Here is a 121,896-nt window from a genome sequence, read left to right as displayed (position 1 = left end):
TTATTTAAGTTCCACAACATTTAAACACAACTGTATCACTACCTTTATAATTGAAGGGATTAAGAAATACATTATACTAACATAATTTGCACTAGAGTAGGAAATTATTCTTGAAAGAAATTCAAGAATTATTTTTTTCCTGGAGGTCTCTCTTTACATTGTAATCACCATATTTTGCTTTCTATTCCGTCTGTCCATATGCATCTGTTGTCTCTTGCTCTGTACTTAGATTACAAACTGGTTTGGGCAGCAAAGCATCTTTTTTGTGTAAGGCACTTAGTTCTATGTGCTTTCACAAGGCTACTTATTAAACAATAACACATTTTCCTAAAAAAAAGTTATCTCACTATTTAAACATACAGGGTAGTTTATTTCAAAATGAACAGTGATAAAAATATGACCAAACTGTTCCTCTGAATCCATCGTATTTTGTGTTTTAATTCATTGTTTTTTAAAATGAATGCACAGAAGGTCAATGAATGTAGATAAATAATTTATTTTTGTTTTATTTATTCATTATTTTATGTACACTTGGTATTTTGCAACACTGTCAAAGGGAAACAAATTCAGTGCAAAGCAAGATAAATATTATAGGTGGAATATATTTTAACACATTTCTGTCATCTCTGAATTAGCAGACACTGACAATTCAGTGAGGTCATTAATTTCAACTTCTTTATACTGGCAGTAACAGAATAAAACTACAGAACACAGTATTATGACATCTTAAATTATTCAATGTGTCAGAATAAAACAGACTTAATTTACTAAATAGAAATAATACGTGTGTAAATATGTAATTAACTTTAAGAGAAAAAGAAACTATTTTTGAGTTAGCAATATAAGGCATTAGATGATTTTTCCATAATAAATTAAATTGTTTATAAATATTGGGCTAACATCTCTTGTTTTGTGTGTGTTCAAGGAAACCCTTATATCACAAAAACCTATCAAGTGGCATGAGTCAAAGGTATTTAAACAAGGAGGAGCCAAGTATCCATGCCTGAGCTGTGTCTGCATAGGCACAAAGACCTTTGGGTTTACACAGAGAGAGAAGATGCAGTAGTCAAATCTGAACAGAAGTAATACGCTAACAATGTACCTTCCATTTACTATTCATCAAGCAGAATACCAATGGGGGAAAACCCCCATGATTTTGAAACATAATCAAGTACTGTAAGTATAAAAGAAATAAACAAGCCTCAGAGGAGAATATTAAAAACAAATATACAGAAGATGCTAAGGTCTAGCTAGTACTAACGCTGCTAGTACACTAAGAGGAGCACAAAACAAAAAAAATGGGGTTAACGCTGAATGTGTACAACATTGAATGACAACACAGAGAACAGATCTGGGATCCAAGATTGCACTTACAGACACAGCTCCTGGAATACTGACTATATTTAGGACAGCAGGGGTGCAAAGTAGTGGATGTTAGCTTTATGGGCCCATGCAGCTTAACATCAGGAAACAGTCCTGAAAAGGCATCCAGGAACGGCTGCCTGTGTCTCTCACTTTTGGTTTTGCTAATTGCTGCCTTTGCCATGCTTCAAACACGCTCTTATGAGCCTTTCTAATCTAAACCTTCCAACGTCTGTTTCTCAAAGGACCTTAGTTAGGACATTTATTGAAGCCAATTACAACTTGCATGTTCCTGTATGTTCACAGCCGCATTTTATACTTTATGGCTAGAACCACCATTACAAGGTGAAGATAACCAACCTCGGTTTGGACATCTCTGCAACACAGTACTGAGATGAATCATCTAAAGGCTAAGGGAGCCTGGCAACACAGTCAAGAGCGGCCATCCTCATTTATGCTAATATGAATTAAAACATTTGTACAACCAATGTGCTCCCACCTGCTGCTTGTTACTCCTTTCACTGAAGTTAAATACCCTCTTCCTTCTGCTGGCTTTAATACCCAACCTGGGAGGGTAAAAAAAACCCCAACTTTAAACACTCGACTACTAGAAAATAAAAGGTTTTCTACTTTTAGCCAAGATATTTTGTAGGAGCAATCAGATACAGTTCAATTAACAGAGCAAAGAAAGTGGCGGTCTTTGGTGGAAACAAGAGAACCTAGGGCCTAACAGGGAGCACCAAGGGTAAGTGACGTCTTGCTCTGAATCCACACGTGCCAGGGCAGCACGCGCAGTTCGAGAAGCTAGTTTCCAGTAGAAGTTTTATGTGGTCTACATAGCCCTCAGCTTCTCCAGAGGTCAATTCAAGACCTCAATTTAAGACTGATATTCTGATCTGAATTACCCTATGGAAGAACCTATCTACCCAGAGTGAAGGGACCCTGGGAGACTAGTTTCCTAACTTTAGTACCTACCCAAGATAGTTAAAATTAGATGATACAACTCTCCTCCAGCTATAGAAAATGTGCTTAGAGGCAATTATCCCTTTCGTCCTTCTTGACTTGTTATTAAAAAAGGCATAATTTGCTTCTAGTGCTTACTGGCATAGCATACATAGCAGAGCCATTTACAGACAGTGTCCGGAACTGTTCCCTCTATTGCTGCTCTGCCACCTTTTACAGAAATTAGTCCCTCTAAAAGGTAACCCTGTAGAAGTTTGTTGTAACATTACTCAAACTCCTACCATTCCAGCAGAAAACAGAGCATAGTATTACATTATAAATACCATGCAAGTATTCTGTTGCTGGTTATTTAAGGGGGGGCAGGGCAGGGAAAGACCAATTATTTTAAAATAAATCCAGATGTTGGCTTCAGGTATTTAAATTTGAGGGCCTGGAGATGCCATTCCTTCTCACCCACACAGAGGGATAAATGTGAGCAGGAAATTTCCCCAGGCAGTTCACGCACCTCACTTGAAGAGATCAGGCCAGCTTCCACACACCCCAGTTACACGCTCTGCCTGGTAAGGAGATGAATGCAGAGTGCCACAAGGCGCTGAAGAGCTGCAGTGGCTTTGTGCTCACCAGGAAGATCCAGAATGAGACCATCACATTGATTTGACTAAGATGGCTCAAGGGACAGCTGGTAGTTACAACTTGTCTGTATGCAAAAGTTAAATCAGAAAGCATCAAGTCCCCCTGCAAATGCACCAGTTCCGGGTTATTTTAATTCACTTTCAGTAACTACTCCAATGTAACTCCAAGCACAGACTACCCATTAGTTTCCAAATTACAACCAGAACAGCTGTTTTTAATTTGCCTCTGTTAGTTTCAGAACAGTGTATACATGCAGAAATCTGTGGCACTAAAGAGACTGAGGTCTGAGAGAGCCCATCCCCTGACGGTGAGCAGATGACTGTACTACCCACCAGCTCCTGATAATGGTATAATAGTAAATAAATACAAAAAAGATGGGAATTCACCACAATTATACACAGTAGCTCCCTTACATGCTCAGACAGTTCAGTGTTTCATAAGCTTTGTTCTCTTTTTCACCTGAATTCAAGTTTTCATGTTTTGATACTAGGAACAGTTAATTGCTATACTCAGTTTCCAATAGAGTAAGCAGAAACAACTAGCATGTAAGCCATGGTAATCCCAATTTATGGTAAGATCTATGTAACTAAATACTAAAAATATGCAAACTAATCTGTTCCTGATGTTTTATAGACAACACAGTTTCTAAGCAGAAACTACTGTCAGTACCCAACAATAGGGATATTTATCTTAGTCCTTGGCCTTTCAGACTTCGGAGGGACAGTAATACTTCCGTAAATTACTAATGTGTTTGGCACATGCATGTCAAGAACACCGCCACCATTTTATTTTAGAGTTACATTTAAATTTTCTTACTAACCTAAACCAAGGAAAATGTTACTTCTCTTAAAATAATAAAAAAAGCAAAGTAACAATGAGCTTGTGACTGTTCTCAACATCACAAGTTTCTTAACGATCAGTACACTGAAGCAAACGGAACAACCAAAGAGCAAGACTCAGATCACAGAACATAGAACACACAATAATGGTTGAGGTTGGAAGGGACCTCTGGAGGTCACTGCTCAAGCAGGGCTACCTACCCAGGACCATGTCCAGACAGCTTCTGAGTATCTCCAAGGATGGAGATTCCACAGGCTCTGTTGGAAGACTTGTGCTAGAGCCTGGCCACCCTTACTATAAAACATGTCATCTTGTGTTCAGACTGAGTCTCCTGTTTCAGTTTCTGCCCATTCCCTCTTGTCCTGTCCATGGGCACCACTGAGAAGGATCTGGCTCCCTCTTCTTCATTCCCTGCCTCCATCAGGTATTCCTATACATTGATAACATTTCCCCTGAGCCTTCCCTTTACCATTTTTACCCCAAAACTGCAGAGTTTTTGTCTTCAAAAAAGGACCAATTACAAACGCAATTAAGTCTTATATGTGTCTCTGTGTGCAGACACAAAATCATTTCAGAGTTTAACAAAAAATGCAGCTGGGCAGTGGTAGGTGAAAAAAATATTTTCGTGTAGTTCATAAAAATGAAACAGACATCAAGAATTACTTGTATGTGTACGAGCACATACACAAAAGGTCACTATGAAGTGCATCTAAATGCTAAATCTTGACTTAAGTATGAGCATGCAAAATTATACGGGAAACTGAATTTCTGGGAAGGTAACAGCTGATTAGAACAATGCAGTTATTTTCCTCATGTCTATAAATAGCTCTGGCCACCCTTTCATGAGTTTCCACATAAATCTGCTTAAGTCCCCTTTGTTCCTTTCTCAACTTTCTTGACATTTGCATTTCTTCAGTATCCAAGGGAAAAGAGAGCGCTTTCCAAGAGCTGATGCTTTTTTATTTGTTTGTTTTTAGAAAAGGGGAACAAAACATGCAAGAGATAAGCATCATTCCTCACAAAGGATCCCCTCCAATTTAGGATGTCTCCCCTATTTATCATTCTTAAACAAGAACAAGACAGCAAGAAACTACAGCTACATAACTCAGCGTAACAGCGCTTAGTCCATTAGCTAAAAAGGAAAAGCTCACCACTGCCTGCTGTTACTGAGGCTGAAACTTCTTAAAAAGAGCCACCTCTTGCCAAGGCCCTTCTCTGAAGATCATGAAGATTTGTAACACACACAAACTCACGCCTCAGCCCTTCCTAGTGTCAGTTATCACCAACTGTCCCATGCCTGGTAATATTTAATAAAGAGCCCTTCTTGGATTTCATTACCAAGTCAGAAATCTAAAAATCATAGGAATCACCTCAGTGAAGGGCAAATACCTTCATTCGGGAAAAATGCTGTGTCTAACACAGCATGTACAGACATGTTAAACCAGGAATTTCTAGCCTAGTCATTTCAAAAGCCACAACTTACGGAATCATTGCAAAAGAGTAATAAAGAACATCTAAATCAATGTATAAAGTCACCCCCACACTCCATATAATAAAATGCTACATTTTATCTAGTTTTTGTAAATTTAGTAGTCCTGCAAATGTAACATGGGAAACATATCCCGTAAGATGCAACAAGTACACACAATAACCAGGACTAAACATACGCTTTTTGCAAATGCACAGCGGGTAACATTTCTGATGACAGGAGATCAGTTACAACTAGTCATAGTCTTAATCATAGCAATATGAAAGATTATCAAAATAGCTGCGAAATATTAATTATGTTTGCTTATTAATTTCATGCATTTACAGAACTATACATATAGCCAGTTAGGTACATGAGATGTCAGAACAGGGGAAGGGGATGCATTTCCACATTAAAAAAAAAAAAAAAAAGAAAAAAAAAAAAAGAGAGAAGATATTCTACAGGTACTGGCAACAGACTCAGGGGCAGAAGTAGATCCTGGCATTTAAAACACTGACTTTTCAAGTTGTCAGTATCTCTTCTAATTTGCTTCTCTCTGTATGGATTTTGGAAGATTTTGAGCTTTGGGAATGGATGTTGTTCTGGTCTTGTTTTTTGATATTCCAAGACAGGTAGTACAGTGCTGGATGGAATTAATCTCAGTCTAGTATTCTAAAGCCAAGTATCTAACCTGAGCTAAATCATGGCTTCCACAGCCTTCAGAGATGCTCTCCAGAATATGATACATTCTGCTTTCCTTAAGTATCTACCTCAGGAGGAGATTATTAGCTCTCTAGATTCCTCAAACTAGATTTCTAACTTTCGGATAGCTGACATTCAGCAACATTAATTCTGCTCACTGTGTACCACGATTATGAGAAATCTTGTATCCGGAAAAGCTGGCATGAGAGCTCCAAGGAAAGAATCAGGCAGTAAATACAGGGCTATTTTTTCTTTTTTTTCTTCCCCTGAAACTCCAAGTACATGGGAATTACAAGGTCCAAACTCCTATGCAAAACTGTTCTTCCTGCTCAGTCATGTAGTTAATCATGTGCATAATTAAAACAACAGAAACCCCATCCATTTCTGTAGAGCTACCTAGCCAGACAGCTCAGAATTATGAATACAAATACACTATTGAATGAAGCCTTCAAGGGTTGGGAAGATGCTTTCAATGGCAAAATAATCATATTAATTTTTAAATGACCAAAAGAATGACATTATCTAGCTACATGCCATCCCACACCAATTTCATACAGATAGTATTGAAGCTCCCATTCAGTTTAAGAACAGGAGCACTTCAGAGAAAGCTGCTTTTTTTCTGGACACATTAGCAATGTTTTTTTTAACATCTATTGCCAAAGTGCATCTTTTACAATGCTTCAGAAAGACAGACAAGATTTAAAAAAAGGGAATATCCTTAAAAGCAGAATTTACATAACATGACTGAGGGATGGTCTAGTGTTGCAGATGACCCAATTCCAGGATGATTTAAATTCCTCCAACCAAGGAATTGCCATCATTCATTTTGGATTCAACAAAACTAGAAGTTTCCCTCTGTATGACTGCTTCACAAGGAGACAGTCCACAGCAGTTACTGGACTTTGCATTCACACTCTACCATACCCTGTAATACCTTTCACATTTAGACAAACCAAAAGGCACTTCGGCAAAGCAACAGAGGAACTCAAGCACACCTCCCACAGGCTTTTCCTGCTGCATGGGTGGAGAGGAACTCAGTCTCCAGGTACAGTAAAACAAGAGCTGAAAACAGAACTGCTATGAAACATCTTTTGCTCTTACATTCATGTCACAAAGTAATTCTTACATGAAAACCTTTGAGATTTATACATAAAAGTACCTACACACATACAAAAACTTTTCATGTATATACACATATGTGTATATAATTTATACATACATATGTATAAATAGATATACACACATATGTATAAATAGATATACACACAAGTATAAAATAACAGAACTAAAAAGACAGCAATCTACTGTTGCTTCTTTGTGATGTATAAGGAAGGTCTAAAAGCGTGTTGTTTTCTTTATCCTGGATATTAGAAATGTCAGGTCTGGTCTGTCTTCTCATTGCTGGAAGACTTCTCGGGTATACAAAGCCACACCTAAAACAGCTTCTTACCCTCTGACTGAAGGTTAAAGCCTGCAACTATAAATGGAAGTCTTTCACAATTATTTCTCAGGTATTTGAATTATGTGTTAGCAATAGCTAATTTTTAAATAGTCCAAACAAAAAGTAGACTTCAAGTTATCTTTCAAGTGACAATAGAGAACTCCTGACAAAACCAATTTCAAACAGAAGGCACAACAAAAGAAAAAAAAACCCTTTAGTATGGAAAAAAAAGTCAACTTAAACCTCCTTTATACTACCTAAAAAGCAACCGAGAATGAAATCCTTTACACATACATGATTACAAAAACACTTATTTGATTCACTGATGCTGTAGAAGTAAAACTGCATTATTTACCAAGTTTACCAGTTTGAAGGCACAATGGCTATCACTTCGTCCACATCCATTCTATTTACAGTGAAAACCAAAGACAGATCTCTAAGAAAAAAAGGAGATAAACACAGATGCACCCTGAGAAGTGAAATTTCACAACAAAAACATTAGTTTTGAAATACTGTTCTTTGTAAACTCCCATTACCTGAACCTGTGTTCTCCTAATAACTAGAACATTTATATGCAATTACAATGAAAAATATTACTTGTAAATAAATAAAAAAAAGTTACAAGTTAAATTCCCAGAAAATCAACCCAAACCTGATTGAAAGAAATGAGGTCTCACAGAATTACACCAAAGCTGACATCGTCAATGTGGTGGGGGAAAACAAAAGTAAATCAATCTATAAAAATCTCCAACAATGTCCAGTTCTCTGATTTTAAAAAAAAAATATATAAAAAGGAATGGAATGGCATAATCCTGTTGGAAATCCCATAGTGCCATCTGTGTGGAGGAAAATTCAAAAAGCCAACTGTGCATGCCCTTCTTTGGGTTTGGAATTCCCAAAAGATTCTGTAAAATTTAAAAAAAATTGAAGAAAAATGTCTTTCTATAAAATTGATAAATGTTTTGTAGCTGATTCATGACATGGTTTACAAAGTATTGGCACCAGCACAGAGTTCAAAGCATTCATACAGGAGTCACAGACATTGTCAAATCTTTAATGATTCGTAGCAGTCCTCTAGTAGCAGTCGGTTATTTACTGTGTAAACTGAAGTATTCTTTGCCAGTGATCTTCAGTGTAATCATTTACTTCTGCCAGAAAAATATTTTCCTTCTTATTCCAGTAGCTAATAAGTGCCATCAATACAAGAACAGTGGAACAAATATCAAATGGCAGCATGTATTTCGTGGTCCGTACTCATCAAAAATGGCTAAAAAGGTAAAATTCTAAACTCAAACTGTACATAGCAACATACTCTATCAGTGGCACTCAACAAGGAAAAAAAAAAAAAAGAAAAACTTCATCCAAGAAAGTGCAAAAGGAAGAAACCTCCAGAATTTGTCCATCAACACGGTTTTCCTTCTCTAGAGGCTAAACAGTGTTAAAGAGAGACAGTGCAATAGTACTTTGAGCGATCGCCTTTTGGAAAAGCAAAAAAGACCCCACAAAACCAGAACAAATCCAATACTAAGTTTGGTGATTTAATAATCACCAAATCATATTGTCCTTGTTACAAACCCACTATATTTTCATTGCTGTTTTACCGAACAAAGATGTTTGTTTTAACACTTGACAGTAGATTTGATGTCAGTGTAAGGGACAGTCGGTAATTTATTATCCTACATTCTATTTTTTACAGTACTCTGCATGAAAAGCAGATGTATCACAAATCAAGTCTTGACCATGACAGAAATTTGAAAAGAAAATTGCTCTGGGGTTTTCTACACATTACCAGTTACAACACTAAGTACCTGGCTCAAACTTTATATCCAATACCAAGAAGCAGCTGGCAATTTTCCCTTTCATTTCTGCTCTAAGTTCAGGTGGAAGGTTCTTGCATTTATCTGTTGTGTCACTTAGGCTGGACTTTAAGACATCACTACATCTATCCCAGGTGGAGGAAGGGAGAAAAATGCATCAGGTACTTTTGTCTTCTTCATTTTTTTGGAAATCAATTGTGTCTTCAATCCATTCTTATACAAGTTGAAGAGGTTTTTAAACAACTAATTATAGGCCAGATCATAACATCTTATGCTGCAGGCCAAACTAGTACGCTACAGTATCTGTGTATGTATATACAAATAGAACTGTATACATTTATGTATACACACACAAACATATAGGTAAAAAGGAAGCACCCATCTTTTCCTTACTGGTAAATATTGAACTTCTGCTTTCACCTGGATATTAACATAGTTTATTGTGTGTAACACCTTATATAAAGGGACATTTAAGAAGATGTTATTAATTTTCTTCTCATTAAAGCCACATATATGGCTGCTATAACATACAGTGCCACCAATTAACACAGAGTAAAACAATTCTTAGGTACAATATCAACTCTTTAAGAACTCCATCATACATTTAAATGTATTTTACCCATTTGTGTAGATAATGAATATTTTCCACTATTTCACAGTGGATTTATATTCTTCTTTAAAAGTCAGCACAAATTTACAGGAAACAACTCTGTCAAACAAATTCCACAGCAGCATATGTAGTGAGTCACTGGGTGAAACTCTTTTTTATGAACACATTAGGGAAGTTGGCATTCAGTTCCAGGACAACTCTATTATCAATCTGTGAACAGAAGGACACATCGAGTAAAGAGAGATCTTTACAAGACTCCAGCAATTTTCTTAAAGATGCAGGGCTTACCATCCTCGTCCCTGTTAAAAGAACAACAACAACAAAAAAAAAAAACAAACCCAAAAGAAATTGTAAAGTTACTGAGAATAGTCTTTTTTGTGGTTTTTTTTTTTTAGTTGCTAATACTGTGTCATGAAAAAAATGCTACCATAAAATAATTTTTATTTAGATCACGGTCATTGTTTAACCCCAGCTGGCAACTAAGTACCACACAGCCACTCGCTCACTCCCCTTCCCACCCCCAGTGTGATGGGGAGGACAATCAGGAAAAAGGTAACACTCATGGATTGAAAATTTTAATAATTGAAAGAAAATAATATATGGTAATAGTAACAACAATGGTAATGAAAAGCAAAGAGAAGGAGAGAAAGAAAAAACCAACAAGTGATGCACAACACAACTGCCCGCCAGCCGCTGATGCCCAGCCAGTCCCCGGGCAGTGATCGGCAGCCCCCAGACACGCCCACCCCCCACCCAGTTTATACACTCAGCCTGACATTCTGTGATATGGAATATTCCTGTGGCTAGTTCAGGCCACCTGTCCGGGCTGTGTCCCCTCCCAACTTCTTGTGCCTCTCCACCTTTCTCACTGGCAGGGCCAAACAACTGAAAAGTCCTTGACTTTGTATAAACATTACCTAGCAACAACTACAAACATCAGTGTGTTATTAACATTATTCTCATACTAAATCCAAAACACAGCATTGTACCAGCTACTGAAGAGAAAATTAACTATCCCAGCCAAAACCAGGACAATTATTTCAATTAGATTTCAAATTAAAAGCTTCTCCTCTAGAGGCAGCACAGAATTTTTACCTTTAAGACAACTATTGTATTTTCTTAACTCAAGTGCTTAAGTAACTTAATCATTTTCTATTGGGGGCAACTTTACAACTTCAGGTGGAAACTTTGAAGCCAAGTACCCAAAGCCACAAGACCTCCCAGTGACCAAATGATGGGCTTCAGCAGCAAGCAACGCAGTATGCTGCACTTACACTCTCACAGCTCTCCTGCTGACCGCACTGGTGGGTCAGCACAGCACAGGAGCTATTGGGGGCTACTGCAATTCTAAACACATCAGCAAGGCTTCCAGGACTCTACAGTGCATGTGGGTATTACACACATGCAGGGGCACCTGTTCAGACTACCAGTCATACCGATATATACACTAAGCGTAACAGAAAACACACTATTTACCCTTGCTATAAACAAGACCATAGTGACTGAACTTGTAAGTGTCACACAGGGTCAGACTAAGCATGGGATTTGGCCAGAAATCAAATAAATAGGTGTTTATAAGCATGCATCCACATCCCTATTATAAATCTGATGGAAATCTAGTCAGTACAGTCAAGGTGCTTAACACATGATTCAGCTGACTCCGCACTGGTGTATGATTCAGTTGCCTGAAGTGCCTAGTGCCCCCTGGGGCTCCTTACACCGTGTAGAACACCAGCGAGCTGGCAGACAGGACACTGTACCCAGAGAAGGAGATCCACGCCTTATTAGAACAGCTGGAAGCCAGGCAGGTTACTCTAGGCAAGGAAACCAAGCCTGGATGTCTACAGTGGGCTAAACTGCTCATCAAGCTCTCCTGGCTCTAAAACGAGTTTATACATCCAACATGACCATGCAAACCTGCTGGTAGACACTTCAACTTATACTCATCTTGAGCTGAACTGCACCCCAAAAAGCCAACTAGTCCAAGATTTTGTCTATGGCCAGTGCTAATGCTGCTCACCAAAATAAAACCCCAACAAACAAACAAAGTAGAAACAGATTTTTAAAGCAGCTTTTCACTGGTAGATCTTCTCAACTGCCCAAAATTATCACTTTAGGGATTGTTGAAGTTACCTTTCATGAATGCTACTACTTTTCTGAACTTCTGTATACTTATAGCCTCTTCACAAGAGTTCTACGGTTTAATTATATAATGTTAAAAAAAAGAAAAAAAATCAGCTTTAAAACCACTACCTATTAATTGCAATAATTAAGGGGCAATGAATCATAAAGCAGCAGTGAGAGATCATTCCCAGTTCACTACTTCCACATCATTCATAATCCTATGGATATCTCTTCTGTTTCCTCAAGGCTGTCTGTTTTCCAGACCCTTTTGCATCTCAGATGACCCCTGTTGTCTTCTGATTTACTGATTTTGAAATCAGATGACCAGAACTGTACAGTGCACTGAACACGAAGTCAGTAATTGTATAATGAAGTCTTACGGCATTTTTCTACATTTCTTTCCTAAGACATCCTAACTTTCTCTTTGTCTGTTAGAATGAAGCTGAGCAATGAGAGCTGATGTTTTCCAAAAACTGTCCACAGATCTTTCCTACAAAAGAGTTAACTAATATAAAGTCACCTCTCTATATGCTTATTTAATGCAACTTGCACTCAATGGAACAGTTTTCCTCCTGCTTTATCATCTGTTCACTAAGTATCTTAAGATCATTCTGCAGTTTTTCAGTATTAAAATTCTTCGGCTTGAGATTTTTCTACCCTGACTACTTGTGCATGACACTCTGGTACAGCATTATTCACCCCTTTGCATGGATTACTTATAAGCTGTTTAGTACTGACCCTTGGTGACCACAGACATAAATTCAGTGTGAAAAGAGAGGATACATTCTTGTCCTGTCATCTTTCCCTTGAATCACTCATAAAGACAGCTAAGTTATAAAAGCAGAACAACCTTGTCTAAAGCTTTTGAAAAGACAGTCCTCTGTGGACTGGATCAGTGCTCACCTTCACCAAGAACTCCAAGGAATTCTAAGACTGGAGAGGCATAACTATACTATCCTCACAGGGATGCAGCCCTCTCAAAATACCATAATGGCCTTCATGTCCACTGACTGACTGACTTTCTTATGGTTGCAACTGGTTTACACAGACCAAAAGACAATTTTACTGTTTTGTAGCTTCCAAACTGTGCCCTTCACAGAAGACTGTGCCATGTTTGTAACGCTTCATTCCTCTAGCACTGAGGCTGATTTAAGTGCAGATCACACACCAGGAGTAAGACTTCCACAGCCCTGTATTTGAGCTCATTTAGAACTGCTGCATAAATATCATTTAGTCCTAACAATTTATTATTGTTCGTTCAATGTATTGATTTGTTCAAAAGCCTTCTGTATTGGCATTCTAATTTAAGGCAGCTTTCCAGGCTAATCTCCTGGAAAGAATGGCTCTGATGTAGCAGCCTACTTGATCCCCCTTGCCCTGAACACTAATGAACGGACAACAGTCCTCCTCCAACGACCTTCTTGTATCTGAGTGATCCTTCACAACTGGAGTATCTAATAACCCCAGCAACTCTCGTGTAAAAACTTCTAATGTATCTGAAATACATTTTTAGCATTCACCTTCAGCCAATGGCTCCTTAATATCTCATACTGCCTTACTATAATTTTGTTTCACTTTCTAGAGTTCATCTTCCTATTTTCCTTCTCTGAACAAGATTAATTTCCAGAAAAATGCCTCTGTTTTCAGTTGTCTCCTGTACTTTTCTGCATAAACAAGGAGGTATCTAAGTGTGGTCTTCACTTGTTCCATGGTAGGTTCCCAGATTAGTTGCTTTGAGACATCATTTAACATCACCCCAAAGCAGTCTTTGCTATCATATATAATCATAAATTTTACCTCACATGTAGCTAATAAGATAATTAACATTATTATTGCAATTTTTAATACCTTATTATTAGAATCACTGTCACAACTATCTGGTGCTTGATGAAACAGTCCTACGGCCATACATAGAAATTCTGTAATACTCTTTACTTACTCACTTCACTTGATTGTAAGTTTTATTATTGTACCACTGTCCTACCATCAGGATCTGCTCTACTATTCCAACTGAAACTCTAGGAACAACACATTATGCTACTCATTTTTTTTCCACCAAGCCTTAAAATTGCTACTGCATCAGTACCCTCATTTAAAGCCACTCTCATTTACCCATTACAGCTTATACGCCTCAAGATCCAAATGCGTGTTTCTACAGAAATGCTAGATCTAGATGCCTTGCCACAGAATTTTTGTGTAGGATGTTCTGCATTCCTTCCCACCTGAACTTCAACAGTTCTCCTACCATTTCAACTAACATTAAGATTTTTAATAGATTTGTAACTAAATAGGCCATCCTAAACTACATATTTTACTGCACCCATTTCTTTTTTCCTCCTCAGACTTAAAATTTTATGTTAGGAAAAAACTTTTTCTAAAAGCTAAGAATGCCAGCAATCTGGCTGGGGTTTTGTTATTAACACCAGAGGACAAACAGACATGATCCATAGTCTTACTTTCATTTATACAATGTACAATTAGTGATATATCTTTCTTAACAGCATATTGAAAAGCATTTCAGAAATTTAATACAGCACATTCTCTTCTGCTTTTGAAAGACTGACAATGTATTCTGCTAGTTACCTACATAGTGCATTTTTCTAGAATCCAGAGGCTTTTGGACCTTTGTTATTTACTACAACTTTTCCTACCTGGACTAGTTGTCCATTTTTCAGAATAAATACAAAGCCAATACATTAAAAGCTGCTATTTAATTTTTTTTATTCATTCTCTGGAAAAATTCTCTGGTATCACCTCTGCAAAAGGCAATTCTGAGTATTAATTTCTTTCCTAGAACAATCATGTTTATTAGCTGTAAATGCTTTAATTTATATCTAATCAGCAATCCTGGTGAACTGGGGAGAGGTCCCAGAAGATTGGGGGTTAGCCAATGTGATGCCCATCTAGAAGGGCAGGAAAGAGGATCCAGGGAACTACAGGGCTGTCAGCCTGACCTCGGTGCTAGGGCAGGTTATGGAGCAGGTCATCCTCGGTGCCGTCATGTGGCACGTACAGAACAACTGCAGGATCAGGCCCAGTCAGCATGGGTTTATGAAAGGCAGGTCTGCTTGACGAACGTGATCTCCTTCCATGACAAGGTGACCTGCCTAGTGGGTGACAGAAAGGCTGTGGATGCTGTCTGCCTGGACCTTATGCTTAAATGTGGTGCTTTGGGATGGGCTTGGCAGTCCTGGCTTAATGGTTGAACCTGAAGATCTTAAAGGTCTTTTCCAACCTACATGATTCTATGATTCTATCACATACGTAAGTCTTCAAATTCTAGACCCATTCAGGAAACCTGTGTATGATGGCTATAAAAACTGCCAGAGCACCAGTTTCTAGGGCAAGGAATACTACTACTACTACACCAAATAATATTTAAGAGTAGAGACCCTGAAAGTAACTAGCACTACTCCCTCAAACATTCTTACTTTTCCTTTCCTCCCCTAGACCAGCCAGATTAGCTTTTTATTCTTTACATTTTATTTGATCTATTGCACACAACTCAAATTCAAAATTTTAAAACGCTACACATTTTCATGTTTGAATTGACTAACTTACATGTTGATGCTCTCAAGATAAAGCTGAAAATTTTGACAGCTGGCAAGGGGGCAGTTAGGTTTTCTGTTGTTCAGGAAGGTGTGGGAGGTGTTGGTATGCAGATAGGAATACATGAATTTTGTGGTAACAAGGGTGTCTACCTTTCATTACTCTTTTTGTGCAGGACAGAAACAATCAGGACTTTTGAGGAGCAAAGTTAAGATGATTTATTCTTCACCCTTGCCAGCAGTTGGTAGCTCCACAGCAACAGAACTGAGCAGCTGCTATGATGTACAAGAAAAGCTTTTGACACTGCCAATTTCAGTTGTCATCCAACTCCTCACATTGGTCAATGCTGATCACAGACTGAAGACTAGTTTAACTGCAGGTGTAGATGTGTCCACTTAGCTTTTGATAGCACTGGATGAGGTACTCCATCACTACAAAACTGTCAGATGATCACAGCTGGATCATTCTACTGCAGGGTAGAAACCTGCCATGTCAGTCACTGGAAAAGATATGGGCAGAGAAGGAAATGATACTTGTAAGGAGGCAACTCAGTATGTAATGGGCAAAAGAAAGCTCAGAACTGTGGTTTGAAGAAGTACACCCTCACGTACTCAGTGACACATCTGCATCATGCTTCCTCTTCCAAATTGTATTATAACACAGCGGAGATATGGATCCAACCCATGATTTATCTTTTTAAACAGAAGTTTACTTTCCAAAGTAGGTTTTACACACCAAAAACACAGCTACCCATCAAACAAAGCTTTACATGGACCAGTAAGTTTATGAAGCCCTTGAAAACTGGCAATTTTCTAGAGTCCTCTGATTACCAAACCATAATGGTAAAGGACAGATGGGTAGCAAGCCCCAGGACCTACCCCCTGAAAACAGCATCCAGGGTACAATAACATTCATTTTGTAATACTTGAAGAAACAAGACACAGTTCAACCAGATTTATTTCAGAGGCTTAGACTCCTCTAGTCCCGAAGCTATTGTGATGATAAATAACCTGTAACTGAAACAAGAAGTTTTCCCTGACAAGTTTATAAGTTCTAACAACTGCAGAGAGAAACCAGCACAGTATTGTCAACACTGGTGACTACAGTGCAAGGTAAGACATTCTGATCCCTACTTAGGTAAAGTGTCTGTATGCAGCAAAACCCCTCAAGCTCTTACACAGCTTTGTCGAAGCAAAAGAAGTTCTCTTACAGCATGCACTGTTAACCTAGCAGCAATACTTCTACGCCCTTCACAATGCATGTAAAAGCCAGACATTTCTGTACTTGGGAGATGACAAAGGATATAATGAAAGCACCACTCATTCATTCACATCACAGGGAAGACCCACTGTTCAAGGTGACTCTTGCAAAGCTGAGCACTGACCTCAGGCCTCGAACAGCTTCAGGCCTGTTGTCACACTTCTTCAGAAGGACAAAAACACATTAAGCATTTATGTAGCTTATAGTGACTGGATGGCCCTACATCAGCTGCCAAAAGTTAGAGCACACAGAGATTTATTACTTTCTTGGTACTCGTACACTGTGAGAGACTAGCTCTTCAGTTCAGATAACAGAGACTTCTGCACTTACATGGGAACACCTGACAACTCCAGCTCCAGATGACCCGATGTGGTTTCTACTTGACAACTCTTTCTTTTAACCACAGACTGTAATGGTTCCCACAATCAGACAAAGAAATGAACACAGTTTCCTTGCTGCTGCCAAAAACACTGGCTAACTCCATCACACATATCACATAACCTAGTAGTGACTCCTTTACAGCAGAAAACAACCTTTTTTTCACTATACTAAGTACTCCTCTGAAGGAAGAAAATGAGGTCTGGAAGGTCGGTATTAAGATTTTTGGCAAAATCTTGCAGGTAATTCAACTGTATATTCCCTGGACAGCATTTATCTGAACCTAACATGTAGTCTCACTGGGAAAGGTTGACTACAAATCCACTTGACTCAGGAATACTCTTAAGCACCCAGGGAACAGAAAAAAAAATAAATCCCTTTTCCACATTCACACATTTTTACACAAAAACATCAGTAAAACGTCAAACTGAATTAAAACATGAATTCAAATACTGAAGAAGTATGGCAACAAGCCTTCACTGCTGGTAGAGAGGCAACAGAAGTAGCAGACTATCTGTAGGCTTAACACAGCCAAGGTATTCATTTTGGGCAGCCTCTGGTGTAATGAAAAGGTCAGACCACTTTGTGAGCAGACACAACGCCATTGTAACAGAAAAGCATGGAAGTGGGTGGCCAGGAGAACATACATGTTTATGAAAGACTTCATTCACTACACTGTTTGGAAATTTTTCATGTCTGAATAGGGAAATGTGCCCTTGATCTAGCTACAAAACAGATTCCCTTAAGGATAGGCAAAGCACATTACCTCCTGTGGACATCTACATCAAATCTCTACAATTTGCACTAGGTAGAGTTAAGTTTTTATCTGTTCATCCCCCTTTCCCATGTTGGTCAGAAGGCAACTTTCTCAGTCAGAGGTCAGTCAAACCATATTTCACGATAGAATAGTGTACTAGCTATACTGGAGTGACAATCTGAAGCCATATGGTAATATTTTTTGTAACCAGATATGCCATTAAACAAACTTGCTTGGAACATTATTCGAATTGAGAGCCTTCAGTTCTTTTCAGCATCTCTCTCAACCTATATATAATATTTTTTAAAAAATTATTAAATATTAAAAATACACAGTGCAGCTACTTTATTCCCTTTCATTTAAATCTTCCTTTTTCAACTAACCCTGTGAAAATAAGTCAGTAAAAGCATAAAGATATTTCTCTCACATTGAGTCACAAATATCCCTGCTGTCCTACATTATTTAAAAAAGAAAACCTCACGTTCCACCACAAAAGTAAGTTCAGTATCATGCAAAACTACTTTTCTCAAAGTCCTTACTCAAGAGTCTATATTTACTTTAGATTTCTAAAAATATTTTAAACTATAGAATCTGCAGAGGATTAGAAATTTCAGATTTGCTATGCTTTTTGCCCCTCATCAGTTCCTTTCCACCTCACTAGGAAGTCCAAGTTTTGCTGTTAATTACCTTTTCCTCTTTAGTGAGTCAAATTCACTTCCTGGTAAAAGTGACAAAGAAATTCAATATTGCTTGGTGTATCTGTATTGCACAAAAGCAGAAATCTGTTTCTTGATCACAGACTCACACTGGAAATATACTTTATCAGACTTCACAGAAATAAAAGAATAAACAGCAGCAGAAAGAAGGATAAGAAATTGGAACTTCTGACAGTCAAAAAAAAGATTTCAATTAAAAAACCCTAATGGTCACGAAACTAAAAGTTATCGGAAAAATCTTGCACTTAAATCTCAGTTTAAGCAATTCATACTAGAGTAGTCAAATTACATGGTTGGTACAAATCAACTGGATTCTGAGTCAGAAGCTCACTGTGAGTAAAAACTCTGCAGTGAGTAAAACTTCCCTCTGTTTTTTTATATGCTAAACCATAATTTTAAGAAATAAATATTTAAAAACATGTATAGAAGACATTTTGTCTTAAGGACTCCTTTTTAATTGCAAGGCTTTTGAGACACAGTAAGATAAATACCGATATTCCCACATTTTCTTACCCAATATATCCAGCTGCTGTAAATGTGTACAGTTAGCAGCAAGCTCCTCAATGTCTGTGTCACACACAGACCTGTTTGCCGTAAGAAAGAGCTTTTGCAAGTTCGGGAGTTTACGTGCAAGGTTTGTGAAACAGCCTGTACTGCTCTGTAATGTAGGGCACCAGCCAAGATCAAGTTCTTCCAAAAGCTGGCAGCCTGAAGCCAATTCTGCTATTCCACTTTCAGTTATGTTTTTACATCTCCACAAATCCAGACTGCGAAGCTTTTTGGACTTTGCTCCCATCATGCTTGCTATAAGATCATAGTCTTCAATCTGCAAGGAAAGCAAACACTTTGTTATGTATACCATCTTTCCAGACATACATAGTTTTTTTAAGATTTACATGCTAACACACCTACATATTTGTCTTAAGCATTTGTCATTTCTAAAGAGCTCTGAAAATTATTTACTGTAGAATACAGTGAGGTCTACTTTTACTAAAGACAAAATAATTTTCCAATCAACTCCCAGACACAGGTGTTTTTAAATTCACTTAATACTAAATATCAGTGAAAATGCAGTGAAAAGCTTACTTTCATTGAAAATCCCCTTTTTTTAAAATAGTAATTTTTCCTTTAAAAGATGAATAAAACTGTTTTTATGACCATAGGCACTGCAACCATAAACACATGCAGATTGAAGAATGTGCTTATTTCTATTCTAGGTTGATCAGCTGCTGCATCTCCTTATGGAAGTCTTATTAGTTACCTTGGGCAAGCCAAAGAGACTGAAACAGGGTCTCACTATACAGGCAGAAGGAATAAAATCCACTATAAAAAAATGTGGGAAGACAAAGACTGTTGGAAAAGCATAGTCATACTGACTTCCTCTTCTGCCCACGAGTCAAAGCAGGGAAGGCTGAGATAATTCCGCTTTACTTGCTTCTTGGGACAAACCCAAGCACAAATACAGGGTGGATGAAGAATGGATTGAGGGCTGCCCTGAGGAGAAGGACTTGGGGGTGCTGGTGGACAGAAAGCTCAACACAGCCTGGCAATGTGTGCTTGCAGCCCAGAAAGTCAGCTGTTTCCTGGGCTGCATCAGGAGTGGCCAGTGTTGAGGGAAGTGATTCTCCCCCTCTGCTCTCGTGAGACCCCACCTGGAGTACTGCATTCAGCTCTGGGGCTCCAAATGTAAGAAGGACATGGACCTGTTGGAGCAAGTCCAGAGGAAGGCCACGAAGATGATCAGGAGGCTGGAACACCTCTCCCATGAATACAGGCTGAGAGAGCTGGGGCTGTTCAGCCGGGAGAAGAAAAGGCTCCGCGAAGACCTTCCAGCAGCCTTCCCGTACCTGAAGGGGGCCTACGAGAAAGCTGGAGAGGGACTTTTTACAAGGGCATGTAGCGGTAGGACAAGGGGTAATGGCTTTAAGCCGAAAGAGGGTAGATTTAGATTAGATACAAGGAAGGCATTCTTTACTGTGAGGGTGGTGAGGCACTGGAACTGGTTTGCCCAGAAAAGCTGTAGATGCCCCATCCCTGGAATGTCCAAGGCCGGGCTGGATGGGGCTTTGAGCAACCTGGTCTAGTGGGAGGTGTCCCTGCCCGTGGCAGGGGGGTTGGAACTAGAGGATCTTTAAGGTCCCTTCCAACCCAAATCATTCTATGATTCTTAAGCTATGAGGAAGGTCAGCTAAGCCTCCGTGATGAGCTATCTGGCATGTGCACCACGAAGGACAGCCGCAAGCCAGAATCCCCCTACACACAGCTGACACACACATGCAGTACAGCGCAGAGTAGTGTCCTGCGGGAACTGCTGCTGTCCCCGTATTCTCTTTCTTTAAATCAATGAGTGTGCCCAGCTAGTCTACGACTCAAATGGTTTTTGCTGAAAATATTTCTCTCGTGATTATTACTGTAGGGCCAGACACAAGCATTAATCTGCTAGGAATGATGATTTGGTCTGAATAAAATAACTAAGTCTTGGTTATTATTTTTGGAAAGAAAAAGCGATCATACATATAAAGAATGCTCAGAAATTTAGGAAGAGGCTGAAGAACTATGAGAAAGCGTATGAGCTATGTTTTAGGCCTGCTAAACCAGTACGCAACCCTTTATCATATGAGTGAGCTGCGTTCATCTCAGACTTTTTGAAAGAACATAGTATAATATCAACCTGGCACTTAACATGTCTTTGTGAAACATAAACCCAGACTGAGTTCCAAAGCAAGTGTGTGCGCACACATACACCCACACACATCCCGCGTGGTGTAAGTACTCACCATGACACAGCTTCCCAGGCTGAGGTGCTGCAGCTCGGAGCAGAAGTTCAGAATACTGAGCAGGGCTGTTTGCTGCCACAGGGGAACACATCAGAAGGAAATATGGAAAAGTGAAACAAAGAGAAGAGGTCAATTAGACATTAAAGGCTGTCACTGCATTTCCTGAAATACAGCACAAAACTCTGTTACAGACACCACAAATGCCACTTAATGAGTCCCTGGGTACTCTACCCATTGATTGGCTTAAAGCAACGGTAATCGTTACAAACCTTTATGCAAGTCACTTTGGATGTGGTTTTGCATTGCCCTGAAGATACCTACATACCCATGACCTATCAACTCATTTCCCACAGGAGAGCTGCTGAAGAAGTGTGGCAAGTTCAATAAGAGGCAAGGCCAGCCTGAAAACACAAAGGGCTGGTGACATACCCGAAGAACAGCAGAGGCTCTGACATTCACTGATCAGCGGCAGTCTGATGGAACTGCCAATATAGCTGCACAGCATCAGGACCAAGCTGGTGACTTTAATGTCAAAGGAGTCTCTGTGCTGACAAGGATGCTGACAACCATTGAGCACCTGTCACTACTAGCATGCAGACTGAAACAGATACAACGTGTATTTTACAGCCATGTTCCTGCCATTTAACATGGCCATTCTTCTCAGTAAGTACTGAACATCGCTCAGCCTGAAATTAGACTGGAACATCAAATGCATCAAGTACATAGCTGTTCTGTTCCACAAGGGAAACTTCACAGGTTTAGGTGTGTTCCTAAGATACAGAAAAGACACTTCTGTCTTGTTTGTAGCCATACTTTGTTTTGTAGTTGGAAATACACGCAGTGCAAATAAGGATGTAGCCTGGGATTCACATCACAAACAGCTGTGCAGTAACATCACAAATACTTAAAACATCACTTTGTTAGGACTTTGTAATCTGTATGAGCTTGAAAATGGGAGTAAGTTTCACAATGTATTAACATCTGTGGATTGTTACAGAATGTATAACAGCTTCTAGCAGAAAAAAACCCATGCAATATACAAGGGGCAAAATAATCTACTGCTATTAAAGGGAATTCCTATAAGAACACTAGTCAACATTTGTACCCACCATTAGTATAATTTATACAGTTTTTAAAAAATGTTTACTTGTTTTCAGAAAGCTTACAGTTAAATGCTTTACTTAGTTTCCTCAGTTTGTTATCTGAGACTAATAAAATGAAACTTGGCAGGAAAACGATCCTTTGTCCTACCACCATGAAGAAGTATCTGATCCCTTGCATGAAAAAGGCTGGCAGACACAGAACAGAGACATAGCATGGGGTATTCATGGAGACCATTTCAGAAACCTAATTTAGGTATCTCCAGGGAGCAATTAGAGACATCCAACACTTGACATGTATGGAACTTCAACTTCCAACTTGGCCTTCTAAGATTTGGTTTCCCAAAGGCAGCCTAAAAGTAGACACTATGAGTAAGCCTTCCTCACACGTATCTTTGCAGAGGTCTTACAAAGCCACTGCCCATTTGCTTGCTCTACTTTCATTCATGTTTTTAAACAAAAATGTAGCTAGGGAATTAAATACAAGAGCATAAAAAGTCATTATTAAAAGGTAACACTTAAGAACACTTTAAAGCCAGTAAATGTGTAAATACCCAATATGTTTTAAATAATGTACTTACTAAGCAAATACTTCATTTGGATCTTTCAAGCCGAATGAATGAGTAACTCCAAGAGAATGAGCCAGTCTTTACTACTGAACTCAGTGAAAGCTATGAGCTTTAGAACCTATTCAGGTGCACAAATTAAAAACAAGATCCCCAAACCCCTCTCTACAAATCTTAAATACCAGAGCTAAATAAATCAGTCTGACTGCACACACAGTTCCAGCCAGGGCTTCTGTAGGTATTCAGGTGACTCCACAGGCAAGCTGAATACCTTGCTGCATTCCACCATGTTTTTTAGTAATGGTTTCCAGGCTGGGATATAAACATTGGCCTGAAAGGATGATTAGAAGCAGCAGTATCTCTCCTTAATTGACATGAACAGTGCAAAAGGAAACAGTCACACTGAACAGGTTTGTAGGATGTGAGATCAATTCCATACTTCTTCTTCAGACAGAGGTGAAATAGGTAGGAAGACTAGCAGTCATAGTTATCTTGATTAGGTAACTGAGCTACTTTTGTTAACTTGGACAGCAAACTGATGCATCTCTCAATACTTTTTTTAGTTCCTCTCTAATTTGAGACAGTCCTCTTTGTATTGATGTGCAGCAAGCTCACATTTTCAAAGGTCTTTTCACAACCTATAAAACCTGAAGCATTATTTAAAACAATTATTTTTAAAAACCCAAAAAATTTTAAAAACACATTATGAGCACGGGTAATAGAAAGGAGCTTGGTAGAACACCATGTCGTAGTACCACAAATCATGCCAAGTCAAGCCCAAGAATGAACAACTGCTTACTCAACATTAATTATACTGCCTATATGAATTCTTCTTCTGGGGTGCATACATGCCTACATACAACAAATCAGTTTTCTTTCAGAAGCAGTGTCTGTTCTTCTGTAACAGGTGGGGTTTGCATATGTCAGGAAAGAAGAAAAAACCCTTTGTGCATGCCTAGTTGTGCCTCTGTCAACTGAGAATCTAGATGGCAAAAGACATGAAAATAGCAGGAGAGAATGGCAGCTCACATGCACTACATCAGAATACATATGCACTACATATAGAAGGACTATCATTGTAATAACCTGTTTCAAGCCATCTGTACAATTCATCTCATTTGCAACACAAGATGAGCGGTCCCTATTTAAGCAAAGGAGAAGAGCAAGGAAATCATCTGACCCTGAAGCTGAAACACAGGCCAAACTTCAGATGTTCGAGTGCTTTACAAGAGGAGCTGAGGGGCCACCTAAACTCTGATTCTGTGAGCTTTTACCTGAAGAGAGTTCAATTCCACTTTCTCAGCCAAACGGAGACAGTCAAATCAAAGACTACCCACGTAATAGCATTCTTGAACCTAGTAGCCAAGACATGTATAGTTTGGCAATTTTTTCAGTTTTCCCTGAAAGGAAAAACTTTATAAAGGTAAAGTTTGGCTTTGTACCTGCTCCCCTTTACAGAGATTGAGAAAAGACAATAGAAAAAGAAAAGAAAGATAAAAAATGTTTAAAATCATAAATAAAGCCACAAAAGACCACAAAACAAAAAAAAAAAATCCTGCTCTGTAAACAAACAAGAATTATTTTGTGGAGTAAGGCATGGCATGGCTTCAGTGGTCTACATTTCTTCTGCCATCCAAGATGAAACAAGACCTACTAAAATAATTTTTATACAACAGCACAGACAGCAGGAAGAGTCCAAAGGGGCCAAATAAAATGGTCTACCCTACCTTCCATTCCCAGGCAAGGTGTTTTCAGATGAGGAAAACATACAGTGCAGGAGTCTTTAAGAGAGAAGACTGACATCAAGCTCATCAGATGGATATGATACTGCTGCTAAACACAACCTTACAGAGCAGACTCCATAAATATTTTAAGGCATTGCAGTTAGCCCCCAGAAAAGGGAAGCATACTGCCTGAGGAGCCTCTGAAGTCTTTATGAACATGTCAGACAAACACCTGTCAGGAAGGACATCAAGAGAATTGATCCTGCCTTGGGCAAGAGAAGAAATCCTTACTCCACATGAGACAGGTGAGAAGTCTGCCCAAATATTAAAGTCCTCCATTCTGTAATACAGGCCAGCACAGAAGACATTTATGTGTTGTGAATACTTCAACTTAATAGGTGACACTGGACTAACATGTATCCTACCGGTCTTTGTAAAGACCTTAGACATCCCACTTAAGTTTTGACTTACATATTGCAAGAGTATTGCTGGTTTGAACAGACAACCCATCAGTGAAGAAACCATACTGATGCCAGAGTAATACACTTGGCAAGATTGAATCTCACTTGGCCTTTTTCAGGACTTTTTGCATTCATGATCCAGCAGGAAGTGCAAATCATTTCTGATGATACTACGGTAAGGAAAGCATCCAACAGATAGCCTGAGCTCAGTATCTGTTCAAACAGAACCCCCTTCTGTCCATGGCAGATGTGGCTCACCTGTGAAAGATACAGTGAGTATTTGACCATTTACTCATTGCAGTTTCATTGCCAAGTGGTCCAAGATTTAAAAAAATAAAATATAAAAGGTTTAAAAAATACAAATGATGCACTGTAATATGACTATCATGTAATGGCTGCACAATAATAAAAGGCATGAGAATAAGTGGACCACAGTGTGCCTCAAAGATGAAAGAAAGCTTAAGAAAAACAACGACGTTTTACTTTTAGGGTTGGGATAGGGAAGAAAGTCTGCACCTTCTAATAAGCTTTCTTTTTACAGAGAAATCTTAAAAACTACTTTTGAAATCGTTACTTTTTATGCTGGGAACAAACAACGGGCTGTTTTTCCCCTTCTCAGAAAAACTGACATAAGCTGGGAATTCTTCCAGCCCGTCAATGAAAAAAACTTGAGAGCCTAAACTTTTCACAGGACTTTCACCCTTCTGCAATTGTTTCTTCAATTTTTTCTGTGAAGTGAATGCTGAAAGTAATCTTAAAGTCTCATTAAAGACTGCTTCCTTCCTTCTGTTTCCCTTGCTTGCTATGTTTTTAATCACAGTTACTAATTTGCCAGTTAACCTTTTTGTTCAAGAAAAAAATGAATTATGCAGGACTTAAATTTTGGGGTTTTTACATTAAAAAAATTAAGTTAGGGATAGAAAAAAAAATTCCTGTAATACCTGCTCTCCCAACTGTACTATATGAGAGGACAACTAAAGTTGTATTATTTTCGCTTTTCATTGCCAAATGACATCATCTCTAGCCCTCCCTGCCCTATCCTCCTCAAAGCCTGATGTCTCCACTTACGTTCAAATACTTATATAACATCAGTTGCAGGCAGATATCAGATAACATGCCTACATTTGCAAGCTCACCTCACTAATATTTCATTTTCCTACAAAATCAAAGAACATAAAGTTCCTAAAAACCACAGTTTCTTATTTCAGTTATTTATCTCTCCATCAAAAAGTGCATCTTGAAGAGTCTGTGCAGTGAGTTGCCTTTGGATACAAGTTTATGAGGTTGTTATATTTAATAACAGGTTCTATCACAGTATTTGCCCATGTTTCTAGGTAGCATTTTCATCTTACTCTCGAGATCCATGTTAAAATATTGTAAAAAGTATCTGCTTTTAGGTTAGAATCAGAGTCTTTAGGACTATATTAACCAATCGTACTGGATAGCATATTTAGACAAGCTTATTCCACAATCACCTTTTCATAAGACAAACAGGAAAAGCATCAAAAGATTCAATCACTGGTTAGTAAAGAATTGTGGAACCCTAGAACATCCAGTACCCCATTGCTAGCTGTCAAATGCTGTTTGTGTATAAATCAAATTTACATTTCTCAACATTTAGCTAAAAGTTGATACAGCAATTAGGCAATTACTATAGGATATCAAATAGTCGGTATACATTTGAAACAATGCAGTTATATTTTGGGAGCCTATTTATCTGACAGAACACATGAAAATATTATTCCATTTAGTAACATCTAATAATCTAAGTGAAAATCCAAGACACAAAATCCAGCCTGAATGAGGAAGGGTAAATGTGGTAATAAGAAGGTAACTCTGCAGGGTACCCTCATGAATTCCTTAAAATTCTTGGAACCTGAGAAGCAGACAGAAAGGAGAACTGGAGAACTGCAGACCAAGGCTAGGCCAATGAAATCTTCCACGCGTCCCTCAGCCCAACAATCACATCCATACTTGTGGAAAGTAATCCTTCAGCGGAGATATCAAAATATTCTCAGAACTGCACAGAAAGGTTCCTTTGTTCATGGATCTGGGCAGCAGCTTTCCTGTTGTTTCCCAAATGTTTAAATGTACAGCAAGGGAGGCTGGGACCAGCTGACTCAGCCAAACACACACACACAACTGTGGGAACAGATGAGACCAAAACATCTCAAACTTCAGCACACACATCATGAATGCTACTTCTATGGCCACAGGGGCAAACCCCCTTCCTGCACACCTGCTGTGTCCTGCACACACATTACTGTGTACAAAATGACTTTGTGAATTTTCCCTATAGGTAACACAAAGCCTCCAGCATGCCACAGACTAGAATTAACCTTTTGGAGAACAGTGAGACATACCACACATACAAAAGACATGAGAAGTCTGAATCAACGTCTTTCTGCACACAGTCACAAAGTAAAGATGATACAGAAATTAGGTTAAGAACTCATTCCTTAAAGTAATAATGGAAAAGATCTGCCAAATTATCACAAGTAAAACCAAATGCTCTTAATGTTGAGCATACATGCACAAAGAACCCCATGGTGAAACAAAGAGCTGACAAACGGGAAAACAGAGAGGAAAGGAACCACCACTTGCTTTAAAAAAACTACAAACAAGCTCTTGGCAAATGAAGAAGAGAAAACACACATGTGGTACTTACCACTTGACAGTGATGTCTCACACAGAATGACATGACTACCGGAATTGAGTCCAAACACTTTGGAAGGGCAGACTAGCAACTACAAGTTTATCCTTTTCCCAATTTTATATGAACACTTCAACCGTTCACTCCTTTGGTAAGACCCATCCTACTTAAGAGCAGCCACATCCCGCTTTTCACCGAGGATGTGTTTCTGAAAAACGCAATGGTTAGTGATTCCATGGGCAGCAAAGTAGTTCTCCCCACTAAGAGCTAACATAACAGAGGGGACACATGCAGGGACCTAAGAAATACATGCTCATTTAACACAAACATGTCACACACACGTGATCATCACCTGAAAGATGTGATTGCTTTTAAACTGGCTTTAAAATATCATCCACATCATATGTGGTCTCTGAGTTATTCCAGTGATGTGCATTAAGTCCCTGTGTACATGCACCAACTCTGAATTCTTACAAGTAATACTGCTTTATCACCAAACTCAGCTGCTTCATCTGCAAAACTGAACACCTGACAGGAACCTCCTAAGGGGAACACCCTCACTGCCTCTTTTGGGGCAGTTACATCTCCATCATTATCATTATCCTCCCTCAGGCTACTCAAAATCAGACAAACCAATCAAAGGTGAAGGACAGAAAAACAGACGTCATGACGGCTACCAGGTGACTGGCAGCAAAGCCTGAGCAACAGCCAGAGAAGTTACAGATAGCAGAGCATTGCTAAAGCTGGGCACAGCCCCACCACCCAGAAAGCAAACCCTCCTGAAGCTCTTCACCTCCCCTGGGGCAGGCACTCTCACGCAATGGCTGAAGGAGTTTTCCTGCCAAGCCCCGCATCTCTCAACATCAATCCTTCAGACAGAAAAAGGCTGCTGTGGTCTACTGCTGAACCTTTGGATAGAGAGCCCTTCCTCAAAAGGCCAACCAAAGGAAGCATCCTGAACTGTCCTCTTCCATATGGCAGCTTGCCTTCTCTTTACTACAAACTGCCATCTACAACTTTTGCCAAAATATTTCAGCAAACAAACAAAACTACTTCTCATTTTAGGAAGAATAATTGAGACACTTAACTACATGTCAATTCTGCTTTAGGACTTCCAGAAATACCTTAGTGAAAAGCAACTGGGCCATGTGTTCCTGTGTAAAGCGGAGACAAGGAATCTTGATGGCAGCACATCACTGGATTCATTTTCTTAAGACTACACTGTGACTAAGGTATCTTTGGAACGGCAATTTATTTCCATAAGTAAAACTAGACAAAAGGAGCTTCTAGTAAGACTCCTTGAAAAATAAAAAAAACAACCAATCCTCTCCCCCTCAATAACACAGCTCAGCAACAGAAAGCTCTTCCCTCTAATTTTGGCTTCTAGTAGCAACAATACTGCAGAAACATTGTTATTTGTGTTTTCTACCAACTATTTGAAAATATACAATTATAATTTAACAGTCTTTATCTTGAGCCAGTGAAGTTCCATTTTGTACATATCACACACACACAAGTTTTACCATACTAGAACTACTTGTGGTAAAAAAACCCCAAACCAACCAAAAAAAAAGTAATTTTGAGATGAAAGCAATCTCATTTCAATCTGAGTGTCAGTACTGCTATAACTATTTGTAATTACAAACACCTCAAGTAAACAGAAAAGGTAATCTTTTCATGAGTGCCAGAAGTAATTAAAAATTATATAAATTCAGAATACTTCCCCTGCTGCTGCCTTTGGCATTACATAGCACAAGAAGAAAGCCAAAAATCAACTGTTTTGGGGGGTGGGATAGGTTTGGTACAGTCTGGGAAAGGACTATGTCAGAAATTACTTGGCATCTGCTATGCTAATACAGTAATTAAAAAACACATCAGATGCAAAGCCAGAATTCTATAAACTTAAAGCAATTCTTCTCACAGAAAGAAGAATGTAATACATTAATAATTCAGAAAAAAAAGTATAGAAATGGTGAAATGCAATTCTTACCTAAATATGCTCCAGCAAAGAAACTGTAAAACATGTTTCTGGTCTTTTTTTTTTTTAAGACATCAGGATAATTTCAGTTATGTACTTATTGGTACTATGATACTTTGAAACAGTATGTTAAAAATACAAGGGAATTTGAGAGGTTTAGAGAGATGAGATGATATGCACGCTTACAAACACTGGAGAGTCATTGGTTTAACCAGTGGAAAAAACCTCACAAAATGCATTTTAGATACTTACACAGTGCTAGCTTTAGCTTTCAGGAAGTGTACATACCTGTTGGCTTCCCAGAAAGCATTCATTTTCAGACTACTACTAAAATTTTGAGTTCTAAGGATGAATACTGATCCTCAGAACTTTATTTTTGATAAATTATTTTTATCTTGGAATAGTACATAAACTTTCAGTAACACATGAACTACATAGTATACCATTTCTGGAAACTAAAATTGGGTCTAGAGGTCTACAAAGCTATTCAAGTTGTTCATCATCTTTCGGTTTCATCTATTTTCACTTCTTTGTATGTTAGTTTTCAGTTAAACGAAAACGTTACAGCAAATGGCAATCACATGCTAAAGTGGTGGCCAAATTTGTTTTATGCTTAAATCCTTCAGTTCTCTGAGCTATCTGCTTCCATTTTATGAGAAAGCAAATAGAAGAGGTCACCTCATCCTTTACAAGGTAGTTTTTGTGGCCTTTAAGAATAAGGTACCCACATAGTCCCAGACAGAGATAACTGCTCAAAGTCTCCAGTCATTTAATTCACAGAAATTATTACACCTCTTAAGCAAGCTTTCTTTGGCATTCCTTTTCTCCATTTTTTCCAGAGAGAAAAGGCTAAACTTTCTAACTAATTGAATTTCCTGTGACTTAGAAAAGCATGTTATCGAGGTACAGTATTTCAAGTCCTTATACACACCTCTATGTAGAGTACCCTATATAGTACCATACGTATCAAAGAATCTCAAAGTCTTCTGTATATCTATCCTCATACCACAGCTACAAAATTAGAAAGTTGCAATTATACAACTTTTACTGACGGGGAAACTGTGGCATACATAAATAGTGCCTCTCACAACCGGCCATTACTCCCGTCACAGATCAGAAGAACAAAGCTCAGGGGTTAAGTCCTCAGTTAGTACCATCAGCACCAAGTCACAGAATCACAGAAGAGCTGAGTGTTAGAAGGCACTTCTGGAGCCTGTTTAGCTCAGCCCACCTGGCCTCTCCAACCAGGCCATCAACAGATGTAGGAGCCACTCCCTTTCACACCTCCTCAACTGATGTTTGCAGAAGGGGATAACCCCTCACCCTGCCCTTTACTATCACAATCACAAGTGTATTTAAGTGATGCCTTCTGGATAAAGATATTAACACAAATTTTCATTTATAGATTCAAAATAAATATGGCAGCGAAAACACTCTCTCTACAGTATAACACATAGTCTATTCTCCCTTGAGCATCCATCAGCTACTACCATGGAAGACACAATATGGGAAGACACATGATGAAAAGGGTTAGTATTGGAATATATTTTTTTTAAAACTCAGCTCCCCCCAGCAATGTACTTGGATTGTTGGACCATTTTTGAGATTAAATACTGGACAGCAATAAAACCTTTGCCTCCAAGACTATGACAGGTTTAAAAACAGATGCAATACAAACACTGCATGAGCATCAGGTGAGAGAAGAATGAGTACGTGGAAATGAAGGCAGAATTAACCTTAGTATTGACTGCAGGTGTAGCCTTTTAAAAGTCAAAACCACCTGACTCCTCACAAATGGGCACAGTGTAATTTCCAAACTGAGATTCAGGATGTACGCAGGGGCACCATTTTGTTTTCTACAGCTACTTGGCAGTGCCAGGGACACAGCAACACAGTGATCACTGAATTAATTCAATGAAAGTAATAGTCTCTGTAATGAACTGAATTACTGTATTTTGGTTTTGCTTTGTCAAAATGATGCCCTCCCTTATGTCTGCAAATGTGTTTTGCACCTCACCTTCATTCCCCCCCCCTCACTCTTCACATTACAGGCTCAAATGACCAAATTCAGCCCTATGAGCCTGATACAGGATAAGAAGGCACCATCAAGGCCCTGTGTATTACATGATTACTTGTCACAAGCTCAACCTCTTTCCAAGAATCCACTTTCTAGGCAGAGGCTTTCACTTCCCCCCCGCCCCCATTTGCTTGCAACTCTTAATCCTAAAGATTTGTGCTCAAGCCAATGAAATTTCGCCCAAGCTGAAAACCCTCAGACAATAGCTCTCAGAAGCATAACATAACCCATAACAGGTTATTTCTGAAAAGTCTGTAGAAAATTTTTATGGCAGCATTAACTCTTTCATTGCTTATGGCAGAACAAAGTATGAACCATTACATTTATTACTAAGATTATGATGCCTCCTCCTGGTATCTAAAATATCCAGTGTTCTTGCTTACAGCTGCCCAAGTTCCAAATTTGTTCTTGGTCAAAGGTATCAGAGATAAAATTTATAAATACATTTGATTTAAAATGTGTGCAAACCAAAGTCCTCTGTCCATTGTAATTTGATTTAAATCTAGTTAATTTTGTATTTCAACTATACTTGTACTCTAAACTTCAGAAACTTTCTTCACATGTTATAAAAAATACAGATACTATGCAACATGGAATATATAATCTCACATTAAAATTTACACCCAGCAATAAGGAGATTGTAAAATTCTCCTACTGTAATTTTGACTTTGGTTTCTTTAAAATACAATTTCAGCTGCATTATTTGTATGGATGGAATACTACATGGTAAGCATTAAATCAAGATAATATTCATACTCAAACCATAAAGATGTGCATTGCCAATTATTATATGCAATAATACCTCCATTGTTCATTGTATTCTTCAAATGTATCAATGCCAACAAGTCTTAAATTATACTGTGAATACACTCTCAGTGAATAAATATTAAGGAGTCATATATCAGTAAATACCAAAACCACAAGCACAAAGATCCTCCAAGTACAACAGTGGTCTTGAAGTAGCAGAAATTACATTTACAAAATGCTGAAATTAATTTGTAACTTTCTTAGAGAAACTATTTCAAGCATATACATAATCAAACAGCCTTGAACTATGAAACCTTTAATAATTAACTTAAAGCACTGGGAAAATGAGCTATATTTAGTAGGCAGGAGTATAGTGATACAGGACAATTTTTTTTTGTTGTTGCTTGTTCAGCCTAGAACAAGTTACTGAAAGTCACTAGACTTTCCTTCTTGTAGTAGAGAGGTTGGAATAATTCAGCAGTGTTGGAAGCTTCAATTCAAAGGTCTGAAACTAATTTTGTACACAGAAACTTGCACTCAGTAAGTCAAGGCAATAACATTACACATGACCTTAAGAATCAGCAGAGTTAGGACCAAAGAGCATAAACTCCTCCAGATAGTACAACCATGTTCCAAAGAAGCAATGCAGTTAAGCAGAACTGCCCATTTCATTAAAAATGTACACTTAAAGATTGGAGTTTTGATTACAGAGACAATGGGAACACTTTAAAATACAAAACCTATTCAAAGAAAACAGCTAAAATAACAAGAAACTATCAAAACAATTGCTCAGATAACTATGTGATAGGTTGCCAATTTTAAGTTTGTTTTCCTCAAAATCTGTTTTTCTGTACCTGACAAAAATCATTAACAGTAGTCAATTTTCTGCAGAGAATTCACTAATTAGTATCACAGTAATCCTATAAACAGAAAAAGTGCAACAAATACTTTAAATTTAATGTTAAAAGCAATTATTTTTTAAGTATTAAAAACAAACAAAAAAAAAGGAATAAGTACTGCAAGACATAGTCTAAGTAAAGAAATCCAGCACCTGCGCAGGTACATGGGAGTTTGTTTTCATTTAAACAAAACACCATTTCTTTTACTAAAATTTTAAAACTGTACTTCATAAAGCATCACACAAAAACCAAAACAGCTTTATCGCATACTGACAAAAAGGCCTGAGAATCTTCATCCCATATTCTATGTTATTTAATCACACGCCCAAATTCACAACCAAAACAACAAGTTGTACTATTTACCCAGATATGCTCTAACACAACGCTGCATTTTAACAGATTGACAACTGTGGAGTAGGAAAATGACCCCTTTTTCACTGGCATCATAAACAACATGCAGAGAAGGGCCCTGCTTTAAAAGTCTTTTCTTGTTCTCTTTAGCATTGCCTCTTCTTAAAAATATGATCACTTCAGCAATTCAACCCAAGTGTTTACTTTGATCAGCCATAACAATAAATTCATCAGATTGTTTACAAGCATAAAAGGCAGTCTCCTAATTTAATCTAATTCTCCTATGCTTCAATTTCAGTGACTGCCTCTAATTGTGCAGAAAGATACACAGAATGAAAATTACAATACCCCATTGGAGAACTCATTTCAGTCAACTTTTTACCTGTTTGTTCTCTGCATATTCATTCCCTCTTCACATTATGGCAATTACTTTAAAATGTCCAGTAATATCAGAAGCACATCATCCCATTTCTACATGAAGGTGGTTAACACAGCATGAACAGGGATCCCATCTTTCTGTCTCAAAAGCTGACAACACACTGACACTTATGATAGGACCTGTAACTTCACCATTCTAGAACAAGTTGTGAGAAGAAAATTTACATTAAGAGACTTGGTACTTGCTTTGTTTGGTTTATTTTTAATAAAAAAACCAAACTACTGACTGATTTATTTAGGAAAATGGTGATCTAAATGGAAAGAGCTGATTTTTCTCACACACACACACCCCCCCCCCCCCCCAATTTTGAGATGGAACTTTTATGGAGGACATGACACACACACCAGCTCTGTCCTACTCATCTTCCTTCTTACTTTCTACTAATAATCACATACTTGTTAGCAGTTAGGAGTTTTCCTTAGTGTATTCACAGCCTCAGATTCTTTTCTCTGAGCAGCTCCAACTGGTAACACTACAATACCAAGCTCCTGATTAAACATTAGCATTGTTCCATTGTTTGCTTCTTAGAAGATCCAACAATGAAGACTCAGTAGTAGAAGTTGCACAAAACCCAAGGACGCTACTATATTACAGTTCTTTGATGAGTTTTAGAAAGGTCTAAATCACTTCAGAGCATGCTTATTAATTTACCTTGTCCTTTTTGCACCTAGCACCTCTGTACCAGCTGAAGAGTACAGAAGGAAGAGCAGCCTGTTTTGTACAGAAAACCAAAGATTTGCACTATGAAAAGCTAATGTTAAGAAAGGTAATGCTAGTTCTACAAATTTGTGACTTTTGTTATCTCTAATCCTCTAACTCAAATCCTGTGCTACATCTTCATTCTTTCCCTTTTACTTTTCTACCTATGATGAGCAACGTATATTGTTAAGTAGCTTCATATTAACAAGTAACACAAAAGCCACCCTCTCCAATTCACCTATTTAAATTTATAGAAATTTCCATGGTTTGTTAGGAACAATGCCTTTTGTTTACACTTAAGATTGTGCTTCCATTTTATACATAAGTGAACTTGATTATGAATGAATTTTCTTGTCAGCTACAAGCAGATGCATGTCCATACACAGGAAAGGCAGAAATGAATCTTCACGATTTAAGGGCTTTAAAGTCAGGAAATCTTTATCACCTACGTTCAATCTAATTTCAAGCTCTGTTCAGCAAAGTGATAGCTGAGAAGTGACAGTTCCTAATAATTTTCAGAGTATACCTCAGCTGCTGCACTACACTATTACAAGCATGAAGTTTCAAACTTTAGAAGTTACCTGAGTGGAATCAAGAAGATTATAATCAATCAACAGCAGAAAAAATATACAATCTTTACCTCTGATACAATGATCTTTCTTGGATCTGAAAAAGCCTTGTGAATTAGAACCCACAGTCAAAATGAGGAGATTTATTCAAGATTTACAGAAAGACTACTGATCTAGAAGCAGAACAGATACACCCAAGGCACCAATTCAGCTCTACAAAAAAGGCACTTAAAAGCAGGGCTCATCAATTTATTTTTTAGTTTAAATAAAATAATAATTGTTTCAATACACAGAGCAACTACCATGAAGTAGCGAATTACTGAGGGGGACTGGCTTCATGGTGACTGCCTGCATATCCCACAGCAAGTGCCAATCATTCCAGGCAGCCTACCCTTTAAACACCTTGCATTACCAAATCATCATTACACCAGTCACCACTACACCAAGCTAGACCTTGGATACAAATGCACATGTGATTTACTAAAAAAAGGGCAAAATGCAACTAACTTTGAGGCATGTGTTAGATGGGAACTGCTTATGAATGAAATAATGTACTATAACTTCAGATGCCTCTGGGACATCCAGTAGCCAGACCCTACTGTTCCAGCTCTTCTATTACACTACAGCTTAACACCCCAGACAGTGTCGTAACCTGACTTCTGCGTAGCAAAAGCATAAGCAGAAGTAACACACAGAAGCAAACTCTTCTTAAAATGTTTGACCTAGAACTAAAAGCTAGAAAAAAATTGCAGACATGTTTTTCCCCCCATTTTGGGGCTCTACTAAATCAGTAGCTTTTGCAACAAGAGAAGCACATTTGGTATGAAAGCTTCCATGTAAACCAGCATAGTAAGGTTGTAATACATGAGTAATGCAGATAGTGAGAAGGAATGGAATTGCTTCCAATTCAAACTGCTGAATTTATTAGGATACAACACTTGTAAAACGTAGTAAACTACAACACTCTTCTCAACTGCGTATGTAAAACCATTCCATCTTAGACAGGAAATGTGTTGCTGCAAACAGTAATAACCCTGAGTCATGCAGCTGAGTAACTGTCTAAAGTAGCAATTTCTATACTGTAAATCAGAAGTTTTTTAAAAAAATTGTGTTCCACATCTCAAATACTTCTAATACACAAAGGCAGCAGGAATCTAGTAATTGGCAATCCTTTCTAAAGGACAGAATGTTGAGAATTACAGTAAGTTACTAAACGTCGTAACTTCCCAATTGTATTGCCAAATACAGTCTGTCTGGAGTACACTTCAAAACAGGAGTTTCACATCTGTGATTATATTACATTGCTTAAAACAGCTGATGAAAGGTCACTGATCTTCCATACAAGTTAAAACATGCAGGCTTTTTATTTTTGCTAAATCCAAAAGCTATTTTGAAATCCTCCACTTTTTGAAACTACCTTTGAATTTACATGCAAAATTTTAATTCACTTCTTCGTTAATGAAAACAAAACAAACACAATGTTACCAGGATTGAAAGTATTATTGCAAAGGTTAAAAATACTTGTTCCTACCTCCACTTTTGTTCGGTAGAGAATGAGACGCTTGAGGCTGGCCACTTTGGCTATGTGGTTGAAAGCCTGAGGTGGTATTTTATCACACGATGAGAGATTTAACTCCTGAAGATTTGGACACATCTCAGTAATGACCTCCAAGCATGTTTCATTGAGGAAATGGCCACAAGACAACTCAAGACGTACCAGTTCAGAGCCACAAACTTTCAAGAACCTGTAAAAAACCCCCACATTTTGAATGAAAAATAAACATACTTTCAGGTGAGAGTCCGAATACTGTCAAAACCTTAAGCATGTAAACCAGGAAATAGTTCCTTTTAACAATGAAAAGCCGACAGACCACAGCTCTTTTGTCACCTCATTAAATGTTATAAGAGAAAACATGACTAGGTAAAAGTAAATTAATCATAACCACTCTGAAGAAGTTACTTCTGAGTCAAATCTATACAAATCCAGAAGACACCAAATCAATTAGGTGCTGAGCTAGAGAGCAGTATTAAAAAAAACAAAGGTAGTTTGAGAGTCAAGGCCATTTCATCAACATTAACTTTATACCGTACATAACCTAGATGCTATACAATGTTTTGTACAAAGGAATAGTTGACTACCTTTTAAGCAACACAGAAGGCTATATAACACTGTACATGGCATAAGGAGGATAATGTCACTACAGCAGTCTTAAACAATGCTACCTTGAAAATGAATTGCAGAAGAATCATTGGAGGCGAGAACAGTACAGAGAAGGCTTTTTATTAAATTAACATAGTCTTGAAAACTCCGTTTCAGTTTAGAAGTTGGAAAATGCTTTGTTCTTGCCATTTACTCTGAGACAATGAAGCAAAGGACAACACAGATAAATGTTTCAAATGCTTTTAAACAGTCCCCAAAGCCAGTTTTGACAATAGCCTGCAAGTTTCCACCAACAATTTCATACTACTCTAACTCGGAAAAATCTGTAAATGTAAAAATGAGGTTAAACAAATACTTGTAAATGGGATGGCATATTCAGGAGAAGAGTTTTAAGATTTTCAGAAAAATGTCATTTGTTGCATTAACAAGTCAAAATCTTCTTCAAAGCTGTTCTAGAACACAGGGATTCCTAAGGACTATTTCATATGACTTTCATTGGAATTATAAAAATTTATGATATTGAAAGACAAAACATCCAAAATTTAGAAGCTTTGATGGTCTCTGCATGAATTACATCTTCTGTCAGAAATTCAAGCTCTTTTATATCTAATCCAAGCTTTATACACACACACACACACGTATCTCCCTTTTTATTGCAAAGATAACCTTCAAATCGTAAATCAATCACTAGGCTTCTAAGTTTGATATTTAATAGGAGAAGAAACCCCTATGCTATGCTATGATTTTGTTACACTTTTACTAGTTTTTCCAGTAGAAAAAACTAGGTTCCTAACTGTGGGCTGCAATGAGTTCCCCTTGTTACTTCCCAGAATAATGAAGCTACTTGTGAGACAGCATGAATTAGTTTCACATAATAAATATTCTGATCTGCTGTGTTACCAGTTCTATTCTACAAAAGTCTTCATGCAGGCAGAGCAGCTTTAGAACACTTTCACTGCAAAGTTAATATTACTTCTTGGGTTTAATGGATACAATAGAAATGCCAGAGACACATCAGGCATCTGCTTGCACAAAAACGCCTATTGCTACAACTAAACAGGTATTGGCCTTCCCAAGACATTTCTCCTGCTGAAACTTAAGATGATATAGCTGTTGGTCTTAAAAGCAAACACTTTCAGGGAGGCATTCCTCAACGACACGAACAGTAGCACAGGACTTGAAGTCAGTCTTTCAAGGTCCAAGTTTTCAAACATCCTTTCTTTATCTTTTCATTACTCCCAAGTCATACTTGCCATTCATCATTACCTTTCTTTATTCTTTTCATGGTGCACATTACACAGCCTTAGTTTGATTATGTAGATCCTATGCAATACAGAGGGGAAAGGAGATTCCAGGGTGGCATCTCCATCCCTGGAGGTTTCCAAGTGTCACCTGAAACCTTGACTGACCTGATCTACTGCAGGGGACACTGGCACTTCAAGTGGGAGCCTGGAGTAGATGACCTTCAAAGGTCCCTCACATCCAACATTTCTATGAGCCTACGCAAACAGGAACAAAGAGGGGGTCTGAGACATGAAAAGGGAGATATAAGCCCCAAAGCCACAGGGGTTCTGCCAAGTATGGCCTTCAGATTTATTCTTCCACTATTTTTGCCTAACTGCAGTCTCTCTTTAGAATCTATTTTAGCTTCTAAAACCAGAGATTAATCAAAACACCAAGGACTTATTTGCTGGTTTCATACTGGATACAGTAAATTCACCTAGACTAGTAGGCCTTCTTATGGGAGTGTCAGAGCTGAAATGACACAACCACTCACAACGATTAATGTTTAAATACCTGATATCAAAGAGCCATTTTAGACTAGCAATAGAGTTCAACACTGCCATGGAAAAATGCAGGATGGAAATGCCCTGGAAATCAGAGTAGAGACATACGGATTCATTGCTTATTACCAATTGGCCAATTCCTCTATTTAATTTGTTGATGAAAAAAGCTGTATTGTTAAAGCACTCATTATCAGGTTTTTTTGACTGGTGATATTTTCCATAAAACACTGTCAGTCTCCATTTATTATACCTCTAGCTTTTAATTTGCTAACAGATAAATATTTTATGAATTATTCCATTACAATAATAGATGGTAGGTTAACTGCCATATAACTTAACAGGGCTTGGCTGTTACAAATGTTGGTACAAAACTAACGGTTTTCTCCTTTCACCACTATTAAAAGTTAACATTACCAGGTCAGGGAAACACTCAGTCAACCCCCTAGTCTCAGAGAACTCCAGGCTCACCAGCTCGAGAAGTTATTAACCTTGTAACATTTTATTTAAATTCATTACATTTGAAACACACAGGCAGAGTGAACACAGGAACAGAAGAGCACTGCACTTCACGGCTTTGCTGACTTTTTGGGAAAGGTTATTTAGGAGACATTAAACAGAAAGGTAAGGGGGATAAAGGACATCAGCAGGGTACAGGAACAGGCTGACATGCATAAAGTAAAAAGATGAAGAGAAACAAGAGGAGGAATTTGAGGAAGTTACCAAACAGCACAGGGCAGAAAACATCAGGCAAAACTGCAGAAGTTCTCTGAATGATCAAGACACCCCAGTCTTTGCACTAAACAGGCTCGTCAGGACAGAGGTATTCACTAATACTCACTTTCTACATGGATCTTCAAAGCCATATAGCTAAGTTAAACATAGGTTCTCATGCTTTCAGAACAAATGTGTCATGGCCTTTATACTTCTGAGATTTAACAGACACTGCATGCCTGGTTCCAATTTAGCTTATTTGAAAATAAACCACCCCACCGAAAGCACCTTCTACCCAAATCAACATTTCTTCATATACCTCTCCTTTAATCACTAAGGACTGACTGGTACCTGTTTTTAGTATCTGCTTTCTGCACATTCATCCATCCCTTTAGTTTTGCTTTTATTACCATATTTTATACACACAATTTCTGATATATTTCCTTTTGTCCCTTCATGTTTGTTATGAAACATAAGGAGCCTAGAATAATGTGAACATCTACATTTATTTTGCTAGACACTGGACCAGGCCTTTCCCTTAAAGGTTATCTTCATTCTAGACTGCTATATTTTAGGGGTTTGTTTGGTGGTTGTTTTTTTGGGGGTGTTGGAGGGGGGTGGGGGGCAGTGGTCGTTTTTTTTTGGTTTGGATTTTTTGTTTTGTTTCCTGGTTGCTTTTTTTTTTTGGTAATAAAAAGAAGCAATCTTACTTTCCAGCACCCACTACCTGCTCTGAAGAACTGCTCCTTATATTCCCCTGCTTCAGCTTTTGGGAAATAAGTTAGTCCTAACAGAATCCTTCTGATGCTATTTGCTCATGCCTATGCTAAACCTGTCATGATCATAGAATCACTTAGTCTGTTAGCAACTTCCAATCTTTTAATTCATGTCTGTATGATAAGCATATCCCAAGAGCCAACAAAGATCCAAAATTAAAATACCAAGGTACAAGAGATAGCGCCCTTCACGCCAAAACTGGCTGCATAAGACCTCCCAAATGAAATTCTCAAAATAGCTTTAGATATATGCTTATGAGGGTAACTAAACATATCACATTTGCTGGAACTGCACTGGATCTAAAACCTACACTTCAGTTAGTTTAGTGATCCTCACTTACTTGATATCCTATGGTTCAAAGTTACTGAAAACTCTACAACAAGCAAGGATCACAGTCCAGTGTTGCCTCATCTACCAATCCTTCCTAAACACAAATAGCTACCTAGTTTTATAGTCCTTTAGTACAATTATCCCAATAGGTTTCAATCACACTGATTTTACCAAATCAATTTTCAAGGGAAATCTCAGGTACTCAATTTGTAGTCATTGACATACCAACCTCTGGACGTAGTGCCCAAAGGCAGGTGGGGCAGGGGAGGGAAACAACTTCCATTTATGAGTAACAGTGTTGCATAAGTTGTGGGGGTTTTTTTTAGCACTGTCCCTTGTAGTATTTTTTATGTTAGCATCCAAATCAGGAATGTTACCTCCGTTACTTGACAGATATAACTGCCCTATTTGCCTAGCCCTACCCTGGTATCTCCATCCTAGGAACAGTATTTCATGAAAACAACCGTTTCAGTTTGCTTCAAGCCAACTACACACTCCCTCCTCCTTTGTCCTTTCCAGAGCCTACCACCAGACAAGAACAGTGTCAAATAAACATTTGGCTTTTATTCCTCCTCACTTCACTTCTAAGATCTTGAGGTCTTCTCTTTCTTACTGTAGCTCTACCTATATGAGTACTTGCACAAACTTGGCAGAGGACTTCATAATCCCAACCTGTCTTGCATTTAACTCAATGGCTTGCGGAATTACATTTTAATATACTTCTAAAAGTTTTGTTCAGATATTTTTATATTCACAGTGATGGTTTTCCTTTCAGGACTGCTGCAGCAGCATCTCGTACAGATAACTGTAATAAAAGTGTTAAGATTGGTATGACTGGAGAACAAATGGGTATGTGCACGTGTAGAAGCACGAGAAAGAACAAATGACAATACAAGGGCTAGTATAGCAGTGTGTGTTGGTGGAAGTCAGATTAACAGGTCATCGAGATCCTTGAAGATATATATGTGCACTTTCTCAGGACACGCAGATTAGGAGATGGAGGACAGAAGTGCCACAGGACGGTGAGACTACACGCTAGATAAATTGCTTTGGATACACCTCTCAGTTGTCTTGGTGCACATGAGTATGCATGCTTGAGAGTAAGACTGAGTGAAGTAATTTTGTTGTTAAAATGAAGTCACCTTCCCTTCCTCTAAGATATTCTAATTGTTACAACGTTATTTTCTACTCCAGCATGTATTGCATTCATCAGTAAATCTTAAAAACATGGCATTTATGTAGGGAGAAAATAAAGACCTGATCTTGTGCTTTTCTCAACACAGATTAAACTATTTCAATAAAAACATGCAAACTAAACATTATTACTTAACCTCAGTTTCAGTAATCCTAGGTTTCACTAAAAAAAAATGAAAATTAAAGCAAGAGACAGGCATGATTTTTAAATTGAGAATCCCTGTAAAGTCACACAACACCTATTTTCTGTATTTGATATGTTTCAGTAATTTCTCTGACCTTCCTGCTAGTCTGACTCATAGCAAAGCTATGTTATAACATAATATATATACATTATAACAAATCAAGTTAAACATTGTCAAAGTACACTTCTATTATACAGCAACTAAACCATTCAAACATTAACAGCAACAGAATTGTTAAAGAAATATTCCTGGATGTGCTTGACATGCAAACACCGCATCAGTAATCTGAAAATAAAACAATATTAATTCATTTTCACAGTATAAAATATTAGAAGTATATAAAAATCCTAATACTAGAGATATTTAATGCAAAAGAGCTAATGACATTATCAATGATACAAAGAAATTTGAATGCTGAACTCAGTTTTTAAACTGTAATTGTCCTTGAGCTGTTTAAACCTCAGAGTATTTATTCAGCATCTTGATATTTAGTATACCTCCAGTCAACATGCCTCACTTTTCTTAAATAGGTCTTGCCCTCCCACGCTGACACTCCCCTGGCATGAAGAAATTCACCATACCTCTAATGCCAACAGAAATACAGTGCTGCTTATGTAATGCTTGCTGCGAGATCTTTGCTTATTCTCTTCTCTGTCACTTTGCATTCCAGACACCTGAGACTGCTCGGATACTCATTTGTCTCACTTTTTCATATACTTTTAGTTCAACCTAAACAATAAAATTTACTTAATTTATATTATATGCTGAAATGAAAAATTTAGGATAGTTATTTTTAGCCCTAGAGGAGTAGATGTTATCAATAAGTTAAAATACCTTCAGCTTTGCCTCGGGACATTCATATGCCTGAAGCATTCTGTCTTCTCGTGATAATACAGCATTTTCTTCAGTCACAAAATTACTTTTTTTAAAATTTCCTACTTTAATACATTTTTGCAAGAAAATATGTATTTTCAATTATTCCTTAGAATCATGTCTATATATACCTTTTAAAGCAACACACAAGTGTATACATACTACTTCTTTTAAGACTGTCATAAGAAACCACAGGTAAGAACATTTTTGAAAGATACTTGCCAAAATAAAATTTAAGTAGCACTTAAACGTGCCCTGACTTGCAGAAATCATAACCTAAACTGTATAGTTGTAAGAATAAAACTGACTCCTCCAGTTTTGAATTCAACAGTGCCAACTACAACACCAAATGCTGAGAAAAGTGCAAAAATAAACAAAAAGCACGTCCTATAAAAGTGAAATGCTGTTATCTATGAGGATAAGGTATTTTGGGTCTAGCATTTTGCTGTTTCTGTACTGCAGCAATCTGTAGTGTTTTTAAAGTTATTTAAAATTTTAAAAAAACCGTAACAATCCTTCAAATTGTTACAACTATTAGGCAGAATTCTCTACACCTCCAAGTAGCTGGCCTGACAGCCCTTTCTGGTCGCTTTTTTCAGCGACTCATCACAAAATTTATAAACCTGAAGTATTACAACAAGCAATTCAGGCTCACTTTGACTCAAGTTACAAGAAGACTCTTTGACCAATTAAATCTAAAAGACACAGCTTGGTACTCTATAGGCACACCTCACTGCCTTACTTAATTTCCTTTGCAGAAAGTGATAGAGAATACCAAGACCAGAGAGGGAGCCAAAGGGAGCAGAATAAAGAGAAATCAACAAACTAATTCAGAAACGTTCATGCAGCAGGCAGCAAGAGACTTTACACTAATATACATAGTGGTACACGTCTTCTACCATTATGTATAAAGACAAACAAATACATAAATATAAAATTTCTGCAAAGGACAATTAAGAGTCTGAAAATCTGATTAAGTTACTAGCAACAGTCAACATCAGCAGGTAACTGATAAAAGCAGCATTGCACTCCCCAGCCAACTGAGAACCTCCCCGGCAGTAATCGTTCTGAAGAATAAACAGGAAGAAAATTTAAGTGTGAAACAGAATTCCTAGGAAAGTCAAAATACCTCCATTCTTTGGAAACTCTGTTTTGCATAGTATCTGCAAAAAGTCAGGCTGGGTGAGGAGCATCTAAAAGTTCAAAAGGAAAAATTGTGGGAGTTCATGACTACACATCTTGGATGCTGCAACATCCACATGGTGGTATCTTAATTACAGCCAGTGCAACAGAACTAACAGTACTTGACAGATTTCTCCTTTGAGGAACAGCCTCTCCTACCAGGAAGCTATTTGTTTAAAGAAAATTATGTTAAAGCTTTTGAAAAGCAAGTGTTGTTCTAGTAAGTCTCCTGTATTAATAGATACTTCCATAGCAAATGAGCAGCAAATTCTCCTTTCCTGAATGCCAGCAAATTTGACAAACTTGCTGATGAAGAATGTCAAAAGAAAAATTTGTGTTTGGATGTTTTACTAGAAGACACTTCCACAGAACAAACAGTTGCAAAATTTCTGTATTAGAAAAAAAACAATTTCAAAACCAGACCTAGTTACAGTGGAGAATTTTTGATTCAGAAATGAAAAGTCTGAGCAGAAGTCACACCTGAAAATTATTTAGCTTACAACTTTTTTTCAAAAATTTACAATTGAACTGCATTTCCCATCCCCCGACTACATGTATCTCTTCCAAGAAATACAAGTTAACTTCAAAATTGTATCAATGTCCAACACTCTTCTCCCTTTTTACAAAAAAGTATCACGTGTTACAATGAACTTAATTTGACCATGTTTATTCACAGATTGAGTCAAACAATGAGTATTTATTATTCTAGAAATGCCTACTACACCAACTGAAAAGTTGGTAATTCCCTGAATTTGAACACTCATTTCTTTCAAGACCACAAGCATTTTTTAGCAGTACTGCATGTTCAAAAAAAATTATGAAAATTTTTAAAAATTTCCATGAAGATGCACATATTTTAAGTTTTTGTAAGGCAGATTCAATAGTTAAGCATCAGAAAGCAAGCACTTCATGATTTCAGAGTCGAATTCTCAATTAAAGCCTGCATATTTATCTTCCGTATAATGAACCTAATATGAAATCCAAATTTAGGATAAATGTTTGTACCCCATTCGACAACTAGCTGACATCTATCTCCTTTTTCTACCAACAAGCACAAAAGAGCATAGGGTTCTTGGATTATACTGGAAGGTCAGGAAAAATAGAAGTGACATTCTCATCTTTATAAAGTATTTCTTCAAATTATTTTACTTCCCCAGGGAAGGCACCCAGGCACCAAAGGAAAGAGAATGCTTGAATACTTGATTTAACCTTGTTATTCAGAAAACAGATGAGAGTTAAGACAATTTTTTTTAGATATATTAAACAGTTCTGTTTCTTAGGAGTCAAGTTCTGCTTTCACCTGCCATTGCTGATTACTCTTTAGTTGAAGCAGCAATTTTTGCTTAAATGAAATGCATTGATACATGCCGTTTAACTAATGCAAATGAGCAAAGCAGCAAGAAATGATATCTTAAGAAAGCAGAGAACACAGCTGTTATACAGAGAAGAATCCCTGCAAATTTGCTATTTTAATGACCTACAGCACAGTCATATTTTCAGCCCTGGGAAGATGCACACGCAAACCCCCTGTTTCCCAACAGGACTAATGTTTTAAATCATTTTTATGAAAATATTTGCATTTACATTGCACTCCAGTGATTACATAGGGCCCATACCTTGTAAGCATGCACTGTAATCAGTTTATTACTGCATCCACTCTAATACAGTCCTATTGATGACTCACCTGTACAAAGAACAACCACAAACATTTTCTTAGCGAGATGGACTTTTGACAGCTTGGTTCTAGTAGAGTCTTTAGAAGCCCAGGAGAAAGCAAAACATTGCTCCCCCTGGAAGAAGTCTTTCAGTCACAGGCAGTCTGTCACATGCAGACTACATTCTGTTGCTTTATCTAACATCTCTTACTGTTTTAGCTGTTGTTTTTTTCTACACCATAACAATCACAGCCTTTATAGTAAATCAAAGACATTTCTTGTCTTTTAATAAGGTTCAAAATACTTAGTGAAACTACAGCAGCTCTGCAAACAGAGCTTGTGATAACACTTCCGTATATTTAGCACTGACCTGCTAAATCCAGAAACAGAGATGGCTCCCCTGTTTCCAGTCCAAGATAAATTCAGCCACTGGATGAGAGTGCAGCGAGACTGTAGGTATTCCAGAGATGTGTCATTAATTCTTGCCCAGTAAGGTTGTAAACTGAGATGAATGTACTGTAGAGGGTCACAGCAATGTTGATATAGTAGCTTACAAGTCTGCGCTAGTCTACACAGGTCTGGTACTGTAAGGTGACTCAAAATCAACTGGATGAGCTATATTAAAAACAGAAAAGAAAAGTCACAGATGGTCACACAGTGCTCAAAACATTAAGGAAAAAAAACCGCAAAAGAATAAGAAAAGATGTCCTAACTTGAAAGAGAAGTAAGTCCTTTCACTTAAAAGTAACTTCTCAAATCATTAACTATTAAATAGGACTGCACTGCCTTCTCAATTTGACAATATTGTGACATTAAGCTTTCAAATTAGAAGTTTCTTTACCCATGCTAATTTAAACAGTGATATCTACGTAAACACTATGTTTACATATTTCCCTTCACAATGTCTGCACTGCCATTGATCAGAACACTGAACTGGCATCCTCTTTCTTCTCTGGATTTGGTTTTTCAGATGGCAGCATATTTGCAGAGTACATGGAAAAAATGTACCATGTCCCAGTTTCCCCACACCTTGAACTGATTTTAGTTTTATTCCTCTGCTCCCTGTTTTAAAAATCAGTGATTTGTCTTCTACTTTATATCCTCTCCCATCCATGCTGGACTATGCAACTAGTTAAAAAATTTAACATATTCAGATCTTTTTACAAAGTAATCTCCTCCTTGCTGTAATACTAGAGAGCACTTTTGTTCTACACCAGAGTCAAAACTGAAAGGCAAATCCCCTTTTTACCTTTACCAGACTGAATCATCTCTGCTTCAGAATAATCACCAGCCCTTCAGACTAGCACCGCTATACATGTTTTCATAATGACTTACATCTCACACTCAGAAATTAAGAAATATCCCATCTCCTATCATGCTCTTGTTTTCCTTTCTCAAGATCAACACACACAGACACATAAATACTCACATAAGGAAATAACAAAAACTCTTAACAAAAAAAGATCTCCTTAAGCTTAGAATCTGAGAAAAAAAACGCACTTGAAACATGCAATCTAAAACCTATTTTACCAGGGTTGTCTTTAACAGCTCTAAGTACCTGCACTCAAGTTATGTAACTAAAATTGACTATTTTCAAGCAGAGTGGGAAATGGTAACTCGCTGAAATTAATCACCGTAAACAACAAAAAAAACCCACCAGACACCACACCCCACAAATCAGCTTAAATTGAAGGGAGTCTTGTGGCCCTTTCAAAATACCATGTTTCATTTTAATGTTTTAAGGATTCTCAAAACAAAACCACCAAAAATCAGAAAAAAATGCTTAAGAAAATGAAAATGAAGCTTTTCATGAGATCCAAACAGATTGTACTTCCAATGTACCAGTTTATTATGCAGCTAGCTATTGTCTCCCCTTCTCCCCCCTTCATTTCTAGAAGGAAAAAGAAAACAATCCAACTTCCTGCAAAATGAAAAATGTTACTTCCTACTCAGCTCCAGATTTAGCATTTGAATTTCAAACATGATCTACAACTCTTCAAAAAAAAAAAAACAAACCCAAAAAAACCCCACCCCCCCTTTTTCTCAAATGCCAAAACACGCTGTTTGCATATACTCCGGTTTCTCTCAAGCTTGATTTCAAGCCTTCCCACTTCCCTTCTCCTCGCTCCTCCTTTCCCCTAAAAACAGCCCAGGCTTTTTGTCTCTGCGGGCAACTGGAACTCTCACCTCAGCTTGATGCAGAGGATCTATGTAGACATTCCAATGTGACAGCAATACATATGCATATATAATAACTGCAACTCATGTATTATAATAAAAAAGTTTGCTTCCAACTGACATTTAGGTTGTTGGCATTTAGGTATCCGAGAAAGAGCAAAGTAACTAGGAGATAGCATAGATATAATCCCAAATTAGTATCTTGATTATTGCTTGGCTCAAATCCATACTTAATCTTAGAAGTTGCTTAAGTTTTGTTTGTCATTCTAATAGCAGATACCTAAACATAGTAATTTTTCTAAAACCATCAATACGCTTTAAATAAATTTCAATATTCTGAAAGACATCTTCAAAATATTTTGCAATCTTTCAGCTATTCCACACCTTAAGCCACCTAAATGTCTATTTTATGAATGTCTTTTCCCTCAGATTTTCCCATAATTACTTGGTAAGTTTTCTAGAGCAGAGAGCTCAACAAGAAAGGCTGACCGTTAGCTAAATTTATGTCTACAATTAATGTGGCATAATAAAGTCTGATAAGAACAAAGTAACACAAATTTTGTTCAATTAAAGATAATGGTGGATAAAACTACAAATACCTCACCAACATCCCTTTACACTAACTGCTGACTTCAGCGAGTATTTCATAACATATTGTCCTGGTTTCAGCTGGGATGGAGTTAACTTTCCTCTTAGCACTAGTACAGTGCTGTGTTTTGGCTCTGATGTGAGAACAATGTTGAGAGCACACTGATGGTTTTGGTTGTTGCTGGGTGATGTTTATACTAAATCAAGGACTTTTCAGTTCCTTGGGCACTGCCAGCAAGGGGGCTGGAGGGACATGGGAAATTGGGAGGGGACACAGCCAGGACAGGTGACCCAAACTAGCCACAGGGATATTCCATACCATGGGACGTCACGCTGAGTATATAACCTGGGGAAAGAAGGAAGGGGGGGGGGGACATCCGGCATTATGGCATTTGTATTCCCAAGTAACTGTTACACATGATGGAGCCTGGCTTTCCGGGGGATGGCTGAGCACCTGCCTGCCCATGGGAAGTGGTGAATGGATTCCTTGCTCTGCTTGTGTGCAGCTTTTGCTTTACCTATTAAGTTGTTCTTATCTCAACCCTTGAGTTTTATATTCCTTTCCAATTCTCCTCCCCATCCCTCTGGGTGAGGGTGAGTGAGCAAGTGGCTGCGTGTTGCTCGGTTGCCGGCCAGGGTTAAACCACGACACTTGCAGGACGCTGCAATCTTTCCACACCTGAGATGAAATCTCTTACCACATGAATGTCTTAATCAGAAAAAATAATCCTTATTTTTTACTGACATTATGCTACTTCATAATATCTAGAATGGAAAACCATAATGAAATGTCATTACTTGACATTAAGAATCAATTTTTTTCTGGCTTTCAATTAAACAAAGATAACAGGTTCCAAATCTACAGGCTAATAACCATTAATCACTGTTAGTCTGGAGTCTGGTGTCTGTCAGAAATTCGCTTTTTATGTATGTGTATCCTAGCATAAAGTACAATTTGATACCATAATGAATATGTGACACGATGTGTTGCATTGCACTACACAGTGTTCATGGTGATTCCAAGAATGTTACAGAATTGAGTACCTGCCTTGAAAATTAATTTTGTAACAGTTTCTCACGAACAACTTTTTACTCTGCATTTATGAAAAATTATGGCAACCGTTATTGTTTCACACCTTATAAATTGATCAGTAAAACCAAGATTACTGGAAAAACAATACAAAGGAGTATAAAGAGGAAAACGAAATACAATTTATACAAATACTGATCACCCTTTTAGGTTATGATGGACCTAAAGTACTTTGTCTCCCATTTCCAGGGCAAACATGGCACATGCCAGCTTTAGAGATGTGGCAAGATCAACACCCACTACAGTTAAAAACTTCAAAAATCAGATGTTTTCAAGTCATAATTCTCACAATTCAACAAATAGCAGTATACAAAGTCATTGTGTGCTGTCTGAGCACAAAAAAATTCCTGATTCATTCCTAAGCCACGTGTTTTATTATCATCGTAGTCCCTGATCACAGTGTGTTACATACATATTTATCATTAAAAAAAATGTAACTTCTTAAAAAAGTAAGACATCTTGCCCACTGTAAAGTTCACTTACAAGCTCAGACAGGATCTCCATCATACTCTTCAATACACAGGGTGAAACTTACTTACCTACCCAAAAAGTTTATCCAGCTTTTTAAAGCCTTTTTTCTGAATAACCGTTTGTTGTGGTTTGAGGGGTTTTTTGTTATTGCAGGCAATAACCATTTATGCCCAATAAAATACTTTCTGTAGTTAGAGTACAATAACAGAACTTAAGTCAGAAAAGAATACTTGGATGCTGGCCAAAGCTGAATATCTGCACTTTCTACATGTGCAGACTTCAGCATGAGGCCCTCCAATATGAAAATACATTGGCCTATACAAACCACTCATTCAGAAACATGCAAATGAATGACTTGCAATTTTTTCATTCTGTAGCTAGAGCTGCCAGGGCTTAGCTTTTAATTAATTAGAATTTATACTAAGACATGCTCAGACAAAGGACAAACGATATGTGCACAAAAAATCAAAGAGAGAAGGCAAGAAGAAGATGGTATTCTAGGGATTTTGACATTCCTCAACCTAGTTTAAGAAAACAGAGTCCTTAATTCCACGATCGTATAGCTTTCACCAGCAAAGGCATACACATTTAACAGGACACAAACACATGAAAAGTGGATCTTGCAACTGTTTGACAAAACACAGCCATTTAAGTCTCACTTCTCTTTATTCTACTTTGGAGGAGTGGGCTTCACATCACCAAGCTATAGGCTCTGATCCTCTCAGTAATGAAAGGCTGTAAAGGTTTTAAGCCCTTTCTTGATTGAAAGAACAGAAAAAGGATGTTACTGACAGACTGTATCATCAAATAATCGAGACTCCACAAGGACTAAAGCTGGAGAGATCTCCACATGCCATCACTCAGAGCCTAGCCTGCTATAGCAACTGGCAGTGTATTGGCCATTACCTGAAGGGAATCTTGTGCCATATGGCTATTAGCTGTCAAGATTGCTTTTAAGACCCTCATGATGTTCTCTTTTCAAAGAGAGGCATAAAATCTCCTTGATTATCTGAAAGCCTACAAATACTTGTTATGGAAAGATGTAAGAAGTTTACTGTTGAGCAAAAAAGTATATGACACTTAAAAATGCTCCTGCTTATTGCTCTGACTTTTAAGTATCATTTAAGGGATGCAGATCTTACATGCAAGACCCATTTTCCTGGAACATAGGTGCCAAATCCACATTTAGCAGTGAAATTCACTTCCCCAGTACCCATGAACAGCTCATAAATCTTGTAGGCAGCTTTAGGAAAAATTGGCTTCAAGGAATGACAAAGATGTCATTTATATCTTTCTTATACCAAAATTTATATAAAAATTATCTTTTGGATGGCAGCATGCAGGACTCCTCCTGACTCTCTTCTCTGGAAAACAAAATTTAGGATCTTGGTAGCTGGCACATCTTGGCAAGTCCCACACTGCACAAGTACACAGTGGCAGGTATGCCTCACCTTTCTCAAAGGCTTTGAATTTGCTCAGGCCTTCAGGTCTCAAGCATTCTTGCAGCGTCAACTAAGACCAAGACCTTACTCCTTCCACTTTATAAGCAGCACCAGTTAGTCAAAGATAACTGGGCAGACAGACAAGCACATGAAGTATCTCCCAGAAAGTCCTCTCTAAATTTTAAGGTACTTCTGAAGAACTAATGAAGTACAGGTACTTCACAGCTACTAAGGGCTGTTTAACACCATCCACCAGCAAGAAAGGAAAATTCTCTCACCTAGTTCATCCAAGATTTCACACTTTCTTCTAAGGAAGTCCATGCCCCAGGAGTCAAGCATTTTTCTCTTTTGTCATCAGAAGCAATCTAGACTCTTACAATGTTTTTAGAGCTCACACTGCAGCAAGCCATTCCTAATGCCATTTTGAGGAACAACACAATCTATGAAAGGGTAGTCTGTGGAAGTTTCAGAAAGACAAGGAAGGCAAAAGAAAGGCTGGAGGAACTGCTGCCTCCTTTAAGATCAGCCCAGAAGACCATACAGCCCGTTTATTTTGTGAATTATGGAGGATAGCATGAAAAAAGCCTGAAACAGCTCAAATAAGGAATAGGCATTCGCATGAAGACATAGGACAGTTACATGTTTGCAATCAACCAGAACATATAAAGAGAAACAAATTTTTAACGTAACGTATCAATCAAAACTAGGAGTCAGTGATTGCCTTATTTCATCATTACAAGGTTCAAACACTTCTCAGAAAAACCTGACACTTGTCAGTCTTTAAGACAGCAAGCAGAATACTGTTCTCCCATATCTGATGCAACAAAAAAACCTGTCATGCTACAAAAGTACAACATTTTTGTCATTCTAATACCCAAATCTTCCAGCTGGACCAAGAACGTAGTAGACTGGGATTTCTGCTATCACAAAACCAGTCCAGAAATAGTTTTCTGTAGTTTTCTGATAAATATTCCACTTGTATTTTCAGTTTCTTTAAATCAAAGCAGAAGAAAAAAATATATGCTTGTATGGATAGATCATATAAATGCATTCATGAAACCAAACGTTAAAAAAAGGATAAAAAGGGAAGCTGGTACACAAACAGGAAAGCAGAAAAGCACAACGAAGTACATGAAGTTCATAGGGGTAACGGAACTACACAAATGGTTCCCAAATTACAATCTTAGTATGTATAATCATCTGGAACAGAAAAGAGATTAATCAACCTCTCTGGTAGTCTATTATACCACAAATAACTTTATCCAGCCTTTTCTAACAAAACTTCCTAGACTTAAATCAAGTTTCTTCTACAATCAATTCCTTTGAATGACTAAAACCAACAAATCTTCAAACTTTCAAACTGTTATACATTTTAAGATGTTCTGGAATCAGCTGCACCTTTGTATATGCAAAGTACTTGCTTTACTTCATTACTGATATACAAGCACCAACAGTAAAATATATTAAACATTATATGGACTCTGGGGAAAAAGAAAAAAAACACTAGAGCTAACTCAGGATGAAGTTAGTATCCTCATTTATTATTCCACTGCAGCAACAAAAAACCCCAACAAACTCAAGAACGAAAAATGATTTAAAAGACAAGATATGCAGTAGAAAGATGGAGAGAGTTGTTACATCCTCTTCCTTTCTCTTTACCTCTTTACAGGCACAGCAAACTTCTACAGGTTACTAGGGCACACGGTCAACCAACCATAGCTTTCAGGTGCCTAATTGGGGTACTTAAGAAACAAAAGACGTAAAAACCCCAAAATACTACTTCATTAGATCACCTATTTCTGAAAACCAGTCAGTGACAGTATCTCCCACTATCCTCCTTTCACTTTCAAGAGCAAGTCTGATTCAAGCCACAAGCACTGAGCATTTGATGAGTTACCACAGTAAACAAATATTTGCTTCTTTTGCCAGACTACAGTACACTGAAGAGCAGGAACAATCACGTCTCTGCTCAAGTCCAGAGGTCTGACTGGCAATTAAAGGCTTCTTTCCACTATATGCAAACCCTGTTTATTTCAGAAGAGGTGAAGACAATTACTTTGTCTCTCAATTCTTACTCTAATTAGGGTACTAGCCTCCATACCCTGAGCCTGAAATACTGAGCATTTCCTGGCCTGCACACAATATTCAGCGGACATACTTTGCATTCTTATTATACTGAAAATTACAGGAAGGAAAATATTGACTGACTCTAAGCACCCCTGCAACTGCCCCACTGCCAGGGAATCTGAAAGGAGTAGTTTCTTCACAACTGTTTTCTGTGCTAATGATAGAATAAAAAATAGCAAACATAAAAAAAAGACAGTGTACAGAAGTCCAACTGTTAACACTTTTTACCTGCACTTAGCTGCATGGAAGAAGCTTATTTCGTAACAACATGAAAATAATATGGCAGTTTCAGGAACAAAGTTCTGGGGTTTTGTAAGAGAAGTAACAGGAAAAGAAACATTTAGCCTATTACAAACTATTTCCACTTCCAGATCTTGATTCAATCTTTTCATATCGCTTTTATAGCTCTTCTATCATTAAGCATGAGGACTAAAATTACTGGAAAACTGCCAAAAGCTTCTAAGTTCAAGAGCTAGAATAACTGGTGTAAAAACTACGTGCAAACGGACAGATTATTGAGAAATAAAAGTGAAATAACTATGCAAATAACAGCAAAGTGGCTCGCTATTACACATCCATGGAAGTAAAGAGACTTACATAATAGAGGCGCAACTATAAAATAACTGCAGGAGATTCACAAAACAATGCAAGGAAATCTAACTGGAAAAAACAACAATCTTGACCAGGACCCTATAAAGCACCTTTGCATCCCTAATGATCAAGATAAATACATTGAGTATAAACATGCTTTCCTTACCTCATAAGGCAGTTTATCAAAATACCCATTAGTTGGCCATTCCCTGAGGTTAACAATGCTGAACTGTTTATTAAGAGTGTCCATTCCACAGCCATACTTTTCTTCATCTTCATCTTCATCAATATCATTCATATCAATCATCGAAGTCTTAAGTGAAAGCACAGGCCTCTCTTTCACACCATGCAGTACTACTGCATCCAGTTCAGTGTAATAGTCTAGAAGAGAGCTGTTCACTTCCAGACGGATTAAGTTTGTGGGAAAGTTTATCTGTTTGATACAAGGTGTGAACTGCCGAGCCTGAGGACCATTCACCTTTGTAGGTGCCTCGGACCAAAGGATTTCCCATCTGTGAAAGAAAAATTGCACACACAGACAGCACAGCGATTAAAATCAAAGTTAGTAAAGCAATTCCTGAACACAGTAAGAGGGCTTCTCTGTCAGAAGTATTTAACAAGTGAGAAACACGGTTGAAAAGACAGTGAAAATCATGTTTTCCTTAGATATGGTAAGTATCCTAAGGGTGAATTTAACTGGGCATACTATGACCTTAGCATATCTTCTCTGCATTGCTAACTAACAAAACAAGCTATATACTCAGTCACACATTTGTTAAGAGTACTGCTATTCATGCACAAGTTGTTTTTAACATCTTACATGTAAGGTAATCATAAGAAATGGATTGCAGATGTGTTCACAATGATGCTGTGTTACTGTAAGTATGCAGGGAACAGCCTTGGCACATAATCCAAACATACAGTCAGCTGACCTCTTATTTCCCACAAAAGGTTTTCACAAAAAAAGAAAAAACCCAACCCCACAGCTCAGACTCCTTAACATCAAACCCGATCGAATTGCAGCATTGCAAATTACAAAAAAAAAAAAAAAAAGCAAGCAGCAAAACCCCAGAAACTTTACTTTATCTGTCTGGGCAAGCAAACTATTCCTTTTAAAAGTAATTCACTGTCAAATTACCAGAGAAATAAAATCTTCAAATCACTTTTGAAAGGGTCCTTTGCAAAAAATGTTAAAATGTCTACATTACTAAACTGAGGTTTTTTTCTCCTCTTTAGTCCACTGACAGAAGGACGTTCAGAGCATGCATAGAACTTCCACAACTACACCCTTACTTTCACACACAGACCTCAAATCTCTTCCAGAAAATGACAGTGAAACCTACTGCCAATTGAGGAAGCTGGAGAATCAAGTCTTACAATCATTAGGTCTTCAGTGCTCCCAAACTTGCCAAAAGTTCGGAAACATGCTCTCTACATGGGTCCTCATCCAGGGAATGCATTTTAGAGGTCCTTCAGTCATTGATGCCCACCTTTTCCTCCCTCAAGTCTAGTTAATTCCTAAAGAAGCAACCACTGCTGCTACTCCCTTCAACAGTATGCTTACAGTGATCTCTGCATCCTGTGTGCATAACCCAGGCACTTCCATATCTACCCCATCTCTTTCTGAGCACCCTAATTCCAGCTTCAAGGATTTCTCTCAGGCTGCTTGTCTCAGAAACACCGTATGTGCTTTCCAATACCTCAGCACCTTGGCTTTCCCTGCCAGATACCACTACTCAGAAATTACAAGTATTCCTCTACACTGACATATACTGCAGAACACACACACGAGGGGGTGGGGGGGTCTTATATATATATAAAATTAAAAGTAAGTAAATAATCAAACATACTTTGTTTTCTAGAACCAAATGCTTACACTTTATCATGACAAAAGACATATACAAGTACTTCCATCAAAACATAGTGCACAGTATAAATAAGGCTTAGAAGCTTGATATTTGCTACTATTTTGAGGATAGGAAAATTAATCTTTATTGGCTGAAACTTCCACGTCACAATGGACATTTTGCAGTATGTGAGGATTAATTTTCCTATCCTCGAAATAGTAGCATATTTTCCTATCCTACACCATGCCATTCTCCACAAACACTTTATGGGAGGCCTGCAGAACTCTTATGTCAAAGGAGAGAAAAAAAAAGTAATGAACTAAAAACAAGCAAGCAGGATTGGTGAATATATGGCACATCAGAAAGTACCAATGTAGGAGTGGACAACTCTACCCTAAGGTTAACAGTTCTTATAAGAGAGACTTACTACTAAGAGAAGATTTCATTCACTTAGGAAATGAACATCAACTCATGGCAAAAAGGAACAGACGTAGTCCCACTGTCATGCCCTCTCACACAGGTCGATACCCTAAGCAAATACTTAATGTTGGCAATGCACATGACCTTTTTTGAACACATCCAGATCACCATCTAACATTTAGACACTTTCATATACCCGCTCAGACTATCCTTAGGGAAACACAAAGATATTTTTTCACTAGTTTAGCACATGCCAGACCAACAACTTTTAACAGAATGTGTTTCAGTTATTGACTTCTCCTTTAGTGCCCTGGAGAAAGGCTTATCTAGCAGTAGCAGAACTCTGGAGGTCTAGCTTCATCAAATTGCAGAGCAATAACCTCATTCAGCAAGCAGTGTCTCTAGTTTCCAGTCTTTGTAATAAACTAGAGAGAAGGAAAGACACGTAGCATGACTTCACAATCTTGTGAAACTCCACATTATATATCAAGTGCTGATGAACCAGACCAGTGGCTATTTTCCACTGTCCTTGTCATACTGCTTTCTTTTCATCAATAGCCCACCAATCTAACTTTAAAGGACTCAGCTGTCAGTTTAACTGGAAAACCTCAAGTCTATCAGGTTGATTTGATGTTCTTCTCTGCTTTTATGGTCTGTTCTTGTGTGGTGCCATCACAATTGCTCTGAGTCAGGGATGGTGAATTCTTCCTGAGTATAAGCATACTCTGAATATACCCATTACTGCACTTGGAAGCTGTTTCTTCATCTGCAATAAGCACTTTGACACTTAAATGGGCTACATGTAATCTGAATGGAAGTGAAAACTCCACAGCTGGAAATGGATCAAAAAAGTCTAAATTACCAAGAGGCTTCACTAAGAACTGTATTTCTTCTGTTCTGGAGCATTTTTTGCTATAGTCACCCATTATGAAATCCTTCAGAAGACAGGTATTTTGACAGTCAGTCCTGGTTTGAGGGCGTGTTCCAAAATCAGCTTTCCTAACAAGGTTGCCTGCATTTGTTCCAAGCTTAAGATGCTTGATAAACTATTCAGCCCAAAGCAAAGAGAAATTGAATCCCAACAAATACCTGTAAAGACGTCAAAGGAATTTTCACACACACACACACCCCTCTCTGGCCAAGTTAATTAGGTAGCTCTCACAAAAATTAAGCAGAATCAGATCACTGAAGGTGGGACATTGTTTGTCCTCAAGTCTTGCAGATAGATGCACAGTAACAGCTGATCAAAGATGTTGCAACGAGAGTGCTTTGATAAGAAGGTTTCACCAGCAAGGCGTCAGAAAGCCTCAGTCTCTATACTGCCATGCAAAGCCTGAATGAGAAGTACTAACATCTGTATTATTTTCTCTACTGATTAAAGAAAATTAAGTTTTTCCTTTCAGCTTTAATGGACTCAGTTTTCCCATTAGATTTCCCTCTACCTTATGAAGATAGCCAGGAACTCATTCTGCTCAAACTTCTGATACTAAAAACTCAATACACCTATGTGATAAAAAAAAAAAAAAAATAAAATTCTCATTCTCCTTCCCTCACCGTGAAGGAAAATACAGTCCAGTGATTTTTAGGCTGAGGAACATACTTGCAAGGTTTGTGGCAAATGAGAGCACATATTTAATGTTTAATTTTTTGTTGACCTAATGCTGTTGGAAAGCTTTTTAATGGCTAAGATGATCCCTGAGTAGACCTGATTACTTCTGAAGAAATTACATAGTAAGAAAGATTCTTCATAAAAGTGGCTCCTAGGAAAAGTAATCAGATTTCTCTCCAGTGAGACAAAACTATGCCTGCAATCTGCTGAGATTTCTTGCATTGTAAAATTGAGATTGGTGTAGAAAGCAAGTCTCACTCCATGTGATTCAATCACAAAAATTAAATTCCCTGTCCCAAGAAACTTACAGCTGTGTTAAAAGCCAGAAGTGAAGTTTCATACAGAACAATGAGGAGAACATAAGGCAACTCAGAGAATATTATGACCACACATTTGCTGAAATGGCAACTTCTGCAACAATTATAATCATGATATGTGATTATAATACATCCCATCTGCACTTATCCAAGCAAGTGCTCAGTAAATAATCTTTAGGCTACAAGAAAACATCTCTTACCGGCTAACATGCCAGGGATGCTTTAGCCCACTATGTTCAACATAACCTGCAAAGTGCACCCCTGGCCACAGATGTTAAGTTCATAAATACAAAAGGCAAGGAAGACCGATCATGAGACCAGTATTGGAACCATTCTGTTCTAGGTGATAAGCAGAGTTCACAGCAGTCTAATTACTATGGGGGAATACGCAGCAGATTTTCATTTCTACTTTGAGAGTTCAATTCTGGAATACCAGAGAGAGCAGACAGGACTCCCAAGAATGCTCAGGGCATTTTAAATACCAAAAGATATTTCAAATAACTGTCCTGTTATCCACATGAACTTTTTATGGGTTTCTCAGAAATGACTGTCCCACATGAACCCACAATTCATTCTTTTATGACAGTCATCTGGACGAGAAAAAGCTGTTCCCCTGCAGATGTCAAAGCAAGTTATAAGTAAGGATGCAAATGGTAGAATTCAAGTTGTGTGTTACACATAGGTGAGATACAGCCCTGAAGGTCCCTTATCACACTCTAATGTGTTGATGGTATCAGCAGTGTTTTGGGTGCCTTCCTCTGAGATTCACAGAGAACAAAAGGTAAAGTGAAAGAACCATCTAAATGCTGCTCTATAAGCAACAGACTCACAATATTTACATTCAGTATACTGCCTTTCTGGTTTCATTCTCTCTATCAGAAGGGGGGATTTTTTTTTCATCAAACTTTTGATCCCCATCCTGGCTGCCAGCAAACAAATCTGCACAATTCCCACCCGCATTGGCATTGTACTGCCTAAATACAATGAACTTCCCAATGGAAGGAGAGGGAGCCTTTTACTTTGCCCATCTTCCTTAGCCTGCTCCTCTGGCTGCAGCGCTTCTGCCTCTACAGGATTCAAGACCTTCAGAAAGAGAAAGGCTTTGCATCCAGCAAACACAGCTATGTTGGGAAATATTGAGCCAAGCCATTCATCTACAAATCAAACTCGGAATTTTGCTCAAAAGAGCATCTAGCAAAATTCTAAACAACATGGAGAAATTAAATTAAATAGCAATAAATGGTGGGAACACACAAAGCAGAATGGAACTGCTCCCAGTCAAATAACCATGCTATCTCACCTGTGATAAATCACCTAACCAGTATTACACTTTATCTACAGAAAATAAGAAAAAAATAATCCCAAAACAATCTCCAACCCACTAATGAAGCAATCATTTCACTGCAGTAAGGTTATATGCTGTGAAACATCACCCAAGTATGGGCACACATCCCAAACTAGTTAGGAATCTCTGGTTTTGAGCTTTTAAAAAAAGCACAAGTGGTGTCACTGTAACGTACATGAGATAAGAGAAACTGTCAAATTAAGTTAAAAAAAGACCATGACAGAAGAACATGGACGAATTTTTTTCTTTTATATACCAAATCTAAAACACAGAGTTATTTTTGTTAAAGGAAAAAGTTGAAAAACTTCTGGAAAATTATTTTTGACTTGAAAGCTCCCATTTAAACACACAGAAACACTTCCTGTCTGACAGCAGCTAACTATTAGGTGCATCAAAATGTTTCAAAAGGGCTAAGCACTAAAGAAGCCATTAGGGAATCACCAATAGTAAGCCTTCTGGTTAAATGAGGAGGAAAAAGAAACAGGAAAGAAAACATTTTCCCCATCACAGGAGCTAGCTATATCTTATTCTTCAATCTAATACACTAGGAGAAACAAAGAAAATTGTCTTGGTTGGGTTCAGCTCACATCACTACCACAAGCAGTGTCCTCATCACACCTGTGCAAAACTCTGCCTCTTCCACTGACTGAAGAGGGACTCATCGTTCTCACCAAACTCTTAAGTACACAGAATGTGCACAACAGTCAAAAATCAAGGCTACACCAGTATAATAACCCCAGCACAACACAACACAAAAAAGGGAGGTATTTCTTCACCACGTAAACCCAGAAACTATAGGCTACGATGTTCCCATTATCTCTAATTATTAATTTTTGTTTGGATTTTCTGCACTCAGATAATTCATGTAACAAATTTGTACATGGATACTAACATATGTTAGTATAGATTTAAGAAATTACCAAACAGTTCTCACCAGCCAAGGTGTGAGTGGCACTAATGAAAAGCATAAAAGGTCTCCGTATGTAAAGACAGCAGTTTCTCTGACATTTATGGTTTTAAAAATTGTTTTATGCAGAAGAGAGCAATGTAGTGTCTTCTGTGTTTAAAGCAGCAAAATATATGAGAGGACAGAGAATCCTCAAATTGCTGAAAGCTGGCTAAACCATAATGAAAAAACTTCAAATTAACTGTCATGTTTTAAGCATTAGAATCATTAAAGAACAATTACATTCCATTCTGAAAAATAAATGCTTATTCCCATTCCATGAGGAGCCGACCCCAGCTCTAAAAGCCCTCTAAATAAAGCTGATCTGAGATAGTGTCACACAAAGCTGTAACTGATAGCAATATTCAATGCACCAGTAATAGAGGAACATGGCTACAGACCTTTTTCTGAACACCTGCATACGTCATTCTTTCATGCAAGTGAAGCATGAAGTGTGCAACTTAGCAACACATTGACCAAATATGTGGGCTATAGCCATTTTTCAAGAATATATAAAGTCCTCTTCATCAAGGACTGCAATACACCAAGTCCTTACAGAGCCTCTTGTAGGTTAGAAGCTTTTGCACACAGTGGTTTTGGATGAGCCCATGTTTTAAATACTAAACAAAGTGAAAAAAGATTACTCAGCTGGACAAGTATAATCCACTAAGCATAACATTTAAACAAGTCTCAACAGACTTTCTCCCAACAGTTTCGACTCCACCATTAATTTGGCCTTCTTTTTATATCAAAGTCAGAACTGGTGAAAAGGAACCTTTCTAATGACCTGCCCTTTTTCACTGGTGTTCAGAAAGAAACAGTTCCAGAGTCAGCAGATAAAATAAAGCAGCACTTTAAGGATTTTAGGTAATAAGGTGATTTAAACTTGAGCATCAAAATAGAAAAGGAAAACAAGGTTCTCAGTGCCCTTTGAGTAACTGAGCCATGGCCTTTTTTAACAGAAGAAAATTGTATGACAGTTCAGGTCCAAAACATCAGTTAAACACAGAATCACCTAAGATTATCAGCAGCATTCCACCTTCAAAAAAATAATTCTTAGTTGACATCTCTCAGATAATTTTTGTAAGTGAAAACAAGGGACCAAGAACTGAAGCAGAAAAGAGGCTGTGTTCTTGCAACTCTTTATATTTCCCTCATAAAGGTGAGCAAAGGAACAGAGAAAAAAAAAAGCTGCACACCTCATGTGGAGAAACAGTTCCTTCATCTTCCCTTCAAGACACCATGTGTAACATGTTTGTCTCTTTCAGAAGAACGGAGACAAACCATATGGGCAGCTCTGAACGGACAAATCTGGCTGAGGGAAGGTAAGCCAAAAGAAAAAACGAAGTCCCTCTAAAACTTCTCTATCATCAAGACTGGCAAATACTGAAGATGCAGCACAGGCAATTGGTTCTGAGGCTCACTGAGAAAACTTTCTAAACAAAAACATTGTTAACCTAGGTAGGCAGAACAGAAGATTCACCTGTCTACAAATTAAAAAGTAGGGTCCCATAGGAACGTCATCCTTTTTTATGAAGGGGAAGTCTGAGCTCTCACTCTAACCACACCGCAAGCACAGTCATAAAGCACATCTCAAAATTCTATATTAGTATTTTCAATTCCATCTTCTTTTAGCTCTCCAGACAATTTTTCCCTTTTTTTAGTGCACCTTAATAAGTAGCTCCTTCAGCTAACATTTCTTGAGCTTTCCTTCAACACTCCTTAGTATTTACACAAAACTAAAAAACCCCATATTGTTTTAAGAACCAAAACCTAACCATACATTCTTATAAAATATAGCATTAGCTTATTACTCCAAATTATCTTTGTATTACACTGCAGCACACTATTATTAGTCTAATGCAACCTTATCAACAGTTACAGAAATAATCTCTACATAAATCTGTGCTACATCATAAAATAAAGTAAAATTTACGTCATAAAATAAAAAAATAAAGTGAAAGTTCAGAGTAATTGCCCAAAAGTCATCTCACATTAGGTTCTAGAGTTCAAAAGTTTCAAAAGCTGCCTTCACCACATATCATCCTATAAATAAGTTCATATTACAGTGCCAAACACACTCCTGCTTAAGTTCCGCAGCCTATTATTGTTTGATCTATCACCGTTCCTTGAATGTGGATGTTTACTTTAGAGCTATACAGTATACACTCATTAGAGAGCTGTAAAACAAACAGCTGCACTAAACAACAGTAGATGACAGAATCCCACAAAACATTAACTGGGAAATTTGATTATATAACATGACACTAGATTTTCTATGGGGTTTTGCATAAACATCAATGGCCTAGTGTTAGGAAGCACGGGATATTAAGTTAGAGACCTAAAAGTATGCTTTTTAGCTATCTGTAACAGGCAGGTCAGGCAAAAAACATGCAGCATCCAAACTAACGCTGCTTATACCGCCAAAGTGTGTGTTTTAAAATAATACAGTATTTGTTGGCATATTATTTTTCTACAGGATGCATTTTAAGTCATCTTTTATCAGTTCCTCTTCCTTTATGGGTTTGTTACCATTTCATCTCTTTTTCACATATAGGGAATACTTTGATTGCATATACTGATAGCTTTTTCTTATGTTTTTCCCCCATTATGTGCTTTTACCTGCTCTTTCTCCTTCTCTGTTTCTATTTCCTCCTCACCAAGAGCTTCATACCTCATACACAGTGGTTTTCTTAATTATCTTACTATTCCCCAGGTCCCTATCTTCCTGCCCTGCCCCCCCCCCCCCCCAAGCTGGAATTTCATCAGGAGTTCTTACTATAAGGAAAACCAACAGGATCAAATCAGCTTCTTTTAGTCTATAAAGCAAATGTAAAAATGAAGTGCAGCTCACACCCTTTGATCAGACCAAAAACAAAGATCAGACAAATGGCATCACCTTTTGTCCAACTGTTCTGTGCTTCTGTTTTTGGCCTCATTTCCATATGAATAGTTATAGTGTCTGATTGTACTATACATACAACCTAAAGCATACAGAGAGAAGAAAGAGTTTATGGCTACATGAAGCAGGATGATACAGTAACTGTGAATCCTCAACCTCTTCTACACAACTTGCTTTTCTTATTGGAGAAACAGAACTGCCATTTCAAAAGTGATTTCTGTACATACATAATAATTACTGCTCATATTAATTCCAACACAGAAACTGTCATTATATAAATTAGAACTGATATTAGGATCTACATTAATTCCTACAAAAAAATCCACATCTCTGAAGTTGCAATTAAACCACGTCACCACAGTTTTAAAAACATGCAGAAATAAAATGTTAGTGGGTCAGATACAAAACAGAGACATAGTAGGAAGTTTGCTAATCAGCATTATTTGTAGCATTTAATGTCTCTTAGGAAAGCATAAAGGAGAAAAAAAATAATTACCTTACTTCAGCTGGTGGATTTTGTGAGTAAGGATTTGCAGAACATGCCAAAATCCTGACTACAGCTCCAGGATGATAAGTTTCCAGAATGTGCACCGCAGTGGGATAAACTGGTTCCTCAAAAGCGAGTTCCACATAGTCCTGACTACAGAAGGTGGGTGGTGTCCTCTTGAACGGCATCCGAGCGCTAGGGCAACGATCCCACCAGGTCCCATAAGTTCGGAAGACAGCAGTCTGAGTAAAGTCACCGGAACTAGGGTACACATTTGGAATACCTGCTAAATTCCACATGGTATACGACATGCTGTTTTCACTACCATAGTGTGAGCTGAAATCCAACACTTCTTTGGCATACTGAACTATTTCAACATTGATAGGTAAGGCTCGGGTGTTTGATTCAATAGCCCTCCGGCTGTTCATTTCTCCTCTTGTTGCTGTCCTAGCTCGGCGCCGAAGGCACATATAGTAAAACATGCTCAGAACTGTTAACATGGGAAACACTGGTGACATCTAGATATAACTTAGGAAGATGTGAAAGGTCATGAGTCCTTTGTAAGGTGCATTAACTGCTTGTGGTGTTTTGGAAAGGAGCTGATAAAACAGAATGAATAAACATAGTGAGCAGATAAAACATTCTTAGAAGGCAAACTGTACTCTTTCAAATATCCTCTTAAACAAAAAATACTGCTACTAAAACATTAATGAACTATTATATTTTATTTTAAGACATTTAGTTGGAGGCTACTAAGTGTGGCTTCCCATTTACTGTGTTCAAAACAGAGAAGACTAAGAAGAAACATTAGCCAAAACTAGCCCTCGAGCACCAAAAAGACTAACGGTTAAATTCAGCATTATTTTCAGGGATTTATTAAAAGAAAAAATCTTGCACTGACTTATGGAAACAAAATCAAGTATGAAATGAAATGTGGCCCTTGTAGTAAATAACTGTAGAAGAGTATCTGAAGGTACAGCTAAAATTATCTGTAGTTTCATTTTGAAATAGTTAAACTAGAACTGACTTTAAAACAAAGTACTCTGGTACCTAGTAACGCTGCAGCAGTATACAGCTCAACAAAACCTAAGTTACTTCACTGCTTTGTATTTTGCAGTAAGACTACTCCCAGACCCAATTTATTTAATCTAAAGCTAGCTCAAGTATATCTATATCATCCTACAAAGTGGAGAGCAAAAGCACCCTTCTAAGACAGCTCATATAGAAAGTTGGACAGCTACTCCAGCAAATTGTTCCCTATAATTTGTTCCCATAATTTTGAATTTTTTTTCTAAGAGTGAGAAGAAAGAGTTGGGGCAGTTGATCTAGACCAAAAACTTAACCCATGGCTTCCTGTATCAGGGCACTAGCCTGAAACAGACTCACAAAAATACAGTCATTACCCCTTGAAGTTGTTCATGACAGCATTCACCAATGCTAGAGGGGTCACCAGCCTCCTGAAGGATGCTCAGAATTCATTAACGACATCACCTTCAAGTCAAGCAACAAAGTAAGTCTTCAGAAGAGTCCTGGGCATCAGAAGCAGAAGTCCCCACAGAAAGCATTTTCCTTCTAATAAGAGAAAATATTTTCATTTATGTAACAATTCAGTTAAACACAAAATGTACTAGATCTGCAATACTGCCAGGCCATCTAAAAAATAAACACAAAACATACTAATAATTAAGGATATTGATGTGTTTTAAACAGTCTACATCACATCAGAAGTAAAACAAACAAGCAAGCAGGTTTAACAATTAGAAAAAGCCAAGGTAAAAGTAAGCCTCTTTACTAAAGTTTTCTATTTACAACGAAGAAATATTTACAGCTGAATGCTGTCTTCAGCACACAAGTGCTGTATCATATTCCCTACTAATAAAGATCCTCTTACATATGCTTGTCCCATATTGATCAGCTGGTCTGTACCTGCATGATATAAACCATTAGATTTACTTACACACAGAAAAACATGGAACATACTCTCTGATTTCTGCCAGCAGTACACAACACACTTGGGCAATAACACTGCACTCCAGAATTCACATCCTCCAGTATCACAAACTGTTTCTCACCAACTGGCCTTCTGATTAACTTGCTCACCAGCTTTACTAGGAAAGAGTATGGAGTAATGCCCGTAACCCAACAGAGGCCAAAACAGGGATGACTAAGCATGTCTCAGAATAGAATACATGTTTCTTCAGCAGCCTGTACTGGAATTGCCAGTTAGTTTATCACAGGGTACATACTGTGGTAATCACTGAACCAACAGAGGCAACTTCTATTGCAGAACACGCATCAAACGACAACTAACGATGCCTCACATTGCTTGGCAGACAAACCACATATTTAATGTCTGCAATGGGTACAAGTAAGACCACACTTCATATAGAGTTTTTGGAAGCATAAGCTTAGAGTAGGGCCAAAAATTAAACAAATAGAGACGAATCAAAGTGACTTTTGTATGCCTCTATATAAATCCACTGTGCACATTTCTTGGACAAACTGCTTGTTTCCCATAGTCACAAAATGCTAGTACAAACCGCTCGCTCTCACTTGAACGCTGCCAACAAGGCAGCGCTTGTGGTAACAGATAAGGACAGGCTGCACTATTTGACCCTCTCACTCGTGACAGCAAGAAAGTTTACTGAAGAAGTGTTCACTTCTCACTTTCTTGCCTCTTCTATTATTAGCTCCTTGTTCAGTTCCTGTCCTTCATTCAGTTTCACGTTGACATAGCTGTCAACAACATAAATTACTCCTGACATTCCATGCAGGAGGGAATGCATAAGAAGATATGTTGGATTCGCTTCAAGCTCTCCTGGAATGCCAAAACCCAATAATGTCACATTTCCCCCAAACATCCTGTAGAACCACCTTTTAGAAAAGGCACTGTGGAAAAAGCAGCACAACCCCCAATCTCTCCTCCTTAAAAAAAACCCACCCAAAAGACCCAAAAGAAACAACTCCAAACTGAAAACTGTTATTTTATCTTTTCAGCATAGAGTTGCTGTAAGTTGCAAGTGAAGATTGCCAATACATTCTCCTTCTGGATTTTTCCCTCTTAAAAAGAAAAATCTATTTAGAGAATATGCCAACAAACATTAAACCCCAACAAGCTTACTCTGCTGTCAAGCCCTGGCATTACACATAGACCAGCATATACACCAGCTTCTATCTCAAAATTTCACCAATTAACACAGTTTGAAGGCTGCTCCATGGAAATTCTGGCTTTACAGAGCTCAATTTTAAGAGTCATTCAGCTGGGGCACTTCACGATCAGGTGTGAATCACTTATTTCACACAGGCATCCTACACAACTTCCTATCTGCACTGCAAACTCCAGGCTTCCTCTGGCCACAGCCCAGAGCTCTTATAGCACTGTTGTAAAAATCAGCTTGTCAAAGTGCAGCATAACTGCTGCTCAGTTCAGTTCAGCTAGCTGCCCAGTTTAAGTCAGGTCCAACAAAGCAGATAATGAAAAATCTGCTGCATGATTTCAAGTTAGCAGAAACGTTAATGTGGGTCATTCCCCCTCTACTGACTTGATGATTCATAAAGACTGCAAAAAACTGGTATCCCCAACACTGATGGCACTTTGTACATTTTTGGCTGCCGTTGGTAAACAGGCTCAAAAGTCAACAGGAAGAAACAGGGAAGAGCATACAGTTTTCCTAAAAATGTATTAGTCTCAATAATACAAGTGGAGGTAAATTACTTTTAAAGAGTTAAACATAGGATTTAGTAGTTTATAACAAGTATGAGGAAACGAAACTATTATAAAAGAAGGATAAATAAGCATTAGGACTACAAAACAAATAGTAACTCTTAGCATTTTAGAAGAAGCATTAAGAATTGTGTGAAGTTAAAAGACCAATGAAAAATTGCTCAGGAGGTTAAAGGATAATAAGCTACTGAAAGAGCTACATTAAACACAGATCAGCAGGGCCAGATCATATAGAGAGATTTTTTTCGGGAACTACTACAGGTCAAGCTGATTTCCAACTAAAAGGATTTGACTTTTTTTTTTTTTTTTTTTTTTTAAATTAAAAAAAAGGAAAAAGGCAGACTCAGGCCTATGCAAAGCATCATGATAAACACCTCTGGAGCGCAGTTGTTCATGTAATGTGAACTTTACGTGGAAAACTCCTCCTTCCCCCAAACTGCTGAATTATTTTTAAGAGATTCTATGCAACTTGCAACTATATATATAAGCCTATGCAATTATACCTTCCAATCTCTGCCACCACGTTTGGCCTGTTGTATATTATTCATTTTCTTTTGTACAGGCATAATTATGCCAAACTGAAGCTTAATAAAGGTTTCTTTAAAACTTTACCTTATTGTCCTCCTCCCAGGCAGCAGCCTTTCTTTCATATAACAATTTTTTTTCTGTCCAGATATCATTAAATGGACTAATACGGTGCTAACACCAGCATCTTCAGCGACCACCACAGATGGCGTTAACTGTTTGTTTAGAAACAAAAAGCAATATGCTATGAACATACAGTGATGTTGTGAGGTGCTGCCCTATGCCTACATGCCCATTTTGCACTTCCAGGCTGGATCCCATCCCCAGCCTCTCTGGGGGCTGCCTGAGCTGTGTCCCCACCCCATCTCATGACCCACACAGCCACCTCTCAAGCTAGCACTGCTGGGGAGCCAGATGAGTCCTGGGACTCATCCAGCCAGACACCAACCACTGCTGCAAGCAAGCGTAGTTTTCAGTCTGGTCATCACCCCAAACCAAATCACTGCCAGACACCATGAAGTCTGGCTCAAGGATGCAATGAAACTACAAGAGCCCCAAGTCAGACCAGCTCAAAGAGCCATGGAAATGCTAACTCTGCTTTTACAAGACAGACAGGACTTCAAAGAACCAGACTGGACTAGACCTGGAATAAAACTTTTGTAAGAGACAGAGAGAGATATGCTACTTTCTTTCAAAATACATTAGAGCCCAACACATTATTTATAATCTCTCATATTCAGTCCATTATTTAATTGACAGCTATCTCAATTATACAAATTCCCTTTTTCTATTATGATTAAGCGTTCTTCCCTTTCTGTACGTATAGCATGAAGTCTTCTAAGACTGTAATTCACCATTTCCTTCTTTCCAACACAACAAACCTTGATAAAGGAAAATGTCCTATGCTTTCTCGACAGACTTTATGGGAAGAGGCATTAATTAAACTAAAGCATTCAAAACCCCTGGAACTCTTCAGTTTATTTTGCCTCTTTTTACAGGGACTTTATGTACAGAAATCTGTTTCTCAGCTTCCAAGCAATGCATCTTGTTAATGATTATTTTACCTATTCATTTTGGTTGTTTTTGCAAATGCAGCTCTCTAGTACTTACAATTCCATCCCATGAGAGCAGAAACAAGACAGTGACACAGTTATTCACCAACCAGAGTGCTGAGAAACGGTGGGAAATACACAGAAAAATACTGGGGATTTGGAGGGGCTACAGGTGAAGGATGCATGTAAAAACATAAAAAGTAACAAATATTAGGCAAAGAAAAAAATGAAAGACGGCATATTTAATCCCTGAGCTGTCCCTGGCAAAGCATGTGTTAAACAAAGAGTTCATACTACTTCAAGAGAGGCAAAGGCTGTCTGTATACAAGTCATGTGTACACCAGGTTTGATTTTTAAAGCCGGAGAGGTAGTAATTCCTCTTTATACCAGCTTTGCTTATCTCACACTTGGGAGTACTGTGCAGACTTTTCTCTCATTTGACTATAAAAGAAACATCAACACTGACAAATTACAAAGAATGTATAAATGACAAAAACATTTGATTGTATTATCTCTGAAGAAAGATTAATGCAATATAATATACGTGTCTTAAATAAGATGGTAAATAGGAAATCTCTTACTTATCTTTGTACATTAATGCACAGAGGGAATACTGGATCCTTTCGTTACAGGCTAAACCAGAGTATTTTTACCACAGGTTAGCATCTCTCACTATTAATTACCTAATTATACCAATATCTACACTCAACTTGCTGAAAACAGAGGCTAATATTAATTAAAAATTAGTAAGGTCTTACAGCATACTTTAAATTCAGGCCCCACTTGCTGTGTCTCTTCCTGTAATGTGTTCTCGCACTAAACCAGCCATTTTACACATTTGCAACTTGGAAATTATCAGTTTGAAAAAAACCTGGAACATAATGACAATTCTATCTTTTTAAAAATCTCACTTGTGTTGCTGGCATGAGCATCAAAACATGCAAAACCCAAGAATTTCAGGTTCCTTCACTGACTGCTTGCTCCTGCCTGCTAGGACCAAACTCATCGTGTGGTTTAGCATCGGAGTACAATGGAGACAGAAGGTCCTTAGGCATCTATTACACGCTCCAGGTCACCGCCCTGGCTTGTGGGGGTTGTCTTCACACACAACAGAAATTTTTTTATCAATATGGGTAAATCACCAGGTAGGCCCTTTTAAAAATGACTAGTTCTACACAAAGCCTACAGTTACCAACACTAAAGCATGTCATTCTGACCAGCTGTGCTTCCAGCTACGGGGAAACTCTCCTCCTCACACCAACAATCATAATCATAAAAAAATTAAATATCCCCATTCAATACTACTTTCAATATGCAGTGCAAGTGCATTCGTCTTCTCATTCTTCTCTTCAGAAGTCGCACTACCTCTCCAGGCAGCCATACCCTGTGCAGCACTCACCGGCTGCCTCCTCACCTCACCGCGGCCAGGCCCGCAGCTGCCGCCCGCCGCCCGCGCAGACAGCGCGCAGGTACCGCTGCGCGGGACTGGCGGCACCCCCGGGCGCGCACCGCAACGCGGGGGATTAAACACCCCAGCTACGCCGCGGCCCGTCCTGCCGCGCTATGAGGGGGCAATGGGGCAACACGGTGTAACTGGTGTGACGGAATAGGGACGGCGCGGCAGCCGGCACCCTGGGCGCGCCCCCCGCGGGCTGGCACCACTCCCCCGCTCCCGGGGCCGCCCCTCCCGCCGCGCTCCGCCTCCTCCCCCCCCCCCCCCCGGGGGTTCGCACCCCCCCCGAGCCCACACGCCCTCCGCCGGCAAGGCCCTTCCCCCGGGCAGGTCTAGCCCAGGCCCGCGGGCACCAGTGCGGCACCCCCAGCCTGAGGCCGTCGGCGATGCCCGGTGTCGGCGCTGCCCTCCGGGTTCCCTCCCCGAGGCGCACACAGGAGCCCGCCCCGGCCCCGCCAACCACCGCCGGGGCAAGGTCCGGCCCCCGCCTCCGCCGAGCGGGTGGGCACGCACAGCCGGCCGCGCGGCACCGGCAACTGCACCGGGCTGCTCCCGGGCCCGGCGCCGCTGCCAGGCCAGGCAGGGACGCCGAGGGGGGAACCCGGCACCTGCAGCCCCACTGAGGCGACCCCCTCCCGCGGGTGCATCCCGAAGGGAGGGGCCCCGGTAGGCAGCGCGGCCCTCCCGCCCGAGCGGAGCCGCCACCCTACCCCGTCCGGAGGGCGGAGCAGCCCGGGCCGCGCGCCGCCGCCGCGCCAGGAGCCGCCGGAAGCCCCGCACGGCCGCGAGGGCGGGGCGCCGTGAGGGCGGGGCCGCGGGCTGCGCGTGCCCGCGCCTGAGCGCGGGGCGGGACGTTGCAGCCGTGGCGGGCGGCGGGTACCCCTCGACGGGAGCGCTGGGCTCGGCCCGGCCTGGCCACCCCGGCCGCGTGTTAACCGCAGAGTGAAGCGCAGGGCGGCGGGGGGTCACTGCTGCGTTACCGTTTGTGATTCGCTCCACTCGGCCTGTTGTCGTTCTACCTCTGCGGCTGCGAAGGGCTGCGGCGAGGCGCGCGCTGCGACCTCCTCTGGAAGCCCGCCTGCCCTTGGCAAGCCCCGGCCTGGTCTCTCCCAAAGACTTATGAACTATCACCCTAGCCCCAGCCCAGCCGGGTCATGCTTCCTAGTCCCCGGCATGTCATAAGGGCTGCCCTGATTTTAATTGATCTTAATGAGCACTTGCTCCAGAAAATTGCACTGCCTCTTGGGTCCCTAACTGGCATATTGCAAAGGAAGTGTCATGGTTTGCCGCAATATCCTTTAATTTGGTATGCATGCCCAGGCATTTATGCTTTCAGCCTCTGCTTCCGATTCCAGCTCCTGCAAGGATCACCGAAATTACCACCGGCCCCTCTAGGCTTCTCACTGCTCCAGCGCGCTCCGTGCTGGGCGGCACCTGGGGCCATTCAGTTGTGGTAGAAAATGCAGATTTCAACCAGGTGGTCAAGAAATAAATATAAAAATCCATAAAATATTGAAAATACTTGATATCTAAGGTACTATTTGTATAATGCTTTAATATAAATTCTATACATCTATATGATATATATTAATATATAAATTGAGGATAGAATGCTGCTCTGTTGCCAGCTATAGTGGCAGACAGGCCACTGCACAGCCCTGCTTTCCACAAGCAGGCATGCCAGGGTGACCAGTTTATAGGCAATTCATATACCTGCATGCACATGTGTGTGTGCATACAGAAATACACATACATAGGTACGCTTTTTATATGCATAAGATGCACTGTACCATTTTAAAGTAACAATTTACGCCCAACTTTTAAGGCACTGCTTCTACGGAAGAGGAAGGTAGGCTCTTCAGGTTCCAGTGCCAGTGTAGTAGTGTGCCTTTCTTCATTTAGCCTCACTTCTGTCCTACAGGCCAGGGCTAGTTACAGAGTGCTTATAGAAGTGCTTTCAACAATCAACTTCCCAGGCAGTGGCCACCTCAAAATTTGAATTCATAATGCAAAAAACCCCAAACTGGAAATAAGACTATCAGTAAGTTTGATGAGTCAGAAAATAAGTTAGGTATGAAGCTGAGTTTTTGTGTTTTATTTTGTTTATGTTATTGTTTTAATTTTTGGTTTTGTACATATCATATCCTCCCTTTCCAAATGAAATTAAGAGAAAGGGAACACTTGGAAGGCACAATTTATCTAAATTATTTAAGGCTTCTACTTTAGCATTAAATATATCACCTAAGAATAAAAGCATAAAAGTTGCCATTTCTATTTGATACATTCTATTTGATTGATTGAAAGAAAAAGCAGGCAACTAGTTGACATAGCTGTACAGAGGTCTATGTTTGGCCAAATCATTCCTATTCTATTCTGTGTTTATTTTAAGACTGTATTGAGATTGAGTTCTGCATCAGTGCAGAAGATAGGTGGATACAAGAAGTTTTTCTCTCAGGCCACTCATCTGCCAGCTCACAGAGGCTGGAATTATCACAAATACATTGTACTTAAATTTAGCTTTTTAAAAGTTACGTGTTTGATGTAGTCTGCTAGGCTTATTCTGTAATTCATGGGGAGATGTATACCTTCAGGTGATACAGCCTATCCCATTCACTCCTATGACAGGTGCCTAAGATACACAGAAGATACTGATGCTTGGAGGTATACCTCTCTCCACTTAGCATAGATCATCCCCAGGCTTTCACGAACACATCCTTACCAAATGCACGAATACATCCTTACCAAGCTAGACAAACTGCAGAACCAACTTAATTGTTATTCACAGAGAGGTTGTCAAACAGCAGGTATCATTTTAAAACTACAGACTAGTATTTATTGAAGGGGACAGAGGATGCTGAGTGACAGTGTCCTTTTTGTCTGGGCTGCTGTCTCAAATTCAAACTATGTGCATTCAAAATGTGCTCCAAATTACTGTCAAATTGTCATTCCACAGCCTTTGTAAAAATCAATTGATGACCTATTTTTATTCAACAGTTATACACATCTGGAGCTGACAGATAATTTTTAGTGAGCTATGGCACATAAACAATTTATACATATTTCTATATACACATCAGCAGTAAAACTAGGCATAGAATATGTTCCAGAAATGGTCCTCTGTGTTGAAAGGAAATACACTGGTAGAACAGTACAGGAAGCCTTCTATTTGTAAAATAACAGTGAGACTTATCTTCTGTGTGTTTATCAAACTTTGTAATCATCAAATTCATGTCTTAACAGCATCCTGCTTCTCCTTTAGCTTTTGCTCATCATGATAAATAGTGCCATGGCTCGCCCATTAGGGGGAAATTGTACTGAAGTCAGTAGGAATATTGTTATTTCAAAATTAGGTATAAAGAGTGGAAAGGCCATATAACTGGTATGGTTAAATGTGATTAAGTTATGTCTGTGTCTATACCAAAGGCACATAAGGGAGTGGTATGGCTAGTGACATTTAAATTACTTTTGACTCCCAAGACTGTGGCTGGGTCTTGGATCCACAGTCAGGTACTTTAACTCACTTGTCACCACAAGGTACCATTGTGACGATGGATAAAGATGTCCAGAGGGAAAGTTTCCGTAGGAGGTAGTAGAGATTCCACCACATCAGCTGTTGTGTTTGGTGGTTGGAGATCCAAGACTCTTTTATGTTCTGCACTCCGAGAAAATGTCCAGATCCACTTTTCCAGGCAAGGTGGTCATTGAAAAAGCATATGTAGCAAAGGGATTTTTAGTGAGAATGAAGAATCTGCTGATCAAGCCGTGAAGCTTACCTGAGCACTTGGTAAAAAGTTAGGAAACAGCTCCTCCTGAGAACAGGGTAGCACTTCAGTTTGGGAAAAAAAAAAAAAAAAAAAAAAAAAGAGGTCTCTGTTGCGATTTCTAACTTATGGGTTGAGAAAACGTTTTGTAAATAAACAAATCATGCAAAAAACTATCTGGCTTGTAAGTCATCAGTTCCTGTTCCCAGCAGGAAACTGATCTGAATTACTTTATCACTTTGCAAAGCTTTGTATTTTGAAGTTTTAAACTGAACCCTAAAAAATAATGAAATAATTTAAATCAGTGAGTTATTTTTAATACAACAAACTTAACCAAGTGTTAACTGCAAAGCAGCATTGAGTGCATATGCCTAACACCGGTGCCATTGGTGTGAATTGTTCTCTCTGGCTTCCCCTGCATCCCAGGATATTAGCCCAGCATGGGAAAATCACACTGCCTCTTGGACTGGCTTTTCTGCTTTTTGGTATGTGAAATTACATCTATTCCTTGAAGTGGAAAAGAAAGTATACTAAGTCAATGAGACTCCTCACTGAGTAAATTTAAACATGTTTGTAGGTGTTTCCAAGAGCCAGGCCTAACAAGTTGTTGGTTTCTGTGTCAGCTTGAACTCTTTTTTTTTTCCAGAGCAAATTTTTTATTCCCTGTGGGTCTTTTTTTCCCATGTAACAGTATTTTGCGTAGCATCCTCTCTCAGCTGTGCTTGATGAAAATGCCATACTGCATAGTTAATTGTATTTGCTGTATTTTATCTTTATTTTCCTGTGTTTTTATTAAAAGATAAAGAGCAGAATATGACATAGTACAAATATGTGCTTAAATTTTATACACAATTACTACTGCAGTATTTTATATGTATGTCTGCTACTCGACACTGGTTCTTGATAGGTCACACAGAATTTAGACTATAGACTCACTGGGGCAAAGGAGATGTCTTGCTATGTCTCCTCTGAAGTACCCAGTATACATTATCAAATTCTATAACAATAACAGCTTCAGCATTTGAATGGCTGAGCACTGACTGCCCTTACTGTGGAAGCACTCCACATGATATGTAATTAGGCTTTAAGAAAAAAGCATACAGAATGAGAAAATCCTAATTCATCAAAATACACTATTACCTGGACATATCATGATTAAAAATCTTTCCTCTTTCCTTTTTGTCTTTCCGCAGAAATATGAGCAATAATCCTAAAGCCTGAAAAGGATGTGCTGACTGAAGTCTTCATGAGGTTTTTAATGAGGATTAGGGAATCTGAGAAAGTAAAATCTACTGTATACAAGGAGGTTGTTGTGCAAGAGTATCCAGACAAGTTTTAAATCAGAATCCTTTGTCAGCAGCAGTAGGATCCAGTAAGGATAATATGCTAATTTTAATGAGCGATAGGCTTCATATAGGGATCTAAAGAGACAGAGATAGATACAACCTTATTAAGCTTTTCTGTTGACACTGCACAGCTTGTTACTGCATTCAATTGAAATTTTAGAGTGTGAATATAAAACCTGTATAACATTTTAGCAAGATATACAGTAACATTGAAACCTGAATAACAATTGAAAGAATAAGTAGGAAATTCCCTTAGCCCTTGGGCTACCACCATTTTTCTATTCCAGCAGACAAGTAAATGCTCTAGGTGTCTATGCCATAAAAACTTTCCCAGAGGCAATTCTGGCAAATCACCTACTTTCTTCAAACCGGACCCCTTGCTTTAACCTTCTGAATGTCAGATTTCTAAAGCTAAGTGCTTCTGGTGCACTGTCGACTGCTTCTAGTCTCTCAGCTTCCCTTGCAGCCTGCTAGGAGTGCAGAAGAGTATCACAGGTGTGTGTGCTCAAGAAACAAGGACAATCGATTCCTTCTTCATAACAACTAGAGAGCTGCAAGGTACATTTGAACAAGGTCTTAATGTAATTTCATGATGAAAGTGCTAATAATTAGCGGGACTCTGTGTGTTTTATCAGGCTTACAATATTGATTGGTAGTAATTGTTAATAAGCTCAAGTCTCCTTTATCATGCCAGTACTTTTTCTTTAGAGATGTATCAGCCATTTCATATTTTCTTGCATAATGGCTGTATGAACTGACTGGCAGCAAGGAGCAGATGAATGGTAGTTTTGAGATAGATGTATGTACTGTCCATACTGTGTGGGTTTTTAGGACAAAACTCAAGGGAATAGGTACAGCTGCAGTGCAAGTACTTCAATGTTTGCAGATCTGAGCCATATTGATTTCAATAGAGATATGTCATTTAGCCTCACAAAAAGCCATTGTTAGCCTTTTGTCAAGCATCATATAACTATTTTAAACTCTTTATAGTATGTTCACATGACCAGAGATATTTTTATAGGTCAGTTGTGTTCCATGGCTACAAAACTGCCTGTAGCTCATCCGCTGCTGCCACATTTCACAATGGCATTATCAGTCAAATCAGAGCTCAGCAGAGCTGAAGAGTTACTGACGCTAAACAGTAAAATAATTCCACCCAAGGGTTAGAAACCTGGAAAACTGTGAAAAGTACTGTGAAGTTCATATCACTGTCCGAATCAGGTCAATGTGAGCATTGTTATCAATGGCAATGAATGGAGAAGCTGGTGGTGGTGCTTTGCAACTGATGTCTTAGGCTTCCAACATCATGGATCAGATATGCAAAAGTTTTCTTTCAGAAATAGTGTGTGCATCCACTGCATGCAGAAAAGCTGCTTTCAGCCATGTAAACATGTTTACAGTAAAACCATATGCTTACTCAGTACCTTTCTCCACTGCTAAAGATATCATGCAAGTCTAAAAAGTAAAAGTGATGTATTAAAAGACAATGTAAGAAAATGTAGCCATAAAAAATTAAGGAGGCTTTAGTACTTACTGTGTTTTATTAAAAAAAAAAAAAAGAAATAAAGAAAAAGGAGAGGAAATATACAAAGCACATTGCAAAGCTTATTTTGTGATGGAAAAGTTAAGAATATGTATTAGAATTCAGCACCTTAGTTTGCTGCCTTCTTCTAAAACAAAATTATTCTTGGGTTTTAGTGAAGGAAAATCTGGGAGCTCTAAATGTATGCAAGCCCTAAAAAGTCATGGGAAATCTGCCACAACTTGGGCAGTTAATGACCTAATGACCTCTTGGTTAACCTAATGAGTCCTCTTCAGCAAGCAAGGACACAGAAAAGGAACCTATCTTCTCAAAGAGATAAAGTCTATTCATCAGCAGAAGTTCAGTCCTCCCAGAGCTGCGGATAAACAGCTTCAGGTCGTCCAGCGGAGTTTGTCATTCAAGCATTTTTCCAGAATGTAGAGCAAACCAGGAGAATGGATTGAGAAAGAGGGCTCATATTGCAAGGGCAGGTGTGTAAAACTGGCAAAAAGGCTCTAGTTGTGTTCTTTCTGCTTTTTGTTTCCAGCAGATAATGTGTAAGAAGACAGACTGTCAGTTCCCTAAATATATAAGCTTTAAGCAGCCAATTTCAGGAAAGACTTAATGACCTTCAGCTTCTATCTAGAAGCTTGTAGCCACCTTCCTTTTCCTGCTATACCAACAGCTAGAAGTTACTCTGTGTATACGTGCTTGTAATATGCATGTGTGTACACACATACATGCAAGAAACACTTTTGATCTCCTTAATTTGTGAAAGTCCCTTAAGTATGGGTACAGTGCAAATACAAAATAACATAGCCAGATGTCTGACCCAAGCATATTCTGTTCAGGAATGAATCTGCTACAGCAATAGAAACAACTGGACTAAGTCGCTTCTGAAGTATGCACGGATACCACTTTGGCATTCAATCGATCAGAATATAAAAGGCAAGATCTGGGTTTTTTTCATTCTTGTCTACTAATTATACTGGAATTTTTTACCTTCGTGAGCTCAATGCTCTATTTCCATCTTACAGCTGGTCAGAAATAAGTGATCTGCTATGTACAAGTAGGTCTCCAACCCTTGGGTCTCAGTTTATTTGCTAGCTCCCTTCTATTTTGCATATTTTAGCTTTTGAAATTATCATATTTTCTTGCAGGGATTTGGCTGGTTTCTATAGCTGGTGAAGAAGGTTTGAGATCTAGGTAATATTTACAAAGAGGGCGTGAACAGGCAGCAATATCAAGCAGCATAGTGTCGTACTAGTACACAGAGGAATTGTGACAGGCAGAACATCCACATATAAGTTCTCCATGCAGCATTGCCAGGGAGAAATACAGGGAAGTGGGAGTAAATGCTAGCTGATCCCAAATGAGAAAAACTAGGCATCATTTTCAAATTTCTTTTTCACATCTACACATCATTATTGCTTTGGAAAGAGGACTCATAGTATAATAGGAGCTGATGGTTGCTAGTTATAAAATTCCCAGTACTGTGAAACTTAAAGACACAGATATGCTCAGACTGAGTTAAGTACGATAGTCACACACTGCTAAACCTGCATGGTCAGTGATTTTATCAGCTGTGGATTGATTCCTGGTGTGTGAGTGAAAACTTATGTATAGTTTTCTGGATTAACGTAAGGCTTATAACTTGTTACTTTAGCACTAAACAAGATTTCAGTTTTTGAGCTGTTGCATCTGATACCTCAATTATTCATCCTGGGAATTAATGTACAATTAGCACGAATTCCTGCTCACATGGAAATAAATGGTTATGTTAATTTGGATTCAGTTGCTGAAAGCATTCTGAATGATGAAAAAGTCTGATATTTATATCTTTGTATTGGGTACAGATCAGACTGTGAAGGAACAATTTTTTAAATATATAAATGTCTTCACAGTTTGTTTATTTCGTTCTCCCTTCAGTTTCAAGCTATTCTGCACATCTGCCAATGATTTCAATAATTATGACTAATAAATAGGTTTTGACTGCAAATATATATGAAATACATGGCCTCCCTCTGCACTGATTTGTACACTTCTGAATGAGGGTAACTTTGCTGAAGTGACTGGACTTACACTATTACAAAGTCACTTAAGAAAGATCGTAGGTAGGTCAGTTCTTCCTGGAGCTTTTTCCTCCAACACGTCATGCCTGGGACTTGTTGGTGAGTTACTGGTACTGTATTAATTAGTTCATCCAAAACCAAGGTAACAGTGTGCAGTTGCTAAGACCACTGGAATATGTTTTTCATGGCAGAATGATTTCATTCTTAGCTTTTAAATACACCAGTCTCACCAGGAGAGCAGCATTTAGTTTGAATCTGGTTGGTTTTGTTTGGTTTTTTTTTTTAATCTATTGATTTCTCTGCTTCTGGCATCAAAAGCTTTCCTTACTGCTTGGAGGACATAGCCAGGGATCATCAGTCCAAGTCTGAAGCTACAGTGACATCTGCAGCTCCTGTATGGGTTAAGGAGGCCTGGGATGCACAGAAAAATGCTCATGTGTGCGCAGCCCACTCATCTCCACACAGGGGACACCAAGTTACTAGGAATAACTGGCAAAATTAAACAGCTTTTTCTGCTGCCTGCTGTTAGCTTCCAGTATGCAGTAATGAAAGATATTCAGTGTTGTTAGTGAGAATTTCCCCTCTTCTATTATTATAACCCTTTAGACTGAGTGTTTTCCTGTCCCTGGCGTCCTGATGATCACTTATTCTGGGCACACAGTTAGTACTGAAGGTGGCATTGTTATTGACTGAACATACTGCTTAAGAAAATGTTGATTACTTCACATTCCTGAAAATTAATCCTGAAACCTTCCTGAACTATATTAATCAACTCCTTTAACTTTTTCTCCAGTGGAGAAGGTGGAGGCCAGCAATGTCATCGAAGAGCAGATGCTCCTCCCTGCCTCATTAGCACCTTGCCTTCTTCAGCTGCAAAATCCTCAAAACCAGGAACGCTATTTTTATAGCTCTTAAAAAGCTCCACTGGCCTGTCCTATCTCTGCAGCTAACCATTTGTCTGCCTCTTCTGCTGTGTTAAATCAGCCCCTTGTGACAGCACCCTCAAGACCTGCAGAAGAAATAGCTCTGGAATGGTGTGGCAGGTCTGAAGGAGATTGATGGCAGCTGGAATGGTGGGACGAGGGGATTAAAAACACCAGCTTCAGAGACTGAGGAAGAAATCAAGAGCATGAGGATGATAAAAGGGTAATATGAGGGCACAGGAGGGAGGAGAAGCAGGGGCTCCCATAAATAAGAGCTGTCTGGATTCTGAGACAGGAGGGTAATCTCAAAATGCCCATAAAGAGGATGCTGGTAACAAATGACTTTTTATTTTTTAATATGTGTGTTCAGACTACATTAGGAACACCATGCAAGGAGGCACTTAGATCTAGTAATAGAAGCTATATTAGAAAAAAAAGGGGAATATTTTCTTCCCTGTATTTGTAATAATTATCTTCTGACAGTCATCTTTGTGTGATGTCAGAAAATAAAATATTATTTTGGATAACTCTGTGATCAGCAAGAATGTTTGTAGTCCTCTGTGCACAAGGTATATCTCACCAGGTCCTGGTGGTTCCAGAATCTGTGGAGGATTTTTCCTTCCATATATGAGGCAGCAAAGCCTGACTGGCCAAAGACATTACTCTGAAGCACCAGGCTGACCTTCCTTCAGATACTGGAATTAAGAATTGTTATTTCAGGCTGTAATGGAGAATCCTGTATTTGTAATGACAGTAGTGATAGCCATGATGACAATTGCTCTTTTATGATGTTAAAAGGCAGGGACCTTTTCTTGTTGATGGCAGAGGTATACAGCACAAGCTAATGCTGTGGTGATCCATTTTCAACATGTAGGAAATGTCTCTGTACGTACTCTTAGCATACAGTAATAGCTATGCATGCAAGTGGAAATCAGCTGCTCTAAGTAGTAACACCTTGGTCTGCTGCAGCCAGCTGAGTGACCTTAAATATCTATCACCTTTCTATATATGCAGATGCTCTCTCCTTGCAAAGGAGGATTAATGATGCTACTTCACAGAACTAATAAGAAAATGAATCAGTTAATATTTGATTCACAAGAGCCATAAAGCATTATACAGACATTGTTTGTTTTTAATTCCTCCCTCTATCATGCTAACTAATAAGCAGTATCATTCACATTTATACTATTATTAAAATCACATTATATTTCCCAGATGACCCAAAGCATCTTTCTGATATGCTTTTTCTTCCTTCTTTTCCACTTAGTATTTCTCTTCCGGGCTACCTGGATTGCAGTATCTTGATTCAATACTACACACAGGTTAGAAGATACAGGCAGGTAGGATCATGTCCTGCAAAAGTTGTGATCAAAGAGCTTTATTCTCCCCTTACAATATCTAATGATCTCTCATTTTTCCTCAGCTTCAAGATCTCATTCTTGAGACCTGTTTTATTGTTCTGGATGGAAAAGGTTTAAAGGATCTGACCCAGAGTTTGTCCTCCCACTTCTATAAAGCTGGAAGAGATCATTCTTGAACAATCAAAGTGTACATTCATATTTGGATAGAACATACATGCTTTTTCCACCTGGTCTTTGCACCAACAAAGCTGAAGACATCATCAGCAAAGGGTGTGAAGCATCAGTGCTTCATCACATGTAACTTTTCTTGTTTAATACCAGAGGACATATGATGTAAATATTTATACAGGTTCTTAGAGCCGCCTATATCATAATGGGTCTATATTCAATAATGGCAGATCACCAATGCAAAAGCCTGTGCCTGTTAAAATGAAAGTAACAAATACACAGTCAAAATATAAGTGAGAATTCTGATTTGTGTTCTTGTTTGCTTCTTTTTTGTTCATTTTTATTTTTGGGGGGTTATCTGGTTATCCAGCCCATACATTCCTGAAGCAAATCGGGTTATATCCTGTCCTAATACAACCATAAGTGTCCTAGGAACATAGTTTGAGGACAAGGCAGGTCCTGTTTGGATCTCTTAAACTGTTGCTGTATTTCCTTTAGGAAAAGAAATAAGAAATCAGTTTTATTTCCTTCTGTTACATGTTATTAGCGTTTCCATTGTGAGATGCTTTCTTGAAGCAACTAAGACAGCAGTTCATTTGAAGCCTCCATTAAAAACATCTTTCTATAGTACTATGTGTGTCTTTCCAGTTCACCCGGTTAAAGAGTTTCTTTTTACTTGTAACTTTCCATCTGGAATCAGAGCATTCTGAAAAATCAGTTCTCACTCTTCCAAGGGTTAAATTTCTGCTAACAAATATGGACTATTTGATATGAAAACCATTATTGTTTGATATGTCAAATAAAACATTTGTCAATCAAAAGTCTTTAAGCACTGGGCTATGTGACATTTACTCTTTTATAAACCGAAAAAGTCCCTGGTGGCATGCTTTTCTTCCTCTAATTTAAATAGTGGTAGGAGAACAAATCATACTTCAGGCCAAGTTGATAACTGCCAGTCACGATTTCTGCCTTGTTTACTATAATGAGGAGGGTAATAAATGCATCTGACCATTTCAGCTGGCATTTGCATAGATGAATGATTTGTCCAGTCGGTCGCTCTCCAGTGATTTGGGCCTTTTTGTCAGCACAAAGAGCATTCAGTCTCCCTGGAATTTACAGCAGCCAAGCTCTCATTAGCAAACATCCTTTACCATGAATGATTCAAATAATTACCACTGAAATAATAAACTGTTTCACAAAAACATTTTATTTGATGGATCCAAACATCAACTTTTCTGAATTGTTGACATTCAAATAAGCCAGAGAGCTTTATTATTGAGCAACAATGATCCCCTTGTAAAAGGGTGGGCATTGTTTTACCTCCAGCAGACCTTTAAACTTGGCCAGATATCAAATGTGTCCCTCAAACTAGCCAACGTGCTGGGTAATCAGAGGGCACGTACCAGATGGAGCTATAGTAAAACTGTATGTTCAGGCTCCCAACTAATTTTCACTAGATTTACTTAGGATATTGTGAGCATAACATTCCAGACTAATTAGCAGCAAGTTATCTATTTGCATCTACAGGAGTTGTATAATTATTAAATGCTTCAGCTTACACTGAGCTCTCAGTTCTGAGTTGTCTTCTGTAATAGTATTCTATGTGTATAATTAAGTGTAATTTGATAATAGTTTTGGAGTTCAATCAAATGAGCAAGCAACAATTATACCCCATTATGATCTCCTCTAGTGCCTGGCAATAGGAACGATGTCACTGCATTTCCAAACCCATAGCATAAGGCAAAAGGAAATTCCTGCTATCACTCTCCTTTACCCTTTCTACCATGCATAATTAGAAAAGTTTTATTAGCTAATTTAGAGTAGGTCTATTTACTACAGATTTTCATAGGCTGCAGAAATGTATTCAGTTTTCATTGCAGCATTGTTTGTATGGGTATGTGTATGAAATTATTACCTTAATATCAACCAAACAGGTTTCAATTGCACATTTTATGCTTCTCTTAACTTCAAGGAAACAAAACACAACAACAGAAGGGGGAAATATTTCACTCATCCTTGCACATTCTTCATTGCATGATTTCACTTTCACATTAAGGTAGATTAGGTACCAATAATCTCAAACAGCCTAATACCCAAGACCTTGATGTTCAGAAATAGAATAACTGAGCCCTGGTTTTCATTTACAGACCCTTTATATCCCTCTGGCAAGATAAATTTCTTATGCTGCCAAGGAGAAGTACAGAGCTCTTAAAATATGTGAAAGTCAGGCCAGTAAAATTAAATACATTAAAACACATGACTGTTATTTGCAAGCTATAAAGTGTACTCCTTAAAATATAATGTCTGATGATAATTCTGAGCCAGGAAGGCAAATATTTAGAACCTAACTTTTCATATTTAGGTATTTGCAATAGGAGGCACAAATTCATTTTCATTTTCATTCACCTAAGGATAATTTTTCCCATTGCAACACCCAAATTTGGGGCTATATATCCTCCTTATGCACCAAGCTTTGCGAACTGAATCCAAGTGAATAGTTACTTAGATAAATTGTACACCATCTTTGAGCTTTCCAAATTTGTCCATGGGCATTTCTTCTTCCCGTAGCCAAGACCATTCAAAGTCCAGCCTAGTCCAGTGTTATTTTTTATTTCCTGCTGCTGTTTCTCTAATTTGTAGTCAGTACCCAGATGAAATAGACTATTTATCATTTTCCTTTTTGGCATCTCAGGTACAACCAGAAAGAAATTAAGAAATCTCTTAATAATTCACTTTTGACAGATATATATTTTAAAAATTTCTAATCCAATTTGATGTTGACAATGCTAAGTTGGATGGAGTCATGTACAGATGACCAAGCATAAGAACATTTTCTACACCTCCTGATAGTCCCATGTTCTGATAGACTGAAAGGAGCTTGCTATCGTGCAGTGAAGAACAGTAAAAGCTCCATTATACTGAGCTCAATACTGCTTTCCAGAGCTGCCCATTTTACACATCAGCAGGAAGAAAACCTGCACACTCGAATTTAATTTGTATTTTGCTTTCTGTAGTCTTCTGTAGTAAGTAGATCACAGTTGCCATGTTGCCAGCATGCCACAGATGAATTTGCTGTTTCTGCCACCCTCAAGCAGCTTTAAAGTTGACTTAATTTATGAGTTATTTAATCTCAAACTGCATACATCTTAGATATCACCACAATTTAGATGGCAATAAAAAAATGCGTGGTTTCAATGAAAAAAAAAACAAGCCAGAGTTTAAACAAGAATTTGGAGCTCCAGATATAGATGCCTATGTTTAGGTATATGTTTAGGTTTAGGAGGCAGGTATCTAAGCTTCTGTCTTAGTAAACAGAGACCCTGTTAATATTGTCAGTGGACCATGGAGAACAAAGTCAGGTCTCTGTTGACTGTAGCATGTCCACAGGTTACAAAGGAAGGTTGATACCTTCATCCCCTGTAGAAATCTCCATGTAGACACCTAAGTCTCAGTTTAGTTACTTAAATATAGGAACTTGGTGTTATTTGAGATGTTCTGTGGTATCTAAGGCATGTGCACAGAGCTATGAGCAACTTGCAGCCCTCTGGACCAGCAGCTGAGGCTTACTGCAAGCGAGGTGCTACTAAAAACGATGTCTACAGCTCTAAACAGAAATATCTTAATATTAATCTGAATTCTTCCACGGGTGTCCAAATCCAGAAATGCTGAAAAGCCCAGCTCTGACAGAACTGGAACACCCTGAGCAGGGTTGTCTTTAAACGTAGGCAGAGTAGGTGTCTTCATAATGCTGCACACTGCTGCTGGCAAGAAAATAGCATGCAAAGGACCATTTATGTACACCTCAGCTTCTTGGGCATCTAGCACCTTCCTCACATCTCCCCAGTCATCCTCCCCTGCTGCTGCAGTTCCTACCTTGTAGTAGACTATGAGATCTGGTCCCAGTACAAGAACCATTTACAGAAAGAAGTTTTATTTATTTTTCCAGCTCACCTTGTTGTGCTTAGACAAGCTACATGATTTATCTCATGAAGATATTACAATTCCTTGTAATTGTAAAATGCAGCTGTAGCCCATTGGTGAAATAATTTCTAATGTCTTATGTATGTGTTTCTTCCTGCGTTATTTATGGCCATTCTTCACTTCTGCAACATACAAACATAGAAATACTATGTAAACCTAGTGAAATGAGTAAAGCAGGCCAGTAGTAGTAGTGAAGGTGCCATCTGTAAGTACTGGTATGGTGGATTATGAGAAGTTTCTTTAGATCACCTTCCGTATTACCCTTCATTGTGACAAGGAAATCCCAACTAACACTCACAGAACAGAAAAATGTGATTTTATTATTTTTTAATCCAATGCTCTGGCAAGGGTTTTAGTGGTAGATTTAAGATTCTAAACACAAAACCCTTCTGTGAATGTGTTTTGTTTGTGTTTATATTATCTATAGCAAAATTGGTTAATTAAAAATGGACTTGCACAGTACCCAAACCCCGTCACTCTGGAACTGTTGATTTTAGAGTTTAATTCTGAGTATTTCAAGTGATATTTGAGTGAAGCAACAATATGTAGCCTGTAATTTTGTCACAAGCAGATATCAAATCATTCTCTGTCCCATATAAAAGGGGTTGTTCTGAAGGTGCAAAATATTACAGAACAAACTACCTAGCAAGTCTGTTTTATGACTTCTGAAAGGGAAAAATTATCAATATATGTTAAGTAATTTCCTATCCTTTTAATTCACTGGGGAGGTTCTTCTTGAAAATTGTATAGTATAATCACTTGTTATGGCAAAAGTAAACATTTCATTAGAATTATCCCATATTATATCTCCAGCCATGGTTAACATCAGTTAATTTTTAGTGATATCCAGAGTAAGTTGTGGGTTTATTCTGACATACATAGTTTATGCTGGATTAAATGCTTGAAGGACTTAAGGTATAAACTATTGCATATAATGTGAAGGATGTCAAGGTAATGCAACTTTAGAGTTATGCTCCAAGTTGTCCATTGTATTACATCTTACTCTGTGTCTGGCTATTTGTACAGGATGTTCACATTTTTATCAGTGTGGTCCTTTCCTGAACACTCTGGTCTTTCTCTAGCAGTATATTTAGAAGCCGTCAGAGTTATGAATACACTAAGTACATTGGGTGACTCTCAGTTTTGTGAGACTGCTGTCTGCTTGACCTCTTTGGCAAAGCTTCAGCTGAAGAACCAAGGGAAAAAGGAGACAGTTCTCATAAGAAGCAAACTCCTCAAACTCCTCTTTTTCAAGGTGGATGCTTTCACAAATAATGTGTGTATAACCAGAGGCAAGAGCTCAGCTTGCCATCTTCATATAAACAAACATTAGTGTCTTACAATCTGGGCAACAATAAGATTCTAAAAAGCTGCTTTCTCTTCCTCTGTGGGTAAGTCACAAGAAGTGACCATTTATGAAGTCTGTCCTTAGACCTCATGAGCGTGAAGTCTGTGTTCTCTGTGTATACCCATTTACTGTTTAAGAGTTACAAGAAAGCTCAACAGGCCCTGAAAAATAAATAAATACCAGCTACTGAATTACCTTGTAAGTCATGTCCCCTGAAATGCTTTGTCTGACTTCTCCAGAGGTGACTCGTTTGGCCTGAAATAATCTTGTCAGTGGGCCAGATACTGGTTCCTGCCTTCTTTTACATTCCTCCTGCAGAGCAAAGAGCCTGTGATGATCTCTGGCAATGCCTCAGGTGCAAAAAGAGTAAATCAGCCCCATGGCTGTGCCTTTACCACAGAGCAGGTGCTCTCAGGGGCCTGGCTAGAGAGTGTCATAGCTCCTTTGCTTCCATGCAGTCCAGACCTCGGTCGGACGCTAAGCCAGTTTAGGAGCTGGGAAGCACTCTCTAGTGCCACAGTCTCAACATTTCCTATATTTTTACTGCTCTTATGCCTGTGCCAGATAGTCTCAGATGAACAAACGTAGCCAAGAAAAGGAGATGGTGGCTTATGGATGGGAGAAGATATACTTAATGTGCAAAGTGTGCATACTGATGCAGACCATAACCATAGTGCAAGGTTGTCAAAGCAGAACAGCTACAGATGGTGGGGAGCAGAGGAGCCCCTGTGGCCCACAGATCAGCCAGAATAAGAAGGTGACAAATTCAGAATATTATTTTCTTTCCAGTCCAGCACCCAGTACTTTCTCATCAGCTTCTAGAGCTTGTAACCTAACTCTGGAATTAGAACAGTACTGGAAAATAAAAGAGGATCTATGTAAAAAGCTTAACATGGAGATACTATTCCTAATCCTTAACAGTACAAAACCTGATCTATAAGAAATGAAAATGCAGCCTATTTATCCTGCAGAGGCCTTCAGCCTCAGAAAGGTAAGTGCCTCCAGGGAGTCCTCCCTCTCCAGCACCAAATTTAAAGCTGCTGTACAGCTGCACTCGCTGTTTTGCAGTGGCGAGAGCGATGTTCTGCCTTTCCGGGCTACAGCGCTGCAAGCACAGGTCGAGCTCCTTCTCCTTCCCTCCCATCTGCCCCCTCTCCAGGTGAGCAGAAGCTGCTGGGCTTTCCCTGGAAACCTTCCCCTCTCCCTGAGCACCTACATTGCAAGCTTCGTAAGTTTGACTTCATTTTGCAAGAGACAGTAAGGAGTTAAACTCCTTCTGTACTAAATGAAACTGTACCAAAAGGATGTGACTCCCACATATCCCAGACTTTCAGATGCTGAGCATATTTGCTTGAATGAAAGCCCTTTTGGTATTTTTCATTTGATGGAAAAGTGCATTTCAGAAGAATCAAAATCAACAAAGAGATTACAGAGAGCAAATATAACACTGCACATGTTATAAGGGACAAGTACAGTAAACGTGGATGGCTAATTAAGGAAATTCTTGAGAATGTCTTGAAACAGGGTTGCTATAGACATTTCTGACGAGCCATCCTTTAAAGGCATTGCATTTAGGAAGAGTAATGGAAAATCTTGTTCTTTCCTACTGGAACTGCTTTGTCAAAAAGCTAGCTTCATTTTTGTTATTTACTAAGCTTACTAGTGCTTAGAGTTTCCAGCTGTTAATCTAGTTGCTTAAAAACAAAATTAAGGACAGCTGCTGACTCAGATTTCTTGGAGAGGAAAGCAGGAGGAGGTACTCCTTTCAGCTCTCTCCAGATCGTCCACATGACATCTGGGTCTCTTCTGGGCCAAGTGGTGCCTCTGCAGATTTCTGATGTAATCATGACTTCTTCCATGTACTTCTTCAATTTGAACTGCTGGAATAATATGAAACCTGCACTGCAACCCGCTAGAGCAGTGTTTTTACAAAACTGAGGGCTTCATGTAACATCCTGGAGGGTGATGTGAGAGTGCAAAGTGGGTGAGAGAGTGCTGGAAAACCATGCCAGGCACGAGGAGCCAGATCTAATGCAATCTCCTCCATACTGCCTTTCAGGAATGGACCTGAAAGTGAATTCAGCAGGGAAGGAACCTGTGCCTTGTCTGCGAATGAGTTGTCTGCAGTGATCCAAGCCAAAGCCAAGAGAGGGAAAGCAATTAGCAGGGTGCATAACTGGGACCCAGAGTGAAAACTCCTTCTTTGGTACTCATTCACTTGGTAGTATGGACAGACTCCTATAGACATGCGAGAAGTTGCTAGCATAGGACAGAAACTGAAGCTGCATGTCCTGAATCTCAGCCCTGTTACTCAAGCACTGGATAATCTCTTCCTTGTTTCATCTACTGTGGAAACCACCATCTCAAAAAAAAAAAAAAAAAGTCGACAGTTCTGTTTTCTTATTTAGTGTTTCATACTCTCAAAGGAGTAAAACTTCTTCCTCCTTGCTGCGCTCACCACTTTCAGCTCCCCATTTCTGTCTTCCAGAGTTACAGCAGAAAATCCATGCACAGAATGGAACCCCATTTCTCATATGCTAGGTATGATTTTGTGACAAAATAAGCAAAGCACTAGTCCTTCCCAGGTATAAAAGGCAGGGACAAGGGGCATTATGAGGGCATTCTGAGTAGGATATCTTTGATAGGGTTTTTCTGATTACTCATTTTAATTTCTGAGAAAGAAACACAAACACATTATCTGAGGAAAAGACCCAGGGCCACCTAAAATAGAGCAGAATGTCATTATCAGAATCTAATGCACTCTGAGTATCAGCAAATATTTCGACTTATAGGACAACTTTGAGAATTTAAGATGGTGTGGGATTATGTCTGCTCCAAGCTTTTTTGACTCCAATGAATATAAGGTCCATCTAGCCCAAGACCCTGTTTCAGCAGTGTCCAAGGGCAGATGGCTACAGAAAAGTATGAGAATAGAGAAAACACATAGTGATATTTCCCCAAAATACTTTCCTAGCAACCACAAATTTGCATCTCAGGGGCTTTCTGAGCCAGAGAGAGTGTTTTGTTTTAACAGCCCTTGGTGGATTTCTCTTCCATGGATGGGCTCCAAAACAGAAATAAGAAACAGTCAGGCACTACGTTTACCTGTGTGAATGCAGGACAGAGTCAATGGAGTGAAAATGTCAAGAAAAAATTTAAGCTCATTTTTCTTTGTGTAAAATACACTTTTTCATGCTGACAGTATCACAATCCATACTCAACTGAAATGTTATGTTTGTTTTGTTAATCTCCATAATACGGATACACCAGAAGAGTTGGACTCTAGTAGTGTAAATTGCCAGAGCCTTTATGGTCAGTGAGCTTCCCCATTACACCACCAGGAAATTTGGCTCACCATAGCTTCCTCTGCTTGAGATTCCCTTGATAAACAAGGCTGTAAAGAAATATTGCATGTATTCTTGTGTTGCAGATATAAACGATGGAGGTTTTTGAAGAGAACTTGCTCAAAAAGCATCAAAGAAAAAGAGCTGCATGCTCTATGTTGTATTTAAAGAAGTTAAACATATTGGATAGTCTTGTATGATGTTAGATAGCACAATTTCATTCTGTTCAAGAAAGTTTGCTATCCAACTTTATCAGGCTCTCAGTATGATATTTTAAAATCTATCTAAAACAGCAAGAACACAGATATGTACAACACCATGAATATAAATGCAAGCCATTTAAAATATATCTAAGCGAGCAATCCAGGAACAGTCTGATCATGCAGGAGAAAAACAGATAATCTGAATTTGTCTATATCCATGTCTCTCTCTGTAAATATCTATCTATGCATACTCATAAATATTTCATCTGGATCTATTTTGAATTTGGATTCAGCTCCTAACCTAGATAGGCAGAGTTCACAAATAGCCTGTTCAGTGATCCTGCTTTGTTTTGTAAGTGCATAAGGATTTGACTCTCACAACCAATACAGAAGCAAAAAACTTCAAAGGAAAAAAAACACCTGAAGGACAATACCTTCGGTTCTGAATAGTCAAACACCCTAGATTCTTGCTGCAAGGTGCATTATGAAGGGTAGTCAATTCACTGCTCAATTTCATATTGGAAGAATTGAAGTGAGGGCCTGGTTTTCTAAATAGCCATTTCTATTGACCTTTGCAGAAGACCATCCAGGGCACTCAGTTATAATATGTTGAGCACCTCCCACAGCATGTTTGTTCTGTGCTTGGGAAGACTTGTCTTAAATCAGGAGCAGTGTCCATGAGATATTTTCATCCCCAGAGAGTTTTTTTTTAAATACCTAAAAATTAAGAACACCAGCAAGGTTTTTCTATTTGCTTATATAAAATTAGTTTTCGTTGGTATGAAGTAAGAGAGAAAGAACTCTGGCCACATATCCTTAGCTCATCTTTTCCATAAGCTTTTTCTTTGAAAAAATACCTAGTGCAACATATATATTCAAACATCTGGATCCAGGAACTACAATGTTTTTGCCTATGAAAAGAATTTTACAATGAAAATCATGGGTTTTCTATATTCTGTTAATTCTGAACTGGTTTAGGCTAAGAAAAAATATTTGAATTTCTTTCTGAAAGATAACTTTTCGGGTAGGGGTAAGATCATGAAAGCAGGAACTTAACAATTACTGGCTGCTCAAACATAGTTACTGCATGCTACCGCAACCTTACAGCAAAGCCCTTCACCCCATGTGCCCAGCCTGACTCAGACAGGCAGTGCCTGCAGTGCTGCCCCCTGACACGCTGCCGTCACCAAGCTAGCGCCTGCAAGCTCGCATGCTCTCACCCAGGCAGATTGCCTCAACAGGAGGAGAGGCCAGGTGTAGATGAAAATGTGGCTTTCCATTGCTACAGAGGAAATAGGGGCTTCAAGGCTCAGTACGGGACCAGAATGTTGCTTTAGGCAATTGCTTCTCTTTGCGTCACTGTTCCTTGACTGTGAAGGTGGAATAAGAGCATCTAAACATCAGTGTAACATAAATAATGACCATGCTTATATGCTTTTCTATTTTCTCAATTATATGATCAACCTGAGAAGCTGGAGCCACTCAGGCTGTGGACTTTATATGGTTTCTAGGGAAAGGGAATGTGATGCACAAAGGCTATCTGGAAAAAGGAATAGAAATTCCTCCTTGTTGACTTCTGTTAATCTTGAGCCTCAGTAAACAAATTTTTCTGAAGAATTCTAGCAGATCTGTAATTTATGCACCACATAGATATATAACAGTAATCAAAACTATCAGTATGTGGAAAAAAACCTTAGTTTTGTCCTCATAGAGCTTTACAGAGAAAAGCACTTCAAAAAAATTACCCAGTTGTCTTTTTATAGACCGATTTTTAATGAACTTTTTTCTCTCCTTAGACTTTAAAACAGTTGAAAACAGACTGTGTGAAATGTACCTCCTGTTACATAGTACTACCAAGCTCTTGAGTAGCTGAAATGGCAGCATGCATGGGTAGCCACAGCAGAGAGGAATCCAGGCAAATGTACACACAACACAAATTTCATGAGTTTAGGTCCCGATTCAGCAAACTCCCTAAAACATGAGCTTAATATTAAGGATACGAATAGTCCCAGTGAAGCTTGGAGAATTATGTTCCTTCTAGTTAAGTGCCATATTCTGAGGCACATGTACACAAACAAAGCCATATAAACCCCCATCAATCTTTCAAATAGCTCCCGCTGACAGCTGCTGAATGCGGACAAGTATGCCCAATGCCATTCTGGCTTCTGCCAGTATTATTGCTTGTGTCACCCCGGCGTTAGGCCAAGGGAGCACTGGCAGCTGCTCTCAAGGGCCAAAGGAGACAGTAATGAACAGGAGGGAAGCAGGCAGAAGGGCCACACGGAGCTGTAAGGAGCAAGGGGGAGAGATGTGTCGGCTGCAATAAATCCCCTCACTGGAGCCATAAAAGTTGGATTTTCCCCTTAATGGGGCTCTCAGTTCCTCTGTAATGTGTTCTGAAAAAAATTACAGCATTAGAGATGAAGGAAGCTTCTTGAAGATCTAGGTTGATTCAAACTAATTTGACCAGACAGTTTCTTCATTAAGACAACATTCTCTTAAATCCACAAAAGAATATTGATTCCAGTATTCCGTTCCTTTTAAAAGTGTACGGTCTCTTCCTGAGCTTGTGTATGTACACTAAGAGAGGAGGACTGGAACAAACATCTATCACAGGAATCTGTGAACAGATACTTGCTGTGGGGTTGTAATTCACCATGGCATGGAGCAGTTACACAGGTGCCTCTAGCATCCCTGTCCCCTTAGGGAAGGATTAGATAAGGCTGCCAGGGCCTCTACACTCAGACTCAATCTAATCTTAAAACTGTAGATATATGTCTTGAACGTATGGTGTGAAGAAACTCTGCCCTTGCTGTATTACCCTTGTTTTCAGAGGAATTTAGGTCTATGTTGTCACACTCTGCTTTTACGTGCACATCCGCACCCTGTCTCCACATCCCAGCATCATCTGGACTTAAACCTTTGCCCGTTTTGACCAAATTTGACAAAGGAGTAACCGGCCCAAAGACACAAGCTCCTGCAGCTCTGTGAAAGCAGGCAGCTGCCCAGAGAAGAGAGATCCACCTGAAAAAAAAAAAGTCAGGTGTGTGCTTTCAGCCCTCCTTTGGCACTGGAGAATCCATGTGGCAGAGGGAGGCTCGGTGTGCCCAGCTGTGGCAGAGGCCCACTGGAGCAACCCCCTTAGTATACACTTGAGAATCCAACCAGAGACATCCATAGGAAACCAAGCTCCCTTAGTCCTGCCAGCCAGGGAGCCACCCTGCTTCCAACAAGGAGAACAAAGCACTGGCTGGAAGATAATGATACTTGTTAATTGGTTTAGTTTTAGTTTATTTTTACTGGTAAAATCTCAGCACTCCTTATAGCTGTAGCCTTCAAAGGTAGGTCCTGGGATCCACCTGACGGTGCTGTTCAGCCTGCCTGCTGTACAGCCGGGGCGAAGATAAAAGCAAGCATATTCTGCACATCAAGCTGGTTCAGTTCCAGCACTGAGCGTGGACCTGCCTGAGTGCAAGTGGAGCTGTCAGCTCGTACAGGCTTCACTGTCAAGGGCTGTGTCATCTGTCAGTGTCGGTTCCAGCTCACTGTACCACATAGAGGCGATGCACTGGTGCCTCCCAATTGATAACACGCTGCCAGAAGCGTGTTACTTTCTCATCTGTCTTCTTGTAGCTGTCAAAACTGGAATCCATTAATTAGTTTGTTCTTGTGAATTTTAGTTGTTCTGAAGACATGTAAATTTCAAAGTAAGACACACACGCACACACAGCCCCTGCAACAAAACACCAGGAAGGTGCCAGTAGCGGGGTCACAAATCCTAAGTGGCAGTTACTATGAGTGGTAAGTGCTGGCTACAAGAACTCTGTCTAAGTGAGTATAATGATGTGGCTAGTTTCACCGCATTGCTTCTAATGAGACTGAGCTGCTTACGGGGGGCAAGATGCAATGACAGCTAAGGAAAGGGAAGAAAACAAGGCACCAACTAGCAAAGTCAGCTGGGTCAAGCAGGCTCTGCTTGTTGTTTGTGCAGGGGTTTTATTTCTATTTTACATGTTACTAAGAGTGGAGGAAAAGTTCAAGTGAGCTTTATTTCCCCATATTTTGCACCTCATGAAAGAAATACTGTGATTTCAGAAGATTTTGCCAGCTCTTTGGGTTTAAGATTAAATGCTTCTCACTCTAGCACTTGAATAGACAATGCTATCTCTAAGCAGGACAGCAGTTCCATTGAAATTTCAAATATTAAATACATACATTTTTATTTTACATGAGTACTTGTATCCGCTCCCTCACTTTCTCCTGGTGTCAGCAAAGAGGCTTAAGGTAAAAGTTTCAGAAGCTTCCTAAGTGATGCTTCAAAAGCGAGTAAGGGACTGGGGAGCCTGCACTGCATGGAGAATCAGTGGGGTCTTAGTGCAGCTAAGTATGGTGTAGCAGTCCTTGAAATGGCACCACATGAGCACAGCCTTGAAACCAGCCTAGCCAGCAGGTATCAAAAGAGCTTCTAGCTCCACCACAGACACACAGACACCACCAGCAGAGGCAGACCCAGGTGGATGCCATCACAGCCTGGGCTGGAGGAGCTGTCAGGATTCTCCACACCATTGCCAGCATGGGCTGCCACATGCTCTCGTGTTTCTAAGCTCAGCCAGTTTCAAGGGTGGGTCATTAAGCTCATGCACCATTTAGTATTTCTGAAGTTTCCATCCTAAGGAATATCGCGTACAAGCTAACTTCAACTTGACTGCTCACTTTCTACAAAACCCTATAACATAGTCTACCTATAGGAAACCATGTACTAAAAGTTTCAGTACTGTAATTCCTTCTCCTAGAAGAGCAATTTTCTAATACTCTTCTAGACATGATTTGTTTTTACATTTTCTTTAAAGAAATGTCAGAATAATTCCCAAGAATTCATTCCCAAATAACCACTTCTGAAAACTCAAGATATCTCCTTTTTGTCCCAAATTATGCCAACCAAGGACATACAAATATATTCAGCCAGTTTAAAAGGTGGGACTATATATTAACAGATAAGACAAACCTGCTTCCAGGAAATCAGATCTTTTCTTTGCTTTTGCACTGGTTACAGAAAAGGAAATGAAGCCAAAATTTGCAATTCAACAAGGTTACTTCAGTGTCAATAAAATACCTTTCATCAACGCTTTATGGCCATTGTACTTGGATATCCTCATTTGCATGCATTTACCTCATATGGCAATGCACACTTTCCTAGGTATGTGTACATCTTTTTTAATACCCGTTGAAAATGTGGCTCAGAATCAGCTGTTTCGTGGTTTAAGTTCATTCACTCACATGGGTAATCCATGGAAGAACAAGAATTTTAAATGCTCCTTGGAGAAATAAATAGCTGCTTTATGTGTGTTTTGGGTATTTTAGGCACTCACATAAAGAAAAATAAATACCATTTATGATCACTGGTTGTATACATGTAATAACCCATTTCTGAAGTCCCAGAATCTCATGGCCTGGCACCAGTATCCCAATGCTATGTGCAGGAATGGAGGTCTATGCTTTTTAACAGCGCTTGAGTTCTCTCAGAGCTGTTGCTGTTTTCTGCAGCTTCAAAGCCACCCAAATCCTGTCAGAACAGCAGTTTGCACACACAGTCAGACCTGGAGCTGGAAGAAGGGGGGTAAAAAATATTTGCGCTGTGCCAGGAGAGAAGGAGCAGCCAGATGCAGCCTCCTTCGTGCTGCTCTTTGCTTCTGCACTCGGGCTGTCACTGCTCCTCTTCTCCTCGCCAGCAGCCCTGCTGCCCGTCCCCAGCAGCCCCGCTGCACGCAGGGCCGGGGGCAGGCAGGCTCCTTCCTGAGCATCTGCTTGGAAGTGGGACGCCGGAAAGGCAGCAAGCGGCGCACCCCCCGGCTGTGGTTACCCCCTCTGGGTAGGAAGGAAGCGCCAAGCCCAGCTGGGAGGCTGTGAGCACCAAAGGCCTCCCTGTGGGGCTGGCTAGACTTGGCCTGTTACAAACATCTACATTTTTATGCACTGCAGTGATGATGCGGGGCCTCAATGTTGCAAGTGCTTGTAAAAATAAGCAACAGCTACTGTGGATATTTATCGCCTTATTTTGGGAATCTTACCTCTCAAGCAGCAGCAAACAGAGCCATTTGAATACAGTTGCTGGCTGTGATGCACACGAAACCAGAAGCGTTTGGTGGACAGGCTGTCTCTGATGTTAATAGCCCAACAGGACTTTCTGGAGTGGGATGTGGCAGAGGTGCTCATGAGGAGCGGCTGCCTGGCCCGCATTGAGCAGCAGCCAGCCAGCTGGGTGCTTTAATGGGATCCCTGGTGCTGATAGATGACAGCCAGGGCTGTGAGGCTGCCCCCGCGTCCCTCGTGCATGGAGTAGGCATGAGGGCAGGACATCTTACCTTGCCCCCATGGAGAGAGTCAAGCTGGGGGAGGCTTCAGCTCTCAGCTAGGTATCACACTGTGTCTAAATAGGCTCTCTTGCATCTGGGAAGCCAGACAGTCATTTAGAGTGCAAAAATCCTTTCACCCTGTTAGTGATCACTCGCATCTCCACCTACATCAGTCTGTGGGGAGAGAGCAGGACTGAGCAAGGAGAAGGTCAAGAGGAAGGCTGGGAGGAACAGATATGACCTCCCAGCACTGAGTGCAAACTTTTCGGTTCAGTTCTTTCTCCCAGGGTGCCTGGTTGTAGTTTGGGATGCTCAGGTGACATAACCTTAGGGACTCTGCTCTGCCACAGGCTGCCATAGCCAAACCAGGGACAGCAAAGTGCCACCCCCAGTGGATGTCTTAGACCTTCCTTTAGGTCTTGTGGGAATCCTGAAGTCTGTGACTATCTTCTTGTCCAGAGTCAGTGTCAAAATTTACCTCTTTGTGCAATGGAAGATTGTAGACCAAAACATGCTGGAAAAGTCCTCTTCAATGGGATTTGTGGGATTTCAATGGACAATCTGCAACATGGAAACGGTAACAATTACAGCTAGATTAGAGATAATCTCTTCATGGTCAAGTTGTATCACATAGGTCAGCTATCAATGACATAACCAGTTTTTTTATTGTAGAAGGTGGAAACTAGATTGCCCTAAAACAGCCCCACCTCGCTTCCTCCCAGAATACAGAGGTGTATGTACCCAGCTGTTAGTTTATGATAAAGTCCTTCAGGAGTACATTTGCCTATGAATACTTAAAGAAAACTTCTGGTTTCTATGGTGGATAGAAATTCATACTTCTATTCACACTTTTTTCTTAATGACCTTCTGCCATAAAAGCAATTTGCTTAGTCCACTACAGGTGATTTTGCATAATTTGCAAATCTAATTTTTATCTCCACATCTCACATTTGAAAATCTTTTGCCACCATATTAATTTAACATTTTTATCTTTTACCCACCAAGACAGCTCACCGTGACCTTTAAATTCACTTACAAAGGATAACCCATTGGTTAATCTGGACCAATTGGCCTCAGTTACACACTTGGTGACAAACCATTATTTCTACCCCAGTTCTTTAATTGGCCAGAATGCTCTTTTTTATCAGATATATTAGCTGTCAGAAGTGCCTGCTAGCCTTTGCGTACTTCCTGGATAGTGTCCAGGTCATTAAAGCAACATCTTCTGTTCAAGTCTGGAATATTTATCCTGTGCCAAAATCCTAACTTTCTGCCTGCTTTTAATTAATTAAAGCCTGAAGAATGCTGGATGGGTCATTCTACAGGCGAGCCTTTTGAAATGGGAAAGCTGATACGAAATCTTTCATGCTTCTTTTTCTTTTACTCATTCAGCAGTTTTGCTTCACAAATCACAATTTTATACTATTTAAATTTCATCTGGTTGAAGTATTTTACTTTTATTTCTGCTGAATTATTTTGCACTACAGTAAGGCAGGCACAGTTTCATGGGCAGGGAGGAACAGCATGAACCAAAGGGGCTGTAACCCCCAGCATATGATGGGGGAGCAGCTATACCTTTCCATAGTCATCCCCCCACCTCTCCAGGGATACAGTCTCATCATGATTGCATACTCTGAGGATCAGAACTGGGTTTTGAGAAAAAATAACACCCCAGAACCATGGCCAGGGTTCCCGCAAACCTCTACAGACCTGCCTGCAGGAAGCAGCCATACAGCTGAATTGCACCTCGTCTGATGTGGTGGAACAACTGATACAGCTCTTCAAGGTGCTTAGGCACTACTTGTACAGCTAACATGCATGACCCTCGTCCCTTTCTGTGTTTAATGTCTAACAGAGATACCGGTAACATTAACAGCCTTTCACTCTTTGCACTCACAGAGCAGCAGCATCAAGATTTTGCCTGCCTTGGTGCCATAAATATTCTGTTCACCAGCTAAGGAGACCTGGTTAAAATAATCTTTTACAATGAAAATTTATTTATTATTTCATACCACTGTGGTTATTGCCATTCATACTCTGTATTCTCTGTCAGTGACTCACGACAGAATCAAAAGATTTCTTGAAAGGAGCAGTGGTAAGTCTGATGATCTCTTTATATCTGTCATGGTTTAACCTCAGCTGGTAACTGAAGTACCACACAACCACTTGCTTACTCCCCGCCGCCCCTGGTGGGATGGGGACAGGAGTTGGAAAAAGGTAAAACCCATGAATTGAGATAAGAGCAATTTAATAATTGGAACAAAATATAGTAACAACAACAGTAATAGGAATAATGATGACAACAACAACAATAACAGTAATGATAATAGTAATGAAAAGGGAGGTAACAAGAGAGAGAAGAATAAAACCCAAGAGAAACAAGTGATGCACAGTACAACTGCTCAACACCCGCTGACTGATGGCCAGCCAGTCCTCGAGCAGTGATCGGCAGCCCCCAGCCAACTGCCCCTGCTTCATGTACTCAGCATGACACTCTGTGGTACGGAACGCCCCTTGGGCCGGTTCGGGTCAGCTGTCCTGGCCCTGCTCCCTCCGGCTTCTCGTGCCCCTGCTCGCTGGCAGAGCATGGGAGACTGGAAAGCCCTTGATTTAGAGTGAGCATTACTCAGCAACAACTAAAACATCTGTGTGTTCCCAATGTTATTCTCATACTAAATCCAAAACACAGCACCATACCAGCTACTGGGAAGAAAATTACCCCAGCCAAAACCAGGACAATATCAATGTAGTAAAATATTTCTCATTAAAGACATACCTTGTAATGCCTCATAATATCTCCTTTATGCCAGTCCAAGATAAAATTCCAAAGTCATCCATGGTAGAAATGGATTTTCAGTCTTCAAAGTATCGCACATTTACTCCAGTTTTGTCAGTGTGAATTTGAAAAAGGGCCTATCTCAATGAAAATCTGTTTTATTACAAACACTTCTTGCAGCTTCACGTTTTTTTGCCTTTAATATTAACACTATGAAGTGTAAGACTAATCTCTAAAGATATGCCAAATGGAGATGTTATTTGAATGGCAAGTGATGAAAAATTAATGTAATACTGCTATTCTTGCTTCATGTTTTTGGCTTATGAAGCAAAATCAACATGTTTTTAAAGTAATTTTTTCCTGGATTTGTGCTTCCTGTGCATGTTCCTTTTCATATTTATTTCCTAGTTAGATCTGGATGATCTTTGAATAGCTGAAGAACATTTCTGGGAGAGCAATGTTCCTGCTTTGCCGTTTGATCAGGGATCAAACTTCACTGTCGTTTGGATTTTACCCACAAAAAAACTGGTTTTCAGGCAAAACAACAACCCTTAAGTAAAGTCATGGGAGCTGCATGACCTGGATGAGGCATAAGGGCTCCACGAGATGTGCTCCCTATTGAAACCTGCAGTGACACCTATCAGCAAGCCCTTCAATCTCCAGTATATAGTATGTTTAAATGCTGTGTAAATATAGCTTTCGCACTTCCATTTATCTTTGTTTTGCTTCTGCTGCGGTGCTGCCAAACAATGCTGGAAGCCACGGGGGGGGCTGAGTGTGCAGGCTTGTATGGGAGCAAATCTGCCAGCGGGCTGATTGAAACGTTCAGGAGGTAAGCAACGGCCTCGCTGATGAAAAACAAGTCCTGCAGTTCACAGAGTCTCTCGACCAGACTGTGATAGGCTGTTCAGATTGTTAAGCCTACTGTATTTTTTGCAAGCTGAGGTCTCATGTTTGCAAAAGGTCAGAAGATGCAGTTGCATAGATCCCGTTCAGGAGGACACCCTTTACATGCATTTATTCTTAAAGAACAATTTTGCAGTAGCTCAAAAGAAACGGTAGCCTGGTCATGTTTGGGTTTTTTTTTCTCCCATATGTTATCGTAAATATAATAATATTATATCTGGGATATATATCAGGATCAGAACTACCTTTCTTTTTGGCATCTGAAGATGGTGCAGACATTTTCTGAGGATGTGGATTTTAGTTATGTTTTCTTCTTCTGTTAATGGGTAAACAGTCTACTTGTTGCACAACCATTGAATGAGACTGTTTCAAAGGTGGGAAAACCAGACTTTAAGAAATAGGTTGTGCAACAGCTGGGATTGTTTGGAAAACCCTGCATTTGTGCTCCTCATAGTTATCTGCAGTAAGCATTGCTTACATGACTGCATTTTTTGCCACAAGACTGATGCTGCAATCAGCCAACAAATTTTGAAACAAGCTTGTTAAGAAAAAAAAGAGAATCTCTGGATGACTTCTGCCTCTTTTGCCGTGGAAGTGGTGGGTAGTGATGAATCAGTGGATTTCAAGAAGAGGTGGTTTCCAGGCTGTGGTAGTCTTTTCAGTCCTCTTCGATGCCAATAGTGTTGCAAAAATTAAGTTTGTGTTTGGAATATGAAGATACACCCATGAGGATACATGCTTTGCAAGCCATAAGAAAGTCAGAAAATTTGCCTTCAGACTAGAATGTGGACAACTTTTAGAAAATACAATGTATAGAAAATAAAGCATGCCAAACAGAGGAGAAGGGAGACAAAACTGTACTGCACACAGTTGCTGAGATAGTTGGTCATCTTCACCCGATTTGTTATGGCAAGGGAAAATCAAGCTTAGGGTATTGCCTAAGTTTTGAATCTGTAACTTAACGCTCCTTCATATATTCTGTTTGGAAGTAAAATACATACACCATGAATACTGTAGCTCAGTGGTACCCAAAATCCAAACAGAGAATGAATAAAAAAGAAAATTAAGAAGTCACAAGAGAACCCCATGTTAACATGCTTAATAATCCAGCGTAAAAAAACCCAGACACATATATTAAAGGGTGTGTATTAATTGCAGCTTTTCAAAGACCTATGGATGAGAATACTCAGACTAACTGCAAAAAAAAACCCAATCTTGTGTAGAGGAGTCATGAATCCTGCCAAATTTGAAGGCACCACTCCAGAACATTTGCGTGAGAGAGTTCCTCAAATAAATGAATTATTTTTAACATAGCAAAAACAGTCATTCTACTAACCTGTCCTCAGAATCAGCTGAGTCATTTTTAATTGAATTCTTTCAGCTCAGCCATCCTGAAATAAGCCATTGAATGAAAAATTTCCACTCACATGGTTACAGTTTGTCAGCTGAAAACAGAATCTGTCTGTAGGGAGAATCAATGTACCCTAAGCGTAGTGTGGGCTTACACTGTTATCTTTCCGCAGGTGGCGAGTACTCAGATCAGATCCACCCAGCTGTTAGGATACAAACCCACTGAGCTATCATCTCCAAAAGGGCTTTCTTCTAGAAGCTGAGGAACAGTGCTTTAAATGGTGGCACCTTTGCTTTCCATGGAGCCTAATGCAGTGCTGAATCTCTGAAACAAAAGAGGTGGAAAGACTACAGCTCAAAATGTCCATTTTTTGCACCAAATAGGGAACTAAAGTTTTGGCTTAAACCTAATTATTCATTAATTCCACTACATAAGCTGATCAGAAGTTGGGTTGAGGAGACTCTCCCAGGCAATTGTAAACTATCTTCTAAATTATCTTCTTGCAAAGAAGAGGAGTAAATATCCTTCAGTGAAGGCAAGATAAAACCAGGGTTAATTTTATGCCACCTGGGTCCACAGTAGTTTACTCTTCTGCTTGTCAGCTGAACTGCTATGTTATTTGCAATGTATTAGTACTGCAGCCTCTCAGGATATGTATGTGCAATGTGCTGGTATTCCAGCACCATGTTTGATATAAAATCATCTCTGGATAAAACCAGCACTAAAGGTAGGAATGACAGCAGCGTTTGTCAATGCCAAGAATGGTGTCTACAGCCTCCTCAACATTGTTAGCTGTCAAGCTCTTTGCTTGTTTGGCTGCTTTTTAAACATGTTCAGCCTATGAACTCTTCTGGATATGAAATTAAAGGCGATGATCTGCCGCTTGGAGCTGGAAACATTTGGTGGGATTTTATGGAGACCTGGTGTAAGTAAAGTACCATGGAAATCAGGTGCAAACCGCTGACTTTGCCAAGAAATCAGCTTTCAAAGCTATTGCAAGGCTGAGGGAGGGTGTAATCTGGGGAAAATCTTTGTCCATTTCTCTGTTTGTCATTTCTGACCTGTATTAATATTCATCCTAACCTGGCCCCGGTGGGAAATTACTATGCATTTGCTCTAAATCGGTCAAAACTCCTGAACCAGCCATATGGTGTGAATCCCTGTTTGTCTGGTAGCACAGAGTCTATCTTTCACAGCCCTGACGCACATACAAAACTGTCTGCTTTCACTGCTTCATAGCAGTGTTGTAAATATAACTGAACTTGTGAAAGAAACAAGGTGTTAATTGATGGTGTACATATTCGCCCTCATAAATGTCTGCTTCTAAACTACTTTTCCTGGTTTCTAAGGAAACTCTTATTCCTTAAAACAACGAAGGTTCTCGGTCACAGTACAGTTTAATTTCTTAATCATCTAAAGCACTTTTTGCTGTGAGGGGAAAGGTGTAGATACGGCCCATCTGTATATTCAACAGTTACTTTGAAATTGGAGGAAGGGAAGATTTTTGTCGGCGCTGACTGTGGGAAACCATCAATTCGCACATTATGGGAAATGTGATACCGTATTTTCAACTCCAGCTCCTGGCTTTCTTAATTAAGACTGTGCTAGACATGCCAGAAGAAGGGGTCTGTGTGTCTGATCATGTGCGGGCAGTTAAAAACGATTGCCTGTGGTTGCTTCACTCACCGTACCGGTTTGTTTTATAAGGCTGTACCAAGATGGGTCAGCACCACGCAGAGGAGAGGCCGTTGCTGATAACTGCAGTGCCTCCCCTTCAGCTGGGAGTGGTGTCACTTTGCTTCCCCACCCAGGGAGCAAGCCAGGTTGGAGCAGAGCTATCACACCCAAGGGACCAAAGCTGGGGGGCAGCTGCCTCTTGACGAATCACCAGACAGTAGACCCTCTTGATTTTTTCCACAGCCTAAATCGCACTAATTTAAATTCAATCCCTAGACTCATATTCTTTTTCTACAAAAGCGATTGCTGTGTTGGTAAAAACAAGATCAAGGTTTATAAATAAGAGCATGTGTCTGTTATGCCATGTTTGATTTGCATTTAAAAAGTATATGGGAACCTCTGTAACTCAGAGAATGAAACCACTGTAGCAAAAACCACATCAAAAAGAAGCTACCCAGATCCAAACAGACCTGGCCTACCAGGATACCTGAGCTGACAAGTATGTGAGTCATGTGCCTGCTGACATACACTCTGCAGTGCAGCTATCTGTCCCGCTCAAAACACTGCATGTCTCCTTCCCGCTGCTTGGACATGTGCTGATCCCTTCCCTTAACAGGGGCAAAGTGAGGGATACTTGGGAAAGCCACTGAAGGCTTTTGCTGGCCAAAAGTGACCATTCCAGTCATATCGCTCCTTCTGCTCACAAAACTGTATGACATAGTCTAAGAATCATCTATTATTGCAAGCAAAGCTTCAGAAAAAGAATGTGAAGAACTGGGGGTTTGTATTTCCAAATCATTGCTGAAAAAGCAGCCCTGTAGGTCTACCGTATCCTTGGCTTTGCTAATTCCCTTGAGATTCCCAGGGCCACACAAGGGTGAGCAATGCCCACTGGCCCTTGGGGTCCTCACAGTTTTGAGACATAAAATGAGGTGCCCTGTGTTACTGAGGCACAGAATCCAACCGGCATTGCTTTACTATTCCCATGCACTGCTACTCCTTCCCAATTCATTTTTAGATTAAAAAGGAAATAGGTAGCATGTTATTTTTGCTGGGCTTATGTTTTTCCCCAGAAAGAAAAGGGAATTATCCAGACTGTATTGTAATGTTTGAGTCACTGCGAAGAAGGTTACAAACCCATGTGGATAAACCTGCCCAAGTGCAGGTGGACAACCTGTTGTTATCAAATAACTCGCCATCAGTCCTGTCTTTCAGCCTCCCCACTCAACAGCTGCCTTGGTAGGAATTACTGAACACATTTTCACTACCGTAAAAATTGGCCAGAGCTATATTTCTGGATTCCAGGAAAGCTTTTGACAGCCAACCATGATACTTTATGTAATAAGTTGTCAGCATACTGTGTATCACCTAATGCTGTCACTTGGCTTAGGTCAAAGCTGTCAAATTGCCAACAAAATATTGTTACTAGAAGCACTAAATCTTCTTTTCAGCTTAGTCCTGTTGGGGTCCATCAGACATAGTCCTTGGTCTGTTATTGTTTATGCTGTGTATAAATGACCTACTGCATGAATATGCATGAAAAAAAAAGCTTACATATATGTAGACAACATTGCCAGCAGATGCTGCAGTCAGTTTCAAGATCTGCAAACCGGTAGAGAAGGACTGTTTATGGTCTCCTTATGGTTTTAAAAGCACATATATAAAATATTTCAGATCAGGGTCCGCACTTTGAGCTTGTCCATGATACTTGCAGGTTACATTGCTGTTGTACATTAAATTGTCATCTGAGTTATAGATTTGACCCTTTGACTATAAAAGCCCCAGATGAATTGTGAAAAATGCATGTAGCCCTGGGGTAAGAGACAAGAGGTAAGAGAGTCACCTGAGCGGGGGATTTGGGAGCTGCCCTGCCTGGGATGCAGCTATGAACTGCCCCAATGCAGCTGATCTCCGAGCACTCCTCCTCCTCTTTTCCTTTATTCTGGACTGTGGTGTAACTTTTGCTCATCTGACCCTAGAGGTGGGGACAGCAGGAGAGGAGGAGGGAGAGCCTGTAATCAGGACAATATCTCAGCTGAAAGGCTGAGACCACAAAGCCTGAACTGTGGGTGCAATGCTCACAGTGCAAGGCTGGCTTTGACAAACAGAAGCAATTTTGTCTCTGTTACATAAAATAAGACTTAAAGGGACCAAAGCAGTACATTGTCTTCTCTTTTAAATATCTCTGATCAGCCTTTTGAAAACACAGCCTTCCTAAAGCACTCCACACAAACAAGTAGCCTCAGAAGCACAGAGGTGTTTTAAGGGTGTGCACCCATCTGTCACAGCCAACACCCCGCAAAGAGCACAGAAGGATATTGTGCTGTCTTGCTGTCAGTTTCACAGCAAGCACAGGGAGGTGAGTACCAGTGCCACTGTGATTTCTTCTCGGCCCCTAAACTCTGGCTGCCTGGTTCTGATTTCATGGTACTGAAAATTTACATTGACAAAACCCCTTTACCATTAGTGGGAGTAATTCTCCTTTAAACTGGAATGAGCAAGAACTGAGTCAGGCTCTTGGAGAAAGCACAGCAGTGAGAAATTCTTACATATCATAATGATGTATCATATAGGAAGAGAAGAGAACAAGTGAGCCAGAAATTCAGGCTAAGAGTTTCAAAAGTAACCAATGAGTTGAGGGTCCTCGGTTTTCAGATGCCTGGTGTAAGGGTCTACGAAAGGTCTTAGTTTTCATAATGCTGAGCATTAACAGTGTCTGAAAATTTTCATTTAAGACATCAAAATTCAATACTGAAAGGCTGACTTAGCTTAAAAAAAAAAAAAAAAAAAAAAAAAAAGGGAAGCTCAGACACCTTTGCAAATGGGCTGAGAGGGCTCAGTGCATCACCTCACAGCAGTTCATGTGCCCTTGCAGAATTATCCTCCACCTGAGCTGTTTACACTTCTGGTCACAGCAGCTATATCTCTATTGCTGAATTAAATGGGTCCAGGAGCTGTTCTTTGGCTCTGCAGCTCAAAAAGGCACAGGCTTACCAGCTGCATGGCACTAGGATCTGGCTCTTCCTTGGGCCCTGTGGGATGCTCCTACAGGCCTAGAATATAAGTGTGGTATTCTGGCTTTGTCATTGCTGTATTTGGTGCTGAATCACGAGGATCTGCAGCCTGTGACAGTGATGTTTTCCTAGCAGGAACCCCAGGCTCTGTGCTGTGACTACATGGGCAGAGGCGTTGGAGAGAGCATCCCGGGTGCCCGCAGGACAAAGGGAGCCAAACCTGGTGCACCCTCGCTGATAGTGCCAGCTGAGCGATGGGCCAGCCGCATCCTGGCACTCCCTGTGGGAGAAAAGCTGGCATGTATCAAGACCGTGTCGAGGTGTGAGCTAACAGCTAATAGCTAAGTAGCTAAGTAGCCTGGATGGTTAAGTCAAGCTTGCTCCATAGCCCTGCTTTATTTAGCAGCACAGACACAGCCTTTGACAACTTGATTTTTGCTTTGAGAGCAAGAACAAGGCTCATGGAAACGTCCACAGGGTGTAACGTGTGACTGCGGTTCCCGGATCACTCTGCCAGTGCAATCCAGGCATGACATGGCCTGCAGTCCCTTCCGCCGCTGCCTGCGACTTCCCGGGAGCCCAGCCTGACACTTGCGGTAGTTTGTGCCTAATCCTGGGGTTGCTCGAGAGATGAATAAAAGGATGAAATCATCTTATTTGGCAGCTTTATATATGACTGGGAGGAAAAAATACCCAAACTCTAGTCCCTTTTTTTCCCTTTAATATAAAGCAACTCTTAGGACCATTTGCAGTCTATACATTTAGGGGTTTATTGCTTTGGTTAATGATTTGATTTAAATGGCAGCAAAGGTTCTACCAACTCCACATTGATTATGTGGTCAATAACTGGATATAATTATTATGCCAAAATGCATTTTTATATTAATGCTGATGTGAAAGCATTTCAAAATATAAAGCAGCAGTGGATATGTTGTGACTCAGAGCAGAGAATCAAAGTCACAGCATGGGATGGCAATAAAGAAAAGAACACAGTAATGAGGAGAAAAGTCTAAAAGAGAAAAAAGGCAGCACTTGACAGACTCTTCGCAAGTTAGAAAATAAGCAGTTCTGAGAGCTGCATCATTAACGAAGCCTACTTTACTATGAAACTGTGTCCTATATTCCTATTCCCTTCCTCCTCCCCACCAACCATCCCAAATCCTCATCATGTTCCCGATGGCCTCGATACCCTTCCTCAGCATCCTCCCCTTATCCCCTTGCCCTCCACATCCCCCAGCACTGTCGTGTCTCCGCCATCCCCTATGCCACCCAAGTGGCAGCGTGCACCCTGGCTGGTCCCAAGGGATGAGGGTGCCAGCTGGCTGGCCAGCGAGCACCTCCTGCTTACCAGCTGACAACCAAACCCCAAATAACTGCTGGGCTCAGGCTTCTGCTGCTGAGCTCCTCCCTGAGGAAATCTCCAGCACAGCATTTCTTTGGATTCCTCTTCCCTTTGCAGATGCTGCTTTTCACAGTTTCTAATAAACTCACGTATCTGAGAGCTGCAATTGGTAAAACTTGTTTACATCAGTCATCAGTAGATTAAAGAAATGATGAGGGATGAGTGGAATCTCAGGCAGTACAGGTTTAAGTCTTTTCTTTCCTTGCAAAATTGGATCAGAATTCCTGTCCTGTATCTACTTTTCCAAAGGAGAGCTACAACAGCTCTGACCAAAGGTCTCAGCTATAGCCTCTTTGAAATGCTTACTTTCCCTTTAAAGAGATCAGGTTAACTAAATTCTGGCATAATATAAAGAACACATGTATAGACCAACAGCTAAGACTCAGACTCAGTTTCCCCCATCCACTGGTATACCATGGAAAAAGTAATGCTGCCCTCTATAAAAACTGCAGCTGCCTGTACAGCTCAGTCCGCGCCCTGGCTCATAGCTGTATTCCTCATTTTAACTGTGACTTGTGGAGTTCGGAGGCTCCCAGTCTTTCATCCCACGGTGTCTGGGGATAACTAGGTAGATACGGTGCAAGAAATAATCAGCAGGTTTCAGCGTTCACAGTGACCTGGGATTCTACACAGAACTGCTTGATGGCATAATTAAAAGCCTGATTCAGAGACCAGAATTAAAGTTCAGCTGCCACTTTCACCCTTTTTCTCTGCCTTTGAACTTTTAATTTTGCTACATTAATAATCTAAGAGAATTCCTATGGATTTTTTTGTATTTCTTTAAAATGACAGGAATAGACCTATTCTGCTACATACCTAGATCTGTCAGCACCAGGGCACCTGGGGCTGTACAGGAGCTACAGCCTGAGACTGAACTTTGCGCCTCATTTAATGTAAAATTCCTGAGTTATGTGGATAAACTTCCTGAGTTGTATGGATAAAACCTGGACACCGACAGTGACAAGCAGCTCTCTGGCAGCTTAGCGGAAAGCTTTCCATGCAACTCCAATAACCACTGAGAAAAGCAGGGTGTGATTTATATACTCCCACACTAGGCATTCCCACAGAACCACTAGGCTGTGATCACAGCACATCATTAAATGCAGAGAGCATGCAAAAAAAAAAAAAAAAAAAGACATTTTAAAAAAACCCTTACCATTTTTTCAAATCATGGCTAATTTCCACCAGCTGACAGGAAGCACATTTTGCTCTCCTATACATCCTCTTTCTCAAAAATGTCCGGTTTCTGTTTGTTTTGACAAGTCTGGTCTCATTTTAAAAAGTGCTGGGGCTTTTTGTGATTTAAAAAATGCCTAAGCCAACTGATTTTCCAAATAAATGGATAAATAAATAATTACAGAATGGAGAAAACACTGACACTTACAAAGGAGGAGGTAAAGAAACAGATGAAAAGGTGGAAATGGCTATATAGTCCTAACCACAGGCATTACATATAGTTTTGTTTATGAACATGTTCAACATATATGCTTATCGCGTGTTTTGGGTAATGACAGCCACATAGTGGAAAGTGGAACTGCAAGGAATAACAACATGACTAAATCGTGCAGGTGTATTTGATCACCTCATTGACTCCCTGACCATCTATCCATCTCTGCTGAAGCTCTTGAGATGTTCCAAACCTCTAAACAGATTAAGGCTTTTCTTTTAAACTAATCTACTAGAGCATTTCTTTTGTACTTTGTGCTCAAGGATCAGGACAGATACTTTATATCATTGGGAAGAAAACCTCTCCTTCCCAAAGATCTAGAGGTTACCAGAGTCACAGAGGAGGTTGAGGCTCCCTCTGAGCCTGGGAGGAATGTGAGAGAATGGACTTTCAACGCAGGACAACTTTATGTGCTGAAAATGTATTATAGGACATTTTAAGCAGATTTATGGCTTCCTCTGAGTTGTGTGCATCCATATTATTTGCTTCCTGGCTAAAATATGGTTCAAGGTTATGGCTCCACATTGAAGTTTAATAGTTACTTCAACATCAGAAATATTTGTTTGACTTGTATCTCCCAATGTCATAGAAGTTCAAATACCGCTGCAGCAATATTTTAAGGCAGAAAATTGAGTTAAAAATGTGAGGCCAACAGGTCAAACATTCTATCATTAAAAAAAAAAAAAAAAAAGGAAAGGAAGTTGAGCATCTATTTATTAAAAGATATTCAGAAGACCACCAGATCTTATGCAGGATATTGCTCTTTAGAAGATGTGTGTTTTAAAAATGCAAAAGAAGAATCTTAATCAAAGAAAGTTCAATTCATTCCATTTCCCCCCTTTTGAAAGAAAATAAAATATGGAAATTCGAATTGAGGAGTGTGTCTGTGAGACACTGGAAGATGCTACCCAAGGGTGTTCACTGTAGAGAAGAGGATAGCTGTATTAAAATGAATAATTTTGTGGGGAAAGGATAGAGAGTTGTTGCTGTAAGAAAAAAATCTTTTTGATTGACATGAGAAATTGCTGCCAGATGAAACAGTTCATCTTCTTTGAAGGGCTCTTTTGTCAGTGAGGTCAGGTCAAAGAGGTTTGAAAGGTCCTCATCAAAGGAAGTTGCCTTTCTAGGCCCAGTGCATTCCCTTGCTGGAGTAGTCTTGGCTTCAGGAACTGTATGGAGATGTGGGGAGCTGGGGGATGGCAGCTGCATAGCTAAGCAACCGTGGCTGCCTGAGCCATGAATCAACACTGTCACCTGCTGTGGGCAAGATAATCTCGTCTGCTGCACTGGGGCGAGTGCTCGGTAGTAGCTGTCTGACTGTAGAACGGTGCTGCTCTGTCTGCACGTGTTGGTACGAAGCAGGAGCTTCGTATTCACCAGCCCTAACCCCAGAATCAGAATTCGGGTTTGCAGCTGAGATAGCAATGTAAGCCATGCAGTGTGTCTGAAAAAACAGAAATCCCTTTTCCCCTTTTCTTATGCCTGTGCCATTCCTTGTTCCTTGGGCACCCCTGCTCATCCAGGAGTGGGAGAGTCCAGGTTTTCCTTTCAGTAAAGGAGCACTATCCCCAGGGAGAGCATGGCACCTCTTTGCAATGTGGAGCAACGTGTGTTAAATTCCAGCCCTAACCTTCTATTCCTGTATGTCTGTGCCACCCTTCTGCCTTGGTGTCACTAGCCGCTAGCTACGAGCATTGTAGGTGTCCCCCACCACCCCACTCGATGATGGAGATGCTGAACCAACCAAACCAAAGACCTGGGCATGATGTCCCAGTGTCACAGTAACTGTGACAACCAGTTAGCCAGGGACCGTCCTGCAGTGGGCTCAGCTGGACCAAGTCACTTGCTGCCGCAGCCTCCACCGATGCAGCCGAGGCCACAGCAGGGCAGCTCCGGCTCCAGAGCTGCCAGCGTGCTCTGGCCCAAACACACCTCCCGTTCAACGCAGGCTGAACAGTGCACATGGCTGCATTTGTCTTTCTGGTAATCAGCCCCACTTTCTGTATTCTCCATTTTCTTCTGAAATCTCGTTTCCAAGCGTCTACTCTTGCTCAGTTTTCAAGAGACAGCAGACCAGGATGGCAGTCCCACTCCGATCAGACATGAGCTCTTTCCCTTCTGCCCTGCAACTCATCAAAATTCAGAAGAAAATTCACCTCTTCCTTTTCCCCAGTTGCTTAGGGATGCCCCACATGCCGAAGGAGGATCCTGCTCTCCACTTCCATTCTGCTCCCACAGCCTCCCGCTCTGGCAGGACCTGGTGTCTCCCTGCAGAAAGAGAGTACAGGAATTAGCATCTCATTGAGATGAGAGAAGCAGCTCACACCTCTCCTAGCAGTGTGCAAAGCCTAGCCCTGGTAAAGGTCAGTTCTTTTTTTTTTTTTTTTTTTCCAGAGTAATTTTCTAAGAAGGCTTAAAAATTTGGGGGTTTCTGTTTGTTCTCTAAAAGAGAGCTGACCTTCTGATGTAGTCGTGCGACTCCAGGCTCCGCGTCCTTGGGCAGGAATTTTGGATGCTCGGTGCCTTAAAGCCTCGCTTGGCTGATTGCAGGCAGGTTTCACCACTGCTCGCTCAGCCACATCTTGAGTTATGTGAAAAATCACCTTTGCTGATTAGGGCAGGGCTTTCCTTCCTGATTGCGTTGCCCTGTTTACTGTCATTGAATTTTTGAATCAGGAGGATGTTTTGTTTGTTTCTCAAATTTTAATTGCTCTATGACTTTCCTCTTCTTCACTAACCTGCTTTTACATTTTAGCAAACAGCTCCAGAGGTAATTGCTGAATTTATATATTCATGGAAACCCAGCAGATATGTACGATAATAGCACAATTTGATATTTATGAAGTGCCACTTTTCTAGAAAGGTAGAATTTCAGTTAATTATCACCAGGCTGTTTATTAACACTTGGAAATGGAAAAATAATGAATGGGCACATCGTTTATTCATTAAAATGCTGATGATGAGTTGCCCCATTCATAAATTAGCCTTGCATTTCACTTCAGCGAAGCGCTGCCTGTGCTGCTAGGTTCTGAAGGTCAATTGTACTTCAACCCACGGCTCCCTGTGAGCAGTGAACATGTTGCCGTGGACTGTGATCACAGTGACTCTTGTCAACCAAACACAGTCATTCTGCAAGGAGTTTGGCTGGCAGGCTGTGTAGGCAGACGGCTGCAGCAAGCACCATTGTTCAGGAAATATTTCTCTTTTGCTTGAAAGCAGTGCATCCATCTCTATCAGACAGCAAGGATTGATGCACCGCGCTGGGAAGGTGCTCCTGTGGCTGTCTTTATACGACTTCTGAAATCAGTGCCCTTCCCTCCCACAGCCAAAACCTTAAAATTATCAAGGACTTCCTCCCAGGGTAATGTTAGCCCTGGTGTCAATTTAAAATCGCATATTTCATTCTGCCCATCCCCAGCCTTCCTGCAGTGCAGGCTGGATGCTGCCTGGTGCCGTTGAGGAACAGCTGATATCTTCTGCACTGGGAGCAACTGAACACTCTCCACAAAGTTTGCTGGATATCTTGGTGCAAAGGTGCCACTGAAATGTCAGCTGTTATGAGGGCAACAACTCTGCCAGCTATGCTAAACATGATGAAAATGATAAAGTAGGTGCTGAAATATTCTATGGTGGTTAAATGAAGAAAATGTCTTGGAAGCCATCTTCAGCTGATGCCCATTTCCAATGGGTTTGGAGTAATCCACAACGCAGCTGGAGCTTGAGAGAGACCTGAGGTGTGAAACAATGCAGTGAATAGAACAGTGGACAGTTCCAGGACAAAATATGCACCAATATCAGGAGCCAAGCAAGCACTCCTGGCTGTGGGCTCTGCTACTGGCTGAAAACAGCTGTAGGCTCTCCTGAGAAAAAGCCCTGTATCACTAAGAGCAGGAAAGCCAAGGCAGTTTGTCGCCATGGCTTTGGGTCTGGAGATGAGCTACCCTCTCACGTCTGGGTGAAACTCTGCTAGCAGCCCCAAGCTTACATCCAGTTTTCCTGAGCGTGGACAAAGGGTAATGTCAACTAGGTGCTCCTGTGAGTATCTTGGCCACTAAACCATTTTTAGAGGATGCTATTCCTTTCTAGTAGCTTTCCAATCTCCTTACTCAGGTAAGGAGGAATACAAAACTTGTTTTAGGAATGACTGCAAAGTGGAAGAATGATCCTAAAGGGCCACAGAGGACAGATGTGGTTACCTAAACATGAAGCCACCTATAAGCAAGATCTACAGACGGCCTTGGGTGCAACCAGTATCTCTCAAGTCTTTGCTACACAGAGTTGTTCAGAGATAAGTTCAGGCTGCTAACATTAGTTATGAAGACTATGCATTGGCTTATTTTTCCAGTGCCGTGTCTGAAAATAAGAATGCAAGGATGAAATTCAGGGGGTTTTTTAGCTGTCTTTAAAAATGCATAAAATTTTGCTTCAAGTGTCACTGTTGGAGTTTTACTATTATGCTAACAATCCAGGCTACCCGCTGAATGCAACAGGCTACAGGCTCCATTTGGGGATTTTGCCTACTGTGAGCATTTTTTTCATTTCTTTTAAAATAAAATACCATTCTCAAGTGCCCACCTTGCAGAGTTCCTTTCATATTTTTTAAATAAAAAGAATGTTTAGAGAAATTATCTCTGCTTTCATATATGATGTTTATAAAGTCAAAGAAAAGTATTTCTGCATATTTTTTTTCCTTATCAGCTACAACTAAAATGTAAAACCCACCAAACTTTCACCCTTTTCAAGGTACACTACATTCTTCTAAGCACTGTGATCCTTCATGAGGTAACCAACTGAATTTTAAGATACATGTCAAATAAAATGACTAGCAAGGACAAATTAAGGTTAGCATTTGACTTTTTCTTTTGAAGTACAACTTATTTTCTTGCAAAAGTACAGCATCAGTTCCTGCAAAGCACTTCTTTTGTTATTGATTGGAGAGATATAATATATAAAGCTGCTGCCTGTACCACTCTACAATAATTAAAAGTACTTAATCATGCAGCTTTGAGATTTATTTTAAATGCACAAAATATGTTCCTTATTGTGATTCACAGGAATTTACTGGTCTAATTTCTTTAGAGACCAGCAGGAATATATATTGACTCTAGTTTATTTATAAACCAGCTATTTAAATTACCAAGTTATTTACATTGTTATTGTCTCCATCATTTAGCCACCATTTGCAAAGATTTCACATTGCTCTTAATTTGGCACTCCCCAGTGCTAATAGTACTTATGGGAGAAGGTTATTTAGAAGAGAGTCAAGCAGGCCATCTTGGTACAGGTGGTCTCCTCATCCCAGACTGGCTTGTTCTCTTGGTGACCTCTTTTGCAAGGGGACAACGTGCAGGACTAAGCCCTGGAGAATGTTGCAGCTTCTTATCATCATGGTACAAGAAAGAAATAAAGCAATTTCCAAGGAAATGTTGATCCAGGGGGTTCAGTTGCCCTCAAGCTGTGGATTAAAGAGCCTCTGGAGCAGATGTTTATAACGTTGCCTAGCTGTAAACTGGTCTGTTGAGGAGAACAGGGAGCACCAAGGGAGGGATCTGGTGGCCCAGAAGTCCTCTGAGCCCCTGACTTGGTTCTGGGGCTATGGGAAGGAGGGAACAGGCTTTGGGTGGGCTCAACCTGCCCTATTTCATCTTAGTCCACCAGCAATATATGGAAAACAGCAAGACCAACAAGGCTTTAAAACTGCTGTAAGAGTAGCTGAGGAAGACAGTTATTAAAGGAATATTTCATTCCTGAGGGTAAGGACATTACCTACTTGTTATTTTCATTTCTAGCAACATTTTTTTTTAAGTCTTAAGCACACAGTACACTACTTATTTTCACAGCACTCACTCTCCCTTTCTTCTTTTCTTTTCTGCCTTAAACTCTGTGTGTAGAGGATTGAAAATAACAGCTATTATTTACTGTGCGGCTTTTATTCCATGGCCAGGTCTCACACTGAAGGGCCTCCCTGAGTACCTCAGTGGAGGGACAACTGTTGAGCAGACCATAACGAAGAGCAACCACAGCAGCCCCTATGCGGAGGTGAGCGGCAGGTGCCCTGGCTGCGGGGATGCTGCAGTTTCAGAGGCTGGGGGGAGAGGGGTGAAGTGCCCTGGCAAGCCAGCCAGAGCCGGCACAATAACAGACCTACCCGGCACCAGCAGGACTGGGAGGCACCAGCTGACACCAATCTGAAAGCCTTTCAGCGCAGGTGAAAGGGGTTGCAGCTCAAGTGTTTGCCCAGGGCTCTGTTTTCAGTTGGCTTTGGGATGATTGCTGGCCAGGCGAGCCTGGAGAGCCAGTTCGTGCTTTAGCTCAGGTTGACCTTAGCACTGCAGCAACTGGGAGCTATATACCATTATACAACTCAGTTTTCATTTCCAACAGCTAAAAACACATGGATTCAAACTACCCAAGGGGGAAAAAAAATCCCCACAGGAGTTTAGTAGCACTGAAATTCATTTTATTCTAGATGCTTCGAGAAGGAGTCTCTGATGGAGGTATGAGCACCACCAATGCCACATGAGCCACGTGCAAGGGCAGCATGGGAGCTGCCTGTCACTTCAGGACACGGTTGTCCAAACCCCACCTTAAAAGCAGGGCTCAGCGTGATGCCAAACCAAAGGTGCCCAGCAGTCACAATGCCTGCCACCCCACCTTTCATTGTGACTGCTGCTGTGATAAAAACCTCAACAACAAATAAACCCTCTGGAAAAGCATGGTCCCATCTGCAAGGAGATGATTGCTTCTTTCTGAAGGAGGAAATTACCACAATGCATGCTGCTTTGTTGCCTTCTATTTCTAAATAGCCTGTTCCACATAAGGAATGCATCCCTTCCCTTACACAATGCAGACGGATTCAGAGCACATTTTGGAGTAAGGCGAATTTTGAATTTTTTTTCAGTTGGCTTTGGATTGTAGCATTGGAGTTTTTACATTCAGAACAGTTTTAAGGAAACTGGAAAATGTTCCTGAGGTATGGGTCCATTCCCAAGCCAAGAGATGCTGATCCAGAAATTTTACAACACTGTACTTTCTCTCAAGATATCCAAAATGCCATGAATTATGTATCCAACCTTGAAATGTTGTTAAAAATATAATAGAAAGTCACATATTGTGCGTATTAAAGTTTTTTCCAATACTCATACTTCATAGTTTTGAGCCAGATTTTCTTCTTGCCCGTGACATTTGTCCACACCAAAAACCGAGTCCAAAATATGCTTAAAGGCAGTTGAAAGTTTGGAATTTTTCTGATTTAAAGCATTTACTTACTGTGCAAGTTGCCAAAAATCTGAACAGTTTAAAAACACTGGGCACCTAATTTTCAGTTTTTCTCAGCAGTCATTCCATTTATTTCTTTGGAGCTTTAATATTCTTACAGGTTTTATTTAATTTTCACATCATGCATTTCATGATCATTTTTGTGGAGTGCCTTTAATAGATGTTGTTTTAATTCCCAGCATACAGATCTTCATAGATATTTATTGTTAATGTTTCCTCTTGGACTAAACCCAAGAAACTGAAGAACTTGGCTCCAGAACATGGCAGACACATAGAGGGAACGCTCTGACAAGTGAATTTGGGATTTAATTGGCTCGTACTGCTAGATGCTGGGTTTGAAATGTATTGACAGCAAAGGACTGAAAGAGAAGCCTTGAACAATACAAACATTTTTGTGCTGATAAAATGGAGAGCAAAACGAGTAATGACATTTCTTTTTCTGGTTGCTATCAGCCATCCAGCCTCCCCCAAACCAGTGGAGAAGCTGTTCTTCAGTAAATCTTCAGCTGGTGTAAAGCAACCTCTTTTCAAGTCAGGGTAGGTATGCCATTTTATACCATATATGCATGTTCACTGCCACCTTTGCAGAGGAAAAGCAGCTAGTAGGATAGATACCAACACTGCTTCAGCAACAAAAGAGAGTCTCCAAACCATAACAACTGATCTGAAAAAGAAGTATGAAGCAGCTTCATTTCAACCCACATGGCCAGCAGACACAGTCATTCACACATTCCCACACAGGTGGGACAGAGGAAAAAGTCATCCCATTCCCTGAATTCTATAATTAGTGTAAAGACTAAAAAACAAACAAAAAAAAAGCCCTCTGACATTTTAGAGGAAATTCCAGAAAATCGGTGTGTAGAGCACCAGTAACAGTCAAGATTCCTTGAATTCTTCCATGTTCCCTTTAAAAAACTTTTGTTGTCAATAATAAAGATAATACAGATGTGGATAGATCACATCGTAACACTGAGAAGAGCAAACTGTGGTGAAGAAGGAGACATGAAAAAATCTATTCTGATTTTTCAAATCACTGAAAAAGGAGACCTTGTATCTCACTAAAAAAAAACACTTCATGCACACAGGTATTGAAATCCTAACCTTTCCTGCTCCAGACCATATTACTCAGATGGAAGGATGGAGGGAGTGGGAGGGGGCAGAAGATGAGGGGAACAGATTGCTTTATGTCATCAATTTATGTATTGTAGATGAAATTAAAATGCATACTTTTATGACACTAAGTGCTAATTCTTCAGATCTTAATTGATACAGGGGGTGGATTTGCCTGAATTAAGACAATAAAACCCAAACCAGCAGAGACTTCTCCTTAAAAGGAGCATGCATGTTATGGTCTGGAAAGGAACCTGGGAACTGGGAAATTAAATATACTACTATATTTCTTAGAGCAGCTAAGGTTATTCCTACTTGGAACATATTTAATTATTATCAAATCCATTTTCTCTGAAATTCTAAGTTTCATTAACCTTTCACAGTGAAACAATATCTACTTGAAAGAGTCCTAATGCAATGTGTGTTCTGGCACAATGGAAGGAAACGCTGCAAACCTCTCAGATTTAGCAGATTACTTATTTGTTCTCTCCCCTCTAAATCGAACTGATGCCCAGCATTTCCGAGAAAGATATTTTGTGTCACCTGCATTACTATAGGTGTACACAGCAGATTGTCAAATGAGAGGTGGCTTAAAAAGCAGCTTTTATTTCTGCTACAGGGAGTTTACCAGTCTGCTTTGAAAGAGCATGTTAATTCACTTACACGTGTTCCTAGAAGCATCCAGAGAACTTACTCCTGCTGGTTCTTGTTTTACTGTTTCTTTAGCCTTTCTTCCGGATGTCCATATATGTCATATATGTATATGGTTATATATATTAATCACAATTCACTTGTGATTGCACAACAAAACATGTTAAAGTTTTGTAGATTTGGAGACTTTTTGTTTCGTGGCTAGCAAGACAAGTAAGGAGGGTACTGGCTTGCAGTGTTTCTTTACCATGCTGGCATTGGCCAATGCAGCAGATAGATCAGTCCTTAAGCAGAGACACTTTTGGTAAATCCTAGTGCTGGTCTGGGCATCAGTGTGGAATGCAGAACTCCTGGTATGCTTAGACTTTAGGATTATATTAGAGAGGAACATAATATTTTTTTTCATCTGTCTGAAATATCATATCCATACTCTATATGTCAGTGCAATAAATGGAAATCTGCTCTTGCAAAACCCTTCCAATTGGCTTTGTGTGCAATATTTGCAGAAATCTGGGTTCATAAAATCACGTTCTGTTTCAGTAATTACCTGCCCAATATATCACAAAGAACATCCTGACACTCCCATGAGGAAAACTAAAGGTGCAAGTGCACAGAGATGGTGCGAGGCGCCCTGCACTTCCCACACTGATAAACCCCACTTCCACAGCGTTGGGAAGGAGCTGCATGCACCACTGACTGCTCTGTTGGGACAACCAGCAGCAGTGCTTGGCCAGGCTTCAGCCTGGGTAATGAAGACACTTTCTCCTGGAACAGTAGTAAGTTTATTTCAAGAAGAACCTTAAGTAGTCTTTAGATTATAAAGTGATGTCATGCCAGGGACAGATTTGAACTGGTAACCTACCTAGAAAAAGGCTTTTTATCGTGTCTTTTCCCTTAACAAATAAGTCACCTACTGCCCAAATATTGGTCCTTGGATTTAAAAATACTTCACTGCATATTCATAATCTGCTTTTTGTATATTTATGCCTCTAATATTTGTAAATTCTTATTATGCATCCCTCTCCCACTCTTAATCATCACCTACCAAAGATAACTAGTTATCTTTCCTCTTGTAAATGTATTCACTCCATGCCCCTAATTATTTTTGTAGGCCTCATTTCTCCTGTAAGACAGAATCTTATGATTAAGGAAGTGCCTTAAATGAATTCATTCTTTCCTGAATTATGTCTGTAACAAAATCCTTCTGAAAGGGTCTGCGACTTTCTTTTTTACTTCAGGTGCTGCTTTACTGTATATTCCATTCCAGATTCTATAGGCATTTTTATTCTCAATTTCATAGTTTATTTTCCTTTTGCCATTCCTAATAGTTCTGTTTAGTTACCGCTTCTTCCTACTTTTTCTGCTGTTCAGAATACCTGTATTATGGATAATTTTCCATTAGCAAATTTTTTCCCCCAAGTTAAATATGCATCACAATTAGTGAAATGTCTTTGTGCAGTTTACAGATTTGTGGATTGGGATTCTTTGTGTACCTGTGTCAGACAGAGAAAACCCTCTATCTAGAAGGAGGAATTTGTTTGCCTTTGCTATCTCTTGCATCTCGATGAGCGAAAACTTACACCGGTGACAGGGATCACTAGTACCTGGCTGAGCTCTGGGCCTCTCTTACGGCTGAAGTTTTGGAAAGGGTTTGCTCAGGTTTCTGGGGAGTCAGGGCAAGCCCCAGGTCCTGTAAGAGACCACAGTCCCTGGAAATACAACATTTAACTTACTGGATCCATGATATATACGACTCACCAGAAATATAAAATTCCCGTGGGAAAACAGATTTTGAACTTAGGACTTTTCAGAAAGCTGGTTGTTGCTTTCTGCCCTTTCTGGTAGTCTTTAGGTGACTGCATATACTGGAATATGGGGAACAAGTGGCTGTAGCTAATCAGAACAACTAAGTACTTAATTTATCGCCAAAGCAGTCTTTTTCTGGGCATACTGCAAATCACTAGAGTATTCTGATTATTTGAAAGACTTGCAAAAGAGAAAGCTCCCATGTTTCTTTGTGGAAATGAGAACCTAGTGTGTTGTGGTTAGTTCTGCTAACCTACACAGCAAATGCACAATGGCATGGGACACTTCCATGAGGTAGTATGTTTAAAAATGAAAGGGTCTAGTGGGGAACTGACACAACTTTTGGCATATGCTTACTGTCCTCTGAAGTTTCTCACCATGATCATTCTGGGACTAATACAGTCACAGTCCCTCACATGCATGTGATCTCATGCACAGCCCACGCATGTGAGTGCTGAACAAGGCAC

At 39.6% G+C, this 121,896-nt stretch overlaps 1 protein-coding gene across 9 annotated transcripts; it reads right to left on the bottom strand.

Annotated features, from left to right (window-relative positions):
- Positions 1 to 472: 472 nt before the first annotated feature.
- Positions 473 to 73,898, bottom strand: FBXL4 (F-box and leucine rich repeat protein 4). Of its 9 annotated transcripts, none has more exons than XM_080388042.1 (10): positions 72,340 to 73,898; positions 69,212 to 69,339; positions 66,279 to 66,447; positions 64,885 to 65,474; positions 55,169 to 55,514; positions 46,886 to 47,130; positions 37,192 to 37,405; positions 21,398 to 21,469; positions 19,134 to 19,446; positions 473 to 10,135 (listed from the first exon to the last, which is right to left on the bottom strand). In XM_080388042.1, exons 4-10 carry the CDS (start codon positions 65,391 to 65,393, stop codon positions 9,972 to 9,974), a joined length of 1,863 nt encoding a protein of 620 aa, XP_080244168.1. In that variant the 5' UTR covers positions 65,394 to 65,474; positions 66,279 to 66,447; positions 69,212 to 69,339; positions 72,340 to 73,898; the 3' UTR covers positions 473 to 9,971. The 9 variants fall into 9 exon arrangements, 8 of the variants coding, with proteins under 8 accessions (XP_080244168.1, XP_080244165.1, XP_080244167.1 ...); XM_080388039.1 differs by lacking the exon at positions 72,340 to 73,898 and adding an exon at positions 70,235 to 71,867; XM_080388041.1 differs by lacking the exon at positions 72,340 to 73,898 and adding an exon at positions 70,935 to 71,867.
- Positions 73,899 to 121,896: the final 47,998 nt, after the last annotated feature.

The sequence above is a fragment of the Falco punctatus genome, assembly GCF_963210335.1.
Source record: "Falco punctatus genome assembly, chromosome: 5".
Classification (NCBI taxonomy): domain Eukaryota; kingdom Metazoa; phylum Chordata; class Aves; order Falconiformes; family Falconidae; genus Falco; species Falco punctatus.
The sequence above is the reverse complement of the archived record's forward strand: the minus strand, read 5'-3'. Positions and strand labels throughout refer to the sequence as shown.

Coding starts and splice junctions, on each gene's coding strand:
- FBXL4 (XM_080388042.1), bottom strand. CDS start 65,393: ATGTCACCAGTGTTTCCCATGTTAACAGTTCTGAGCATGTTTTACTAT. Junction 55,515..64,884: donor AATCCACCAGCTGAAGTAAG/GTAATTATTTTT, acceptor TTTCTTTCACAG/ATGGGAAATCCTTTGGTCCG. Junction 37,406..46,885: donor TCTGTTTCTGGATTTAGCAG/GTCAGTGCTAAA, acceptor GGTTTTTTACAG/GTTCTTGAAAGTTTGTGGCT.